This window comes from Taurulus bubalis, assembly GCF_910589615.1.
Source record: "Taurulus bubalis genome assembly, chromosome: 2".
NCBI classification, from domain to species: domain Eukaryota; kingdom Metazoa; phylum Chordata; class Actinopteri; order Perciformes; family Cottidae; genus Taurulus; species Taurulus bubalis.
Genome location: NC_136590.1, coordinates 8,793,563 through 8,937,741, shown reverse-complemented (window position 1 = coordinate 8,937,741; position 144,179 = coordinate 8,793,563). Strand labels below are relative to the sequence as shown.

The following is a 144,179-nucleotide window of genomic DNA, read 5'->3' as shown; positions in this document are numbered from 1 at the left end:
CAAACAGACACTAACAACATCAACATTAAATCAGTGTGCTGCATATTGCAATGGCATTTCATCTCAATTGCTCAATTAAATGTATGGTAGTTTAGATTGCAGGAGAGAGATGCACACTGCCTTCATTATATTCTCTCTCACGCACATATACCAAATAAACACACACTCATATAAGCAAATGCCTTTCTCAAATCCATTCTCATCTTTCTTCCAACGCTATCTCTTTTGGAGAGCTGTCCACATTTTATAGTGTGCTGAATATGAGACTCGGGGTTGTTTCTAAAAGTTTCCTGAAGTAAAACGAAGCCGCCGCGCTCTCCTCAGCAGTTGTCCTGCCATTGTTCAATACGAAATACTCTCTCCACGATAATGGCTGCCATCTTCCACAGATGGCTGCATCTACATTTATGGGAAGAATTTTATGTTTCCTTTTTTCATTAGCACATCAAGTGCATCTGAGAGCACAAGCGCCTCTTTCTGGTTTAATACACTGAACATGTTATTTCAGTTTCCTCTTGAGTAGAGATGTGTTGCTGTGTGAAATAAATAAATCCACGGGCCGACTATACCATCAACATGCACGCATTACATGTTCAAGTCATTTGAGTCAAGTCTTGAGACGGAGCCATGCCAGAGCTCAGTCTCAATATTTAGACAAGTGTTAAGTAATTTAAGAAAAGTCAGGTCTCAGGTCATTGCAGAGGTCCAAGGTCGGATGTCAAGTAATTTAAAAAAAGTCATTTTAAGTCATTGTTACAGGTACCAGGACTATGTATATGGTCTTCTCCCAGTAGGATCTTAGCTTCCCGGGCCCTCCTCGCTCATTGAGGTTCCGTACCAGCACTCTGTCTCCGGGCTGCAGGATTGCGCGCTTGACTTCTTGCTGTTCTCATTTGCAATTTGATAAGCATCAGACATTCTCTTTGCCCACTTTTGTGCATATCCCTTGGGTGTGACTACATCCGCATCTCCCACCCGGCCAAATAAAAGATCGATTGGCAGGCGTGGATGATGTCCATACAGCAAATAGTAGGGCGAGTAGCCAGTGGACTCATGTCGGGTACAATTATACGCATGTATAATTTGTGGGAGATGGTCCTTCCAACGCTCTTTCTCCTTGTCGGCTAGTGTTCGCAACATCTGCAGCAGGGTTCGATTGAACCTCTCGGCTGGGTTGAGTGAGAAAACTACAATTGTAGAAGTAAGCGCCGAGAAGTCTACAACTCAAGGTTATTTACCCAAATCATTAGACCTAGAAATGAGGGAATGCCAGGTGCAGAGGCTTCGCTCGACAGTTTTAGATAAGATACAGTTTTGCTAGAATTAATAATTCCACTTCGCTTGACAGTTTAGATGAGCTACAGTTTGGTAGAATAATACTTCGACCTCGCTTGACGGTTTTATTGAAATACAGTTTGCTAGATTAGGAACTTGGCCTCCCTAGGCAGTTCAGACAAGATACAGTTAGCGCGCACACACTAATGCTTCGCTGAATGCTTCGCTGACAAGATAGTCAGCGCACACACAATAATGCTTCACCGCCATCATTACATTTTACGCACACACATTCACGCTTGGCTGACAACATGCACACACACTGATATTTGTGGCCTTGGAGGATTCGTGAGCCAAGAGGGGCAAATCCAACCCTGTGCTCCACCAAGGAGATCTCAAAGTCTAAACCAGGAGACTCTCCCATCTTAGTCCTGTCCAATCACAAATGCTCTTAAAGACTATATAGCGCTTTGAACTCTCCTAAAGAGTCAGTCTGTCAAGGAATAGAGCGAGCTGCCCTTCCTACAGACCCGTGATCACGTATTATCTGCTTGTGTGATACTCTGTTGAATAAACCTGATTGAAGTTCAACTTTAACCTCCTGAGGTCCAGTGGTCTTTTCCTGCACGTTTGGTCGTTGGACAACGACACATTGGTGACCCCGACGTGATTGGGAAGAGAGACAAAATCGAGGACAAGGAGGACCGGGTCCACGGGGACGGTGCGGTTGCACGCTGGACCGGCGTCTTTAAGCATTCATTCCATTGGTCAAACAGCGCTGTACAACTGAAAAGGTAAGCAGAAACCTATTTAACTGAATTCTGCATATTCTAGTCAAATACTAAAATAAAGACCAAAGTGAATGTGTGGATAAAGGTGTTCATAAATTTTAAGAAAAGCATAAAAGTAAAATTAGGCTTAATTCTAACAGAGTATTACAGAAACTGTTGTTAAGTTGATCTTATTCAAAAGAGTGAGCGTTGCTGTACGCTGCGTCGCTGTACGCTGTAAAAAGCCTCTGAATGCTGCTGAAGGTTGACGGGTCAGGACGTAGTAAAAGTGCCTCTGTTTAAATTTGTAAACTGGAGGTTACGTAGCTGAGCGTTGTAAAAAAGAGCCTTTGCAGGTAATCGGGAGGTTGGCGGGACAGGACAGGTCACGTCGCTGTACACCGTAAAAAGCCTCTGGTTATTGTGGAAGGTTGACTAGTGGGACACAGTAAAAGTGCCTATGTTTAGAATCAGTAAACTGGGGGTTACGTCGCTTAACGTTGTAAAAAGCCTTTACAAGGAATCGGGAGGTTGGTGGTACAGGGCAGGTTTGACATGGTAGGTTACGCAGCACGTTGTAAATAGCCTCTGGGTGTACTGGCGGGAAGTTGACGTGGTGGTACGTGTAAATTGCCTTTGTTGTGATTAACTGAAGGTTGCGTAGTCGCACGTTGTAAAAAGCTTTTGCTGACAGCTCGGGAGGTTTTCGTGACGGGTCGTTTTAAATTGTAGTTTACATTTTCCATCATTATGGGAAATGGAAAATAGTAGGCATGTGAAGACAGAAAGAGAGTGTATGCTGGAATTTGAGACTTTAGTAGATTGGCACAGATTTCTCTGGACAGACAGATTTCACATCACAGAACGCCGGGATACCGATTCGGAGGCTGAAATAACAGAAGCCGAAGCGAGTGATTCTGGGACTGAGGTTGAAACAACAGCCGATTCAAGTGACTCTGACACTGAGGTTGACACAACGGAAACTGACCACCCGACTTTAGAGCACACATCACGTAACCTAAGACTAACACTGAAGCCTGATCCATCTCCAGCAGAGAACGCAAACGATATCAGTGAAATTAAAGCAGCTCTCTATACCATTTTCTTTTTGCTTGGGTTCCTCACAGCCGTAATAACCTACTTGCTTGCAATATACTAGAAACTGCAGATAAAGTTGTTGTAAAAAAAAAAAAAAAGAGAAAGCGTGCGCCGCCGAGCGCTGCGTCGCCGTACGCTTTTAAAAAAAATATATATAAAAAAATAATAATAACTATGGATAGTTATCATGGCTAATAGAAGTATAATGCCTAAAAATTTAACGGAAGCAGAAAAACATTTGTCAGAGAGGGCTTTCAAGCACATTCAGAGATACAGCAATATTCTATTTCTCCTCCTTTCGAGTACGAGTCAGACGAGGAAAGCAAACCAGAAAGCAGAAAGCTTGCCTGGTACGCTTGGTTGGAGTCAGAAGAACCAGACAAAGTTATAAATTATAGGTTTAACAGCTTAGTACCCATTAGACTCAAAGTCTAAACCAGGAGACTCTCCCATCTTAGTCCTGTCCAATCACAAATGCTCTTAAAGACTATATAGCGCTTTGAACTCTCCTAAAGAGTCAGTCTGTCGAGGAATAGAGCGAGCTGCCCTTCCTACAGACCCGTGATCACGTATTATCTGCTTGTGTGATACTCTGTTGAATAAACCTGATTGAAGTTCAACTTTAACCTCCTCAGGTCCAGTGGTCTTTTCCTGCACGTTTGGTCGTTGGACAACGACACATTGGTGACCCCGACGTGATTGGGAAGAGAGACAAAATCGAGGACAAGGAGGACCGGGTCCACGGGGACGGTGCGGTTGCACAACAGCGTTATAAAATAACAATATCACAGGAAACATTCATTGAGCCAAACAACATACAATCTTGATGGACGTGACGATGTGGCGCCATTTTTGCGGGCGCCGCACACCGGACAATTAAACGGAGCACCCACTCACACACTCATATATTCATCAAAACAGTATTTTCATTCAAACAACCTCATACAATTCTCATTATCCTCACCCACCTGCAAACAGGACACAGAGATTACACAACGACTTTTTCACGTCTGTTCACTGCTTCGGTGCTTTGCAGAATGAGGGAATTCGCGCCGTTGTGGTCGTAAACCAGCTGATTGCCGTAAAGCGTCTGACTGACGTAAAACGTCATAAACCACCACCCTGCCCCCTGCTGGCAACGTGGTGGACTGCACTTCAGTACAGAATTCAGCATTTCAGTTCCTCTTTTAAACAGTATAATTTTGAATACACAAAGCTTACTTTAAACCACATATGTATGCACATTGGTGGGCGTCACATCAACGTCAAGTTTTACCATCGTACACAAGGCCAAAAGCATTACATTCCAGATCTAGTCTCATTGCATTCAAAATAAGACCACGTCAAATCTCAAGTCATATCAGTCCAAGTCCTAGTCAAACCCGAAAGTCATTACATACTTTTTAAGTCTCAGGTCATTCAAAGGTCCAAGCCAAGTCCCGAGACATGCCATTGAGAGTCATGTAAACTCTCGTGTCATTCAAGATGAGTCCAAGTCAAGTCTTAAGACACCAGAGGCAACGCAGAGTCAAGTCTTTGATTTTTCAATACGAATCTCAATTCTAAACTCGTCCTTTGAATCAACTCCAGATAAATTCACAATTATCTTCACAAGTAAATTGCAAGTCAAGATCTCCATGTTTTAGTGAATCTGTGTCCCAGGCTGCCCCTTCTTAGTATATTACTCAACTACTCGAACATTTTGGTCTTAGTTGACTGAGACTTCTATAGTCAATTAGTTTTTTTTCATGCTGAATTACTTATTTCCAAGAAACTTATGAGCACACACTATTTAAAGTGGTGCTTTTGTGTGATTCTATGCGGAGAAAATAATTTTTTCAGATCGAAAGATTAAATCAACTAATTGATTTGCTGACAAAATCCCATGCGCGTTAGTCGACTAAGAACTTATTTGGTCTCGTTCCAAATTTTCATATTTTGTGAAGCCTGGCTTTAAATCCAAGTCGCAGATCTGGAGCTGTGCTGATGTAAAACACATTAGCAGAGAAATTACTTTGCTGGTTTTACATTAACAATCACGCCACCAACTCCTAAAGCTCACCCCTCCACGTAAAAAAACAAACAATATTGGCAATTAGTGTGAAATGATTGGATGTTTGCAGATGTCACCAGTGGATTACTGCAGTACGTCAGGTTGGAGCGGTCCGTGATATGGAGGAGAAATCTTCATTGAGATGTAAAAAGGGCAAAGAGACTGAAGGGGTAGAGGAAGAGGAAGAAAGGGAAAGATTACAGAAAGCCTAGAACAAAAGAAAGGCATACTTGTGACAAGCTTTGGCAGTCTTATGGAACCAGCAGTGGCATGGGTCCTGCTCTCTGCACAGTAGTGGCATTGTCCATCTTTCACATCCTAACAAAGAGCCGGGGTCCTCCACGGTCCATTCCCCTCACCGGGGATGGATGTTGCACTAATGCTGCACACACAAGCTCCGCAGCTTTCTTTTCTCTCTCTCCCTCCGAGGACTTTGACAAGTTCTTTGAACTCGTGGAAATTGTATTTCCTCTATTCCCTGTGTTCTTTTGGATAAGAAAGAAAAGAAAGAGAAAAAGATACGCATCAGTCCAACAGGACTTCTTCACAATGTGCAAAAGCGATAAACATTGACCGATACAACTTTTAATATTGATGTATTTTATAGAGCAGGTGTGAAGGATGTTTTTCCTTGTGGTGGTTTTCATAAAAAAAAGGGTGAATTATTGTCATTGTTCGTTAATTTCTACAGTTCATCACGGCAAACAATGATGTACACTCATCCACCTACTCCGTCCTTCATCTACCCCTCAGCCTCTCACTCACTAACACAGCAACACCAGAACAATATGGTGTAGAGACATGGTGAAAAGCCACTGTAAATGCAGTCTATTTTCGCTCATACGCGGTGAAAGCATGTTTCAGAAAGCCATGCTTCTACGATGTGTGTGTGTGTGTGTGTGTCTCCTCTATCCCTGCCTCCACCACTCTTGTGTCTGTATAAAATAGATACAAAGCAGGAGAAAAACAGGACTGGTTGAAAGGCTGCGTGTTTGGAGAAAGCCTAAATCCCAGAGATTAAATGTTATTGGGGAAATGTCAAGGTGTGTAAAATTACCTGTTATCTATCTGGGGTTCAAGGCCAGACTTGGCAACCAATGAATTCAATTCACTAGTAATGGATGACCAAGAAGAGAGGTGGAAAAAAAGGTTTTCCACTGGAGGGCCATTCTGGCCAGCTCTTGGAACGAGTTCAGATTCATTGTACCTTCTTGAAAGTGAGCTCCGTGAGACACAATAGCAGGTTTGTTCTGAACTCCAGGCTTATGGGTTCTCCTTTACTTTTAAAGAAATATTCACAGCAATAAAGTGCAACATCATCGTGACATCATGTTGTGAAATGGGCTGTGTAAGTTCTGGTCAATGTGTTTTGGGTTTATTTTGTAAAACTGCAGTAGACTTCGAAATATAGTAATTATCCTTTTTTTGAATCTGCGAGTTTATGAGGACAGGTGCTCACAGCTGTAAAGAGAAAAATAAGGATTTACAAAACAGATTTTGTGGGAATTCGTCCCCAAATCCTACTCAGCGTGGCGGTGGAAAAGATTGGAAAATTATAATTCATTGAAATGTTGTAATGTGTAACATCTGTCCACCGTGATAGACGTTGCATTTCAGCTCTTAATCTAATCAAATTTGATATGCAAATTTAATGAAATTTGCCTGAGATAACTTTAAAAAGGCAAGCCCTAAAATGAATATTTCTTTGCAGCAGATTTATACGCAAATTCAGTCGCATTCCGTTTGGACGACAAGATTTTTGTAAAAAGGTGTTTTGATCATTGTTGTTGATTTGGTTTTGTCATCAGAACTCCTTCAAATAAAAACCATTTAAGTAAAAGTTGTGGTCTGTAATATAACATTCACAGAATGACATTTAAAAACCCAACACCTGAAAACAAAGATTATTATCTTGCCTCCTTTTTACCACTTTGAGTTTATTACGAGCTACAATTGACTCCTTAAAAAACAAAGCATTAGAGGACAGATAACGTCGAGACTATTTTATATAGTGGATGTGTTTCATGACAAGAGGAGGCAAATAACTCCACACAGGGAGTCTGTCTTTTTCTGTATCAGGTCATCTCGGACCTCACAGGTCAGGTTAATATTTTGGGTCTATTTCACCAGTGAGAGCAGACTTGTAGTAGCATAACTCAGAAGCTGTCACCAACTGCACTTTAATACAACTTGCAAATTGACTTAGAATGGCGCTTTAACTGTGGCCTTGATCTTTGTTTGAGGAGTGCTGTTATACAGTTTTAATGGCCACCTGCCAGCCAATGCGAAACACGTATTTCCCATGGCTGTGGTAAAGTGGGCAGTTAGAAGAAGATTACTAGCTTTGGGGAAAAGAGTCTCGTTCTAAAATATCGACCAGTGTCGAGCCGTTACCCACTGGGTGAGGAAGCCTGTCTGAGTCCGAGCTGCCTCTGTGAATGGCCGTTCCCTGTTGGAAAAGCTGGTACCGAGATAAGCTAATGATTCGGCTGCAAACGGAGTGTAGATGGCTCGGCGGTATATAAAGCCGTGTCAGCAGTTGGCAGTCGCCACGGCCACTAATTGCAGCATCTGTCATGGCAGGAGAGGAGAGAAAGCTGTTCCAGGTACAGCGATCCAAATGCCAAACCTGATTCTATCACGGTCTGTCAGATTACAGGAAGGCTCCACAGCAGCCAACCACCAGCAGCCCACCTGCCTTTCCATTACTCGTTGTCGGAGACAAGATTAAAAAATCCGAACACACATTTCTTTCTTTTTAGATATCTGTCCATCTTGCACTGTCAACCTGTGGTCCAGTTGTGTGTTCGGCTCCCCACAAATCAGATCCCATCTGCATCGGCAAACAAGCTGTCTGAGCGAGTATTCCCCGGCCTAGACGGATGCGCTCTGACCATCAGTTATCTCCAAACAGCAAAAGCTACAAAGCCACTCCAAGTTTGCTGGAGAGCGCCAGCACATTTCATTCCCCCCTCTGTCACATAACATTCTCCATCTGACACCATGCAATGAGAGAGAGAGAGGGGGAAGGTCCAGCTTCTGTCATCAAGCCACACCAGGGGCATACTAATATCAGCTCAGTCCAGCTGCCCTCCACACTTGGATGGATCGGCTTGATCATGAAACATTACAGAGCCCTCCCTGCCTGCCGGGACAAACCACTGAGCTGTGTGTCAGAAAGGTGACCGGCCACAATGCGTGGAGGTGACTGACCAATATGCAACCATGTAGGATTCCATCTCTTTCGGTGTCTGATTGCTTATCGCTCTGCCGAGGTCTGAAAGTTGGCTTGAGGTGTCCTTTCGGGTGACATTTGGCCTCGGTTTATTTGGGGGCGAATTTGACCGCCGGACTGCCAAATTGATCATCACAAACAGCGAACGGACTGACAGTGCAGACATTAGCTCGGGCCAGTGTGTGTAGAGTGAGTGTATATATGTGCTGGTTTGAATTTCTTATTTCCCTCCAGGCCCCTCTCCCTTTACTGCTTGTCTCGCGTCGAACAGCCTCAGGAAAACCTTTTTTTTCCTCACCAGAATTGCATTTTCAACCTTGTCAAGTCGTGCCGCCTACAGTGTCTGTTTGCATCCGCTTGCATCTCTCTATTGACTTTGCAAGCAGTCGAGACGCCTCTCACATCCATTTCGTGTTCATTCTGAACCAACAAAGTCCTCATACTGTAACCAAAACAGGTAAATAAGATGTAGACATTCAATCAATTGTTAATATAGAAACTATTGATTTGAGGAGCTTTATCTATTTGACCAAACACACAATGTTGTCCTTCTTCTGGAGACGACATCACTGCTGGCTGCCTCATGAATACTACTAAAACAAACACAGATGTATCCTTGTACTGTCAACGTTTTATGTTTTTGGAGTGTTATTTTCATTGAGACTTGCATCAGTCCAACGCACATGGAAAGAACCAATCCGAACGAAGTTCCCGGCATGACATCATCGCTTGAATAACTAGGACCTATACTGTATGTTTTCCTTTCGTCAGCAGGTCATGGTGTTGTCACGCAAACCTTTCACGACTCTCATAATGAGCGCTGTATCATAAATACACAAAATGTATGGTTTCACGAGGTGGTGCGTGAAAATGTCAAAGGTGTGCTTGTTTGGTGTTTCACCGGTAAGCAAGCACGCATTGTGAGGAGCCTGCTGAAAGCCGGGGTTATTGCAATGTCAACACTTTTAGGAAGATGGATGTATACTTTCAAAACAGAGCAAAATAGACCTGATCACCCCACTAAATTGCAGTTAACAAAAAGGTCAGTGATTTCCTGCTAGACATGTTCCAACCAGTGCAACGGGAGAAGCAGTCCGAGAGAGAAAACCTGGTGGTGGTGAGCAGGTTAAAAAAAAACGACGAGACTGCAGTAAACATTGATTAATTTGGGTTGAAAACTTTCAATAAACAGGTTCCATATAACATTTATTTTTCACAATACGATAGTGATCCGCACAATGTTTAAATATACTCTTTTACAGGCTTTTAAAATAAAAAAATGTATGCGACCGAGACGTCTAAAAGCATTTTTCAGTCACATTTAGTCCAGCTGTCTCTTGACCAAATACATGCTTATACTGGGACACTGCAAAGTCCACCTTGGATGGTAATGTCTAATGAAAACGGGAGGATTTTTATGAGCCCAGAAGATTTAACATACTTTATAGTGGGTAATCCATCCCCAGGCTTGTGCAAAGACAGGCGGATATTGTGTTGTCGTCCTGGAGCTTCACCAGGTGTAGTGCCGGTCTGTCAGAGCCGGTGTGCTGATGGCCCCCGGGCATGTAGCTGTGGCACAGACAAGTACAAGGCGGAGGGGCTGCTTCAAATTGTCCCAGTGGAAAGCTAGCGTGCCGCTAACATGCCACAAGGTGAATCTGCCGCATCAGCAGGATTGTGGAGGACACTTGAGGCTCAAAGCTCAGCAGAACGTCTTTCAATTCTGGCTCGTGCACATCCAGAATTTAAAGTTAAAAGTCGCAGTGTGTCGGACTGTGTGATTGAATTCTCCCTGTGAGGGAACTGATTTAAATGCAGGAACAAGAGAATAAAAGGGTAATGTGAATGTGCTCCAGTCGAACAATTAATGGCAACTTCCTCTGTGGCAACAGCCTTCAAATGGAGCGCCACACATTCACTCACGTGTAAAAGGAATGTCACATACTTTGTCATGGTCTGACAAACTGAGGCGGAGACCCAGTTGTCATCCGCATGTCAAACCACTCTTGTAAATCACTTTTCAGCGCGGGTGTTCCTTCCAACCTACCATGTGTCGAGAGGGGATTGCTTTTGAGAAAACTGCACATAGCTTTTAATTAAAGCTTCACTCTCTGGTTGTGCTTCTGTCTGCTGCAGGGTGCCACTGCTCATTGTACATCCTACACAGATAGAAAACTAGAGGCAAATATATTCTACTGGTGCCAACATCACAACAGTGTTGCGCCTTCATTTGATGGATGAATAGTACAATCATCGATACCGTATTTAACTGGTGCGGGAATACATGGAGAAAATAGTCCAGGCCAAGTGACTCTATTATGAATCAACAGACTGAAGGAGAAAAACAGCTTTACACTCAGTTGCCAGTTTATTAGGACAACAATAACAGGACACAAACAACATGATGCAACAAAAACTCAATTCAAGTGAAGCATTGTTTGTTGCAGGGTTATATAATTACATTGTACAAGAGTTTTTTTTTCTTCTGGTCTCTCAGTCTAAACCCCACGTGGCTGAAACTGGTTGCAAGGCCTCTGGTTGTGGAAATGATTGAGCAACCAGCCTCAGTTAACTCACCAAGATACCAGAGGGCCCACGGTCAATGTTTCCACTGCACTTACAGCAGGCGACTAGCTTTGGAAAATGACATTTGACATCCCTCATTAGTAATGAATTAGCTGCGACAACGAACAGTACCGACATTGCTGATTCATTTCATCTCCTCGTGATGAGAGGAGAGCCGCTTCACCCTTGGGCCGAGGGCGGCCTTTTTTTTTTAAGGTGTTGCGCCATGCTAGCATTAACACATTAAGCACACTGGCACCGTGCATTGCAGCGCCGCTGTAATCGACCTTTTGGCGGAATCCATCGGGAGAGACGTTGACAGAAAAGTTAGAAAGTGATATTTCGTGTAACTTGCCGAGCTCCGCCGTTCACAGAAGTAGTGCCGCATCAGTCGGAGAGTGCTACAGGGATGCTTAGTGTCATGATTTATCCTTTATGACACTGAGAGCTTCTGTGGCAGCTTGCCCAACCCCAACTTGTAGTCTCCTTGTCCCTGCAAGTCGCTGTGTGATACTTTAGGTTGCCAGTCTTCCTGCGAAGAGTGCCTTTGCCTCTGCACATTTTTCTTTTGATTTACCACCTTGGATCTGAGCTGAGCACGGCCCAGTACATCCCATCCCATTGTCCCATCATGTACAGGAGCAATTTATCCTTCACATCTACCCACTTGCCTTTTCTTCCTCCCCTCCCAGGTGTCATACAGTTTCTCCTTTGTTATGTAAACTGTGTCTGAATCCTCTCCGAGGATGTGCAAACAAAGTGGCTGCTCCGTGTTTTTTTTTTCGGAATGAGACTTGAATTCCTGTGGGCACCATTATGGTCCCATTTCCCCTGGTCATTTTTTTTCCTCCGGCAGTGGAAGCTGAGACCCACGTCCCCCCCCTCCCCCCCCTTTCCTCCTCCTCCTTCCTGCTGCCTCCTCCTCTTCCCTAGCCTCAGACATGAACTCTGTAAACACTGAGGCTTTGTCTGCAGCTGTTGTGGTCAGCCTGTAGCGTAAAGTCGAGTCCTAACGGAGCATCAGTTTGTGTCCGGCCTTGACCGAGTTAGTGAGCTGCCATTTGGTTGACCAGAAGAGACAAGGGGGCGGCGAAAAGGCAAAGCCACTGTGACTGGTGTTGTCTGCGGCTAACGGATCCCTCCAAATACCTTTAGGCGTATCCTACGACCACAAGGGGTGGCATGTCCTCATATTACTGCGGCCTCAGTGGCACGGTTGCCACATGTGAGCCGCGTTCATCCCACGGGAATAGTAGCTGCACTTGTAACAGGCTGAGATCAATGGGAATTTAATTCCCAGTCACATTATTATTGATGGGTTGCACCAACAGGGACTGATACAAAGATAAGGATGAAACATGGATTACCTAAACTACATTACAAATAATTACAACACATTTAAAGGTGCTGACTGAGAAAAGCAAACACACACTGTTGGGAAGAAAGAAGACACAAAGCTCTTGTGTTTCTATTTACTAACTCACATTTTATTCCAGAGTTCATGACAGACTCTTTGCATAATATGCAGCACCCTAAATATTTTGAATCATCATCAAATCCAAATGAGTTGAGACTTTTATCTAGTTTTAGTAGGAGACTCTTTTGCTCAACCATCACAACAACAACAAAAACATACATAATTAAAACTACTATTTTATAGGTATTATCTTTACCATGTCCACATGTCTGTTTAGCACATTAGTATGCTATAATTTGCGTTAGCATGATATTATTTGCTAAACCAATACCAACGTACTAAGTCATGGTGCCAATCCGTTCAATGGCTGCTGAGATACATGAAGACTTTTGCTGGTGGAGATGTAAAGTCAGTGGGCTTCATCCTCTAGAGAATGACTGTAAAAAGTGTCATGAAGATTCATCCAATAGTGATATATTTAAGTTGAAATATTTCAGTCTGGACCAAAGGAATGTGTCGACCAACCATACCTACTAGCTAAAATCCTGGTTTAGTCCATGTATACCGTTAGCGCTGCAACCCTCCCTGATGATGAACACAATCACAGTACCACTGATGGCTTTGGGCACTGACATTCACTCACTACAAGTATCTCTCTTGGCATCTGTACTATCTTTCATTTTCTCCGGGCCTTGTGCAAATGGTGATAGAGCAGGCTCACATGAATTTCAAAATCAGCCGAATGAATCACACTCTGGCAACAGTGTGATTCTCCCAGGGTCTTCCTTGTAGTCGTCTGTTACCTCTGCAGTGAATTTTTCCTCCTTCATTACGGTGAAGAGAAGCTCAACCAGTGGTCGTCCTTTCACTTTAATTATGTCTTTCCAATCAAAAAAACCCCAGACAGAAATGTTCCCAGCTGTGGATAATGAAATGAAATGAATTTGTAATCGAGTTTATTTTCTATTGAAAAGTGAGCAGACTGCCCAGAAACGTGAACAACAGGTAGATGAGTCATTCTCCTCTTGCATATAGTAGAGATACTGCCAGGTATCAGCATTCAGCACCACAGCAGCCGGAGATGTGCACAGACATATAATTCATCAAATGCTCTTCACTGCGATTAATGCGATTTCCTGCATGATCACTGCATTGTGATGACACTCAGTTTCCTATTTATCTATGTGTAAAGGAAATCAATTGCTTCAGAATCTGAATGTGCACAAATTACCTAAAAACATTACTTTATTATAAAGGAGCCGTGTTTAACATTCTGAACGTTATATAGCGACAAACAACTATTATCTATTTAATGTCTACCTGAGCAGAGAATGAAGTCGCTCTCCCTGTGTGTGTGTGTGTGTGTGTGTGTGTGTGTGTGTGTGTGTGTGTTTGTGTGTGTGTGTGTGTGTGTGTGTGTGTGTGTGTGTGTGTGTGTGTGTGTGTTGTTCTCCCAGCTTATCCTCGCTGTGTTGACATAGCCAGGCCATGCTTTCGGTGCCTCATTGGTGAAGCTCACGGTCGCCGCTCCGCACTGGCGGTTTCAGCTGATAACAGCATCTCGGCCTACTGCAGCACCCACCCTTGGTTCCCCCCCTCAGATAAACTCTGTCAGCTCTTTCAGAACTTCGGCGTTGTTTGACCATTAGCTGTGAGCTGCCGGCTCGCCGGGGCCATGTCGAGAGCCGGCGAAAGGCAATCGAAATGCTCCCAATCTTGTATCTGGCACCTTTAAAGTTTGGTGAGATTATTTTACTTGTTTTCAAAGTAGCTTCACTTGTTGCCGTCGCGTTTTTAAGCAAGAGCACAGACATTTGGTGTGTCACTTGGTTCAAAGAAAGCTGTTGTGCCTCACCTGTATGGTGTATTTTTGCGCCAAAAGGACTCAAAACAAACTGATGGAATTCTGATTCATATATTCTTGGACTGTGATTCTTTTTTTTCTTTTGTAGAAAATAAATGATGGACTTCCTCTAGTATGTGGTTTGTCTCAACGTTATTATTTGCCCATATCAATGCTGCTGATTGATTGCAGTGTTTCGTTGTACTAGGGAGAGGATTCTTGTAAATTTGCTGGATTTATTAGGCATAATTTTGGGCCCATTTTATTTTCTGTATGTGGCCACTGTGATATGTCGTTTGCACGAGAAAAATACCTTAAAGCTCAGTTAGGCAATTTATTTAAATACTTCAATTTAATTCTCTTCACATCCCTGCAGCAATAAATAAATAAAATGATCTGACAAAAAAAAAAGATAAAAGATCTTGTCAATAGCAGTGCGGGAATTTATCTTTTTAATTTAACAGCCGAATGAATGCTTCTGTAATATAATATGAATACAGGGCAGCTTCGTCTTTATACCATGGCAGTGTTCCAAATAAAAGATTTAAAAAATTGCAATCTATTGCTGTGCTGACAGTATCGAAATATATCCCCATATATTGAATTGTAACCTTTGTATTATGCCACGTATCATATCTTCATCACGATAGAATACAGTTAGCGATGACAACGATGTTCTGCGCTCCTCTTCTCTCCCCAACCCTCTCGTGGACTCGAGACAGGCGGTGTGTGTGTTCACATGTTTTTGGGTCAGTGTCTTTGGAGGAAGACCTGAAGGGAGGGGCTGAGATTGTGTTAATTTGATGCTCTCAAAATCTGGAATCTTTTTTATAAAAGATGTGGCGCGGGCTGAGTCTCTGGAACTGTGACAATGTCGTATTCGCCTTTTTAAAGATTCATGAGGACCGCAGACGTGTCTACAACCGCGACATAAATCAGTTGAGGGTGTGACAACTGAAACGATTAGTTTGAGAGTCACAGTACACCTCAGATCTGCAGGGAGGACCACGTCCTTCTGAGGACCTTGCTGCACCTAATCAATATATCTATATCCATCCCCTCTGGTGTGAACTGAAAGGGGCACGTGGAGGAAGAGAAAAATGGTCAGTGCACATTACTCTTTAAAGATTATGTGTCATTTGCCCTTTAAGATGCACATGTATTTTATCAGTGCACTCAGATGTCGTATACCTAATGCAAAAGGCCCATTAATATGAGCAGTGGCAGGCGAGCCAAACGTTTTTCTCTGATTTATCTGTCATGGTAAAGGAAAAAACGAATAGCTTATCCTATTCCAGCACAATTCTCAAGCTGACACCTTCTTCTCCACACACCTAATGGATACAGAGCTTAATAATTAATCCTCTTCTTAACTTCAACTTTACCTGAATTAAATTTCCGGCACAATACTTTGATTACGTTCTTGCTAAGTACCACAATCTGATTCCTCCATTATGTAAGGAAAGAATACAAATGGGCTGGCTGAGAGAGACACAAAGCTGCAGGACGAGGGATGGATAGGGAATCAAAGGAAAGACAGTCGGAGAGACGGACAAAATAGAGGAAAGACGAAGAGGAGGCGATGAACAAAGAGCGAAGGAGAAAAGCGAGTCTGGATGAGCCCCTCTTGACCTTCTTGGTCAGTGGAATTGTGTTGGAACACACGCGCGTCTTTCAAAGCCAGCTTTGCGCCCCACGCTTCCATTGGACCAGGCGGACTGTTGGCACAGAGTGTGTGTGGTGGTGAAAAAAATCAAGTAGCTTTAAAAAAAAAAGGAGCATCTCCAGGTTTGGCTGAGGCTGTCAAAGCCCTGCCGGAGTCTGGCCCTCCATGTTCCCAGATCCTCACAGAGCCTGTGGCCTGTCACTGCCCTGCCAAAACTGGAGCTCATTTGTGGAATATGGTATGCCTTGAATCGTGGATGAGTCGGATGCAGGTCTCCGGAGTGTAAGGATCAAAGCATGCACAGGACACAAGCGCATTGCTCGGTGTCACCCGGCGATAACCCTCATTTCTCCTGCCAGGCTGGATTCCACTCATTTTTCACAAGCAAGCTCTGGGCCTTGCTCATCTCTCCACTCCGCTTCATATGAAATAATAACCTGTCCTAGATTGTAGGCTGTGTGTGCACTTTCGCTCTAAACTACAAGAACTGTTTTGACAGCGCAACTGATGAAACTGAAATCTGATCATTAGGCGGTGGCCTGAAGGTTAGAGAAGGTTAGAGCTTGGAGCCAGTGGTGGAAAGTTTATCCATGTATCCACATGTTACGCCACTTTATACTTCCACTTCAGGAATGTTCAGAAGGGGGCGGGGAAATAAACTTGTGTAGTTGAATTTTGCTTTTTCAGGAGTTTTCCAATGCATCTCACAAGGGTTTGCTTTTGGAGAGGTGGCCATTGAAATACGAATTTGTTTCCAAAGGACTTGCCTAGTTGAATACAAATTTAAAAAAAAAAAAAATCACACGTGAAAGGAAATTCAGTCACATGATAATAGATGAACTCCATCCACTGAGAAAGACTATGAGATGTGGTTGAAAGCTCTATAAATAGAAATGCAATAAAGAAAAGAAAATACACTCAATAGAAAGCCTTGAAAGAGGAATTGGCCTGGAGTAATGCCATGCAAGTGCAAAGCATTTTCCTAATTAGAGGATTTTATTGATCCTCAACAGCATGTAATATGTTTTCTTGTACGTCTGTTTGAAAGTGAAATATCGGCCATCTGTTGCATGACTTATTCCAAACAACTCTCCTGGTTTAAAAACACAAAACAGCAATTGCAAAGCAGCAAATACAGTTCAACCAACATAAAAGCTCAAAATTCCTTTGTACCAATGATATAAAAGATGAAATCTTTATCTGATACAATCCGTCAGATCTGTATTCTACCACTGCTGCCGTTTATATTATTGTTGTGTATAGCAAAATTCTAAGTGGATGCAGCCTGTGCAGCAGGATTTATGCTGCCTGAAGGTCAGCACTCGGGGGGCAGAAAGCCTTGGACTGTCTTGTTCAGCCGGCTGGAAGTTGTTGCCACAACATCCAGTTCAGGACAGCTCGTCTTCTGGGAATGGCAAGTGTCAAATATGTCAACTCTCTGTCAGTGAAGGTCGCTGTGTGCTGCTGGTCCAGAGGACAGTGTGACAGCATGATAGATGGATAATCCAGGTTCAGGCTTGTAGGTTTAACACTGCTATGCTTGGACTAGACGCCTAGATGTGTCAGTAAGTCTTGAAGTGTATCTGCAGTGAGGCTCTCATCCCCGGATTTCTTCCTGTTATTGTAAGCTTTGTATTTAACACCAGTCCACACTACTTGGTTTAAGTACCCACCAATCTTTAGTTTCATTTCAGTAAAGGCACAGCACCATCTAGTGTCACAAATAGGATCATGGCAAACTAATAGGTTCAAACTTCAGGATAAAAAGGCCCAACCAACCCCAATCTCCACACTCACCGTCCGTGACTCCAAATCATGTTTTGACGTTGTGATGTTGCAGCAAAGTGCTGTCCCATTTAAACATTACAAGCCCTTACGGTCTCTCGCACTCAACCTTTCAGCAGGTGACGTCAACAAGCCCCAGAGGGTTAAGGGTTTAAGGCTTTGGATTTGAACATTTAAGATCGTCTTTGTCAAACACTACGCCCAATTATCTGTGTACTTTGCTCTGATTAGTAATTAATGGCATTAACTCAAACTGCAGGTATGGTTGTGCATCTGGTTTTGCAACTTGTGAAGCAAGTGCATGGTGTGTCATGGAAGCTAAAAAGAAAGACCAGTTTTGGGATTGTATCTGGATACCTGGGTCTTCTTACACTGGTCAATGTTCTGGATTTTAGGAGTTTCCATGTTTTAAATCAGCAAAGCTAACGGATGACTCAGTGAACCTGCATCCTGAAACAGGCCAATCAAATTAATTTGTTCCACAAAAACCGCAACACAGAAAATAAGACTGCAATAATTTATTTGAAGATCAATGGATAATGCAAATACTTGCCTTTAAAAGCAAAATATTAACTTTTTTTGTAACAGAAAACATTCATCGAAGTTCAATGACAACAACGTACTACAGATACAGGACATATGTGTATTGGTAAATATAAGTACTTTTTTGGAGGGTAACTAATTGTCATCGCAATCAGAAGATTTTATATACATTTCGGCTTTTTCAAAATGTGTAGAATCCCTGCCCCTGAGCTCTTAATACCCAGACGAGCTGGCCCTGTATAACAACACTTGTCTCACAAGTTGCATGCCAGACAGCAGTAGCTTAGTAGAGTTTTTCAGTGTACATTCAACTTTCAAAGTCCTGCACATCTGTTGGTCAGACTTAATTATATGCTTTGAGAACATGTTTGTAACTTTAGACTACATACGTCCTTTTAATAAAAAAAAAAGCTTTATTGAAGACAAGCACACTGACTATTTAAATCAATTAACACCAGCGAAAATTATATCTAGGGCTGTCCCGAATACCATTTTTGTGACTTGGAAGCTTCAGTAACAACAACACAAGCTTTCCTTCGTTATTTATTTTCCTGTTATTCTCTAATGAGGGACGAGGATACAGATTTATTTAAACTAACTAGATTATACGAACTAGATGATAATAGTCACATTAAGGAAATTACAGCAGTAGTCCATAAAAATGAACTTAATAATGAAAATGAAATACGCAAAAAAAAAAAGGCTCGATGCAGGATAATAAATGTTGGAAATGTAACGTAAAAATGGGCACTTTTCTACACTATGTGGGAATGCTCCAATGCGTTGCCTTTTTGGAAGGTAGTACTGAAGAACCTAGAAGGATGGCTCAAACGGCCTTTACCAGAATCTCCACAATTCTGTTTATTAGGGCACACATCGTTAGCGCCACCAGGCCTGACCAAAGCAGAGATTAGACTGTCATTAACAGGTTTCATGGTGGCAGCAAGGCTCATCCTGCGAAACTGGAAGAGCCCACATACGCCCACACTCACAGACTGGCTCAAACTCATGACAGAGACGGCTGCCTTTGAAAATATGATTGCCAGAGTAAAGAACAGTTCAAGCCAAACTGACCAAGCATGGAAAAATCTAATGGCTTTTTTAACAAATTAGAGTGGTCAAGTACTCGGATGTATGTGCTCAGGAAAGATAATAAAGGGGTGTCGGGGTGATTGTATTTTTATTATATTTTTGTTATGTTTGTCTGTCTGCTGTATTGTCGCTTTCTTTTTTTCTGTACTTTATTATTGTCTGACAAACATAATTTTTGTATTTATGTTTAATGTTAATATATTGAATGTATTGAAGTGACAAAACAAAAAAGAAATGCGCTTCAAAAGAACTTTTTAATTTTAAAAAAATGTAAAAAGATACTAAATGTGTCGCGCAACCTGTTGATTATGATTATCAGGAGGAAGGTCGTCTGTGTATTGTTGAATAGTTTTTTGATGTTTAGAAGGACAAGATGGTTCTCTGGATGATATCGATACAGTCGTGCAGCTCATGCTCTTTGATGATGAGGGGAGGGGCCAGGCGGATGATGTCACCGTGGGTGGGCTTGGCCAGCAGTCCGCTGTCACGAAGGCGCAAGCACACCGCCCAGGCGTTATAGTCTGTGAGGAGTGTTGTAATAAAAAGGTCAGGTTAAGTGACTGCAAGGTGCCAAGAGTGTGCTACTCTACGAAAATAATTAAGCAATACTGCCTCCAAACGTGATATCATACAGTCAAGTCTTGATGCCGATTTTCAGTATGAGACTACATTTAATACTAATGGAACTGTCTGAGGTCATTCAAAGACTACACATTTAAATTGTTTTTTAAGGGTTATCTATTGGCCGAGATGGAATACAATATTCATAACTATGTCTTCATAGGGTATTCAGTTGGTTGCAATATGCAATCTCACTTCTAGATTCCACTAAAAATCCTACACACTGGTTCTCCAAGGGTGAATTTGCTTTTTTAGTAAAAGTTTGAATTTATTTTGTACTCTGAGGAATGCACACTACAAAATACCAGATAATGCGCCATTTACAAAACTAAAGCCTATTAGCTGTGATTTTTTTAAAACTTTTGTTAGAAAATGGTGGTCTCCAATAGGGCTGCGGTTTTAGAATAGTTAAGTACCTTTAGTCTCTTTAATGACGATGGCATTGAGGAGGCCTTTCCCTCGGACTGCAGTCACAATGTCTTTGGGCAGTTTTCTCAGCTCGCTCCGCAGCAGCGCTCCCATCCTTTCAGAGTTCTCTGCCAGCTTCTCCTCCTCAAGCACCTGCAAACAAGAACAGTAAGACAAAGAGTTGTTTTAGAATTATGACATTAATGTGCCATACATACTTTTCTTCCGATTTTAAATTGCCTTTGAAGCCAACTGTGGTAACTTTGTGGTATGTTGCATATCACAGTGAGAGTTCTCTCCATTTAATCAATTAAAACAAAAAGGCAAAAACAAGCAGGACGGAGTCGTTAAAGGGTGGATGGACCAAGAAACTATAAATGAAGTGCATTTTAAACACTGACCTGAAGTGCAGCGATTGCAACCTTACAGGCGATGGGGTTACCGCCATACGTGGACCCGTGTTCTCCAGGCTTGATGGTCATCATTATCTCATCGTCACATAGCACAGCAGATACCTGAGGCACACAAACACAGATTAGTAAAGGTAACTTTACTACTATGATCAAACTTTATGGGCTTTTGGAGTCTACTACTTGCAAACCAAATCCATAATATGCCATGACGTGTGACTGAACAACAAAAATGCTTACAGGGTAAACACCTCCAGAAAGAGCTTTGCCCAGAATCACGATATCTGGACGGACTTCCTCGTGGTCCACAGCCAGGCGCCGGCCGGTCCTTGCCAAGCCGGTCTGCACCTCGTCAGCAATGAACAACACCTGGACAAAGCACAGAGGTCTTGAGTCGTTATCTCAAAGCCTCACTGCAGTCGTCACCACAGCCCGAAGTTTCCTTTTGGCATGTAAATCCATAAACTTAAAAAAAAAAAAAGGATCAGTGTGTAGGATATATTTACAGAAATGTAATCTAATATTTATATACTTTGTCATTAATGTACAATCACATGAAGCCGAGAATTATTTTGGTTTTGTTAGTTTAGAATGAGCCATTTATATCTACACAGGGAGTGGGTCCTCTGCACGGAGACGGTCGTGTTTCCACAGTAGCCCAGAACGGACAAACCAAACACCGGCTCTAGCGAGAGACTTCTGCGCTATTTTGTTACAGCTTGTACAGTATTGCACAATCCCTGAATGTGTAATGCTGTACAAAGTTACAGTACGTTTAGGCAATTCTCACAAACAAGGGAGTGTAAAAATAAACAAAAACTATAATTTAATATTATATTTGAAAATTCATACAGAAGTCCTTCTCTAAACATACATGTTGTATCTTCTACTCCTTGCCCGATGGAAAGTGACTTCCAGTTCACATAATTGACTTAAACCCCGTCTCTCCCTGAAGAATGCTTACTACCCGATAAGAAAGCGCGCATACATATATACACACACACATACATATATATTCAAAACTGAAGCCCAGACTGCAGTTTGCCCTCAATTAATTTGGCGGTCAGGTGGAGCAGATCACACTTTTGTTCTGCCTTCAGTACCACATCAAGGGTAGGACAAATGTCCTACTCTTAGCAAACAGCATGGAACAAGCATATACTTGTGTTTTTATTTCTAACAGATGTTTGAATATGGCTTATGCAAAACCCTCAAGTAAAGCTAATGAATCACATAACATGTCATTCCACCTCGTCTGTGCTTTTGTCCAGACTCACGTTGTATTTGGTGCAAAGTTCTCTGACTTTGGTGAGGTAGCCCTTGTCTGGCACCACCACGCCAGCCTCCCCCTGGATGGGCTCCACCATGAAAGCAGCAACATTGGGGTCTTGAAGAGCTTTCTGTAGAGGAGAAAAAAAAAAACCACACATTTCTATCTTTGTCCAATATAACCCTATCAACTAACGCTTGCTACTTTAGTCAATCATTACGTTCTTATATTTACATAGAACAGCAGAAGTTGCCAAACTCAGCAGACACACCGAACTGTGTTCAGCAAGTCGGTCCTGTTTACAAACCTTTACAGAGACAATGAGGACGTCAACTCAGCTAGTTTGGAGAATCTTGTGAAAGAAACAGTTTTGTTGTCGTCTTTTTTACAAAAAAAAAAAAAAAAAAAAAAAAAAAAAAGGGAACATTACTTTTCACATCCATGTTTGTTTCTGGATCTTGGAGAGTTCTACTGAAAAAATATTTATAAAAAAATAAAAAGGTCGAGTTAGAAAGAGGTGAGACCTCTGCAACCCACTCCTCATCTCTGCTTGAGGCTCAAGGCATGACACATTCAAATCCCCAACCAAAGGGTTAGGGTTTTAAATTGTCTTTGAAGCCAACTGTGGTAACTTTGTGGTAACTCAGTGAGAGTTCTCTCCATTTAATCAATTAAAACAAAGGCAAAAACAAGCAGGACGGAGTCGTTAAAGGGTGGATGGACCAAGAAACTATGAATGAAGTGCATTTTAAACACTGACCTGAAGTGCAGCGATTGCAACCTTACAAGCGATGGGGTTACCGCCATACGTGGACCCGTGAAGGTCGAGTTAGAAAGAGGTGAGACCTCTGCAACCCACTCCTCATCTCTGCTTGAGGCTCAAGGCATGACACATTCAAATCCCCAACCAAACTGTTGCAAGCTAAGTTGCATTGTGGGTAATGTAGGTACCAGGTGAGGAGGAAAATTAATGCATTAGAGAAGGGAAATGTTAAAAGTTAGTAATGAAAACCATAAACTCTGAAACAAACTATATTGGCCAAACTACATTTAATAGGCTTTTTTTTTTTTTTTTTTAACAGCCGTGTTGGACCAAAGGTGAAGGTACTTTCTCACACATTAGCTGCTTGTGACAGCTTGAAGCTCACATGCCATTCCATTGTACTGCCTCCACAACTGAAACAAAATGAAAACAAACATGATAGCTGCTGCATGTCTGAAAGATAAAATCAAAACCTGTACCTCCAATGAAGGGATGTCGTTATATGGGACAACCTCAAAGCCTGGCATGTAGGGGCCAAAACCTTCGTAACTACTGGGGTCAGTTGAGCTGGAGATGGCTGCCATGGTACGGCCCCAGAAGTTTCCATCTAAATCAAGAGTGAATGAGAAATATTTATCATGGTTCAGTTTACATCTTTACATGATGTAGGACAGTTGAAACATGTGGTCACCTTATCCTTTATCATCGAGAGGATTGGACTAACGCCAAGTTTGGTCATTTTAGACTATGCAGCATTTTAGACTATGCAACTTCCCCACTGCGGGACTAATAAAGGATTATCTTATCTTTTCTGATTGTAGTATTAGCCAAAGTGTAAATAATCACTGTAGTAATCAAATGTTGAAGTTGTCTGACATCTAAATAAGCGTTTTGCAACATAAGATTACGACTTACCTGCAAAGATTATTTTGGCCTGATTTTTGGGAACCCCCTTCACATTGTAAGCCCACTTGCGGGCGAGTTTACAGGCCGTCTCACCACCCTCAACACCTAATATGTAACGAAAGACAGACATGTCAACAAATGCACAATTTAGGATGATGTTTTGAACAGTAAGTGCATGATGCTTCCTTCCAGTACCTGTGTTCATGGGTAAGACTTTGTCATAGCCAAACAAGCCAGTGATGTACTCCTCATAGGCTCCCAGAACATCGTTGTAGAACGCTCTGGAAGTGAGGGCGAGTTTGGAGGCTTGGGCGCCGAGCGCGGCTACGATCTTTGGGTGGCAATGGCCCTGGTTTACTGCACTGTAAGCACTCAGGAAGTCGTAATACCGGCTGCCTTCCACGTCCCACAAATAGATGCCTGGAGTACAGGAGAAAACAGAGTTGTTAAGAAGTGTGATGATTCATAAGGGATTTGGAGCAGGTTGATACACCAGAGATTACAGGAACCATACATTAACAAACTTTTAGTAATAATTTGATGCTCTGCACTCACCCTCTCCCCTCTCTAAGGCCACGGGCAGCGGGTGGTAGTTGTGCGCTCCAAACTTGTCCTCACGGGCGTAGATTTCGTCCGAGGTGAGTGGGCGGTCAGACTTTAGTTTGGTTGCGGCGGTGGAGGCGGGACGTGTGCCAGAGTGGAGGCCACGACTAAGAAGAGGGGCGGTGCGGCTCAGGTTGCGGCTGAGCTGGAGAATCATTCCCTTCATGGTGGTAAGCTGCTACGTCTATTTCATAAGAGCACACACAATTAGTTTTTTTACGAGTTCCAAGTTGTAAGGAATATTTCACAAGTGGTTTATGACAACGTCTAAAAATACAGAGAACCTCACAAGAACCATAATGTAACTGAGCTTTTATAGTGGAGGTAATTTTACTTTTCATCTATTTACCTTGTTTTAGTGTTTCTGTTTTTCATCATGTAAAGTGTATTTTAAAGCACGATACAAATACAATGCATTATTATCATAATTATAAATGCATTTATCAATTAGTTGATTAATTGCCAGCTATTTTGTTTATGGCTTGGTTATATAATTTTTGAAGCAAAAAGTGCCAAACATTTGCTGGTTTCAGATTCTCAAATATGAGAATGTAATGCTTTTGTTAGCCATACATTATCGTAAACCGAGTTTTGGGCCGTTGGTCGAATAAAAACAAACAATTTGATTAAACCCCCTTGGGCTGTGGGAAATTATAAACTTGCAGATTTCACTATTTTTCAACAACAAAATATGAATCCAACAAATCCAAAACGTAACCTGTATATTAATCAATAAAGAAAATCATGAATAAAAGCAGCCCCAGGTAAACAGCTACGCAGCAAGCAAAGCAGACGTCCAATACAAGGTTGAAAAAGAAGTCGGCCTTTGTAGGCTTTACTGGAAGCAGCTGTGAAACAGTAAAAACTGTATCGGATAAATACAATAATTGTATGTCATTGACAGTGGTGCTCTTGCCCCAACACACAACAGCATAAAACAAAGAAATACCCCTAAAAAACACACAATGTAGCTACAAGAGTCGAGCTTAATAAACGAATGCACTGCTATGTGACAGTCCACCGAGCAGGTCTGCTTAACAATGCACTTCTCTTTCACAGGCAACACAATAGAGGAACATAGTTCCTATTCAACAAGCTAATCCCACAGCAGCAGGGCAACTCAACTGTGATGTTCCACATAAGAACAATTCTTGTTTTTCTTAGTAGAAAATGCAGAGGATTCCCAGTAGTCTATCTGGAGAATCAATACCTTTGAACAGTGAATAAACACATTTACAGCACCTGGTCTGGGCCACATCAAGAACACGGTGCTGGTGACCATTACAGCTGCTCGAGAGATGATAGGTTCCCCTAGGGTGCTGCCTCTCCGACACACCCCCAACAGTAACTTCATGACGACTACATTCAATAAGGACCAAGAGAGGTGCTGGAGCTCATAGGTGACTGACAGTTGGCTTTAAGCAGCTCTCCCGGAACCATGATGCGTTACATAACACGGCATCATGGAGCAGAACGTGTCGTTCTTTATAAACCCTCGAGCTAAATGACGATATAAAGCGTTTACACTCGCCGGAAGAGTGTTTAAAACGCTTTAAACAGTGCTGCGCGCGCACACAAACACAAACACACAGCTAGCTAACATTAGCACCTGCCTGACTTCAGTTACTTTAAAGTTTAAACCATCCCTACATTATCAGTCACGCGCAGGAGAAAGGAGACTTGAAGGGAAGTGGAAACAGTACCAGGAAGAAGTAAAGCGAAGATTTGTTTTTCTTGAATCGCGGGTGAGGTCCGTCCGATGGATGAAGCTGAAGGCTACTGTGCGGCTTGTTAAATATCTGTTGGCCGATATGGGGGCGGGGCAGCGCGAGAGCGTGCCGTTGGTGCTCGGCTGCGTCAGAGGACACGCCTCCATGCAGCAACTTTTCCCGACGATTGCAAGATTTGACCAGTCACCTGAAAAAAAGAAGAAGAAGAAAAAACATGTCAGCTTCAGTCGACACAATCATCACTAATTAAAAAAAAGCGACCATGTTTTTCAGGCAAAGTGTTGTTGAAATCACAGCTCGAGTGGTATTCGTAAAACGCATTTCAGTGACTCACTCCGACTGCAGGTATTTCCCATGAATTACATAGGCTGTATGGTAAATTAATATGAACCCGTTACCTACGACTTTAATTCGCGAGAGCATTATAGGCCGACTGCCTTACTTTACGCGCATGCGCCCTGGGGCTGACATTTCGTCATGGCTGACATGGGCTGGCCAGGCTGTGCGACGAGTTTGAAAGGTGTCATTCTGGACATGTGTGGCGTTTTATATGACAGCGGGGACGGCGACGGGGTCGCCATTCCCGGTTCAATTGAAGCCGTGAAAAAGTGAGTGAATAAGTAGCGAGTCGTTTTAGTCGTTGTTGGAGATTTTAGCTGCGTGCACCTTCACTATATGGACCCAAAGTGCACGCGAAGTCGGTTATCCATTGTGTTGCTAACTTCTGGACTCTTGCAGTTCCCTTGCTAGACTCCCAAAGGGCGTAGTTAAACCAGTGCTGCATGTTTGAGCTGTCTTCTGTCTCAGCGTCACTGTGTGCTCCTGTCCCCCGTTTCAAAGGCTCAAGGCTTCTGACCTGCAGCTGCGCTTCTGCACCAATGAGACCCAGGCCGCCAGAGACACGTTTGTGGCCAAGCTTCAAAGACTGGGCTTTGACATCCTCGTGTCAGAGGTCTTCTCTCCTGCTCCTGCAGCTGTAGCTGTCCTTAAGGAGAGGTGTTTACGACCTCACCTGCTCGTGTATGATGGTAAAGACGTATGCACTTTGATTGTCTGTCTGACCTTCTACTTAGTGCTTTACAAATATATTAAATTGCCATGATATTGTTGTCCACTCAAAATAGAGTTTTCAGGGCACTTGTTAGTAGTTGAGCGGGTTCCAGGAATGCACTTACAGTAAGTTAGTGTTTAACTGAATTGTTATGATTTAGAATTAATTATTTAGAAACCCTTTGATCAGATATAATATTAGGAATAGCTTTGCAATATAAGATGCAGCAAAACACAATTTTTTACCAACAACATGAATGCCTCAGGCTGGGAAACAATACAACACCACAACTGGCTGTGGCTCTCAGCCTCAAGCCTACTGGCTCCTACAAAACATGTAAATCATGAAAAACGTCTTGCATTTGTAGTTTAATTTTCATTTATTCCCATACTAGCTGCCACACGTGTATTGTGTTCACCTGGTGGGATCCCATCGCAAGAGGGTTACACGTTTTATTTATTTTTTCCATTCAAAATAACTGCTTAGAACAACATTGTTGTTTCGAGTAATACCAGAGTATTTGAAGCAGCAGGACGGTGTATGTTGGATAGACATCACAAACTACTGCTGAATCTGTAATAAAGCAACATGTCACCCAGTGCATCATTTAGGCCCAGTGATGCATTATTCATAATTTTTGAGGAATAAACTCTGATTTTGGCTATACAGACAATTGTTTGTTTTGGTCTTCTCGTGGGATTCGTTGATGCCTATGAAAAAAATATAATATCATCAGACCCAATCCTGAAAAGTGTTCATGTTTACTCTCATGCAGGACTTCTCCCCGAGTTTGACAGTGTTGACAAGACCAACCCAAACTGTGTGGTGATTGGAGACGCAGCTGAAAAATTTACCTACCAGAACCTGAACGATGCATTCAGGGTCCTTACAGGGCTGGAGAAGCCAGTGCTGTTCTCTCTGGGCCAAGGGTAAGAGGGTATTTTACAAGTCAGTAGGCATTACTATATTGCTTTTTGTGAGTGATAATCACAATATGAAATGATCAACAAATATATGTGTGGCCTCTTCATAGGAAGTACTACAAAGAGACGGATGGTTTGAAACTAGATGTTGGGGTTTACATGAAGGCTCTGGAGGTACAGTAGGTGCTTTGTTTGCATTGATATATTTATTATGAAAAGCACTTTTGTACATGTGATGACTCATTTTTGTTAACTTTTTCTTCCCCTCCAGTATGCCTGTGATTTAAAGGCTGAAGTAGTTGGAAAGCCATCCCCAACTTTCTTCCAGAGTGTTCTCAATGACATGGGGCTTCAACCGCATGAGGTACGTAGCAACAGAAGGTATTATTATAATGCACATTTGAACGTCCACAGACTGAACGTTGAGTATGTTGCGCAGATTATTTTCAATATTAACCGTCTTTACTTTTACAAAATGTTTATTTGTCTTTCCCCCATTCACAGCATTTATTTTTCTCAGTGGGTGTCTGAACATGTGTTTAATGTCTGTCCCTGGTATCTACCCATCTTAGTGTATCCCAAGTGTAAATAATGCGCTACAGTCTCTCTAAGCTTATCTTTTTTTGTACTTGGCACTCTAAGAAAGCTGGGTTCATCTCAGCCAAAGCCTCACTCTGAGACAGATATAGCCACAGCTACATCTGTTGCTTCCAAAGCCTTCTGTTACTCCCCCATGCTTTAATGTAGAGTTGGTGATATTGACCAGTATCATTCCTCTCAGAAGGAATTACCAAACTCTTGAGATCACCATCTCTGATCAGAAGTTGTTTTCTTGTGGCAGAATAAGCGCCTAGAGCTCTCAACAGTGGAGAGGATAGCTGAGATGTTTATCAAAGAAACACGAGGAGAAGGGAGGGCAGGCTGAAATGTATCCGTCACTGTTGAAGGTTCAGTAGTAAGCAGGAACAATAGGAGAAATACGTGTGTGTGTGTGTGTGTGTGTGTATATGTATATATGTATATATGTGTGTATATGTATATATATATATATATATATATATATATATATATATATATATATATATATATATATATATATATATATATACGCACACACACACACACAGGTGCACTGGAGGCCATTGCCTGTGAGGGCCCTAACCCCCTAACCCTAACCCTGTGTGTGTATATAATCTATCTATATCACAATTTAAAAACCTCAACCCCTTTAGCAAACACAGGTTTATGCATGTATGGTTTTGTACAGTATGTGTTTTTATGGATGATTTTCTTTTTTGTTTATAAAATATATAATAAATATCATCTTCTTTTACATTTTTGTAACACCATTAGCATAAGAGCAGCTAAAAATATCTTCAACTAAATTATAATGTTTTACTTCAACGATGTTCTCCGGCAGGCACTGATGATTGGGGACGATCTGGTGAATGACGTGGGTGGGGCCCAACACTGCGGAATGAAAGGCGTACAAGTCAGGACTGGCAAATACAGGTCAGTGATGTCTTTTTCAATCTACTGAACATGACTTCTTATTGCATACCGCTGGCCAATAGGTGTCCCTTTGGTTGGTAAAACATCCATGTCAGAGTGTGCCCGGCTGAAGTATCCTTGAGTAAGAAACCAGCTCGATACATCTTGTTCTCTGGCTAAATCCGTGCTTTTATGCCTGGAGATGAAAATGAAAAGATTGCTTCATTACTAGGTGACATAAAGCCTCTCATAAATCATACTGCATAGCCATATCTTCAACCTCTATGTTCTTATCAAAGGTTTAGCTCTTTTGAAGAAAGAAATAAGTCTTCCTTTTCTACAGATCTTGAAGCTAGTCTGACCATACAGTAAATCAGAATACAAATCTATTCTGCTATTTGCCAGGAGAGGGTACCCTCACACCAGGATTGTGAATCAGCTTCCTCCATAACACACAGACTTCCAGTGAGCCAACCACCTCATTCTTGGCCATTCCAGATTTGTTTATTTGATTGAGAAGCCGCTGAAAATAGCTTTATTATCTCCACATGTTGGATGCTACTCGCCCACAGGGTTATAGGCACCCAAGGATTTATGATCCCAAATCCGAAGATTACTGGGGCGTCTTTCTCATGGTGTAATTACAGAAACATATGGTTGATTATTTTAGAAGATATATGTGGTAGTTATGGCTTGACAAAAAAAGAAAATTGACTGGGCGTAGGAGGTATGGAACTATGCATTATATTCAATTTATTTGATATTGCCCAAATCACAAATTTGCCTCAGAGGGCTTTTACAATCTGAAGTGGAGTAAAAGTGTAAAGTTGCTTTAAGTGTAAGTACTCACAGAACAGTAAAATAACATTTCCAATGTGGTTATGTTTTGGGTTTGGTTTGTTTGTGTGTTTGTCAGCAAGATTACGGTAAAAAATACACACATTATATTTCCCTTTGGTTCACATTGCCAGATGGGGCACGGCCTTGGCGCAGGTCTCCGCTCTCAGAGTGCCTCTCAAGTCACCATTTTGTTTGGCCATAAACCACCGATTAGTCTGAAGAGCACCATGCTTGATGACCTGCTCCACTGCTGCGTACTTGCATGCCGGTCTGGGGTCATGTGACCACAGAACGCTGAGTAATCTTGTTGAGCATCAGTTGGCTCTAATCCTGTACTAAGTGCACAGTCACTCGCTGTAAAACCTGTCTCCTCTGTGCAGTTATGGCTGAATGGCATATGTGGGTTTGTGTGTTTTTACTTTGATATGCTTGTGTGTATGTAGCTGACATGTACATGCAGGTCTGGGTCACCTACATATCTGTGTGGGTATGCAAGTCCAGAAGCGAACAGTAGGCCGTGTTTCTGTCTGCACAACCGTCGGAGACTGAACTCTTTCAAACACAGATTCTCTCTTTCTGCAGCTTGGGCAGAATGCATGTGGTTTATTACTTTGCAATCTTCTCCGAGCAGCTCAGTTCAGCTCCAGTGTGCTGACACACTCGACACTGTCTGATATAGTCAACTAAATGCAGGATTATATCACTGCTCATCCTTTTTCTTTTTTTTGAGAGCAGAGAGCAACTGGTTGAAATAAATGGTCTGTTTCTCCACTGAGGAACACATGTGGAATCTGTATTGTGTTCCCCGTTGTGTTTCAGCTGTGGCGGTTCAGATTTATGGACTGATTGGTGAATGGAGTTTATGTGTTGAAACACATGCGTACAGAAAGTTATTAGTTAAGTAGTTGAATAATGTGCACTGCACAGAAAAATGACACTATAGTGTTTATCAAGGCCAATGTTTCATTTCCAGGACTGGATTCAAGGTGTTAAAGTTGTGTGTGTGTGTGTGTGTGTGTGTGTGTGTGTGTGTGTGTGTGTGTGTGTGTGTGTGTGTGAGTGTGAGCAGATGACACTTTTTGTTGTGGATATTTGCTTCCGAAACACAGTTGCAGGAACTAAACTGTGTGCATCAAATTAGAATTTACGACTCCAGAGTGAGCTATAATTTACTAATTTAAAATAAACACCTCATGATTGGACCGTACGACATGCGTTCCCTGAGAACAAGAAGAGAAACAGTGACGGAGAGGGTGTTTCCGTGGGGCTGTGAGAGAGCAGCAGACGTGAGATTTAGCATTATTTAGCCAAACAGGCCCAATGAACCCAGGCTTTCTGGGAGCAGCTATAAACCCTCAGTCAGATCTGTGAAAACACAGCTGTTTCCAAGTCAACCAGATGCTGCGCAGGCCTCCAGTTCCCATCAGACTTGAAAAAAGACTGCTTCAAATACCCTCGGCCCCGTGACAAGGCAGGAAGGGAAAAAAAGATACAAATCACAGACAATCTAATCATATCAGTTTATTCTGAAAAGGTTTTGATTTGACTGTTATTCAGCCAGGACTGCATGTTGACCTCTTTATATTTATATATATATATATATATATATATATATATATATATATATATATATATATATATATATACACATACAGTACAAGTATGTTCTTGTGATGGTGAGTGGTGACGTGATATTACAGTACGCACCAGTAATGACTGTAGACTATAGACGTGTAAATAGGGGTAATTATAATCGAGGAGTGTTCTTCTAGCTGTCAACCTTCCCTTATTCTTAAATAATGAGCAAAGGTTAGCGCACTTCCCTCAGGGGAGCCAGAGAACCCTTTGCTCTTTAATGTAGAACAGGTTTGCAAAGAGGGGCCTGCACCAAAAAGTGGTTTGAAATTGGGGTTATGACGATCTGAGTGCTGATGTAATTTAGTTAGTCTAGTTTTGTCCATACCACAGAGTATCTCAAATCACAACTGTTAATTGCCAAGTACGTTACACATACAAGGAATTTGGTGAGGTGAATGGTCCAGAACTATACACAGTGCAATAGTACGAGACATTACTTAAAATATTAAAATGTACAATACATTTTTGGTAAACAAATACAGTCTGTTAAGACAAGTTTATTCTTAAAGTGTTATGTGTATATTGATAGAGAAAAGATGTGCATGGGTGTGTAACTGAAATAAATGGTCCTGGGGATGTAAAGTGTCAGTGGGGGTCCTGGGCTTTATTGATGAACCCAACTGCAGACGTCCAGGGTGAGAGGTGTCGGCTCCAATTTTTCTTGCCCGTCTCAGCGTCCTGGAGGCGAACAAGTCTTGGCAGGTTGCAGCCCATCACCCTCTCAGGGTAAAATCATTGCGATCTGTACCAAATGCTTCGATGGGTTCTCTGTCTTGTGGGGGGCTTAATCTTCACACCAATATTTCCTGATTTATATTGTTTGATAACTTTGATAAACCTCTACCTTGCAAGAAAAGGTTTTGGACTGCTGTTGGTTATAACCATAGACTTTATCAAATTTGGACGCAGTCGTTGTGAAATCCCCCATATATTTCTGAAGAGCCGGTGTGAAGCTCAAAGTGGGTGGCTCCCGCCATCGCCATCTTGGCAGCGACGTCACACATCAAGGATGTTGAAGAGAACTAAATATAGCATTGGAGGCGAGGCCCCGTCCATACCTGTGAAAGTAGCGCATGAAACAAAACAAGTACCTTTTTTAAAATACCCAGATCTTCTGACTCTCTTCCATATCCATCGGGGCCTTGGAGCAAACACACTAGCGTTTCCATTAACCCCGCCTCCCAGCCGTTGGCCAGCCTCATGCTCCAGGGTCATCACATGAGCGGAAGAAAGCAAATAACTCTGGATTCGGCTGTAGTGCATTTTACAACTTTTACGACCTCAAGATTTAAATAACGTCTCTTTTCCAGTGACTTTCTTTTTCTGTGGTCCCTTAGGGGCATTAGAACAAGCTGTTGCACAATAGGGACCTATCACCTCATAGAGATGATATGTCAAATAGCTGTTAAGTACCTGTTTGCCACAGCTACTTAACAAAGCTAACAACAGCTCTACTTATGTTGTATTACTATGTCATGATAGCTTTGAAGCTTAATAAAAGCGGGTTCACGTCATACTGTTTCTTCATGCACTATTTATGAATCGCTTTAATTCCTATAGGTAGTTGACACAATTATTTTCTGAACCTTTTGGTCTCCCTGTGATAATTAAAGAAGTTGGATTTAAAGCATTTTCTTGAAACATGCACCCTCAGTATTGGCATTTGTAATTCTGACGGGGAAAACACTGTCGTGATGTGTCACACACAGTATTGATGGGTATTTTGAACGAGGGCCAGAGAGTTAGAGGAAGCCCTCACTCGGATTCCCGTTGGAATCTGGCAGAGTGCACGAAAACATTTTCACACAGCAGCAACATCTTCTAAACGGTTTACATTGTAAACCTCTCTCCCTGTGGCCAACGCTTGACTGCTAATGCGAGTGTTGGGGAAACTGTTTTCCTAGCAGGCCGAGCCAGACCAAACGTCTCCAGAGGGAACTAGTCCCTGATGGTGCACACTAAGAACCAGTTTACCAGAACCGCACCCTGGTTCGTGCCCTTTCTGTCTGCGGCCGTCCCTAAAGGACGCAACACAGGAAGCCAGATTATTTTTTCCTTTTAGCGTTTCTTCTGTGCTGTGAGAGTTGCACTCACACCTGCCAACGTCGGCATGTTTGTTCGAGAACATGCCAAGATTAGTTTAATGCGGCATGCATGCCACATTGTTTCCATCATTGCAAAATCCCTCCGTTTCTATTCTTGTAGTCGCACCGAATAAATGTAGACTGATCTTAAATGAGCCATTTCATATAGTGTTCGTTAACAAGTGCAATCAAAGACAAACAAACAGTAGCTCTCTTTTAATTAGACTGAATTGATTGCACTTGTGTTAATATTTGTTCTCCTTCAGCTGTAACTGGCAGCAGTGGTGCATTTGTGGCTGTTTTGCTACTGGTTTGTTGACACTTAATTTCCCTTGCTGGGAGATATTGTAGTATCATTCCTGATATAAATTACAACTAGGAGGTAATGTAATCATGGTCTGAGCAATACAATTGGAATGTGGCCTACAAATGTATGCATGATTTGTGTTGGCATTCAACTCAAAAGTGTGACAATAAAAAGATTAGACTGATGAAAGGTGTGTTGTGTCGATGTGTGTTATGACTGCTGTTAACTGCGTAACATGCAGTTTTACCTACAGCGATTAGCACACACCTTATCACTGCAGCTGTTGTACTTGGTGCACAATACTTCACGTGTGGGTTTTTTGCCCGAGTAACAAGAGTTAGAACACACAGTTCTCACCAGATGGTCGGTATGCAAATATTCATAGCTATCACTGTAACTGCTACTCCTGTAATCATAGTTATCAGAACCAGCAGGCCTGAGGCGGATGTGGAACGATGTAAAAAAAAAGGATGTTCTGTGACCTGTTAAGTCTTCTTTATAGACATCAGGCAGTGGTGTTGGATCCGTTTCATGCGAGAGTGTGTGAGAGGAGGCACTGAACTCCTAACATCTTCATCATCATCATCTCAGACTTCCTGGCACCACTGACCTGTAAAATTGTCTCCCATCAATCCATTTCAGGAATAAGTCTCCATCCGCTTGGGCCGAGTCCCTCATAGCAGCACAGACTGGGCAGACTGTTTGAGTGGCACATAACCTGTGATTAGTGGGGAGAGCCAGAGCAGATTTCCACTGGTTCCTGTAATGAAGTCATGCAAATTAAGCCATTATCAGTGCAGCGACTAGACGAAAGCCCTGCTCATTAGGAAAGCAAATGGCTCATCAGCCTGAGCTAACAGATTAAGAGTGAGTTACAGCTTCACAGTCGAAAGATCTTTGTTATTATTAATAACATATAGCGGTCAGGATGTTTGTAATAAATCTTTAATTATTAGCACTATTGTTTCAAAATAGGTTGTAATCTCACTTCTGAAGTGGCCACAAACTCAAAATGTGCTGGATTCATTCTAGCAAGATGTACAGTTATGCCTTAACATAAATTAAACGGTGCAGAAAAACACATGATCTGGAGGTTTTGGTTTTAAAACTGAGCCAAAAACCCTTTTTAAATGTGTTGTACCACAATGGTAATATATCTGGAATACAGTGCAGATATGCCACATTTAAATTTTGTAGTGCATGCTCTTGAAATTGATTATTTATTGCAGGTACAACGTCTGTCTTTATCTTCTATTCCAGTGTCTATGTGTTCGTGCTGGCCTTCTTATCTTGTTTGCACACTATTTGTAACATGTAATACGTGTTTGTGTGTGTGTGGGGGTGGGATTGGTTCCGTGTGCACAGGGCGCTTATGCAAAAGAGAGTTAACAACTCTCCAATCTAAATACATCTACGGTTGAATGACTGGCGAGTGAAGGGGTTCATGAAAAAGTGTGAACATTTCACCGCGCTGTGTGTCAACAGAAAGGTGAAGCTCTCCCCCTCTGACATCAGCGGCCTATCGTATCGCCGCTCTCGTGAATCAAACAGACATTAGACTGAACGCAGCACAGCAGTGTTGGGTTTATGGACCGGCTTTGTCCTTTGCAGATCTGTGACACTGAACCTTGGCAGGGGTGACCGTGCATGGCTGTGGTTGCAGCCTAATCCCCTTTTATAAACTGAGTGCTGTCCCTGGGATGGCTCTCAGGTACAGACTGTATTTCAGCCTAGTTTATCTTTCAGTCATCTACTGGTGTCCTATAGCCTCAATGGCTATGATAATGTACATGGTTTCAAGTGTGTGCCCGTCAGACAGGGAGTGTTTCTCTTTAACGTATGTGACTTATATATGTCAAGGCCTTGTTGGTATGTGTTAACCATTATAACATCCTTTTTTTTGTAGAGCTAGATGTAATGTGTGGTTGTCTGAACAGGTTTTGCTTGATTTGTACTTTCGTTGTACTTTTTCCTCCGTCTTGACCTTTTGTGAACTGTTCTCTGTAAACGAGCGTGCAGGCATTTTATAGCATCTAGTACGACAGCACAGTCCCACACCCTGTCCTGTTAACCGCTGTTAGCACATTAGTTTTGTCTGTGTGGGAAGGAAGTGAAGTTATCTCATTTCACTCCTCTCCGCTGAGGGTGTGAGCTGTGAGCGTAAAAGCTTGTCAACTTGACAGCGACAGCATTTCTGAACGTGTCATCGAGGTCGGTTTGCCTCTGCGCCAACTCCGAGACCCTTTAACTCTAATCCAGTGAATCGTACTATGTGCAGAATTATGGCCTTTCGAACTGAAGCAGAATATGCAGGGGCCGTTCTTTTGTGTCCAGGTCCCTCCAGATCATCCAAGGATCTGAAATCAAGAGCACTGGGGACCAGTTGGGTTTTGTTTGTTCTGTGGCAAACCGGCAGATTTGCTTTTGGAACAGTGTTTGTTTTGCTGCTGTTTCCAAGGTAAAACACTGATGGCCCAGAGCAACAGAGACTATTCATACAGTATACATGATCATCCCAACCTCCTTTTGTCAGTCAGCAGCAGCGCCTGTCAGGATATTTGCATGGCAGAATAGGAAAATGCATGTCGCATATGGTTTCTATTTCCACTGCTGGGCTTCCCTCCTTTTTAACCGATAACACATGAAAGCTGGGTTCTGGTTTCGTTCCTGGCTACATGCTTCCCACATTTTCCTTTTCTTGTCCACGAGTGGTGGGTGGGTTGTTCTTTTCAACACCTTTTGCAGTGCTCCAGGGTTGCAGAAATGATCATTTTCACAATGAATAAACTTAAGTTCATATTCAAATAAAGAAAATATTTGTTCTTACATTTTCTCGACCATAAAGTTATAGGCTAGATTATATCCATTTTGTCTTTAAAGCCAGCATTTACCACTCGTCTAGGCTATGTTTTCATCCCATTCCATTGGATCAGAATCTGTAGCTTTTGTAAGGAATGTAAACACAATCAATTCTGGGAATGATTTCCTCATTTAGACAACACTCTGGCTTGAGATCCAACACTGCTTTGTCTTTTTGGGCCCTTTGTCTCTCTGTTTGTTCCCTACGGTTTGCGTTTGTATTTCTATGCTTTTAATAGAACATTTCAGTGAAAACACGAGTGACACTGTGTTCACTGCCTGTAGGCTTGCTTGCTATTGTTCACAGAGGGTGGCATGTGTAATCAACCTGCATCTGCAGCAGTTGCAATGGATTCAAATGGTCAATGACCAAGACTTGTGGCAAAAGAGTCCAAAATGTCCATAGTTTCCACCACTGCAGCACAATCTAGTTCTCACTGTGTTTAGCCAAATATAAAAGCCGACACATCTAACCAAATATGGCAAAGCACAGCTATATTTAGGTTTGTCGCTAGCATGGTTATTCCTTTCATCCCATATAATAAATGTTAAACATAATTGCGTGCCAAGATAAACAGCTAGTATATGAGTATTTGGAATGAACCTAGCATCTCATTACTGGGTCACTGTTGACATCCATTGTAACTCCTGTGAACCCAGGTTGATAAAGGTTGCTTCCTTTTGCAATGTTGCAAGTTACAAGACCTGTTAAGCCCACAGGAAGGTAGTATTTGCTACACAGAACATAGGTTTTTCAGTGGAGTACTTTTGTCTTGTTCATTATAACAGATAAGAGGTCATCTGAGGTCAGCAGATCACACGTTACCGAGAGACCACTCTGAGCAAAGTACAACAACGCTACAATGAGGGAGGAAAGTGAGACTCGTCCCCAGCAAACGCTACTGTTTCGTTCAGGCTGTGTTTTGAACCTTCTGTTTGGATCAGCTGGAAGCGAGGTAAGAGTTTAACAGGGCACCACAGATTCAGTACAGATTCGAGATGGATGTGGCAGAGGCATGACAAAGCGGTTAAAGAGCTTGATGAGACTCCAGTGGGTGCCCGAGCCTGGCCTATCATCTCTCACCACCCCGGGGTGACAGCTTCCCCTGCCTGCAGGCTCCGCTAAAGCCTGCCGTGCGTTATAAGTCAATGAGATATTAATAATTAACCAGAGCTTTTTTCACAGTTAGACTAGACTCCCACGCCGAGACAAAGGAGCCGGCCAGGCCTCGGCCACTGAGCCCCTCGACGGTACTTTTCCACCCTTGAGAGGGAGAGAGAAAGAGAGAAAGACAGAAGAGTGGGAGAGAATCGGAGAGCTAAAGCTCACAGATGGCAGACTGAAACATAGCACTGCCTTTTAAATACATGAACACAGGGCCCTTAGTTGTTTCAATGGGGATCCAATCCCTCTTGCAATTACCAATAGACAGGCTGCTTGGCTGGGGGGACTTGGGTACTTGCCCACTTTCTGCTGGAGCCCTTTTTTCCCGTAATGGGTGTGTGTGCGTGTGCGCGTGTGCGTGTTTGTGGTTGCACATGTGTGTCTGCATTTGTTGTAGCAGAAGCAGGTGACTCAGCAGCCTCTTGCTGCGTTCAAAACACTCATACACAGTGAGATATAGACATACAGACACACACAAACGAAGGTTTAGCAAGTCATCAGCCGCACCGCTAATAATAACAAGCTGTTGAAAAGAGTGCGGTTAGATCTGGGTCACATAAAACTCTGCATATTGAGCACAATGCTGACAGGACAGCTGTGAAACAATGGAGGGAGTTTACTCTTGTAAGAATTTGGTCCAATAAACAAGAACTATTCTCGTCAGGAGAAACTGTTTATAGCTTTTTGATGACTTTATTAATGGTAAAATACTAACTTTTATTTGTTTTTGTTTTTTTGCATTGATTTACTCTACTCTCAAAGGATGTTGCAACAAAAGACCCTTTCCAAGAGAAGTCCATGAATTTAGCATTGCACTTCTATAATATTGTTAAAAAATTATTAAATTCGATTCAGCAGAACCAGAGTGTCTTTTTCTGTTCCATGTGTTATCTTTGTCAAAATACGGGGTCTGTTTTACCTCCCAATTTTACTTTATCCCCAACAATTTGGTCCAATATTCAGGTGTGTTATGCTAGTAGCGGCTAATGTTGCCTCTGGCAAAGATGAGGATCAGGCGATGGGGGCCTTTCATTAACCGTTCAGAAAACCAAGTTTAATGCATTTCCTTTCCAGCCACTGGTTTCCATTCATTTCTTTACAATGGGAAATCAGTCGGCAAACTTTTTTAATTTAGTCATTTAGCTGCAGGCTCTTTCCTCACTTTTTCATATGCATCACAGTTGGGTGTAGTCACAATAACCACAAACCAGACCACACCTTACAGAAATCAGCGCAGAATGACCCTCCATACAGGATTCAGTGTTACTCTTCAAAGGACCACACCGGTGGTAATTTATTTGTATTATTAAATAAATTGTGCAGCCCTAGTAAAATACCCATCAACTAGAGTCAGTTGTAACACATTAACATGTTGCACTTGAGATTGTGTGAACATTAGTTAGCAATTGAACAGAGAAGAATAAAGGGTTTGCTAAAGGCAATAGATGAAATAGATAGCTAAGAATATGGATTAACAATTAACAACAATTTAAGTTAAATCAATGGCTGAGCAAATGCTTAAGAAATTCTATCACTGCAACAGCCATTTGGCATTTTGATAATGTAGACAAGATTTGTAGTTAAGGAGATGCAACCTGAAAAGCATTATGCTTTTTTTGTGTCTCCAAGAGGCAGAAAGCAAAGGTTTACGGATTACGTCCTGTTCGTTTAGCCCCAGATGTTTTTGTGGTTGGGAAGAATGGAAGCTTTCCAGTGGGTGGTTTTGACAGTTCAGGATACTCTCTCTGTGTGTTGTAAACCCTTAAAGTCTGAAGCCACAAACGGGCCTTTGAAGAAGTGATTTTCGGCAAAATGTCCTCACCTTGAAGGTGTCAAAGTCAAATTGGTCCTCACAAAGATAGATTGACAAGCGCACAAACACACACTCACAAGTGTCACTGGTTTTCACAAGAGCTTTTTAGAGAGCGTTTTCTTCACGCTGCAAGCGGGGAATCCCCTTTGTGTCCTGCTCGATTGGAAAGAACCGTTAATCTGTGTAAAGTATGAAAAGCGTACTGCAGCTGTTTGCTGATCATGACTGAACATTATACAGCCTTTGGTACAGTGAAGCGATAACGATTGCTGCAAGGCTACAAATTCAGCAGAGAATGTAGAGGCTCCAGCTTTGCATCTGTCATGTCTGTTGCCATAACATGCACGTAAAATGGTGGTTTCCCCCCAGTTCAGTTGGGCGCTTGCAGCTGTGTTACCTCAAGGGAGTTATCTTGTGTCTTGTTGCACTTCTGTAAATATCAGGTAATGGAGAAAGCGAGACCAAAAGCAGGAGTGACGAAAAACCCGGATGGAACATCTCAACTGACTGGCGTTGTCTTATTTTTCTCTTCCACTCTTTCTGATAGGCCTCGTTTCAAGAGGTGCAGGGGTGCTGATTTCCTGTCAAGGTTTGTTAGTGGGGTTTTAATTTTAGTTTAATTTATCTCCTGTGACCTTTTTTTATTTAAGTCGATCTCTGAGTACATTCTCACCAAAGCAGCAGAAAATACATGCAGTTACACATTCACACATTCTCTTCCCCTCAGGGTCGGGAGAGGAAGCTTTGTCTTGTGTTGGTATCTTATGTCGCCCACAAGGCTTGGCTGAACATAAAGGCTATAGTAATGGTGAGGTTGTGTACTCCCTCGGGTTATGGTTATATAGTCTGCTTTAGTGTGAGAACAGGCAGTGTTGTGGCTGAAGGTACTTTTCCTCGTGGGGTATGAAAAAACGCACACCAGCACAAAGAACTGGCTTGAGTGTTTTTTTTTTTCTTCTTTTTTTCGTCTCTCGCTGCCAGGCGGACTCTTCCCTCAGCGTTGTCGTAGCTCTCATGAATGTGATTCCTCGCTTCAAAGCCAGGTGACGGCACACATTACAAAATGTGTTGCAGTTAGTTTGCATATGGGGCTATGAGGATTATACACAGGAAATAACATCATGAAAAACTCACATCGTAGGTCTTAATCAGGTCTGTTAGGAAGCTGAACTCTCTGCCTCACCACACCCACATCTAGACTCATGTCCACTGCTATAACGCACACTTATATAGTTTGCTAATTTATGTTGTTTATATGATGTTCTATTTTTAACTGTTTTTGCACTATCCACTTTGTCAGACAGAAGAGAAACACAATTTCAGATCTTCTGTATGTTTGCACAAATAGAAGAAGTGACGAATAAAACTGACTCGACTGAAACTTTGACTTTGAATAATTGCGTTAATAAGTTGCGAGTTGTCAGTGTCCTCTCCCTGTCGTATCTTCCACTTGTTATCACTGTTCCATTTCTTTTAAGCAGTTTGACAGAGCTTTGCATGTTCTGTGGTAACTTTTAACGGTTTCCTTTTACACATTAAAGACTTACTTTCATTTTAACCAACGCACCTGCAATTGGGGAGGTGGGGGGGATTTGGCCTTCTTTGAGCTCTGCTGCTCCGATTGTTGCTTTCAGACTTGGCGGTACTCATTTTGACCTTTTCTACTAACAAATACTAACCTCAGTCTAATAAGAACCATCTTTGTAGCAGTGTTTCTAATTTAATGTTACCTTTTGAGTTTAATCAATTTTCCATAGTTTTTTTTTTTCCAGTGTTGTCTACCTGACCTACAATGCCGAAAACAGGCATTCAAAGTTTGATTTCAAAGCTTTAGCATTTCTTAAAAACAAGATATTTCTGTGTGTTTAAAATCCAGCTAGCTGCTGGGAATCTGACTGTTTCCAGCCAAGTGTTCCCAACGTTTGCAGTATTTGTCACGGTCTTCAGCGTTGTGTACTCTTGGCTGAGGTTGAACTTTTCATCTCTACCCTCATGTAGGCCTTATCTGATTTATCTGCACTGTGTCAGGCGAAAGGCATACTCTGCAAAGGTGAGGAGGTTAAGAGAGAAGTGTAAATCGACATCTGGTCTATGCGACAGTTTTGCTTCCCCGTGTGTGCCCGCCTGCATCTCTGTGTGTGCTGGTGTGTTAAGCATTAACTGATGAGCAGGTTGTCGTGCCTTTCACCTCACGGTCAGCTACCCTGACAATGTAATGAAGAGGAAGCTGCCCTCTATCCCAATGTTAGACAACCCCCATCTCCGTCATTTCTGTATCCCAACTATCGTACCCAGACTCTATCGGCCTTTGACACACAGCTGACTTCACATACACTCGCTGTATGAGTCATTCATTCATATCCACTTTCATTTCATGGAGGCACGGCCTGTCCTTATAAAAATGGATCTCCATGTTTTATAGAGCCATGTATCAAGTTATATTTCTACCCTTATGACACTCTAAGCTTCTATAAACTTATATTGCCTGAAGTACACGATGCCCATTTCTCAAACTGTTTAATCCACTGTCATGTCATCGCTGATGTTGGGGATCAGGGTTGTACAGTATGTAGATGTTTTTAAAGCACATGGAATAATTATTCCGATTTACTTGTTGACTGATGTGACAGAGTTAGAGATCAAGTTTAAGGCTTTACCCAATGTTCATTTTCAAGGTTCAAGGTTTTTATTTGGCCCTTTGTGCCTAGAGTAGACCAACAGTCCAGACTCATTGGAATTTTTTGCGCAGGGCTTTATCAGTCTTTCATTCTTTTTTTCCGACTGATCGACTCGTTTAACTTATAAGATGTGAAGAAATAGTGAAATATGGCCGTTTGTTCCAGTTCCAAGATCCCAACTAATGTCTTGGAATTGTTTTTGTCAGCCCACTAGTCGAAAACCCAAACCGTGGGCTCAATTACCAACATTCTGGTGGAGCACTTCTGTCTTGCAGCATAGTGGCAGCTGTGTTGAACTAAACTCTTGGCTGCTTCCCACCTCATTCCTCGTAGAGGACATCACCCATAGGTGAAGGCAAGCCCATCTCTTCTCGTGTATCGATATGGCATTGGCCTGAAGTACGCACAGCGAGTCGCACATTACCTCATCTGTAACACTAGCTGCATTGTGCTGAATTTTGCATGGTCACATTGCCCTGGTTACTCCTTCATTATTCATGGCAACGCAAAATGAATACACGCATGCATATCCAAAGGGAGATTTAAAGGGGCATCGGGTTGGAGAGGCGGTGTGGTCGACGCCGTGTGCTTCGCTGCTTGAAACGTAAGAGCCATGGGACTAACTTGCTCGCGTGTTCATGCCTATACGTGCGTGTGTGTGAACGCCATCAGTCCCAGGGCAAAAAAGGGTGTGGTAGTAATCCAGCACAGGAGACATAACACCCGAACCATTAGCGGACCAGCTCACATAACCCCAGCGCTGGTGGCTGACAGACGTGTGTAAACACATGGCACCGCTTCCCAGTGTTCACCGTGGCTTCAGCATTCATGCCCTCTCCTCACACCCCCCGCCAGACACTTCTTTCTGACGCCACACTTGGGCGGCTCACAAATGTTTGCCACGGTCCTCTGCAAGCCCTGAGAGGGCAGGATTAATGGTGGTGTGTGTGTGTGTGTGTGTGCCGCACACCCAGGGCCAGACAAAGCCTCCCCATCTGGAGCTCCAACCCGTGACTGGGGAACAGAGGCAGCACACAGAGCCTGGTCGAGGCCGCCCGGGGAGGAGGGGGAATCTATAGGCACCACTTAATAAATGAGCAGGAGTCCTGGGCAGTCCTGTAGATGAATGAAGGGGGCGTCGCCGTCTTTTGATGTGATGGGGAGAAAAAAGGTTCCTGCATGCCGGCCTGGGCCTGGTGCAGCGCCGAATGGATCGCATTTCCTCTACCAGCTGATTAAACAGCCATATCTACATCCATCACTGGGCCCTGATCCAAACAATGGCAGCGGCCGGGGGGGGGGGTTGGGGGGGGAGAGATAGGCAAGGCGACATCGTGCCTCCTACAGATTTTTCTCTTTAAGAAACCAGATGGAGACAAAATTGTGATGACCGCGTTGGCCAATTGTTGCTGATGTTTTTGGCCTGTGACCTTTTTATGTTTTTTTTTTTTTTGTTTTTTTATGGCAATCAATCCAATAGTTGTTGAGGTTTTTCCAGATATGACCAAAGTGGTGGACAGACAGACGGACATGCCTTTTATCATGGCAAAAAAGAAATACAAGTTTGGAGAAACCGTTTTTTTTTTTTTTTTCTTTCTTACTGTCAACAGTATCTTGCAACTGCATCCTTTCTGGGTCCCGCCCCCAGGAGGGAAACTACCAGCCTATGTCTCCAAATTATTCTCTTGGTTTTATGTTGAGAAACTGGGTATTTTTGGAATTAGTAGTTCTCATTAAATTACCCAGTTGGTCTGTAGTTGCCTGTAGATATATTATTAAAGTCTGGAACATTGTGTGACAGCTGATGATAGAGACAAAAAACATGCTCTACCCTGCAGCGGCTTAAGCAGCTGCACAGACACTTTTCAGTGTGAAGATGTCAACGCAGCAAAAGAAAACGCACTTAATTTTTAGTACGTTGTTGTTGAATCATAAGTTAGCTCTTATGATCACTCTGATAGGACAAAGACATGATTTATTACCAAAACCTTCCCCTCAAGCGTAAACAAGACTGCCTAGAATAATTCAGCTTGGCTCTGTTCAAGCTTTGCCTTTCCCCGAGTCTTCTCAGACCCTCATGTCCTGCTCTGTTCCAGTTTGCACATTCGGTATTGTCAATGTGGCTGATAGCGTCAAACTGTTAGTCCTGTTTTGTTTACCAAGACTGTTTACCCATGCTGCATGTCCTCAAGCGTGTGTTTTTGCTTCTCCCCCCTCAGGCCCACCGACGAGAGGCACTCGACGGTGACGGCTGACGGCACTGTGGACAACCTGGCTCAGGCCGTGGAAACGATCCTCAATCAAAGGCTCTGAGTACAAGGAAGCAGAAACTGGAATCTCTCCACTTACCGTGACCCTGTGTGATATAGGCTAATGTCTGGTAGTATTTACGTATAACTCTTGAGTGATGTTATCAGAAGGAAGTGTGTACTGCGTTGAGGTATTTCAAGTAAGATGTCACAACAGTAAGAAACAAAATCCAAATGCTGTGTAACCTGTAACTGGGTGTTTCCCATATGTGAAGGTTTAATTAATGAGATGTGACAACCATCTGATGCTTCACACATGTGACACAAACTATAATTAAATATATGCAAAACTATTACCCAAGTCTATAAGAGATGAGCGTAACGCCGGAGGGACACACTCTGCGTTTGTCGGTACGTGATTGGCATTAGATGCCTCAAGACGCCGATGTGCCTGTAATCAGCTGCTGACTGAACACACAGCATTGCTTTACCCTCCTAAATGTCAGACTCCCCGCTAATGTGTCACACTGACACGCTATATGAAGACCGTTTGTAGTCTAACTGGAAAAGCACCCTTGGCATGCAGCCGTAGTGTATTTTAACGTTGATTAATTTAGTGTCTGGTTATATGAAGGTGATGTTGCTGTCGCTCACTCCCTTACAATAAACCAAGGTGTGCCAGTAATGCACGTTTTGTGTCAATAAAACTATTTTTATTTTATAGCTGTTAAACATTTGTCTCCCTAAATTTTTCAATTTGTCTGAGGAATTGTTTTATTTATAGCCGGGATCAAGGTCTCAAAGCACTGGGGAAAACGTTGCCTCGGCTCTGGTATGAACTGGAATCAGAGCGACGTTTGTTTTACAAGAACAGGTCGCTGGAAATGGGAAGTGCGCTGGTCTTGGAGATGATGAATGCAGAACCTGGCCGAGTGTGATGAATCACACTGATGCTTGAGCTCATGTCCCCCCCACCCCTCTGTAAACAAAAACGAAATGAGCGCTCCATCATCTGAGTGAAGAATCGCAAATCTGCAACTGCTTATCATCATTTACTTGACTGTAAGCCGCCTCTGCCGGGGGATCGCGCCGTCATCGTTGCATTGTTAATTGCCGCTCATTAGACGTAGTGCTTTTCACTCTCACAATATGCTTTCACAATATGACGAGGGGAAAAGAGTTGGTTATTGGGCTTTTGTGTGCCAGCTGGATCATAGAGGCCTCTGGAAGTGGGGCGTAAAACAAATGCTTCTCCATCGCTGCCCCTAAGGTTTCAGTGCACCAAATGGATTCAACAAGAACAAAAGCCCATTGCCAAGTAATTCATTGAGGTCTTTCTGGTTCACTTCACCATTCGCTGACACAAGCTTGAATGTTATTGGGCAATTAAAGGTAATGAAATGCTACAAAGTATTATGAAACTGTGCCCGAGCTGGGCGTACCAAATATTAATGTACATGGCAAAGTACTAGCATCTGGTACCCAGTTTCCTAACAACTTACACATGTTTGACTTAGTGTTTTGACCATTATGTTACCGCCCACTGGCCTTGTGCGCAACTATTAAACTAATATTTGACTACTTTCTAATGAATTCACTTGGCTTTAACCAAGTTCCAGTTCATGGAAGTGCTGTTTCAAAGAATTCTAAAGGATGTAGGCCACAACAACACCTCTTGGTTCGCGCGCCCCAAAGCTAGCTGGTTGATAACCAAACCAGTTCCATGCTGGCTTAAGGTCATCCACCCATTTCACACAAGTTACACATTGGCAGCAGTTTACCTCTGCAGGCTGGTTTGATAGGGAAACAGTCCTAAAGTCCTCCTAGAGTGCAGTGCATTGATTCCCTAGCTGTGACCGCAGACTGTGAAGCAAGATTACCTTTCAAATAATAGAGATGACCTCATTTCTGGAGGCATGTCTGGGCATGTTTGACCTCACTGCCACAGGACAGTATCGACAGACATAATAAGTTGAAGTTGTTTGTTGTGGTGTGTTTCCAGTTGGAAGCGATTGGCACATCGGTTTGTCGTCTTTGGACCTTTTTTTTTTTTTTTTTTTTACATCAGTATAGTGTTTCGTGGTGTTTTTTTTCGCACAGTATTGTACGTACTGCATTAAGTGTACATACTCGTGTAATTTGTAAACATGTTAGTCGTGAAATGAGTAGGCACTTACTGTATTTGCAGAAAAGTTACAGAAAATAAGTTGAATCACTGATTAATTGCTTTAGCTGCAAAACCAATGTCCCATGAGCCTCAGCTGTATTAACATTCACCCCTAGTTTTAAGGACTAAAACATTTATTCCAATAGAGTTGTGAACTTGCCATTTTTCAAACTCATTTTTCCTGCAAATGTTCTTGATCCGCAGCATACTTCAGCTTGATGTTTATCTCTAAATATCAGCTTCTGCAGTCCTACCAGAACAGGATTATTGACTGATTATGACTGATATGTCTGCGAGAGTGTCTCCACCCTTACCTCCCTCTTCTCCCTGTACAACCTCAGGCCATTAAGCTCATGATCTCATTGTATGTTACTGACTCATCAGGGATGCAAAGCCCCGTAGCATGTCTGTCAGGAGCAGACGGACACATGCTACAGGAGGGGGGGAGGGGGTAGAGGAGGTAGAGGGGGCAATCTCCAGCATCCAGTGCTAACTTTCTCCTGGGGGCCTCATTTGCACAAAGTCCGGTTTGTAACCAAATCCAGCAACGGTGTGATTTGTTTTTAAATGTGTCATTGACGGGATAAGTGACTTCCACTCACTCTGAAACTTTATATTTGGTTAGAATGATTTTGAAATCCAATCTCTAAAATGTGTGTGTGTGTGTGTGTGCCAACATCATATGCGTTTTTGTGTCATCGGTTTGGGTTAGGCTCCTCTTACACGGCACACACACTGCTGCTCTTGTAGCGCACCTGCATGTAACCCACCTAAACAACAGCCAGCTGTGTGTCACCTTGAACTTTCATCGCCTCTCATTTGGCACTTCCCGTTTGACAGGAAGCGGCGGGTCAGCTGACCAGACAACGCCGCGCACCTGCAGCCCCGAATGCACCGTTATCTGTGGAAAAATGCACTTGTTTTGACAGCAGACACTTATTTGTCCCCTCCCTTCTGTGGAGCACTGGTCCATGTGGAGGCCTGTTGCTCTTCCTCGCCAAGCCACATGGTTTCCCCACATTTCATCACCCCCTCCCTCGTGGGCAGACATGCCAACAGCACTGTGTGGCGTGGGAGGACTCTGAAAAAAAGGCCTGAATTTCCCCTCTCTGAGTGTTTACAGGCAATCTAAGAAGCGTCTCAGTTCATACACAAAGCAGTCTGTACTCCAACATGGCCGCAGCCGTCACAGGACACGACCCCTGCTCAGCTGCCCGCTAAAGCGTCAGAGGCCTGGCTCTCCTGACGCTAAGCATGACCCTGTGATGTCATGCCCGCGCCTGTGCGCGTGTATAATCCAGGAGAAAGCGTGGTCGTATGTCACCATGCAGCGTAAACGAACCGTCGTGCCCAACAAAAGGTCTGAAGGCTTCCAGCTGACCTCGGGTTTAAAGCTGTCTGACTCGGCAGGGGCTCTCTCTCCTGTGAACGTGTCCAGTTACCTTTTGTAAAAGCCCAAGCTTTCAACGCTCCATTTAGATCCTACAGTCATCTTGCTGGAGGGGCAACTATTTGACTTGAGAAGGCGTGTATGGCCTTGATGCATCTCTGCAGACTATTGCTGCTCAGACGTAACACTGACTGAACTTTTAAAAGATCATCTTGCGGTCTTGCATGAAAGTCTGTGGGTGAGATTCAACGCGATAACTCCCTCCACATACGGAAGTGTATTGATTCAGTGCATGCAGACAGAAAAAAAATGGACTTTTTGTTAATTTAGAGCTCAATTAAGGTTTGCACTTCCAGTATTCAGCTCCTGTTTTGTTAGAAACGCGTCAGACAACACTTGCACTGCAACTGAAAATGTTTTGTGGCCGGGTGCTAGCTAAATTGTTTTTCCCTCCCCAACCACATTTGAGCTGCCAAGCGGGGGAAGGCACCAAACCTGGAAACTAGCGCCAAGATTCAGTTTCATGTCACATACGGTTTCATTTTATTTTATTAGAAATGTTCAACTCCTGAAAAAGACTTGTTTTCCAAAATTCTATTTGCTGTTTGTGCATGATTTGATTAAATGTAGTGAAATAGAACATTTATCTTACTTTTTGCAGGAATTTGAAACTACTGGTAACTTAAATATTGAATATAGCTTTTTAATTGTTGACATATAGACGACGAACAAATTATGCACCTGAAACCTCTGACATAAAACTCCCTCGTGAGCACTGTGGGCCATCTGCTGCTTAAAAAACGTGTGATGTGACTCGTCATTAGAGCAGATAGGACCGTGCATAACCTCCAAGATTACCACCCTGTTGCGTCAGGGCTGGTGGGGGTTGTGTGGACGAGTGTAGTGCAGAACATCGGCCTGACATGCCCCTCTTGTTGCACTCCTATCTCCTCTCGGAACACAGCCTCCTTTCATTTCTGTCAATCCACTGATTAAAGGCCGGCGTCCCTTGTAGTCCCTCGGCGTCCCTCGGCATGTCAGTCTGCCCCACAGCACGTTTTACAAGGCTTCTGTTTACCCATTTCCTTCATTCCCCGAAAAAGGGCCTAACCAGTGAAAAGCAGCGGCTTGCATGTTCTCTGTGACAGTGTAAATATGACCTCACTATGCAAGCACACACATTCTCAGACAGCAGTAATAATCCAATCCATTACAACACTATGCATCCCACAGTTATGCTTTGTGTGGTATTTGCGCCTGAAGTACAGCATGTCAAGCAATCTTCAAATTACTCAGCCGTTTTTTTTAAGGATGTGACTTCTCCTCAGTTGCACCTTACGCTTCCAAAGACTTCCAAGTGGTACGCAGTCGTACTGGAGCAAACGAATCAAAAGGTTACGGGTAGTATCATTCTGGAGGTTTACACAGGCAGTTGGGGAGGGGACGCAGACAAACGGAGCAGCAGCAGCAGCAGCGGCAGCCCTGACACATGGCCCACATTCACAGCCGCCTCCCACGTCACTGTGCTCCTCAGAGGAAAAAGCCCCTTTTGTTTCCCAGTGCAGGGAGGGAGGGAGGGAGGGAGGGAGGGAGGTCTCTGGGGTGAACCGCCGCTCAGCTCCGCCACTCCACCCGCCATCGAAAAAAGAAAAAGAAACGGGGACCGGACTTCCCACCCCTGCCTGGCGTCCTCCTACTCACTCCCGCTTCAGCACACAAACACAGGCTCATCAGTGGTGCCACTACTACGACTGATTGTCTTTTCCTGCTACTTAATTGGGTCAGTCTGCATTGTTGCATTAAAGTCGTCTCCAACAATGACCTTGCTGTTAATGCACGGGTTCGGCTAATGGCTTTCTGATTATTTTCTTAAATATAAGTAGCAATACCACCCTGAGTGTAAACGCAGGTTTCATCAGCATGTACTCACTTTTATGTCAAGATGAAAAGTACTTGTACAGTGCTATTTTATCATGTTAATGTAGTAACAGGTGTTTGGTAGTTCATACCATTATAGTAAACCACACACCACATAGATTTGAGAGTGAAACGATAAAGTTCTCAAGTAAGGTAGAAATGTAAGTATCAAAAATGTAAGTATAGTACTCCATTAATTGCATTATATTCAAACAAGCTAATTATAATTAATGTCTCCTCAACAATTTGTATGTCTTACTTTTTCGTGTTCATTTTCCTCCAAAAGCCAGCAACACTTCTGCTCGTTACAATGCATAAGGCCTTTCCAAAACTTCCGTCTTCACAGGAAACTACTGCTGTTTAAAAAAAAACTTCTAGTACTATGTTGAGGAAAAGATCGTTGTTTGGGTTCAAATAACTACGGAAGTGCCGTTAGTTAGTTTTGTGACAAATAAATCAACGTTGACGTCTCGTTTCTTATGGGCAACGAACAGCGGCCTCCTGGCTGAAAGATCGCAGTTCAGACCCTTTTTGTTATACGGTCTATGGTACTTCCGAATTCTTCCAAGAATTTGGAATCTAGAGAGCAAATGTGTGTCTATTCTCGTCCTCTGACATGTGCAACTACACCACATCCAACCTTCACTTTGTCTGAACACACATTTAGTTGATATCTTGTGCATAAACACGCTGAAATAACGTGATTACAAATGACACATTTAAAACTGTGTTTTATTTGTATAGAAATATGCTCATGTTTTACATAACTTTGTAGTTACAAATCGTAAAAAGAATATTAACGCTATTAGAATCACAAAGGTTTTCTCACACAAACGGGAGATCTCGGAGAGAAGCCTGATGTTACTGTGTGAAATGCTAAGCTCTTTAATATACTTTACAGGTTGTGTGTGGGTGCAGCTGGTTGCTCAGTAAGAGTGAAGGGGCTTTACTAACAGTAGCTCCCCAAGTAGTCTGCATCTGTCCATCATGTGCTCATGTACTATTGAAGAGGAACGGACACTCCTTCTAGTGCAGAGAATTGATACAAACCTGCTGTGAATTCTCTCCGAACGCAGTACAATGAAGGTAATCAGGGTTACAGAGAAATGTGAAACCCCAGTCTCTGAGCCAACATTAATATATCATTTTTATATTCATCAGTTCTATCATCGCCACCTGAATCCGTCCTCCCCGACTTCCTCGTGCTCCTGAGACACAGTTGAGATAAGTAGCTTCTGACTACACAAAGCCTCCAAAAATGGCCCACAAAGCTCCTGCTCAAGCTCTCCTTTTAGAAAAAAAAAAAACACAAAAAAACCTAGTGCTGGAACGCTCACTGCATTAGCTTTCCACTTGCTTTGTCCTTAAGACTATCAGTACTGTTTATTGTACCACCTGGTGATAAACGTTCAGTCCCCTGAGAGGAAGACAGTCCAGCTCAGTTCCTCTCAATTTGCTCGATGTCGAGCTCGCCTCCAAGTTGATACACGTCCTTCCTCATGCTACACAGCCCCGCCCACAGAGGCTCGTTGTCCTTCCCATTGGTCGTCCCCGGCATCCAGTCCGCCTCCTCGATGGTGGGGTCTGACGGCACGTTCCTGGGGGTCTCGCCCTCTTTGGTCCAAGGCTGAACGTCCTCCAGGCCGCGTTCGCTTGCTGATGAGTCGTCAGCGTAACACTGAGCGGCGCTCCTGAGTGTGGGCGGGGCCTGGCTTGACTCACCGCTATCTTCGCCTGTGATTCCAGGGCAGCTGAGGCTGTGGAAATTACGCAGTTTCTGTGGAAGTACATGAAGGCTTAGAATTAATGTTCTCAATGAAACAATCATTAACTTAAACAAATATGTCAAACCTTTGGTCTGGCAGGAGTCTATAGTCTCCATTGTGATCAATCAAAACCATTTCCTTCCTCTTGGACTATGACCCACGTCTCAACTAGGGCACAAACAAAACTAAAAAAGGCATACAATCCCTCTACTGTACTCGTAGTATGTGGGTGAGTCAGTGAGCTCAGAGCTGGACACTGAGCAACAACCACTGTAATATTAAAAAGATTTGACTGGTATAAATTTAGCCTGCATTACATACTGGAGCAACTGGTGGTTGACTGGTGGATAAGTGAGGCTATGCGATCCGAGGTCCAGGCAGCAAGTGGCCAGATACCCAGAGGGCAGACATCGCTCATGTCGCCCTTTGGACTCTGTGTGCATTGTACAGATCTAGTGAAAGGCCGGCATACATCTGGGAAACCCAGGAACCTTTTTCGGCAAATCCACATGTGCCAACTCTGCTGCAGGCGAGCGCTGTGACAGCTGTGTGTGCTGGAGTGGAAGGCTTTGTGACAGAGGCTTATCCAATCTGTGCAGCTAATGTGGAGCGGGCAGGACAGCTGCCTCATGCCTGACCACGACGGTGTCGGGCCAGAAGGACGTGGGAGAGAATAGGGCCTCTGTGAAACCTCCTGTCACTTTTGCGTGCCCATGTAACAAGCGTCGGATTGTTGGGGCTTCAGGTCACAGCCAAGTGTCGAGAACCACAAGAGCACAAAGTGTCGTCTTCTACCTTCTTTTTTTTGGGATTTTGTCTAAAAAAAAAAAAATGAACTGCCCAAAGGGATTCGGTTTATAATGACCTTTAACCTAAAGAGAAACGATCCAGGTCTTCGGTCTCTGCACCAGATCAAACGCGGCGCTGCTGTTTTTCTTGGCTCCGTTCAAGCGGGTCCATTTGTCAGCACCAGGCCAGTGTCACATTGCTGCCTTCTGCATTAGCACCTCTGTCCCAACCGTCAGATTTCTGGCCCAGGCCATGGGACCGGACTGATAAGACTTTGAGTAGTCTGGACTATAGCAAAACACTGCCGACATGATGGACATGAACTACACCAAGTACATTACATTTCATTTAGCTGACGCTTTTATCCAAAGCGACTTACAATACGTGCATTCAACCATGCGTACAAACTCAGACCAAGTACAAGTATAGCTCTAACTTGGAGCAGAGGAGGCGGTCTGCAGAGGAAGAGCTTCAGGCAGAGTGTCCTCACACAACTTACTGCACCACATTACAATGCGGGTCATGAATAAGTGCTGCCAGTGTCCAGTTTGTCTGCTTCTCTCTCTGTGTGTGTGAATGAAATGGAGAAGGCCTTACTGACCTTGACTCTCCATCAATACAAGCTGATCAATAGCTCATGAGGCCCGGTTGTGGCAGCGATCCACCCACTGAGCTGAATTTACAGAAATCAATATCTCTTTACCCAACACGCATCTCCCCTGTGCAACGATCTATAACCTCTGCCACAGCTGCTCTACTTCCTGACATTCATAGAGCCGCAGTGAGCCACGCAGAGGGTAGCAGTTTCTCCCTGAGTAAACGACACCGCTGTGGCGAGTGGATGAGAGGCCACTTCAGAGACACACTCAGCACTGTGACCAACCTTTGAATAGTAAGGTGACTTTGAGTACTGATATGGTGACGTGTGTGTGTGTGTGTGCGTGTGTGAAGCGCCGTAAGAGGCGAGTGCCGAGCAAGTTTGGTCGTCGCAAGAGAACATCCTTTTCCATTGTGGTTTTCTGCAGTCTTTGCAGCTACAAACTTCTATCAATAATGAATCACGGAATTGTTAAGTCTATGAAATGGCAGAAAATAATGAAAAATGCCCGTCGCAAGTTCCCAGAGTTCGAGGTGACATCTTTGTCAGCAGCTTGTTTTGTCCCAACCCAAAGGTGGGGCATTATTGCTTGATAAAGGACTCAAAACAATTAGTAGATTGTAAAAAATTGTTGTCAGTTCATCAGCTCTACCGCTGGGTTCAGTTGCATAACTGGGCCAAAAATATCCAAAAGTCATTTTCTCCAAGGCTTTCCTCTAAACCAGAGTCGCTTGAGAAGGTTTGAAGACGTCAAAGGAAAATATACAATGCAATAAACCTCATCGGTCCCTCTAATGATGGAGGAACTGAGCACACAATGCACAAACTGCAGGGGAGACTCAATGCCAACAATCTCAGCACCCTGACGCTCCACTGTGAAAATATTGTTAGTAGCCTCGCCTGAGGCCGTCTTCTCCACGCTGACCTCGTCCCCGTTTGGAGCGTGTGTGGCGTCTGCTCGTCGTGTCACAGCGGCGCTGTTGTTGAGACTCGGCTGAACTCTGGGTGACTTTCTCAGAGGGGCCAAGTCCAGCTCTGTGTTTATGATCCAGTCGGTGTACGTGTGAAACTTAACTACGTGTGTCTGTGCGCTCGCGGGGCAAAGAGACAAAGCGCTTGTCAGGATGTGCGGATGTCTGTTGAAACGCTTCATGGTTTCGTAAGATCGTTTATTTTATGAGAACAAACTCGTCTGATCATTTGACTGTCATCTTAAATCCTGCTTTGGTCAAATCATCTTAATCCAGTCTTATAAAAAAAATTAAAAGGAAATGATGTGCTCTGTGCGCTCCATTTCTGCAAACGCACAACCACATAATGGAATGTGACCCAGAGCAGGCCTGGATGACTGAACGCTCGCCTTCATTTAACGACGATGCCTGCAGAAACACTTTGAGGTGTGCTGATGGAGAACAGACACAATGGCGTGACCTTAGTTGGAAGTGTTTGTTTATCCAACATGGCAGGAGAAAGTTGCCACAACAGTGTAGTATAACTAGCTAATGTTAGTGAGACTGATGGACCTTGCAGAGCTTCCAGCTGGCACGACTGTTTCTTGAGGGTCTTGTCTCACATGCTCTGGACTCTTTTGGAGCACATGAGAAGGCTGTGGCAAGTTCAACCAATAAATATATGGCACATAAAATGCTCCTTGAAATTACTTCTGAAAAGTTATAGGACTTGCTCAGGTGCAACATTAAATACAACGTTTAACAGTTTATATGAGGCATCAAGTGATGTAAAGCAGAATACATACTCCATAAATTGTAAACCAAACTGGCAGAGATTGCAGTATTTAAGTGTCTATTGTCCTGATTAAACCTGATATAAAGCAGTTTATTTATGTGTGATGTTTTCCAAAGTAAACCTTTTATAAAAACCAACCTGGGTCATCTTGGCCAGGTCCAAAGAAGGCCTCTGCTTCTGTGTGTCAGCTGGTCTTCTGCGCTTCACGCCGATCTTCTTGTCGTTGAGGACGCACGGCTGTGAGCGACTACGGGCGAGACCTCCCTGTCCGCCACGGCGCTCCAGCTCGGGCGTGGAGTCAGGGGAGCTGGCTGGCGAGGGTCCGCGAGGCTCGGGGAGGCAGATCTGTTCATGAGAGAGGTAGAGGGGCTGCGCGGAGGGCTCGGAGGACGGGATCATGGAGGAGGAAGGCGCCAGACCGGTGAAGGCAGAGGGGAGAGGCCGGGCGAAGCAGGGCAGCTCCAGGGTGTTGCAGCGGGCGGGAAGGCTGAAGCTGGAGCTGCGCTGCATGGCCGGGAAGCCGAGCTGCGCGTTTACCACGCCGCCGCCGCCGCGCTGGACGCTGCTGCCGCTGTGGCACCTCCTCTTCTCCACCGCCGTCCACACGCGAGAGCCCTGAGGGCGCCAGGTAGAGCGGCAGCCACCGAGCTCATCTGAGCAAGACAGGGACCGGCACTGCCGCTTGCTGGGGGGTGCGGTGGAGTGCGAGGCCGCAGCCTCAGTCAGGCTGAGGTCATGCAACAAGCTGCTGATTGTGGTCGAAGTGGAGCCGACGTCCCAATCCCAGTGGGCAGAACTCTTGTGCACCTCAGGCAGGACGTCCCACAGGCTCTCCAGGCTGGTCCCAACTGGCCTCTGCTGTACAGCACAGCTGTGGCCCAACTCACGCCACCGGCTCGCCTCTGCAACAAAAGGCCAGATTATTTTTTTAATTAAATAACCGTTGAAACAAGATCACAGACAAGATGGAGGAAATTATTTATGGGATTATTTGCACTAGTCACTGAATTTTTGCTGAAAAAGTAAAAAAACTAAATATTTACTATAATGTTTGCATTTTGACACTGAAATTGTTGTATGTCATAAATGGTTATGTAAAGAGCTTAATTTGTTGTGTGTGAATGGAACAGGTATAAAAAAGTCTATGTCTATGTATAAATGAACTTTAACAATATGGGAAACAAGTGACCCTTTTTATAAGATGTTTCCCTGAGGCAACGTGGGTTGTCATATGACTGCCAGCTTCTGTTCAGGATCAACATAATTCACACACACACACATAAATTATTAAATGTACATAAGTGTATCCAACTGCAAGACAGTGTCTGATATTGGCTTGTAAAATCTTCCCGCTCTTGACACTTCATTTTTCCATTATCACATTTTACTTTAAACAAATGTATCAGACTCAGTGTTCCAGGTTTTGCTGCATTTGTTTTTGGTGAACAAATAGCAAAAATATGCATAGAAAGTCAGGCTTGGTGTGCAACCTCATTTAGACAAACACAATATGAGAATCACTTTCGGAATGAGCCTCCCAGGAGAAACTGTCCTTAAAACTAGTTTCAGTGCCAAGGTTCCACAATCATTAGAGGTTATGTTTGACAACCTCATCCATGACAGTCTCCAGTCTGGGTCAGCGCGTTGGTCCCAGCATATGTACTTTGTACATATGCTGTACTCTACTCACTGCTTTGTGAAATATGCCACTAAAAATAACTTGTGTCCTCCAGGCACTGCTTTAGTGACACAGAGTTTAATCACAGCTAATTGGGAAGGGGAGCGAGCTCAATGTCTAACTGAATACCAAACCTTGTCTCTGCTGGAACAAGGTCTGATAAAATGCCAATAACCCATCATAAACATTTGGACTAAAGCTTATCATCTCATATTTTTTTTGTTGAGATTGACAAGCCAGCTCCCTATCAGCCATTACTGATCGGCTCTGCACTAGTACTGTGACTACTACTACCTGTTATTCCCACAACACAGACTCTGAATTTCTGAATGGGTCTGCCAACTGAAGTCAACTCTGAGTCAGACACTAAACGTCGAGGCCGCTGCCCACTCCTGGTATGCGAAAGGTCTATTCTTCTCCACTGGAACTACAAAAAAATCCCAAATACCATCTGGAGTACACGGGCAGGAGGAAGAACAAAGGCCAGTGTTAACAACACCTACTGGTGCTGCTGTGTACTCTGCCAGTATTACACACTCCATGCCAAGATACTGCAAGGACAGAATGCTATTTAATCTTACAATACAAAGACTGTAAAGGCTGTTAGTCATTAGGCAGGGAAGTCACAACCAAATTTTCAACTTGGGGACAACAGGTCCACAGCTTTAAAGCATGCAGGAGTGCCATAGGATTCCAGCTAATGATAAGCCGCGAACACTTAGTCACTAACACACATTTACCTTGGCTGAAACACCCGTCAGACATGTTCCACATTATACCGTGTGACCGTCAACCAGATGCAATAGAGACTGGTTTGCTGCCATTCTGCCAATAACTTCTCAGAAATATTACAATACGCCAAGCAGCTTCAAACCTCTGCTGTCACAATACACTTCCTGGGCTCCGCAAGCTGCTGAGGACAACTGTAAGTGCATATTTACTTGTCATGTACAGTTGACAAGTATGGTGCATTAGCTTACGATCGTGTTCCACTTGGTTAGCTCGCGGCCGCCGCTCTGCACTGCACTCATACCCTCAGATTCTCTCTCGTAAACTCTAGCACTGCTAGCAACGTTAGCTGTGAGCCGCTGTGAGCAGTCATGTGGAGGCAGTAGATATGCTCTGAATTCCATATTGATCACCTTTAATATGTCTGGTGCTATTCTCGTGTTAGGCTATTCTGGACAATATAGCAATATTTAATGTTGAAATACCTTGTTTTGTTTGACATCTAAAAACGGATACTTAGCTTATCTAGATTTACAGAATATGTTTTATTACTCAAATCACTCCTTTGGTTATCTACTGCTGACATTTTCCATATCACATAACACACTTACAGGTGTGAATGTGTATATTGAAGAAAAAGATGACTCTTACCCATGAGTCCACAAGAGAAAAGTGCAGTTCCCTGGGTCATGGTCTGTGCCTGGAACTACAGAAATGAAAGAGAAATTCACGGTCAGCTGTGCAGAAAGTCACCTGAATGGGTTTGCATGAAATGTACAGGAGGTTCTAGTATTACCAGGTCAATAATTCAACAAATGCAAATCAAAACCTACTGTAAAGTCAGAGTTGTGTATGTATAATTGTCATAACACTTTTGTTTCCTGCTGAGAGATGAAGTTTAAGTGCGGCCCATCAACCACTCTAAATGCCTCCGATTGACACACAAACAGCTCAGCGCATGATGACTTCATGTCACGTGGCTGAGAGGGCAAACTCAGTCCGCATTGGTGAGGGGATTTTCTCACTCTGCGCTGGCAGAAAGAAGGTTTCTACTTCATGGATGCTGATTGGAAAATGAGTCAGAGTTGGTCTGCCCAGTGAAACTAAAATACTCCATTGTCATTTTGAGTCCATTAAATGAAGCGCGGGGGATTCAAAACCAGATAACAAACGGCCTGGCAGCTAGTATGATACAACTATTAGAAATTGTAAGAAAAACATGCTTTATTCTCAACGTTCAACATCACTTCCTGACATTTAGTAAGGGAAAATATATAAATTTTCTGAAAGATTTGAATCAGAGGACGATAACAGTCATATTTAAGCTCTAATTAAAGTTGACAAAACAGGAAAATATTATGTAGAGCCATTAAACTGATTTGGAGCGATCAGTGGCCGGCAACAATTTCTTGATTTAGGCCCAATTCCAAACCACCACCCTGTCCCTGCACACTTTTACCCTGCGTTTACGTTGAGGGTCCATCACATCAATGCCAGCAACCAAACCAATGCGTACTGGGTTATAGTCCTCCAACAGCGAGTAAACGTTTTTTTTCTTGCTAATCTTAGCATTATTATTAGCACTATTGTTATATATTGTATCATACATCATTTGTGTTTCTCATTTCCATATTTCCATAATGTTTTCATGTTTTTTTTTATTAGCAGAACTCATTCTAGAATGAATATCAGAAATATCAGAATCAGCAGAACTTAGTTTTTATTTATTCATAGTTTTCTGGAGCAGCACCTTGTCATCTTCCCCTTAGGGAAGTGCCGTTGAGGCCTGTTGACAAGGCTCCTTACAAACATAAAATTACACGTTACACGTATAAAAAAGTAGAAAATAACCTCTCACCGGGCCCAAATCTGTACTTTTGGATGTTACATCATCGGCACCCTTTTTTTCCAGTGTTTTCTTGAAAATGATCACCATGGCAACACACATCTTTGTCCCAAGTTGTTCCAGTGAGGGCAAGAAAACCTGGCGTCCATCTTGACCGACATGGTGTGAGCGCGCTGGTTTCTCATACGCTTAAGACAGCAGCCCTCGACTCCTTCAGGAATGTGCCTTCACTCCTCGGCGCAATTCTGAGCGGACACACAGAGATGAGCACGGGATTAGAATTCTGTGCATTTCTGACATTCTGACAACCATATAAGCGGAGAACAATCCAGCTGGATTGAGGAGAGCAGATCCCCCCCGAGTGGAGGCTCTGAAACACGCAGTCAATGGAGGGCGAACCCAGTGCTCTCTTCGGGAGCAAACATGACTTCAGAGGCTGTCCTGTTAGGTGAGTAGCTTCATTCATCGAAGGGGACGCCGGCTGCATTCTCTGCACAATGGATTCCAATCCACAAAGAAAAGTGTCATTGAGTATTAAAACGTCCAAAAAAACTCTCTCTGCCTGATTGATCTGTATGCTTAGCATGAAGCAAACACTTGTTGCATTAGCAGTTCAAATAGCGGGTGCTAATTCTGGCAAGAGTCAACCTCTTTCTCTCTACTGACCATCAGGGTTGAAAAAGAGGTCAGCTTGTATGGAAGTCTATGACAAAATTAACCTACTTCTCTCTTGATGTATTACCTAAAACATTGTGAACATGAGTGTATTGTCTCAATCGCTAGTTTTAAGTCTTCTTCAATACATCATGATGTTCATATCGTAAACAATGGTCCCTTTAGAGTAAAAAAATCATAACGCAGGTTATGCTTTCGGGCGCTATGATTGACAGGGGACAGGTGATTGACAGTGATTGGTTGCAAAAAGTCAAGATGGCGACGGACAAATTGCCGAACACGAGGCTTCATGCTTTATGCTGCAGGAACGGTTGGAGAAATGTCTGGGCCATTTTAACTTCTGTGAATCCAAGCTGTCCCAGCTCCCGTCTTCCATTAGGAGTTTCAAACTTTTCAAGCAGGCATTGATAATTTGTTACAAATTGTTTGGAATCTGAAGTCACTGTAACTTCAACTTCTACAAAAGTCAAACTTGAAGAGTGGAAATTTAAGGAAGGTTAGTGGTTTTGACAAGCTCCTTCAATTCTCAAGTGAGCGAGTAAACATGACCAGGAAACTCTCGCTTTGATTCGCAAAGGGCGTTGCCTATTTCGCCATATGTGGTAGCGTGTGAATTGGAATTTTCACTTCCACGTGGTTTCTCCACTGTGTCACCAAAACAAGAACTTTATACCTTGTTTTGTTCTTGCCTGTCGATGTGGGGATTATCAGTCATCTGAGAGAGCAAGTTCCCTCGAAGTGTTCCACACTGGAGCGCACAAAGAGGAATAGAGCAAAGTCAAAGTTGTGTAATTGAATCCTCAGGGGCTGGCTGGGAATAGCTGACCTTGCGGTTATCAAAACAACCCTTTTCGCATTAGTGCTGCACCACGGTTACAGTACGCAGCTGATTAGCCACGGACGCAGATCTATACAACCATCGCAGAGTATTTTTCACGACCACTAGAAGTGACGTCAGCAAGGGGATTGAAACAAAGTGCACGCGGACACAAGATGGTCGTAGGTCAGAGGATGTTTTAAAGACAGAACGACCGCGAGCAGAAAGAGACGGCGTACGTGAAACAAACGCAGATGATGGGACACCGTGGGAAAGAAAAGTGGCGACATCAGAGGTTGCGGGTGGAGTGGTTGTGTGTGTGTGTGTGTGTGTGTGTGTGTGTGTGGAGGGGGAATCACAAGACCTTGCGGGAGCCGACATACTGGAGGTTATGTTTGCATTCAGCATATGATTTTCATTACCAGCACTCATCACGTCAGGAAAACAACTTAAACGCGAGGGTGTTTTTTGGCAGAGTTCTACAAGGAGATCAGCGCGGTTCAAGGACGGCTTTAAGTCGTGGGCTTGTGTGAACGGAACAGAACAGATCAAAGCTTGGAGCTGGAGTAGGTCAGGGCAGCTTATACTGTGCGTGACCATCAACCACGCAGATCTGTGTTCCACAGCAGAGATAACTAGGGACGTGCTGCGGTAGACGAGGACAATGTTTATATATTACCACTAATGGCTCGGTGAAGGATGCAGATGGCAATGACACAGAGAGCAAAAACCTCGCCCAAAAGAAGTGAAATTGGCAAAAAAAAACTAGAACACGCTTTGACATGATGTTTACCCAAACAAAAAGGTCACTAAATTATGTTTTCCTACACGAGAAAAATGGAAAAGGTCTTGGCTGTAGCCCGACACGCAGGACTCTAAACCGTAAACAACATTGTAAATAACTGTAAACAGCATTACGTCTCGTTACGGAGAATCGCAACAGTTCATCATCTTTCTCATGCTCAGGCATTATGTTTTTATCCCATAAATCTGAGCGAAGTGCTTTAGATGGGCGAGGTTTATAACATAATTATAAGCATTCCTCAGCTCCATGACATAAGCTGAACACACAGTTATAAAAGCCTAACCTAGCCCCACAGCCTTTGAAAAACATTCAAACTTGTGACAAGTTGTGAATAGAATATATTGGGCTTTTTTTTCATGTATGGACAAAGCTCACAAAAGGCATGGTTTCCAAAGCTTCATGGCTACACCCAAGTGCACTTCTGTGTTCTGTTCAATGACATTTCTACAACTTCGTCCCTTCGGGGTGCCGCTACCCTTCTGACGCCCAAACCTGCATCGCCCCAATAACGATGCCGCCATTATCTGGAATCAGTTGGAGTTTTTATACTTCTGCGGGCTGATAGCTCTTTATCTGTGCTGGGGCAGAGCAGCAGCCATGACAACTGAGAAGTCTAATCTCTGAGAAGGGGGAAGAACGTTGGCAGGACGCTCCCATCTGACGGGGCTTTCCATCACACGCAAAACAGGTCTGCAGTGACAGCTGCCTTCCTAAAAGACAGCAATGCTGCTGCCTCGGACGAGCTGATGGGACTCCACACTTCCTTTGTGGTCACCGCAAGCCTTTCAACCACCGCTGTCAGAAATAGCGAGCTATCGTGCGGCCTGAATGAGCGATAGATAGGACGGGAGAGGAAACCACAGAGCCTATTGGGCCGAGTATAAAACGGAGGTCTGCTTTAGAGGCAGCTCAACTATCAAGAGCCTGAACAGACCGCGCTTTGTTTTCGATAGAAAATAGGACACAAGACTACTATATTGTAGATGCCACTGTTCTAAGACTCACAAATCGAGGTCAAGTCCAGAAAGACTACAGACTGTCAAGCTTAGCCATTACAATAGGCATTGCAACTGTAGCCACCCATGAAAGCTCTGTTTCCCCAATTAGAGCAGCTTTTCCATACATTATTTAGACTGTAATCCCACAGGTTAGGCCAACATTACATAAGGATTTGGCAGCTTTGTGTCTGACTGACAATTAGAGCTAATACTAATCCATTTTATAGCACTTGGGCAGCTGGTGGAGAACAAGACTGTTTGAAATAATTGTTGCACCTTTTATAGGCTACTGACCAATGCTTGAGTAAACCACTTACAGAGCTATATTTAGACTATCACACATGCTTCAATTTCTTATTGTAGCTTTCGTCCCTGTTGAGTTGAGACACAACTTAAAAAACGTAAAAGCATAAATGTAACATTCAATTTTCCGACATCCTCCTTTGACATTCCTGCATGCAGGCAAGTCGGATCTGCGTCCTGCTCTCAACAATCCCAGGATTGTGGGCCGTCTCAGTAATCCGAGCATCTGCTGAGCACCTGAGACGTCCCACGACCTGAAACCTAGCTGGGGGATTTGTGCTGCTCTTCATCACCATGCCACTTGTGAGAGGAATGCTGGGTAATAGAGTGGCTTTCCCCTTCCACTGGGAGATATTTCTCAAAAGCTTGTAACCGTGAGCAATTGGCTCTGGTGGCCTACTTCTTTGAGTTGCATGGCTTGCACGGGATCCATATTTGGACTCCCGTTTCAGCGGTTCCTCATGTCATAATGGCGGGTGTGTTTACAGATCATGCAATAAGAAAAAGGCAAGACAGACATGTGGTGCTCATGAAGGACCGAATAATTGAATGACAAATTGCCAAACGAGTTCTGCTTTTTTTCCCCTGCAGCAGTGTGCATCGTGTTCACAGTGAAAATCCAAGGCTTTTGAAACCCAAAACTTTCTTTGTTGGCGTTTTCATTAATTAGGTGCCACAAAGGGCAGGTGCCACCAAGTTTTGCCACGGCTGACTGACTGAAAAGACATTTATGAAACTCATTGTAAGTTGGAGGCAAGCCCACAGCTGTCTGCATGTTCACAGACATTAGGCTATGTCAAACAGGAGGCACACTCTACATTTAAAGCAGCCAGCTTCAATAGTAGTTATCAGGCTCAGTTGAGGGCCTGGGGTACAGCCAAGGTCTCACAAGCATGCAGCTGCCCACTTACCATAAACACAAAAGCTCAGCATGGCTATGCATGGCAGCCAAGGAGGCCTACGTTTTAAAGCAAGCCTGCTGTTTAATCATCTCATACATAATCACTTGCACTGTATATATTTGTCCGGAACAAGAGCTTTGTTGAGCTCTGTAATCGAGGCTTTCAACAAACCTGTCCGAGTTGGAGAGAAATGTTGTCCAGTTGAATGCTAACTCTAGCAAAGTCTCTTAATTACAAAGAGTTGGAGACACAACACTCTCTTACTACTGCAGTAGAATAAAATTGCATGTTAATAGACCCACATAAGAGTAAGTCTTATCCAGTGGACACTGCTCTAATAACTTTCAATCAAAATTAAGAGTGGAGGGGAACGAGGACTCCTGAGTTTTACATGCAGGAATGCATCCATCCCCCACACTGAATTTCCACTGCAACAACACGAGAAAGCCAGGGAAATAACTTTTTCTCAGATAAGTGTTTGAACAACGTTATAACAGTGGCAATACAATTTACAGGACCCCGGAAGGCCTTCATTTTAAAGCTGTCTTCGTCTAAATGTCCTAATATTTCAAGTAATACGAACATGGAAAGCGGTGTCATCCACAAACTCTGATGGGCAGCCTCTTTTATACTTGAACTCAAACTGTTCAACGCTTTTTCAGATGAGTTTGCCAGCCCTCCAGGTGGATGCCTCTCAGTTTCAGAAGAAAAAGGCCCTGAAAACTGAGCTTGTCCAAGTAACCAGCACAAACAGTCCTTTAAACCCCTTTTCCAAAATCCCTCATGAAAGGGAAATGAGTTTGGCAAAGAAATTGGTGTGACGGGAGCTCACAGAATGTTACACGCAAGCTACAGAGCAAACAGGATTTTGAACTTGACAGAAGGGCCACAAGCAACTGATGATAAAATATGAAATGTACTGCATAAAAAAAGTAATATGACACATTTGTATTCTAGAAGTAAGTCTCTTATTTAATATTTTTTTAAATGGTAATGTGTGCATGTGCAAGCCACTAATGAACTCAACAGATATAATCATGACCATGGGACACTGAGAAATTCTGGTTTAACAAGCTCTGGTTTTTTATGATCCCACTGAGCAGAATCTGTTGGATTGTATGTCAGCCAGCTCTGTGTTCATACCTGAGGGGAGGGTTGGCTGCATAAAGATAAGACAACAACATTCCACTGTTACGGCACAAACTGTAACATAGATGAAAGAGTCCGAGAACTAAATGACATGGGCACCAAATGATGTGGCATCAGCTATAAAGGCATGCAGCGGCTTATTAATAATAAAAAAATATGAAAAAATGTCTTATACATTTGCAACCAGAACCCACTGACTTATCTTACCATTGCGTGTATGAGTGAAACCCCAGTTTTAGATCAGAATGTACGCGCTTCAAAGCCAATTCACAAACAAACAAAAAATGATCCAATGAATGTAGTGTCTCTTTGCAAACTTGGATCACTCGGTCAACGAATCACACTTATCGTCAGATGTAAAACAAGCCAAGTATTCTTGGGCTGACATTAAAAAGATGAGTGGATGATACAAAAATTGGTAGTTTACAGGCATCATTTTTAAGACTGATATGCATGAGCATGTCTGGGCTTCACATACACTTATTGGCACTTGTTTTAATAATCCCCACTATAACATTGCATTGCATTCTGTCTGCAACTATCTATTAAGTGGCAAGACAGACATAATAAACAGAAGAAAGAACTAGCAAAAAAAAAAAACTGAATTTATGTCAGTAATAGCCCAGACAAGACAAAAGAGGCATAGCTATGGTAGTACATGAGGAAAAGTTGCTTAGCTAACTAATTACAGCTGTGTAAAGTTCTCACAGTGAAGAATACTTACTTAATACTGGTCACTTTTTTGTAAATGTGTCATCATATATATTTAAAAAAAACACTTCATCACATACTTTCAAAGCACAAGGGAGCATCACACTTTATGAACTAGCTATAGATCCTCAGTTAGCTAGCGCAGAAACTTTATTATTTGACCAAGAAAAGTACCACTCACAAGCATCACGGAGAGCGCCTCGGATCTCCAACGACACCGGGCAGCTGGTTAGTTTCGCTGGACCATGTTGAGTTTTGTTTCAGCATAAAACCAGAACAAGGCGTCCAGGCAGGAAGCAAGGCGAGCAGCTCACTTCGCGTCCTGCTCCAGGCGGCTCCTGCAAACTACAACATTGCCCCAGTGCACTACTGTCCAAGATTGCACGCTAATGAGCCTGTGACAACATACACGGGCGATACTACTTTTGACAGGGGAGAGGGGTGTCTGAAAAGTTGTTTATGCCGCTAAATCTCTCAGTTTTACGTTAATTATTTACGTTATCTGGCTTGTTTACCTATTAGATACTTCAGCTGAAGCGTATGGTGGGCGAAAGTAAAACATTAATATATTTAAGACTTTATGGAAAAACTACCACCCCCCGCTGCTCTAACTATTGGTCTGATCCACCCTGCAGTAATGAAAAGTAATCACAGTTTTGAGCTGTGCATATAGACAGGGCACTTTCACAATATACAGTGGTGTAACACGATGACCTGCCAACTACGTGGGATTTAATGAGCAAGGTGGAGGGAGAAAGCGGAAGATGTGTGAAATATATACATTTCTAGTTCCCCCCTCACAAAATGAGTTCCAATATAATAAGTTAAGTTTAGTCCTAAATAAATGCATGTATTACAAACAGATGTTCTCCACTGGCTATTATTTAAACTATCCGTTTTTATGTGTTTTTTTATTGCATATGCCCAACCTGTTATTACTATTATTTGTGTGTGTTATGATACAAACTGGAAAAGAGAACAATATATCCTTTTTTTTATTTCAACACATATTGTGCATAAGTATACATATGTTAACCTGCACATACTATTGATATCACTTAGACCAGTGGTTCTATCAACCAAAGTCCTTATAATCTTTAGTTTGTCTCTTTCATTTGAAAACATTTAATAAGCCAGTAATAAACCATAAAAACAGTATTTCACTTTTTGAACCTGTTAATCCCATCTTGCAACCCATCCACCAGTGCGACTTCGCACCAGGGCACTGCCTAAATACCCCCAAATGTGGGACCTCCAAATGTGCTCCCCTACTGTATACTAACTCCTGCTCCTAATACTTGGATAGGTTAAATGCAGAGGTTACATTTCGCTGCCAGTGCTCGGACGTGTTATACGGACGAGGAATAAGAATTGATTCACATGTGTTTTTACAGCTTGTTCATATATATATATAGAGTGGTGTGTTTGCTTACCTTAATACATGTTTAGACACTGTGTGTGCACTGTGAGCAACTGACAGCGGTAGGCAAAAATGTGTTTACTTCAGAAACCGTTTATTTGCCAGGAATGTTTACACAAATGGGGAATTTTTACTTAATGAACCTCTGAAAATTGACATAAGCCAACTATACTCATGACACATACGACACAAAAGTAAGGCAACTGGATGTTATTGCAACAATAACATACCATGCAGTAAGTTAATTTATTTTGTGGGAGCTGAAGTCAACACAGTGGGCCTCAGAAGGGTGGGGCACCCCTGGCACACTCTATTCTTAATCAAGGAGTAACATCTGTTGTGTGCCACTAATCTCCCCCAGACTGTCCTCCTTGGTTTTAGACTGTCTGCCTTTTGTGTTAAAGGGCACGGAGGATTTGTCTCCTCCACTCTGTAAGCTACAGTGTGGGGGTCACCCTTTTTTTTTTTTTTTTTTACCAAAACTCCTTCGTCAGTCCAGCAAACAAATGCAGACATTGCAAGTTGTGTTTTGTTGTCCACAGATGACTCCTCAGCAAACAGATGATCCAAACAGCTCATTGTAAGAAGTAGGTGTCTTGCAACTCATCAAGTTGGGCAGTGTGTGTTGTGACAGTCAAAACCATAGGGGGCAGTATCCACCAATCACCAACGTGTAATAGCTTACAATAAAGGTTGATTTAGGTGGTTTAGTCCTTTCTCTTTGACTCTGTTAATGTAACTGTAGCTAGCATATGGTTGACAGTGAATAGGAAGTGAGCTTCCAACCCACTTCACCCCAGTACTGAGACCCCATGCAGAATGCTGTATGCCATCTGTGGTTCACACTGGCCTCAGACAGATGGCTGAATGACTCCTGTTACAGGAGCCATCCCTTCTCAACTTTAAGGAACACTTAGTCTTCTCCTTCTTTGACAAAAGTCCCCTTTTTATGATTTAATTTTTCATTAAAATTTTTAAACAAATGCGGTAAAAACATTTAACTGGTTCAGTTCATATAGTGTAGTTTTAAAGCTGAAGAAGTACTCCTGTTCGACATGCCGTTTTCGAGTTTGGTTGTGATTCCTAGAGCCCATAAGCTTTCTTTCAGTGAGAACAAATCCAAAATACATTGTCAGCTCTTAAAAAGTTTCGTTTTTGCCAAGAGGGTGACGCTTGAGTAAAAGAAAAACACTGACACCATTTGTCAAAATAGCGGAAGTGCATGCAATTACAAGTTTTTTTTGCAGCCTGTTGTTGAAACTATTCTCTGATGTTTCTCACTGGGGGAAACTGTAACTACAGTCAGACCACAAAGAGCGCATATGGCTTTCATGAAACTCCTTCAACATTTCACTGCTTCTCATCCATCCCGCTAATCGTCGCCTATAATGTTTATAGCCAAGTTAATTGAGCTGGCATCTCTGTGGGTTCAGACGTCCCCTCTGAGAGGCTCTGAAGCGGCGTTTGGGCCAACGCATGCACATTGCTAAAACCTCCACAGCATCTGAAAGAGATGCAGCTGTTCTTCCAGGAATGGTTCACGAGTGACTGTGTGAGTGACGTATTCAGAAAAAGGGCAGTGGAGCTCAGGGCCACTTTATTTTTTTCGTCATTTTGATGTTTATGATATAATCAAATAAAGTTACTCATAATTCTCTCAGCCTACCTTTTCCGAATGAACTACCATAGATGTAAAACTCTATATTTGGTGAGGTGAAGTGGCTTCAAGTATATGCCTGTGTTAATAAGGAAGTGGTCAGTATTTCTCATTTTGTATATGGACATTGAAAGTAGTGGAAGCGAGATATACATCTTTTAAGTGAAGTAAAAGCAACAATAACACAGTGAAAACACTATTATATAAAAGTCCTGTGTTCAAATTTGTACATAAGTAAAGTATTATCAGCTGAATGCACCTAAAGTAGAGGTACTAAATATATAAAATTGCCCCATTTGGGCTATTATATTATGGAAGTATTACCATCAAAGCATTAATCATCAATTAATCATCAAGTTTGTTTAATAGTTCTCTAATGAGTATTAAGCTATCTGATCTTGTACTTATACCTAAAACAAACTAGCAATACAACAATGCAATGTGTTATGACATATTGTATTCATCAATTATTTTTAGAGATGTTTTGATGTGTAAGTAGTGCCTCATTGTTGTAGTTTGTCAAATCTTCCCTGCTTATATTATTTACCGTTAGGTAGTTTTACATTTGTACTTTTTTTAATTGGCTACATACCACGCAATTAAAGCAGTCATATGTAGAATAAAAGCATAATACTATGGCAATATTGTGGAGTAGAAGTGTAAAGTAGAAACATAATTAAGTCCCAGTACAAACTTTCCTGTCTGACCACTGGTGATGTAACCAAAGAGATTTTAAGGGGAGACATCCCAAGTTAATAAGTCAACTATTTTAGTTAATAGATATCACAATGCCAATTCCCCAAAATGTTATTCTTAAATGTGTAAATTAAATCATTATCCTGCGATAATTGTTAGTGAGATTAGGATGAATCTTTACGCAAAGTGACAAAGTGTCGTGAAATCAACTTTTCCAGACGTCTGAAAGAAGATGACAATAGCCCAAAATGTTGTCGCCTGAGATGTCTCCCCCTGAGAGCTCTTATTCTGAAATGTAGCCCAACCACATTCTATGTAAACATAAACAGAGAGCAACTTATTATGAGGACAGTAATTGGTCTTCACGGTGTGGTTTGAGAAACAGATTTATTGAGCAACAGTTGCTGTGAAGTCCAGCAGTTGTTTTGCTTTGACACAATGAAAACATAGACTTTCTTTTACTGCGACAGAAAGTGTCGTTTTGGAGTAACTTTTCAAGTTTCAAGTAAAATATGTAGCAAGTACCTCTTTGTTTAAAGTGCAGTTTTACATCATTGATGTTAATGTCATGTTGATCGATGGATATTAATACAATTTATGAATGACTTGTTAGCAGTGCAACAGGCAACTTGAGATGTACCACTAAATAGAAAAACAAAATGGAGAGCACTTGTGAAAATCTGTAAATATATTATACATTCTACTTTTTTTTTAAATATATTTTAAAAGTAAGTACTCTCACATTTCTTTTAAAAGTAAGAAAGCAAATAAAATAGCCTCAGTTAGAAATATCTGGAGTGACTAATACTGGGAAGTTTGCGCCATCTTTGGGGATTCCTCTCCTTGAGAATCATCCATGTGCGCCTGCACGGACCTCCACAGCGCTCTGATGTTCCCCTCACCAAAACCTTTTGCCCCCCTTCTCTCTATCAGCTCGAGGAAGAAGGTGTCCTCAGCAAAGATGGGCTTGGTGAACACCTGGAGAAGGTATCTGGAAACAGACGATAACACGGTGAGGACGCTCCGTTGGTCTTACGTGACCCTGAGAAACACGTCGACTTGATATCGATAACTGAACGTGTGATGCAGAGACCTTTTTTTATTTTAAATAGTGGTTTAATTACAGCTCTTAAGTGCCTCTCACCCTCGGTTTTCAGTGGATGCGGCCTGTGATGACGGATCCCGGCTCAGGTCCGTGTCCAGGAGAATGCCATGCTTCGCCAGCATCTGGGGGTTATGTCCCGCCTCCTCTATCTCCTGCCGTTTTCCCACCTGTCACAGCACACAGGATAGTAGAAGATGACTCATTAGCAATGTGACCGGTATATGTTATGTTTAATTATCTAATGTAATAATCAGTCATAGAAACTACTTTGTTAAAAAGGTGAAGTGAAAAACAGAAATCAAAACCGAAAAATGGTATGCATTTACTATTACACCAAAAAGTCGTGTGCTTTAAAGATGTTTTTCCCAAACTTACTTTTCGGGGGACCCACCTTTTAAATATGACGAATTCTCACGACCCAATTCACAATAGGCCCTTCTTTTTTTTTATAAATCATGAGTTTAAATGAATGTTCCTGACCATTTTCTCTACTATTTCCACATCACATTATATTAGCTTAAATAGATGAACCAGACATTTTGAAGACATATATATTTGATGTATCAAAACTTTGTTTATGCATGTTATTGAAAATGTATACATATGTTATATTGATTGTTAATATTGATATTGATTGTTATATTGGGTGACAGGGCCTTCTCAGCTGCTGCACCTCCCCTCTGGAACACCCTCCCCATCCCCATCCGTCAGGCTCCCACCCTATCGTCATTTAAGCAAGCCCTCAAAACACATCTCTTCAAACTCGCCTTCACCCGCTAACCCCTGCTTCCTACCCTCCACCTGCTAACCCCTGCTTCCTACCCTTCACCCGCTAACCCCTGCTTCCTACCCTTCACCTGCTAACCCCTGCTCCCTACCCTTCACCTGCTAACCCCTGCTCCCTACCCTTCACCTGCTAACCCCTGCTTCCTACCCTTCACCCGCTAACCCCTGCTTCCTACCCTTCACCTGCTAACCCCTGCTCCCTACCCTTCACCTGCTAACCCCTGCTTCCTATCCTTCACCTGCTAACCCCTGCTTCCTACCCTTCACCTGCTAACCCCTGCTTCCTACCCTTCACCTGCTAACCCCTGCTCCCTACCCTTCACCTGCTAACCCCTGCTTCCTACCCTCCACCTGCTAACCCCTGCTTCCTACCCTCCACCTGCTAACCCCTGCTTCCTACCCTTCACCTGCTAACCCCTGCTTCCTACCTTCCACCTGCTAACCCCTGCTTCCTACCCTCCACCTGCTAACCCCTGCTTCCTACCCTTCACCTGCTAACCCCTGCTTCCTACTCTCCACTGCTGGACTAATTCCGTTGCAACTTTTTTTTTGGGGGGCGGGGGGATTGTTTGTTTTGTTTGCTTCATTGTCTTTCTATATTTTTGTTTAGTTTTTTGTTCTGTTTATCTCTGTCAAGCGTCTTTGAGCATTTGGAAAAGCGCTATATAAATTAAAAGTATTATTATTATTATAATCATTTAGGTTAACAGGCAATTTCTTTCTTTTCATTCCCTCAGGTTTTTTTTACATGGTGGAGCTGCAAATTCACAAGCAAGTGCATCTCTACAATTGCACTATTTAAAGACAACTCTGAACCGTCTTGTGTATCTTCAATTAGCATTTCATTACACATTTATTAACAACAATATATTTTCAAACCGGTTGAATACAACGTGGGCCACTTCTTGCATTCATCAAGGTAGTTTAACTAGTATTTGTTTGTGGGAGTCAGTCAAACCTGTGTGTAGTAGGCTTGAGGCGGGGAGAAAAACTGGACACCAGCGTCAGCCATCGCATGAGCGGTAGAAACAATGTTTTTGGTGTACAGTCCAAGGTGCTGGATCCCAGGGGCCCCATGCTGCTCCAAGAAGGTGTCAACCTGATTACTGCCTGAAACAAGTGCAAGCACACAGTGATTCAGGTGTTGCATGCCGTCAGACATGAAATATCTTGAACGTTGCGACAGCTACCTTGTCCAGAGAGGGATTCTGCAATTACAAACTTGCAGTCAGGCTCCTTTTTGTCCAGAGAGGGAAGAGAGATGCCGGCTTTGCTGCATTTCCAGTACTCCATGGCAGTCAGGCGCAGTCCAATGCCCTCCTGGTTTATGACAAAACCTTCGTCCACATTTTCATCACTACTCGGAAGAAAAAAGGAAGATTTATTACAGATATCAAGTTCAACTGAATGTAGAATAGTACGGAGCCAAATCAGGGTGAATAGTTTTGTTCATTTGAAAAAACGATTTGAACCCGAAAAAAAGTTAGTTAAAAATATAAAATATGTTACTGAAAACTGAGCAAATATATTTTATTCACCAAAAAAAAACAGAACTGAATCAAAATGATATTTAACCCCAAAAACTTTTCATACACTTATTTTTGTTGATTTTTCAAAAGCAAAACTTGAATTTTCAGGTTCAAATCTTTTTATCAAATGAGCAAAACTTGTCTCCATAGCTTAGGAGACAACCGTACACGTTTTGAATCCTCACCTATGAATGAAAAACCTTTGGAACCCAAAAAGCTTCTCGTACCACCTCATGACCTGGTGGGTTGATTTCTTGGGACAGACATAAGTTATGTGATCAAAATGTGTGATGGGACAAGACATGTCCGTCCCTGGGACGCTGAGGTCATTCCCAACGCCATCAAACCCGGGCAGGAAGCTGCCCTTGTATTGAGTCCTGTCAATTAATGTGTGGCACACATTTCCCACGATGGATTTCACCACCGAGTAGGTGACGTAACCACAGTCGTCGTGAACGGCCGTTGGCGGAACCATGACATCGCAGCCCAGGTGGCGCAGAGCCGCGGATGACCTTTCCACATCCTCCACCTCGAAGCACACGTTGTTCACGGTGTCCACCGGGTAATGCGAGCTGACGTCATAAAGACACTTATCCTGGATGGGTTTCCCCACGTTGACAGGTTGCGGGTCACGTGGATGCGAGTCTGTAATGTGGAGCGTCCCATTCATTCGGCTCGGTCTCTCGTTCACGATGAAAACAGCCGCTCCCTTCCTGAGAGCCAGCTGCCGGGCGCCGTCGGTCCGTCTGGTGGCGAACAAACTGAACTTGAATTTAGAGACAAGGTCACTGGAAACTTTCTCCGCGTTGGAAACGTTGAGCGCAATGTGGTGCAGCCTCTTCAACAGAGCTGCCATGGTGGTTCAATGTGACGTTTTGAATCCAGGAAGAGCGCCATGCTTTCAAGGGAATCTTGTGCAGCGGCCAAATGGGGGAATTACAATTTCCGGGGGGCGTCACGTGATGCCATGGGGCCAAAAATACTCTGGAACTCGGATAGCAGATAATGTATTTATAATTAGTATAATAATATACTAAATATATAATTTACTATATATATATAGTAGTATAACAGTATACTATATAAATAGCATATTATTATAGTATATTATACAATTATTTGTTAATGATTATTATTTTTTGTGTGATAAATGAACTTCCCAATATGAACACATGAATAGTCCTTCATTAAATTAGTAGGTATTTAAAGTTTTTAAATGCACTAATTGTTAAATGTGTATTGTTAAATGTTATGCCTCCCGCCAGGACAAATTCCTATATGTGAAAACATAGATGGCAATAAATGGTTCTGATTCTGATTGATAAATCCAAATTTTCTAACCCGAGAATGAGGCTAGACCGAGGGCTGGAGAGGTTAAGACTGGTCCTTTGTGAAACTCTTGTTAGTGTCTGGGTTCATGTGTTTACATTCGGCAGGCGGCCTTACAGTCTGAGTGATTTTATAAATATTCTTGTAGGTTGCAGTTCAGACTAGTTTATAAGCTTATTTAAATGTAATTTGTATGCAATTATGGTTCTACTTGTGTAATGAAGTCACAATTCAAGGTAAAGGGGAGAAAAGGGTCTGACAGTCTGCCATGTGCAGTCCTAGTTCTCCATTGCCTCCCTTCCCTCCAGCTGGCCAAGCATACTGGCCTGGGTCTACAGCAGTTTGGTGTTGGCTCCCACCGTGGGCAAAATATTTTGTGGCATCAGCATTGCATTGCAATTGGGTCATAACCAATTAAGATTAAGAAAAAAAAATCAACATACAACATCAATAAAACAGAACAATCTTCTCTTGCCCTTTAAAGGAATCCCGATCCTTTCCAAGTTTATTTGTCACTCCGACTTGAGGGAAAATGTGACGCTATATGTAAACAAGATGGATCCTTTCTTGCCATAACTGCTGGGAGGAAGGATTTACCGGAGTGCGCTTGGAGTGGAGCTTCCGCAGGGCATCCAGGCACACTCCACGAGAGCTTAGTCCTAATCCATCACCCTCCTCAGAGGGATGACAGTGGCTGACATCTGTGCAGCTGCATTCTGGGCTTCTCTGTGCCCTTTCTTCTGTTTCTATCTGTGAGTCTTCCCTGACTCATTCATTTTTAAATGTGCCAGACCAGTGGTTCTAAACCTTTTTTTCTAAGAACAGCTATTGGAAACGACACCATTGGATTCTAATTTTAGTGAAGTGTTATTATGAATACCACTGCTTTTCTAGACCTGAGACCTGCACTGCGTAAAGTATGTGTCATATTTTGTTTAACAGGAAGCAACAATAATTAGATTTTTTTTTCACTTAAAATTAATAGTGATGTAACCTCGGGGTCATTAAAAGGTGGATTCATAACAGACAAAACTATTTTCTGCATGCATTTGTGTTTTTCTAAACATGAAACCCTGTTTCTTTTTGTTCCTCACACAATGTTAAGTGTGTGCAAAATAAAGTCATAAGCTTTCAAATTGATGTAATCAATTCTGCGAATAAAATGGTGCATCTGCACTATGCAGAGATTGATTGCTGGACTAGATTAAGTTGCCTAATTTGTCAACAAGGAGCGAGGATTTTCGTGTTTATGATAAAGTCGGATATTTCTGAATTATTCGGACAAATGTCCCATATTCCAGATTTTTTTAAACACGAAACAATGAAAGAAATGGTGTGCTTCAGGATACAGACTAAACACAATAGGCTTAAACTTCAGCAAATAAAGAACGTTTGAGTTACGCAATATATACCTTTTCTGCCTTTTGTTATAAAACCCACCAGCTCTTTTGAACATCTCATAAATGGTCGTAATGGTCGCGCGTGAATAGGGGAAATACAAATATTTCCGATAGATCCTGAACGCAACACAGGTCTTTCTTTTCATCCAATAGCGTCGAGAGCTGAGCCAGATGATTCGTGACGAAGGCAAGCGAGCGTTTATTTTGGCTCTGCTACTCATTTGTCTCGCTGTCGCCGCCATTAAACAACACGGAGGAACGTAAACCATGGAGTGTCGCATATTTATACCATGATTCAAGGAGTACAGAGGCTTTGCCAAGGTGTGGTCTATCCCGCAAGAGCTTAATATGTCCTTGAAGGTAAACATGTGAGAGCCCAAAGAGGTCGAAATAACTCGGATTGGGAAAGGTTTGATCGAGGAGAGGGGGGGACTGTACAACAAGGGTTTGTTGTGGTTTTCAGCAGCACTTTGGAAACGGGCCCAGCCGCGAAACGGTAAGAGTTTAACCTAAAATATTCCGTAATATGACACGTTTCATGTTTTTACCGCCATATGAAATGAGTGTTAACGGTTACAATTGACGGTAACTGTGTATGCTCGGTGGTTAGCTTGGAAGCTAGCAAGGCTGAAACATTACCAACGTTAGCCGACATTACAGCACAATACAGCCAACCGTCATGTGAACCGAACCCTGTTGACAATATTGTCAAATGACAATGAGCAGCTGGCAGCACATTGATCTTTCAATGACTCCACAATCTGAGGCCAGTGACCTGACCAGATGTAACGTTGGTGTTGACAACTCCAGGAAACACCTGTATATAAAACACAATACCAATTGAATACATGCATTGACCTTCGAGATGATTTATGATTTATTTTTTTGTGCCTCGCCTCTAGCTAGATTCATCACCTCCGGTCCACCACCCAAAGTGATCCACAATGACGGAACAGAAGGTAAAGTGGGCTTGTGACTACTGCACATATGAAAACTGGCTGTCTGCAGTCAAGTGCACTATGTGCCGTGCACAGAGGTTGAGGGGTCCCATCATCACGGAGGAACCTTACAAGAACCGCCCCAATCTGGATAGCAGTCTGGAGTGGGACCCTCCCAGAACCGAGAGTGGCGGCAACCTCCTCATCTGCCCGGACTCCAGTGCTCGGCCGAGAGTCCGGTCAGCCGGCATGGCGGAGATCGCCAACAAGTGGTCCTGCCAGATGTGCACCTACCTGAACTGGCCCCGAGCGCTCCGCTGCACACAGTGCCTGTGTCAGCGCACGAGGACCAGCAGTCCCACAGAGTCCCCCCAGACTTCAGGCTCCAATGCCGGCTGTCGTCCCTCTCTCCACTCTCCGGTGGACACCTGTGAGGAGTACAATGACAGAAACAGACTCAACACCCATCCGCAGCACTGGGCATGCACAGTTTGCACCTACCAGAACTGGCCCACTACTGCAAAGTGCGTGGTTTGTGACCGCCCCAAGCCCAACAACCAGGAAGCCATAGTGCTGGGCGAGTCTTCAGAGCCGACACCCGTGATAAATGAACAGGACAGGGCCCGGTGGAGGGGCAGTTGCAGTGGAGGCCAGGGCCAAAGGAGGTCCCCTCCAATGCCTAAGAGGGGAGAGAATGTCCAAATGGACTTCCAGAGGATAGAGCTGGCAGCTGGAGCCATGAGCAGCAAGGAGGAGCAAGCGGTCGACTTCAAGAAGCTAAAGCAGATTAGAAATCGTATGAGGAAAACGGACTGGCTGTTCCTCAATGCATGTGCTGGTGAGTTTTTATACGTTACTACATGTCATTCCTGTGAGGCCTGAAGCGATTAGTCGATCCACAGAAAATGAATAACAGCAAAATTGATGATCAATTAAGCCATTTCTAAGAGTAATGCCAAACCCTAGTTTCTCTCTATGGCTCACCTGAATAACCCTACTGGGAAAAATAATCCATATTCTTGTCCCTATTTTCCTTGTAACAACACTTCTATTGTCACACCAGCTTTGTGTTTTCTTCCGTGATGTCATGCTCAGTGATGGCCGAGCGAGGTAATCCAGTTAAAGGCAACTGATTTTGTCCCAATGGCAAAACATTTAGTTTTTTCACTCCGTTCTATTTTATTACAGTGCCTCACCCTGCAAAATGCCATGGTTACATAGTAGTGTGATCCACATTTTCTTTTATCAATGAATGACTACATGTTATTGTTTAGACTCCAGATTTGATTGTACAACAGGCATTTTTGACAACATGGGCTTGGCGAGCTCTATTCAGAAGGATTTAATTTCACAAGGTAGTGCTTTCAAGTGGAAAATAATAACTGTAGTGAGAGGATACTGAAAGCCAACGAAGCATAAATTATGCTGAGTGGCGCTATTATAAAGATGTGTAACCAAGTGGCGAGTAGGAATTGGATCCATCGCATCCCTGAACCCCCAGATGCCCTTGCTCTGCCACTGAGTGTCTTTTGATACCCTGAGAGGGTGCGAGTGCTTCCCAGCCGGTGGGGATGAATGAGCCGTCTGGGCAGCGCAGTGAGCCGGTGGACCCGAGACTCTGCTGGCCCGCAGTCAACCGGCCCTGTAAACAGTGGTGCTTATGTGCCGAGTACGGGCTCTAGGAGGCAAAAATAGCCTTGACAAGACATGAACACCAGTCTCCAACAAAAAAAATAAAATGTATCACATAATCAGTGTCCTCACGACCTTTGTACCGATTGCCCTTTCCAAGTTTGTGTTGTAGAATTGAAAACATCACTCTTCGGTCACAGTGAGAATATTTCTCCCACCGCTTTCTTACATCTACCTCATACAGACATTTCCAGACATTTTTTTTAGACAAATGTTTTTATTGTCTTTTCCACAGTACACAAACACAATACAGAACAAGGCACAATCAAAAAGTACATATATAGGCACTTGGAGATATTTCAAATAGAGATATCAGTGACATGTTTGTTTGTTGGGCGGCAAAAATAAAAATAACAGTAGAGGGTGACAGATATGCACATGCACAGATATATAGTACATATTATACCCCACAAATAGAATGCTCCCACATTCCCTAATGTGACCAGTGAGAGAAGAAAAAAGGAGTAAACGGTAGACTACAGGGTTACAACAAAATCGTCCCTCTCCGTTTACAGCCATTTAGTTGTATTCTGAAAATACCGTTGTTCCTTCTTATTCATCGCATGTCAGCTGACTTTTATTTTTTTTATTACAGTTGTGCTTTTCAAAGCATTTGTCAATGGAGGAAGTCTCTGAGTGGAGTAGCACTTTATAGCCGAGCCAAACACTTCCTCAGGCCGCGCAACTTGATTTCCCTTTGCTCTACTGTTTGTGATCAGATTTTTTTTCAGAGCTCTGTATTTGGGCCAAAGTGGGATGATCCCATTGATTCTGCTTTCCACAAAAAGGAAGCAGACTGTTTGTGTAATATTGTTCTTTTGTGTTGAACCGGCGAGTCTTGCAATTGCAGATAATATTTGTCTGTATTTAAAAATACAATTGTTACAGTTTGATATGGCTCATGATATTGTGTACAGTTCATGTGAGGATAAAAACATATTGTAAAGGAGACGTGTGTTTGCTATCAAACAACCCAAAGTTCTTGTTGATCAGCAACCCATGAGTACAAAGTCCACCCAAAATGATATCAGTGTGTAGAAATTGTGGTCACAAATATCAATAACAATTTTGATTAGTTAAAATAACAACATCACATTATTGTCTGTCCAGATGGTGATGCCTGATGTTTAGGATGCTCCATTTCTAACCATTTTGAGACTGATATTGTAAAGACTAATCCTGTCATACTAGGTTGATGATAAGGTTTTTAGAATGTGTCCCAGTTCCACACTATGTATTAATCCTGTATAGTACACATTATGTACTAATCTTCATCATATACTAGTGTGGTGGTAAGTGAGAAATTGTAAAATGTAAAATAAGCCTCAGCAGAGTTGAGTGCTCAAACAGCTACACATGCTGGAAGTCCAGGGGACCTTAAGAATAAAAATTCTCGGCAAGAAATTAATTAGTTTTGTACGAACATGAAATGAGCACTAGAACTGTCACCCAAACGGATTTTCAGAATAATCAGTATTTTATTTTTGTTGTCATCCACTGCCATTTTCTTTAGTGTTTATTAGACAGGACAGTAAAGAGGTAGTCAGGAAACAAGGGAAGAGATGAATATGATGCATATGAAGAGTGGCATTGGGACACGTGTGTTTTAATCATGACATCTTTGACTTAAAACCAAGCACATGAAATGTGTATTTATTTTTATTACCTTTAGTCATACACCTGCAAAACGGGTCACCCCATTGTCTTACTTCCCCCCCCTCCAGCATGGCAGTAGCTATGTTTCAGCCCAAATCATTTGGGCGTCCATATATGGATCTATGTTTGCAAAGTATCACCCAGCCAGGGATGGGCCGTTCTTGGCACATTCCCGTGCTTGTTCGCTCAAGGTAGCCGGCCTCTCCCTCTGCCAGACAGGCAGGACGTCCTACCTCTTCTGTTAGAATGAACCAGCACGTCGGTGTTCGGCGTGCTCGACCCTAGCCGCCGCTCATTTCACTCATAACAGATGTTGAGACGACCGTTTTCAAAGGAGGGGGAGAACGCTAATCTGCACAGACTGTCCTCTGTCTGACACGGCTCTCTGGTATAAGCTACACTGCTCTGTCTGTTCTGCTGTGTAGTGGCCCGACAAGTGTGATAACCGCTCTCACACTGGGTTAGCTCGTTCGCTACATCTAGAGGTCATCGGAACTGTGGATCCACGTCAAGAGCTAGTGAGCTCCGTTCACTGTGGATTCTTTTCACATTTTGCTCTTTTCAAGTTGAATTTGTTATGCAAATTGTCCCCCAGATTTTAATATGATTGCTTGGGACTAAGAACAGTATGATGTGTGAGTTCCTTCTAGCTCTTTGATTGAAGAAGGCAAGCTGTCGGTTACATCTTCCTTCCATTACAAGCAAGGATATGGAGTTGTGCTCCAAAAGGCAGGCTAATCCATTTAAAAAGAATAGGCTCGTTTTAAAAGGATTCCCCTTGTCTTTCTACATTAATTTTCTTTGGAGACTAGAAGCACTAGTATTCGGTGCTAATACATTATTACTGGTACAACCCTGCAATAAATACAACCTGTATATACATACAAAGGTTATGATGTTCGGTTTTTGTTTGAACGTGTTTTACAAAGGTTTGATTCAACTTTATGGTCAATTTTCAGGCTGTATTTTGTAGTGCTGTTGAGTATAACACTTGGTCTTTCCTCAAAGATATAAAAGGTGTGCCTAATAAACTGGCATATGAGTGTATGCATTGTGATGACGGCAGGGCTTTGTGGACAGGCTTGCAGTTGAGTTGTGAATCGTTTTTCTGTTCCTCGGTCGTTGATTGTGACGCATCGTATGCGAGTCGCCTCCAACTAACTGCAAACCGTGCACATGAATTCCTGGAAAAGCCGCCGCATCTGATCCATTTTCACATGTCAATGTTTGTCTCTCATTTTCTGAACCTTCCTTCCTTCCTTCCTCCTCCGGCTGCAGGTGTGGTGGAGGGAGACCTGGCTGCAATAGAAGCCTACAAGTCGTCCGGTGGGGACATCGCCCGGCAGCTCACCGCCGACGAGGTGCAGCTCCTCAACCGGTCCTCTGCGTTCGATGAAGGCTTCACTCTGGTCCATCTGGCCATCCGCTTCCAGAGGCAGGACATGCTAGCCATCCTGCTCACAGAGGTAAGCATGCTATATATGTGCTTTGTCTTCACCACCCCACTGGAATTAAGGTTTACCATCTTTTTTGAGCAGGTTGTCCCTTGATTAAACCCTCTCTTTATACATAATTCTATATATACATAAATGCACTACGCAGCAGAATCTGTGGTGGTATCAGATTTTAGATTGTCCTCTTCCTATGTAGATTTTAGAGTCTTATAAAAGGAAATGGGTAAACTACTACTCTTGTGAATGTCTTTACACCAGTGCATTTTACAGAGTCTGACAATCTAATTATTATTATTTTAAAAAAAAGAAGTGTGCCTGCATTTTGACGCTATTCTGTTCTTCACCGCAACAACCACGTCGACTTATCGTAGAGGATATATAGCCGTTGCCTGTAATGCCTTTGATTACAGCAGAAGTGCACTTTAAGGATTAGGTGGAGGATTAGCCTGGCTGCAGGCCTGCCACTAGTTCCTAATGGACCTGATGCCACAGAGCTGATGTGGTTTGCAAGGAGGCCAAGCAATGATTAGGAGAGGCCCAGACGGCTGGAAGAAAATGGTTGGCCTCTTCACTGCAGAATTTGAGCCTCAAAATAGAAAATACATATGTAGAAAATATTACTTTTTAGTTGTCGTGTTTATTGTTTTTAAGAAAATCCTGTCAACATTTGTCCATATTGCCCATCCTTGGACAAATATATACATGCAAGGACATGGTCCTTTTTGTTTCACCAAGTGGTTCATGATTGATATGCATCACAATGATCTGATCATGCATATATCGATGTATTTGCCTTTTTAACTATCAATTCATCTGTGTGTTTGTCCTTTTTAGGTGAACCAGCAGGCAGCTAAGTGCATCCCTTCCATGGTGTGCCCCGAGCTGACAGAGCAGATCCGCAGGGAGATTGCAGCATCACTACATCAACGCAAAGGAGACTTCACCTGTTACTTCCTCACCGACCCGGTCACCTTCACTCTGCCTGCAGGTACCCACGATATCTGTACCTACGATATTTAGATGATCACAGCACTTGGCATGTTGGACTTCCTTGCATATGTGCTAACCTTGGACTTTTTGAGTTATTCTACAAGGATAGATAGAGTGGAAAAATAAGTAATTTGCCGATTGTGGGGATTGCATTACATTTCATGGACATCTGCAGAACCGTTCTCTAAACGGTGTGCTGCATTTCAGTTCTCGACTGTCCCGTCTCCGTCTCTGGAGAATTGGCCTTGTTGTGCAGCATTGCTCAGGGAAACGGCAGCTCGGTGTCCTGTCCCTGTGGCACAATGTCTTCACTGAAATGACATGCACTTTGCTTTCAGAGCGACCAGTTGTATTCTGGTTCTGAGCTGCAAGTGCCGCTGGGATGAAAGACTATGCAGGCCTGACGGATAGATTTTAATTTTTCTTTTTCTTTTTTATGTTAAGCCAAGTATTTCCTTGCAGACTGAATATGGCCAGAGGCCAGCTGCAGGGTGCTCTCCCTCTGTTTGGGTCTCTCTCTCTCTCTTTCAAACAAAGCCAGTGCCATTCACTATTGAGCCAGAGAATAGCCACCAGTGTTCTGGCTTTGTGTATGCACAGTTCGATACACAGAGGAACACAACATGCTGTACAGAGCTTGTGTTTACAGCGTGCTATTGACGAAATGTCAGCCAATGAATGGAATTGGAAAGAACCTCCCTGTGTGTCATTCCTGTGGCGATCCTGTTCCCCTCGGTGTACTGTACCATTAGAGTAATAGTGAGTAAAGACACAATATCTTTTCCACACTTCTTTGCAGATATAGAGGACTTGCCGCCTGCTGTCCAAGAGAAGCTGTTCGATGACGTATTGGATCGAGATGTGCAGAAAGGTACCAAAGATTCAATCTTTTTCATATCTGGTATCTGCATTTATTGAAGCAATTTAAGGTGTTAAGACATGGCTATTGGTTACTTGTGCTTCCTGATCGCTCTGTGCCCCGTACAGGACTTGTGTTTAAAAACCAACATCTGCTCTTCAGTCCCCAGCCAGCTCTCCACCTCCTGCTTCATTATATATACCCTTTCTAATTAGGTTAATTGAGCTCACTAGTTCCCCTCCCTTCGTGTGTGTGTGTGTGTGTGTGTGTGTGTGTGTGTGTGTGTGTGTGTGTGTGTGTGTGTGTGTGTGTGTGTGTGTGTGTGTGTTCTACTGAAGGTATCGGAGGAGTCTTGTGACCTACTTAAGCCGCCACAAACTGGGTTACTGATGGGAGTTGCTCTGGGTTTTTGGTTTTTGCACAGAACATAGAACAATGACACACTGGGAGTAGGTCAGTGGAGAGTCTATCTTTCTGAGCTGATGATCGCAGCCCTGAACATTCTGCCGTATATATTAAGATTCTGTATGTTGCCGTGTGCGATTATTAAGTTAATGTAAACATCGCTGAGGAATCAGTTAAGTTGTGTTAAAATGCTGAAAAGCAGAATGTGCGACGCAAAAAGACGAGCTGCAGCAGTTACATATCTAAAACACTCAAGGCTGCATCCATGGTCCCTTTATTACCGATTATACACCTTTCATCTTTTTTTTTCTGTTATTTCTTTTATGAAACTAGACTTATTTGTTCATTGGTCAGCTGAGGTAATACAAAAATTAATAAAAAAAACAGAAAAGGGGAGCATTATCCTCAGCGTGGTTCATGCTTTAGTTCTGAGATAATGACTCAGTTTTTCCATGGAGTATATTTCCTCTACAAGCTCCTTCCTCTCTCCTGGCCTTGGTGGGTTGAATTTAACCTTCTCCGTGCTCTTTTTACAAGAGATAAATGTCTTTATTTTGAGGGATCAATCCCAGGTAGGTCCACAATCCAGGGTCACTGGGAATCTCCACAAGACCCAACCCCGTCCCAGACCGTGTGTATATTTATACATGCCAATTTACCTCCATCTGTCAGAGCGTAGCTTCTGAACACGTCCTCCTCTTACTGCCCTCACCACACGCTCATGCGTTTTCTCCATATGTGTGTAGAGTTGGAAGAGGAATCTCCCGTCATCAACTGGTCTCTGGAGCTGGGCACGCGCTTGGACAGCCGTCTGTACGCCTTGTGGAACCGCACAGCCGGAGACTGTCTGTTGGACTCGGTTCTACAGGCCACATGGGGCATCTATGACAAGGACTCTGTTCTCCGCAAGACCCTCCATGACAGCCTGCACGACTGCTCACATTGGTAGGACACCCAGCCACACAGAGTCCCGGTCGTCACACAGGCCAAGAAACATGTCAGGACTAATACTGTAAAGTATTATACGAAATGTTTTTCTTTTCTTACAGCAATTTTATTAGTATTCTAAATGAATTGTCTTCCATCATTATGAAATTCAACTTCAACTATGCGTTTTGCTCATCGCCACAAAACGGACCAAATCATCAAAAAGAGCAGTGTGTCATCAGAATTAGAGCAGATCTAAAGCGCTAAATACTGAAGACAGAAAGTAGTAGCTCGCCCAGACAAGATTCAACAAAAAAAATTGTCTCACCCACAAATATGTTGCATTTAATCAAAGGACCTTTTTACCACCGAATAGTCATGAGTCTCAAACTTGAGCGTAGCGTTCATTGCTGCCTCTCTGGCCTTTCTATCTTTCAGTGTCGTAACTGCTGAAGTTGTATTTCATCTCGTGGATTTTCATGTAATAGTATAAACATGTTTCTGGTTGTCTGTAGCCGGTGGACTTCCAATGCAATCATGCCCTGCTTGCAATTTAGTGGTTTTGATAATTTGACTCAGAGGAGAAGCATTTCCTCAGGATATTTACATACTTCCCTCACACAGTCAAATACCGGAGGTTTGATTACTTAGTAATGGTAAGACACGAAGGAGGTGTTTTCCTTTTAATGTGTGTTGCAAGAGGCGTGTTTGATTTAGTTTATTATGTATAACTGGGTTTCTTTTGAAAAAAGTGTTTGCATAACCCGGGTGACATTAGGGAGAAATTGAGTCTGAAATTTGATTCAGATGACCTTCATATCTAACTTTCTTTTAGGTTTTACACGCGCTGGAAGGAGTGGGAGTCGTGGTACTCGCAGAGTTTCGGTTTGCATTTCTCCCTGAGAGAAGAGCAGTGGCAGGAGGACTGGGCGTTCATCCTGTCTCTGGCCAGCCAGGTAATTATCTGGATGACACGCTTCCTTCCTCAAGTTCATGATCAATCCAAAGGCAGAAAATGACCCAGTATGATGTGGTCGGTCTGAAAAGGGAGTGTGCAAGCGCCTGGTAAAGGGTCAAGGCGAGTAATACTTAATATGCATTGATGCATCGTCGCCGTCAGAATGGCAGGTTTATGAACAAAAAGATTATACTTTTTGGTTGTTGGAAATTCAAATGTCATCGTCACAGAAATGCCACTGAGTTAATCATTTAGTGAGTTATATTTGTTTTAGAGGATAATTAAACCACCTGGCACACATTAAGAAATGCAGGAGGTTCACCACCTCGTTTATTGCACAAAATGTGCTCGGGCTCCTTTTTAGGTTTTGGGGGATCAGACACACAATGTTTTGTTCTTCCTATTGCGTCTATTGAGGGGGAAACAATAACATCTTCCTTCTCCAAAGACTCTGTATTTTTACACAATAACTCATTGTGTGAACTATTTCATACTGTTTCATGTATTCCTCTCCTTAAAAGGATTAAAAAGCAGTTGTTTAATTTTGCCCCCTTTTTTAAACTTGCATTCTTTACATTGTTCAGTCAATCAGAGGATGAGCTTGGCCTGCATGCACTATGCTTTTGCATTATTGTCTTCTGCAGACGACAGGAATGCAAATCCCCCCACCTGTATTCTCATGTACTTGTGGACTAGTAGAGCAAGAAATACAAACAAAATAGGAACCCGCTCATCAAACAACGTTCCGTACGAGAGATCAAAAACCTCCACGGGGTCTCTTTCTACCTTGGTGTAAGTTTCCAGCAGCGGTGGCCATGTTTTAGATTTCAACGTGGATATGTATTTATACCCTGTCCTGTCACTCTACAGTTATTTAAGTGAGACGGTCTTAAGAGTGGCATTCTTTAATATGTGATGTAATGAGCGCGTAGGGTCCACACGGCAGTTCAGCTTTCTTTGAAACAACACCAAGTTTAGTCCGGACCATATTGTTCTGTATAATCAGCATAAACACTATGAATCCACATTGTGAGGTACAAGATCTAAATATGGATGGCACGCTTTAGCTGCACAGATTCTCCACTTTTTAACACTTTCAAACACACATGCACACACACTCGAATGAATGCACAACATTTAATTTGATACTCCTTGAATTGAACTGAACTACATGGGAGGCTTGGAAGGTGGATCTCGTGTGAATGACGGGGAGGACATAAGCGGTTATTATAGGTCCCCTAAGACGGAGTCGCAGATTGACAGACGGCTCATCTGCTTTGCTGAAGCGGCAGCACTTCCCAACACGTGACCTTGTGATTACGGACATTTAGCACAGAGAGCCACTCCACCGGCCGAATAAACGAACGCAGCAAAGAGCCGCCATGTGATGACCTCGTCTGAGGCTTTGACAGTGATGGAGAGATGATATACAAAGGATGAGATCATCCTTTGTATATCATCTCTCCTTGTATATCCCATCCTCTAAACGCAGGTCACTTTGAAGCCCCTTTTCAACACGAGTTGTATAGTAGCTGTTGTATGAAGCAGCCTGCTTTGTGTGTCTTCAGCACCACTGAGGGGTCAGTTGCAGGTTCAGTGTGCTGGACGCTCTGTTTTGTAATACGATCGCCGCACTTGGCAGTCTCGACACTTCTCGCTATTTTTGGTTGCCTTTAATATTGTTGATATGATTACAAGCGCTGCATGATGTCGTTTTCTTTCTTCTCCTCAGCCCGGGGCCAGCCTGGAGCAGACACACATTTTTGTTCTCGCACACATTCTTCGCAGACCGATCATCGTCTACGGAGTGAAATACTACAAAAGTTTCCGTGGGGAAACGTTAGGATACACTCGTTTTCAAGGTGAGGCAGCATTTGGATACGATAAAGGGATATTCAAAAAGAACTGTGCTACTATTTAATTTTTTTTGATGATTTTTTTTTTTTTTTTTTACTGTTTCGGAATAGAAATGTTCTGCTTTTGCCTCTTGTGACATCTAACCATGCAGATATTTTAGATTTTATTTGTTGTTTACGAACTAAATTAAGTGGAATTACATTTTGCCAAAGAAATAATGTTTTTTTTCTATTCTATATTCTGACTTTTTGACATTAATTTGACTTGTTTTTACATAAAGTTATGTGACTTTTTAGGTTTATCTTTTTTTTATGCTATTTTGTGAACATACTACACTGTGACTTTTTTTAATGACTACACTATTACTTTACTATGTCATATTTTAGATGATGGCGCACACACACACACACACACACACACACACACACACACACACACACACACACACACACACACACACACACACACACACACACACACACACAGATCTCACTTGCTCTCCGTGCCTCCAGGTGTGTACCTGCCTCTGTTATGGGAGCAGAGTTTCTGCTGGAAGAGCCCCATCGCCCTCGGCTACACGCGGGGCCACTTCTCGGCCCTGGTGGCCATGGAGAACGACGGCTTCGACAATCGCGGTGCGGGCGCCAACCTCAACACTGACGACGATGTCACGGTCACTTTCTTGCCTCTGGTGGACAGCGAGAGGAAGTTGCTGCACATTCACTTCCTGTCTGCGCAAGAGGTAGGGACTGATGCTGCAAGGTTTGAGCTCCAGCTGTGCGCTATTGTTTTGTGTCTGTTTGGAAGGTTTAATATTCAAATAATAAAGCTCAAATTGTCATAAAATAAGATTATTCTTTATTAGTCCCGCAGTGGGGGAATTGCAGGATTACAGCAGCAAGAGACATAAAATAAATAAAGAATATAAATAAAGAATCTACAATAGCAGTATTTTTTTTATATATATATACAGACAGAATACAAAATGTGTTTAAAAAATGTATTTATATTGCACCAGTTGAAGTAATTAAAGTGACCAACGTGATTGAAGTGTTTTGTGTTACTTTAACTTGTTGCTAAAAGGAACTCTCACCACTTGTATTTTACCTAATATTACATTTGTTATATGTGAGTCACATTGTTTACTATACAGTACAGTAATCTGTCTTCATGCAGGAGAAAAGAACATACTTGGGGACACAAATTCAAAGTAAAAACAATGAGCATTATGTCCAGTTCATGGTGCAAATTGCTTCCAGCATGCAGTTGTGAAGTGGGTGTTTCGGATTGTGACGCACTCGCAGTTTTGCATCTTAAATATGAAGTAACTGCATGTTTGTCTGCATCTCAGATGGGCAACGAGGAGCAGCAGGAGAAGCTGCTCAGGGAATGGCTGGACTGCTGCGTGACAGAAGGAGGCATGCTGGCCGCCATGCAGAAGAGCTCTCGCCGCCGCAACCACCCGCTTGTCACCCAGATGGTGGAGAAGTGGTTGGACAGATACCGCCAGATCCGCCCCTGTGCCTCTCTGTCTGACGGCGAGGAAGAGGAGGATGAAGACGAGTGACTGAGTGAGAAGAGGTGGAGAAAGAGCTCCTAAATCTGAGACTGGACACTGTCGGCTCCGGGAGAGAACCGTACTATCTATATTTCTTTTTTTTTTTTTTTTTTTCTCTTCTCCAAAATGTCAATCTTTAACTTGTAATAATGCATGTGTTGTGTGAGCGCCGTGATAGTAAAACAAAAAAGATACCAGCAACAACAAATAGAATCCTGATTACTGCTCCTATGAAAGCACATCAAGTCCACTTCCTGTACTCAGATTCCTCCTTTTTTTTTGTTATCAAAGTAATTATCTTGACCTAATGGAAATACTATGAACATATAGGAAAACATTCTGTATTTAAGGAAAATCCCGAAGCTGCACTAGATGAGAACTTTAATTTACAGAATTAAATGGAAGTGTTGCTTAAAATGGAGAGGATGCTGATCTGTGTGTGTGTGCGCGTGTTAAGGGTTAAAGAGCACCTGTTTTTCTGATCCCTCTGCAGACCCCTTCTGACGTTTGGATTTATTTATTTGTGTAGGAGATTTAGCGCGCAGAGGCAATTCCTTTGTTCGTCCCCCGTTTAATCTGTGTTCCGTTTGATCTGTTCAGTCTTGAAGTATTTTATTTTGCACAGATGATACCTACTTTCTGTGAGGGGGGGGGGGGAGGAAGGACGTTTACTGACATTTTTACGTGTGATTTAGTAGCTCAATGTCATTAGAGTGGGTGGTGGTAATGCTGGTGGAGAGACGAAACCAAACACTCTGCCTCTTTCTATAGAGTGCATTCATATTAAATTTGACTCACTTGTATCCCGTGTTGCCATTTGCATTTGTTTTCAGATTTCTCATGCTTGTATCTGTTTGGATTTGACTTGAGAATTAACTTGTTTTTTGTTCTTGCCATAGCTGAACTTACTATGTTTAAAAACACATTGGGTAGTTGTGAATGTTTTTTTAAATTTAGTCCATATCACTGTTGGATAAACTTCTCTGAAGTGCGAAATTGGAAGCCTGTTTTGAAAAGAGCGAGTGTTTCGCAAAGAAAATCCCATTTCTATTTCTGCCATCACCATCATGGGAACCTCCAGTGGTTCAAAACCTCAACACAGAATTGCTCTTTACATCGTTACTAAAAGGTGATATTCAATTTGCTGCATTTCACTTGACGTGATCAGGACTTGTTTATACTTTGGCGCCCCTTTGGGACAAAAGATGCAACTACACTGAAGACACAAATCATGTAAGATGACGTTGAAGGAATGTATCATCAGGAGCTGCTCTGCTAATAAAACATTCAAGACAGTGTGTGAAAAAGCATGCTGGTACAGACAGCTGGTTCTCAGAATCATATCTTTTATTTGAACTGCACTGAATGCTAAATGTTCACCTTGTACAAGAAACAAATACAAATACTCACACTAAAAACAAAAACATACTGCTGGCTGCCTCTTCTGCTATTGTTGGGACACTAAGGAGTTTCTGCTATTGCTCTTACAGAGTACAGGATGCCCCAAAGAACCTGGCCTTCAATAGAACAAATCAAATATAAGGAGAGAAGAAAAGGGTGGATCACATAGGACTATGGTTATAGGAACATTTAACTAGGCAATACAAATCTAACAGGACTCTTCAAAACTCTTTAACACCAAAAACGTGGGATGCGCCTTGTATATAAAAATACCACAATGGAGAGGATGAGGGAGGAGAGAAAATATCCAGACTAACCAGATGAGTCTTACCTTTTTTTTTTTTTTTCCTCAAAGACAGAATTCTGGGAATAAACAATATCTGCAAAAAAGTGATTTCCTGAGTCATTAATGAAAAGTAAGTTTGCTTTAACCCTTTCCTGTCTTCAGTGTGAAATGTGCTCAAAGAAGAGGGAGGGGGTCACAATCTGTGTGCCGCTGCCACTAAGTTGATATCCGGTTCCCATTAGCTGTCATCGGATATCAGATGCATCGCACCAAACCTTTTATGATTCTAAAAAAAAATGTTTCCTCCTTCGCAGCTCGCAGTCACACTGACACATGACCAACAAACTCTTAACCAAGGAGAAAAGTGAAATACTTAGCTGGCAACTCCCTCTAAATCCATTTAATTGAATTCAGCTACAATCAAATGTTTAAAGTGAATGTTTGTTTAGTGTTTTACAGCTTGGGGGAGAAAAAAAAGATAATCACACAACATATACTGGAGCAACTTATGGTCTCAACAGTCAGAAGAAATCCCCCACACTGTGTAGAAGTGCCCTCAAGTGGTGAAATCCTATAACTGCAACAGCTGTCGTATGTATTATTGCCAGGAAAGGGTTAAAACCCACACTAGATTACTAGAACTGATGAGTCTTTTTTTTGTTTTGACGAATGATAAATATATATAGTAATCCATTTTTAGTCATTCACACAGAAGATTGAAAGAAACAAAAATGATAATTCTCTTCTGAGGCATAATGAGGGGGCTAAACAACACACATTAGTTACATAAGGAAGGTTGGAGCTGGGTGGAGGAAAGGAGGGGCGAGTCAGGAGGAGGTTGGGGAGGCGGCGGGGAGGAGATAAGGTCCAGTAGCACATGATGCCAAAGTTTTTTTCTCTTGTTCGCCCATTGGTGTGTTGAGATGTGGGCCTACGTTTCCCATGAGCTCTGAGGTGTACGGGCCGGGACAGAGTCTCATCGGTTGATCCCGGAGCGCTAAAAACACTCGACTGTGTCCACAATCATAGGCATGTCCCGAAGAAAAACAAAAACCATCATCATCATCATCAAAGAGTAAAGTCGGTACTGAACCCAAAAGAGACAGAGAGTAGAAACTAAAACATTAAAAGTACAAATTCCCCGGAACACTTCCTTTGTTCCCAGTTGCTGGACTGGTTTCAGCCGCTTGTGTTGTTTCACTGTCTCTTGGTCCCAGTTGGTCGGTTGCTTTGCGATTGGTTGGTTCTGAGTGTCGACACGTCGGAGGAGATGTTGTCGGCCGTATCCCTTCTGCTGCTATTGCTCGGTGAGGTGCTCTCTGGTCTCGCCGTGTTTGGAGGGCTGGTTGGGCGACGGGGCCTGGGAGGGGTGTGTACCAGAGGGCAGGGTGTGGGCGATGGGCACCCCGCCTGGCACCATGCCCTCTAACGCCACAGGGATGCCGCCTGGAGCCACGCCAACTACGCCCGGTGGGTATCTGGGGAAAGGGAAGGTCAAAGGTTAGTGGGACTCCCAGAGGGCATGCAGTTTACTAAATATGTTGAATATTCTCAACATCCTGACAGACAGGATTATCTGAACAAACCTAAAATCTAGTGACACTCAAGGGCCTTTCCCAACACAGGAAAAAATAACTGTCAGAAGTTGAAAAGAAGTCATAAAGAAGTTATAGTACATTATGTCGATAAAAAGGTCATAGAAAGTCATATTATAGTACATCAAATAAGTCACGGTATAGTATGTTGAAAAAAAAGTAATAAGCAAGTCATGAAATATCACAAAAAAGTCATAATTTATGTCATAAAAGTAGTATGAATAGTATTTTAAAAGGTCATAGTATAGTATGTTGTAAAGTCATGGTATAGTATGTCATAAAAAAGTTATTCAAAATGTCAAAGACAAAAAGTCTATTACTGTGAAAGTAGTTCAGTAAAAAGATTCCCAGTGAACCCGAGGCGCTCCGTACAATAACCATTCAACCAAAGAGGAGGAGGAAAGGATAATGCAGTTCAGAGACGTTAAATCCAACAGAAGTTGAAACCCATAAGAAGGAAATCACAAAGCATGACTGCATCTGAATGGCTTTACGTCATGCTTATGCTTATTGAGATGCTCAAAGCCCACATTCTCTACGTCGTGTTCAGTCACACAGGTGAGCACTGGGGGGTTATAGAGGGGACACACATCACGTGAGCTCAGCTCAGAGGGTCTTATCCGGGACCTCCAGACAAGAGGCTGTTGTCCCGGATGGTCGTATTTACCTGCTCCTGATCTAGGCAATAATTTTGTCTTGGGGGACACCGGTTGTTATGCCAGGAAGGTTCACTTGGCTGCGTGGAAGAAACACATGGAGGCGGACATGCTGAGTTCAGGAAGAGCCCATTTGACCACTACAGAGAACAGTCAGAGGGTACAGGCTACTGGGATCTAGAGCAGACCAGGGACGTCATTGATTACTTGTTGATAACTTTCCTCAACCAGTTGAAGGAAATACATTTTAAAACAATGAAAAAAAAGGGGGTGGGGGGAATTGGGCAATCCTAGTATAATGCAGGGCAGCTTTTTAATTCATTTGTTTTTTTTTTATTAATAATTTCTTTTAAATGGGAAGGTTTTTGCTAGCCATCTGCATGTTCAGTCTCTACCTGTAGGCGGCGCCGTTGAGCTCAGGGTGGACGCCCGGTTGATCCATAACTGCCCAAGGTGCCGAGGTGACAAAGAACTCCTTGTTGACGCAGTTTCTTAGGCTGTCAGGGATACGGCCTGTCATATGAGAGAGAGACACACACACACACACACAGTTAAAAGCAGCGAAGCACACACTCCAGGTCGTAACGTCTTCCAGGTGATGAGTGACAAAGAGTTGGAGTCCAGACTGACAAACACATCAGGCTTAGAAACACAAAATGCAAATCAAGACCATTTAACAGTCTGGATGTGTTCTCGTCGGCAGCCTCTGCTCTGCGTCGGGGAGCTAATGATGACGTCTACTAAGAGGTCCAGATTTAATAACGGCTACCCAGGGCCTATTGAAGTGGAAATGTGACATCTGGGAAAGAGAGACGTGCGACAGGTCACACAGTGAAGATGAGGCTGCGCCTGCAGACCACGAAGCAGTGGAGAGTCGGGCGGAAAAATATTTCATATTGTGTTTGTCGGACGTGAGCGCTGTGACAAGTAACAGATACTAAATGTGTTTATGTGTCGGCGTACCGGTGATGGCTCTTCGGATCTCGGTGGCGGCGGCCTCCCTCATCTCCAGAGAGGCCTGCTCACTGTACCAGGCTGTGTGCGGTGTGCAGATCAGGTTTGGAGCGTCTTTCAGCGGGCCCTGAGCAAAACTACACACACACACAGACACACACACAGACACACACAGGGTAAGAAAAGAGTGTAGACAAGGACAAATGATAACAAAATACTGAATAAAAGACACAGGTGCAAGGCTAACCATAGCTGTGCTGTTCTTATCTTTGTGAATTATGATGAATAAAATATGAGATGATTTTTGACCATAGTCCCCCCCCTCTATTAAATGTGTTTTGCTTATTGTTACTTTATTTGACCTTCACTGTGCAGATTTTGACACTTGTTGTTTTGTTTTCATGTTCATCTGCTGAAGAGGGAAAGCGTAGACTTCTTGTGCCCTGGCAGTTAAATTAATCAAATTAACAATGTTTGCATGTTTATAGATTCTGGATTTTCTTTATAATGAGGCAGTTAATATAACTAATGTATTTGTAACTAATTGAAGTTTTTTGTGAAAAAACAAACACATCTGACACAAATTATTATTCAAGGCATTTGTATTTGAGGTCTAATGACATGTCTGGAGGGGATCGTTAAGTTTTTAATGCTCTCATGATGGTAAAATTGTCATAAAAAAAATCATGTGAGGAATTGCAAGTGGCAAAGAGAGTGCTTTTTATCAAATAAATGACAGCAGTTTAGCATAGTTGTTACATTTTAAAGCCGACAGCTGAACAGTGACGCTGGATATTCTGAGATGTAGATGTAGTATCTGTCCATTGAGCCATGAAAGCTGGTGCGTTAAAATATTGCATGGGGCATTTCATGGGTTTTTGCTTTGTGTGAAAGCATCAAATATGTTTTTTTTTTACTGTTTTAATTGGGGCAATCAGAAAGCCCATTCGTGTGCATAACTCATTTCATATTTTAATCAATTCTCATTCAGTTTATTTTTCCTCTTAAAAAAAACTTGAAAACTTTGTAGACAATTTGCATGACAATTATCTGGAAACAAGGCTAACGGGAGACAATGTCAGATCTGGTTATTCACACACGCCACAATCCTCTTCCTCCTTTTCCTAAACGTCCTCTCCTTCATCTCTGTCCTCTCATGTGGCACTGAAAGACAGATCAGCTCCAACTCCCCCTCCTCTTCCTCTATTCCTGTAACACCGAGCCTGGTTGTGTGTGTGTGTGTGTGTGTGTGTGTGTGTGTGTGTAACGCCTCAGTGGCGCCCTGAATCAGTTCAGTGTTGCGTGGGGTGGAGGGCCAAAGTTATGACACACTCCCCTGTTGACATATTGGGTCAGCGGAGCACGAGTTCCAGCTTCATCGGGCTGAGTTTCAGTCTTCACGAGCAGCCAGTCAGCCGAAGCAAGCAGCCTCCGAACTCCCTACCTGTCCCTGATGCGTGAACAACAATCAGCACCAGTCACCCGCTGAGACGGGGAACATGGTTCTTAGAAAAGGTGGAAAACCGGCAGGTGCATCAAGCGGTTTTGCCCTCTGGTGAGAGCAGGAGTGGAATTGGAGATTGGAGCTCAAAGCTGCAGAACAGTTCAAGTTTTGCCGATAAAAGTTGAACATGGCCTGTGGTGAATGCTTAAATGTTTACAGGATGATTTTCAGCACGACGTTTTAATTCGTTAGCGGCTCAAATTTGGATACATTTTAAAAGACAATACTTACTGATGATGATGATCTTCAGCAATCTTAGTTTAGTTTAAATTAGTTTAACGTTTGGTAAAATCAAATTTGACCGTTTCCTATTTTCTCATTTGTAAAACTGTCTTAATAAAAGGCGGGTCTTTAGGCTCGTACGTCTAAAACATTCGGAAATCAAACTGTTCTGCTTGTGTCACTGAGCAACTTTCATAAGTATGAACAGGGTGCTGCTTCCAACGCTGTGTCCAGTACTCTTTATACATCCATGGTCTAAAGAAGGAGGGGACACACACTTCATTGATCCTCTCCACACCCAACCAATGAAGCGAGCTCTCTCCATCTCCTGAGTTGCATTAACTTCAGAGCCCTGAAGGAGTGCATGAGGTGTCTTTAACTTGTCAAATGTCTGCCATTGTTTCTGTCCGTTTGTCTGACATTCTTTCACTTCGGCTGTTTAAGGTTCTTCGTCTCTTTGACTGCGTGCAATTTGTTTCTTTCCCTTCCTACACACCCATCCATTTCCTTGTCGGAATCTGTCTCTCTGAGTGAAGCATTCATCTGTCTGCCTTTGAGAGGGATGTGGATGTGTGTGTGTGTGTGTGTGTGTGTATGTGTGTGTGTGTGTGTGTACTTACGTAAAGGGCTCTGTCTCATGAACGTCCAGGGCGGCACCACGTATCCTGCCCTCCTTCAAGGCCTGGGCCAGGGCCTTCTCATCCACCAGGCCTCCCCGCGCGGTGTTGACCAGGAACGCGCCTTGACGCATCTGTAGTGCACAACACACACACACACACACACACACACACACACACACACACACACACACACACACACACACACACACACACACACACACACAGTCAGACAAACAAACTAGGCATTAGGATTACTTCCTCACGGTTGTATGCCTCCTCCAACCAGTCATGACGTTGTACATCTATGTCAGTCCAAAACCTAACTATTTTATTATATTTTTATCGATGGATTTTTGAGGTATGGTCACAGTGACCTTGACCTTTGACCACCAAACTCTAATCAGTTCATCCTCGAGCTCAAGTGGAGGTTTCTGCCAAAGGTAAAGAAATTCTTTCCATGCGCTCTTCAGATATTGCATTCAAGAGACTGGGACGGCTGGAAAGATGGACGTTCGTATGGGCAACCCAAAATTATAACAACCAGTTATTCACAAACAAACGCCCAGATGTGGGTGTTGAGGTGCGCCTGTCAGCCCGGCAGTGGAGTTAATCTGTTTGATCTAACGCGGCACATTAATCTGGATTGGATGACTGCATTTGAGGGCCTTGAAACATATTACACGGGACAGAAATTGAGAATTTAAAAAACCCATCTGTGACACCTTTGTTGTGCCTGACACCTGAGAGATCTAGGAGACAGACAGCAGCTGGGAAGAATGCTGTCAGATGTGGGATAAAGGACATCTTTATCCAAAACCAAGAGATGAAATGAAGGATGAGGGCTGAGCTGAAAGATGAGGCAGCGCCACCACCCCATGCTGCTTGTGAAAAAAAAAAAGCACAACAAAAAGTATAAGAGGGAGGAAGCGAAAAAAATAAATCAAATGAATATGCTTAGAAGAAAGTAATCCCTTAATCTTGACAAAAGCTGAAATCCAGGGGCATGAAAAGCCTTTACGCTGGCAGGCAGTCTTTTATTAGGGCTTGGTGGTTCTGACACACACACAAACATGCGCACACACACGTTTCCACTCGCTGAGAGCCGAGAGCGACTGCCAAGATTTCTGGGTGAGGAAAGAGAGGAAAGTGTTCTTTCATTGCAGCACTTAAGAGGCAGCTGAGAATATTAAGCTTTGAAAAAGACATAGAGTTAACTAGGTTAAGCTATTACCCTACACCCACTTATGTGTGTCTCCTCGCATTCTGCAACTCGCAAATCGCAGAAAGAAGGACACAAAGAGAGAAATCAGTGAGCGGCAACATGGGGAGAAATCGACCGAAGGGAGATGCTTCTTCAGCCCGTGTAGTACCGCTGCTTCTCCTGCAGGTGTCACCCCAGGCAGCGCCTCGCAGTGCAGTTATTGACTCAGAGAACAGCGCTTTCCCCTTGCAGTGCTCTCAGCCCCCTGCTGCGCAGCCTAGTCGATATATTTGCTGTAGCCGTGGGCTGGCGCTAATTGCATTTGACAGAGCAAAGGAATGAATTTGTGTCCAGCTTTGGTGGAGCTTAAGATAAAGAGCAGGGAATGTGCAGGCAGGAAGGCTGCTGCCGTTTCCCGTCGCCCCTCTCTTTCTACCTCACTATAATGCTCTTTAGGACAGCCTCCAGGCTGACAGAGTCATAATACACCAGCAGCTCTGCTTGTCTACCTGCTAGATAGCGTTGCGTTAAGCCCGGGTCACATCGCAGCTGTTCAATGTTGGGCTCCGTCTGGATGACACGTCTGCGTGTGTGTGGGTCTGTGTGTGTATGTGCGCGGTTCTGCTCATGCACCTGTTTGATGGTGAAGTCGTTGATGAGGTGGTGGTTGTGTTCGTTCAGGTTGCAGTGCAGGGAGACGCAGTCGCTCTGGTAGAGCAGGTCCTGCAGGGTGTAGACGCGCTGGACGCCCAGCGAGCGCTCCAGGCCGTCCTGCAAGTAAGGGTCGTAGAAGATGACGTTGAAGCCGAAAACCTTGGCCCGCACCGCCACCGCCTGGCCCGAACGACCTGAGGACACACAGGGAAGGGAATCGGGTTTATTCATGTACAGTCAACCACAGGAGCCGAGAGGCAATTATATGACATTGACAATTCAGGTGATGGTGTTATTATCTAGCTATTATCTAGGATTCTCAACCTTCATGGACCGGCAGCTAATGCTACGACCTGCATTTATTAGGACTATAACTATTAAGATAATTACTCTGGGACATTTACTTTATTATGGGCACTGTTCTTGGTACATCAATATTTTTGAGGCAACACATCCGCATACATGAATACATTAACATAAAAGATATTGTCTATTCTCGAAGTCCTGGACCATATATATGTTTTACTAGATAGGAAATAGAGGGCTGTTAATGCATCATAAGGATTAATACTAAATGCATTAAACATCATTCCTGCTAAATACACAATAAGCATTAAAGAGAGTTATTTTTTTAAGACACCATAAAATAGACATGAACATAAAATCCAACCAGTGAAGCTATCCATTTTTAAGCATTTTCATTCTCTTGGGACGTTAAAAGGTCTTTTCTGACGTCTACGAGAGATTCGCTGTTGTTAGAAAGAAAATGGTTAATGATTGATGCAGTCATGATGGAGAAATCATTTCTCAAAAAGAGGACAAAGTGAGGTAACTGGTTTCCAGTGGAGACTGAGACAGTGAATCAGAAGCATAGAAGGCGCTTCCTCCGTCTCTCGCAGCCATTTGTTGTGTCGGCTGTGAGCCTCTGCTCCTTTACTGGAGATGCCAGCTGCTGGTGAAGAGGATCGATAAGGTCCTTTCCACTCTCAAAGCCCTCTCTTTGTGATGGAGCATTGTGTTCTGCTCTTAGCTGTCTTTCCCCCCACACATTTTCAATCTCATCCAATAAGAGACAGCTGCATACAAACTCCTTAAAATACTGAAGCAATCACTCAGACCATTCTGTTCTATTATGGGGATGGGATTACAATTAACTTTTTGATAACTGTCGAAAGCTACTTTTCCCAAAGTGCTCGATCTTTTTTGGTGTATGCACTTTTCCTCAACTAGCCCTGTGTATTTCTGCTTCATTTACTGTATTCCTGATATTTCCCAGAATATCATTTGACAACACACAGAGGGCAAGAATGAACTTGTTGCATTCAGCGGCGGGTTTTAAGTGCAGACAGCAGCAGCAGCGCTAGAATGAGTTTTCCAGTTAGTTTGAAACAGACCAGGTCGTCTTGTGGCTGAAGTACAATCTGATTTGATGCGGCTGGTGGGGGAGAGGTGGGGAATTGGCATCTCTGCTTCTTCTACAACGATTTTTCTGCCTGTGTGGTCGATGGGCAATTGTTGTAAAGTGGTGGATTTAGAGGGAAACAGCATCCCTTTGATTTAGAGGGATTTACAATGAAGTCTAGTGTTTACAGTTGTTTTGTGTGTCTGCAAATATCTCTAATTCACAATTATGTCGTGTAGCACTAGAAACTATAACTAGTAAGTGTTTTTGTGTGGATTTTTCCTTTCAAGCGTCTCCTTTCTTTTCATTTCTAATCCTCCGTCTCCCTACCTTCCCACACCGATCAATGCCACTGAAAGATAGAGAATATTCTGCCACACAACTTTCAGTGGGAGACATTTGCTTTGTCCACAGTCAAAGGACGAGAACGACACTCTGCACTCAAATGTGAGGCAACAATACAAAGATTTGTCAAATCAACTCTTTCCCAGAGTAGGGCAGACAGGGCGGTGATTGGTCAAGGCCAAGTCGAAGGAAAGAATGCTGCTTTTGTAAAAACAGCCCATTCAAAAGGAAGTGTGTGTTGTAGTCAAACACATGGTTGGTCTTGTGCTGTCGAGGTGGATTTCTCCTGGACAGAATATGTCAGTGACGTTGTTAACTATGCACCTACTAGAGCTTGGCCACAGGGTTAATATCGGTAACAGGAAATTAATCTATACAATACGATATTTTCCAATATCAATATATAGATGTCATATGTCAGAAAAGGCCAGTATGTGGACTTCAGTGAAGATTCTTTATCTTTTACTATGTGACCCTATAAACCTATATTAATGCAATTATTTAGTAATTATTATTACAGAATCCTTCATTCCAACAATAGAAATGTGTAGAACGATAATATGATATGTCAGATCGACTAAACCCACCGACTCGTATTTAAGTGCCAGGCGGGACGAGAGTCATTTTCCCTGCTCATGGGACTTTTTTCAGGATGTTTAAGTTCCGGCTTTACTGCGTGCCATTGAGGCTGATGAGCAGGCCTTTCTTTCTATTCTTATGAATAAACTTTTTTTGTAAATGTTTGTATTAATAATGAGTAATATACGTTTTGCAGCATTGTATTCACCTGGTGTATACAACTTATAAGTAAAGGATCAAAGCTGAATTAGGCAAAAACTCCAATCTAATTGATTCCCCTAACTGGTTTTCCTCTTAATGTATACAATGAATACGCTTTCCAGCTCACACAAAAAGACAGAAAAGGTGGCTTTCACCTAATTCAAGTATTTAAAAGTTTAATGCGGTGATCATTTACGCAGAAATATGATGTAAAGGGGATTCCACATACTTATTTATGAGAGAACTAATCTAGGGAATGATAGTGAAATCAATATCATTACAAATGAATGAATTCTGCCGCAGCCCAACATTACTTTAAAAGTGTAAAAGCCTAAAACATTTGCGTGGCTGGTACTTGAAGTACTCTTGAGTCTTTTGTCGCCACAAGAGCCAGAGGTTTTTTTTCCGCCATTCTGTGTGTTTGCAGCCTGCAGAGTTGTGCAGCTGGCTGAATGTACAGACTCCTACAAATAAACACCAGGAGGCCTTCGCTCTCCCCAACCTCCCGCTGACAATGGACATTGTTTTGGAGAAGGCTTGAGCCAGAAAGACCGGGAGAGGAGGCTGGAGATGGGAGGATTCGGTGAGAATGAGATAGATGGGGGGGGGGGCATTCTTCCTGCCAGTGCCTGCTGTTTGGGCACAGTAAGTCTAGAAGGCTGTCTGGGACCTGTAGGGGGGAGGAGGTTGTGTTTGTGTGTGTTGGAGGGAGGGAGGGGGGGTGGGGGGAGGTGTATGTGGACACAGAGATAAGGTGGCACTCTGAAAAGGCTTGTGAGAAGACAAAGCATCTGTGAGCCCACTAATGTTGAGACAGGGTGGAAGGATGCACAAACACACACAATCAGCATTAAAAACAGGTGCAGAGAGGGAAAACACACTGTAACAAACACACACACGGGCAGAATCCGGTCTGCCATGAGGGGCCCGATTATGGCAGGGCAAGGTGTCGAGGGGCCGCAGCGACAGAGAGGAAGAGTGGAAAACAGAAGAAGAGAGAATAATGGAGATATAATGGTGAGCATTAGAGCGCTGGGATGAGAGAACAGTGCGGCAGAGAAAAGGAAGCCAACCCGGAGGGAGGGGAAACCGACAAGCTTGAGAAAATAATGGGACGGACAGAGGCAGAGAAATAACCTTATCAGGGCAGGGAAACAGAAGGCGCGCCGAGCGGTGAGAGGATATGAAAGCAGAGAACGGCGGAAAGGAAAGAGAGTGAAAAAACAGAAATAAGATGAAAGTAACTCCAGAATAAATGACACTAACCGAAGCCGATGAGGCCAAGGGTTTCTCCGCGGATGCGGGCGGCGCCGGACGCCACCTCGCGGATCTGTTCCACGCTCTGGACCCGCGTGCCCTCCCGGAGAGCCTGGTAGAGCCAGGTGTTTCGCCGGTAAAGGTTGAGGATGTGGCACAGGGTGGAGTCCGCCGTCTCCTCCACAGCTGCCGAGGGAATGTTACACACAGCAATGCCTAAAGAAAAGACACACACGCGCACACACACACACACACACACACACACACACACACACACACACACACACACACACACACACACACACACACACACACACACACACACACACACACACACAAGGCAGAACAAGGAAAATGAATCAAGCTCTGTTCAAAAAATGTAATAATCAATATCATGATTCTAATGACAGTATTATTCTAATAGATACGAGTAAATTCAGGCCAGTAAGAGATCTTAAAAAGACGGTATCTTTAATAACAGTTGGCCTAGAATGAGTAACTTGGGCAACATCATTTTGTATTATTATTATAAGATATGATCACACTAAAATAAGCCTTACTCTATCTGAAATGATGTGCACATGCATAATAAAGCAAGTTTGAGACACTTTCTGTCAAGATATCCTCCAGTGGAATGCTCATAATGTTGTTACCTTCAGAGTATTAAAACCCCTGACCTTCTGGTATTACCATGCCGATCCTCCAACAACACAAAGATTTCCATTATCGCCACTTAAGCACTACTGCCTGCCCTCGCTCTCCTCTAATGTCCTCATCCCACTCTGTATCTCAGAGTAGCAGCACAGCCGTCTCTGGACAGCGAAAAATAGCCAGAGCCCGCTCAATCAATGGCCCCTTTTCTTCTCCCCGAGAACAGCCACCATATCAGCACCGCCTTCTCCAGGCACGATAGCTTTTGACTCCTGCGTTGCGAGGCAGAGCGCCTTCGGTGAGTGGGTGGCAGTTAGACACAGTATCTCCTATTGGCAGGAAAATGGCAGCTTTGTCAACTGCAAGGGCTGTTTGAGCCACAAGCCTGCTGATATAAGCCCGGGTGGTGGTTCAGAGAGAAGACTGCACTCTCCTCTCTCTTCCCGTTCGGCCTCTTTGAACATTCTGGCTCACAGTGGGATGGCCACCATTCATCTGACTCTATAACATCTCTATAATTCAGCTTTTGATACTGTTCTGCAATGAAAAAATGTATAAAAAACAAAACAAGGAAACAGCAAACATGCTCTCCCTAAGCCGTCGCCTTTTGGGCAAACTCACTATCAACCGTGCCATCTTGTTTTGACCTCTGCTTGCCAATCACTGCAGTTTTCGACATACACATTGTAGCGGCGTGATGAAACATCCCCTCAAGATTCAGCTAAATCTGATTACTGGTGCCCGAGGTACCATATGTAATTACGGAACAAACAAACCATCAAACAAACCAATAAGCAGACACAAATCTACAAAACTCTCCATGAAGAAACCACAATAACATGGGACACAAACATGGAACAGGAAAATACACATAAAACACAAGACACAATACAAATAGTACCCTTAGGTATCTCACATAATATATCGACTCTATATTCTGGGATACATACAACAGCACTAAACACTACTGGACTTTATACTGGTTTTGTGAGTTCGTACCCAGCTCTCCAGCAGCCTTGATGTCGATGTTGTCGTATCCGCTGCCGATGCGTATAATGATGCGGAGGGCTTTGAACTTTTCCAGGTCCTCTCTGGTGAGGGTGATGGTGTGGTACATCATGGCTCCCACTGCTTCGTTGAGCACCTGTAGAAACACATTCACAGTTTTTTTGGGGTCTTTTTCCCCCACTACTGATAGTATCTTATTTATTAACACGCCTTCCTTTTTGTTGATTGTTTTGTGCATTCATGCATGTGGCCAATGCATACAACGTGGCCATTAGTTTATTTGACTTCACGAGAACTCGTGACAATCACAAGATCACATTCCTTGCAGAGGAGCCATGAAAATCGCGTCCGCCACGACTCCGGAAAACACTTAAGAAAACGTTTAACATTTCACAGCGAGGGGAACTACAGACATCACATGGTCCCCAGCAGCAGTGACACACTGTCCTTTAACAGACCTGCTCCGAAGTGGAACAAGTCATTATATTGTCTCCAAGGTGCTTCGGTTCCGCATGGTCATCACAATTACACACAGACCCTGAGGGTGTTTACGGACAAAGGATCTGGGCAATTGTCTGGAGAGAGAGGGAGGGAGGTCAAGGCAGCTGCTGATTGCGGGATAAACCTTAAGAGACGTTAGCATGCGATAGGTCAAAAGAAATGACTGCACTCAGTTGACCTTTTGATCCATTACATCTAGGGATATAATGTGTCACCCATCCACAAAGATATATATATATATATATATATATATATATATATATATATATATAAGATTTCATATCGCGCTGCTGCTTTGCAGGTTTTAATATTACACTGCATATCTGTGTTTCTACATTCTGTCCACGGAAAGTGCAGCAATTTGAAGAAGAAGGCTACCTTTTCTGTTGCACATTTCTTTCTCCCTTTATTCCTATACAAGTTTTCTGTGATATACAGTATTGTAGGCTACAGATCAGAAACCCCAACCTTTTCAACTTGACTCCAGTCAAAAATGACTTGACTTCACCAACTCTAAAAAGAAAAACTGCACATAATTCTCTTTTAAACTAAACTCGTATCCGTTTTGGCATAAATGTACCTAGACTACTTTATCTTAAATCATCAGGTTTTACATGTCATAGTTTAGGAATTACGTGTCACAATCTACAGTGAAATAACCACATGGAGGTGCTTGTTTGAGTCTGGAGATCAAATCATTTGTTCCTCACCACGTAACCTGACCAAATTTAATTCACATTAAGTTTTTTAAGTCTCTTGCTAAAAAACAACAACCGCCCTCTGTTCGCCTCAGGATAAAAAAAAGAAGTCTCAATCAGTCCCAATCATGAGAGTCAGGAGGGTGTCCCAGTGGAGCGCTGCTCCTCTGCTACTTGACATGGACAAGGTGACCTGACCTGTGATTCATTCTGATGTGGATTTAAAATATTCCTCTCAGGATCGGCCACAGCGCCAAAATAACCGCTCTGCATTCACCTCCAGCCAAACTGCATTAGCTTTCATGTGATTAGCAGATTAGCTCTGAATTTCCATACTGCTCTTATTAGAGCAGTGCCCCGGGCGCGCCTTCCAGATACTAGTTCAAGGTTGAAACACATGAGCATTAAAACATTCTTCTTCTCTCCCTTGTGTTGTTTTTGAGCTGGAGAGGGAGTCTTTTTTTTTTTTTAGGGGGAATCCACTCTGAATGTAGTTTCCTTTAATGGAGACTCTTACCCAATCCTCATCCCACTTCCTCACTGTAACCAAAGCCTTATTGCTTTTAACGGCTATCATTTCTGAGGATGCCTGCGCTTTTCTGACACTGAGTTTCGATTTGGTGAATCGTGTACTGTTCAGTAGTGTGTGTGTGTGTTTGACTCTCCGGCTTACTGGGGAGGCATTTTATGGCTTTGAAGTCATCCCACTGGTAAGTAGTGGGGATAAGAACTGATTGCAACTATGAGAAGAGACTTACTCCACCTGGCAGGTTCAAAATGTTGCTTTTTAGCTTTTGGCACTTCTTAAAAAGGGTGGCATGGCTATGATAACAGCGGTAAATACAAATAGATGAAAAACACTGCAGAAAAAACATCCCGTAATAATGTGGAGCATGTTATTAAGAGTAAGCTATGATCCTTTAATTATTGATTGCACCTTTTAAAACCACCTTCAGCAGTCAAGCAGAGATGATTTAAAAAAAAGAAAGATATTATTTGCGTGTATATACATATATATAGACAGGCAAGCTGTTTACCAGCAAGGAATACAAAGATCTTTTGACATTGTAACATCCAAGATGGCGCCGAAGATGGCTGCCTCGGTGGGTCGGTGCTCTCTGTTTTGTGTTGTTTTTGTGTTAAATTACAATTTTTCCGAAATTTTTTTCTTTCTTTTCTGTCTTCTTAACGGTCACCCCACTGCACACTTCATATTCAAACACTCATGCCACTTCATACACTTTTTAACTTACTTTAACATACACTTACATTAACGTTATCTGTTTGTCTGAGCACTTTATCTTATACTTGATTTTAATATCATTGCACTGTTGTTGTCATTGACTGTTGATTGTTGTTTGTCTCGTCTAACGTCTGCACCTTCCGCCTAGCAAAATTCCTCGTTTGTGTAAACATTCCTGGCAAATAAACGGTTTCTGATTCTGATTCAGATTCTAAGCAAAATGTCAATAGATTGCAAACCTACGTAACCAGTCATTAGTTGCAGCTATAATCTTAACACCACAATTGGATGAACAGTGTACAATGTGGCCAATGTTGACCTTGTGCCATACGGGCTTTCATCCAGCCTTTACAAGCCACATGTGACTGTGAGACACGACAACTGTGAGAACGTTGGCCGTTGGAGGGCAGGTGCATGCGTGCGGGATTTGGTCGCACTCAAGTGGTATTGTAACTCGATCTTAATCAGTATTCGGCTGTGTGTTTCATCATGCCCAAATCACCCGAGAAATAAGGGATTACTGACATAACCTCGAGCGCCTTTCTTATTTCACCCTTGACAAGTCTGTCCCATGAGTTTCTGTATTTTGTGGTGTGGATGGAGGAGAATGTGGCAGCTGGTGTCTGGCCTGAAAACATCATACTGAAACTCCCTGAATTATCAGCGCTGCATCTCCGCAGCCATGCCGCAGTAAGAAGAGATTGGACATTTTCAATCTACACCACCCCTCTGGGTATCTCGACTGCAAGTTATTACTGTGAACTGCTGAATATGCTGGCGAGGTGAACATTACAATCATGTTTTCCCTGATAAGGCAGTGTTAAAACAAACAAAAAGCCACCCGCTCCCCCCTTCTCCTCACTGCCCAAGGTCTTTGATTGAATTGATCTCTATGCAAATGCTTCGTTTTTAATATGCCCCATTTTCATAAAAACAGCGAGGGGAAAGATGTAGCGACTCTCCCTCTGTCTGCAGATGGAGAGATAGCGGTTGGGTGATACCCATCTCCACGGCCATATATTGTTTTGCAGCCCCTGCGCTGCATAAAAAGCAATAAAGAGCCTCTACAAGCCAATGTAATTACACCGCATTCCCGGCGTACAAGGCTCTCTATTAGAACAATGGCACTGATATAGGCATTGCGCTGTGGACCAAAAAGTGACATAAAATCATAATGAAGCCACTATATTCTAACTGGCAAGCGCGTATGGCGCCAACATAACGTGCTTCACATATCAGGGCTGGGACTGGAAAAGAAAGAGGCATCCATGAGAGAGGGACCGGCTCCATCTCTCCATCAACTTTCACAGACGGTAAAGAGCAGTGTGTGTGTGTGTTTTCTACCTTCTCATGTATCTCCTGCGTGGACTGAGCATCACAGAAGGCGACAGTCGCCAAGTCTTTCAGGATGGGCATCTCCACGGTGCAGTCGCGCCCGTCCAGCAGCGCCACCAAGGGGCGCGGGTGCATTGGCCCGTTCATGATTTGGGGCCGAATACCTGGAGACAGACGGAGAAGAGAAGGAAGATCATTTTAGGGACAAGAAAATAAAGAAATGGCCCCTACCAGATTAGCTGTTTGAGCAAAAAGACCCTGCTGCTGTTTGGCCACATAAATTGTTATTTATTTCTTTTCTATACATGTTGTAGTTAAGTTGTGATTGATAATCATTAAGGGTATTAAAAAAAAAAGATACAAATACATATTTTAAAAACGCAAAAGGACAAGCTCTACCGGAAGAAACGGCCACTGTGCAAAGTCAAATAATTAAACTAAATTCTGCAAGTGACACTCTCCTCTAGACTCCGAAGGTAATGACCTCCTGTTGATTAGGATACAGCAGGAAGAAGTGCTTCTCCAAACTACCAAGCGTTGCTCAATAGATCAATCTACTCAGGACTGGATTAGACCACAGCCTCATTTACAGGAATCCTCTCGGCCTCATGGCTCCAAACAGATCAGACACACAGAGACCTTTTTACATGTTCTCTCTGTCTCACACACACAACAGGAAGATAATCCCCCTAGAGTGTACGTATGACAACTTCACACTAACACACACACACACTTCTCATTTCTCAGTTCAAGGGAGAGGATCCTACATTTGCCTCGTTGTGAGTGGAAGCAGTAGCTGTGGAATAGAAGAAGAGAGAAGAAAAAAAGAGAAGAATTGCTTGCTGCACCTTTAGAAATGAGTTTCGCTGCTGCCCTGCCATCCATGCATCATTGAAATGGAGAGCGTCAGAGGAAAAACGCTGCGAGCCTGAAACAGACCCTCAAGCCAACTCGCATCTGCACTTCAGCGCACTTGACAAAGTGCGTGTCGCAATTCTTGTCTGCGCTCGACTCACTCTCCTTCCCACTCGCCACTTTTCTCACTCAAAAGTGAAGAGAGCCGAGAAGAGCCCAGCTCCCCAGCGGGCCGACCTTCCCACACGTCCCCACTGACGACGACGTGTCTCGCTGAGAAGACAGACAATTACGAGCCCTGCTTCAGCAATGTTAACACGAGAGGAGCATCAATATTCATGCCGCTTCTGAGCGCCGAGCGGCTCAGAAAGCGGCCCAACGGATGGATGGACGCGAGAAGGAAAACCGTTCCCCGCTGAGTACTAGCGCTCTAACACCGCACAGGTCATGACCTTCACTCTCAGTCGTTTATGTCCAAGCTGACACAACAGGTCACATGGGAAGAGACCTGAACCAGCAAGATCCCTTCTGAGTGATTTCATGACATCACTTTCTTATCTTGTGTTTTGCTGCTCTGTGTGTGACCTCACGCGAGTGTGAGCGCAGGTGTGTGTAACTGTGTGCTCTTTAAGTTATCCCGAAGATTACGATGACGTCGGACTCCGGGGAGTCGAGATTAGGCGAAGGGTGGAGTAAGAGAAAGGAGAGGAGAGGTGGAGGATGGCTCGTTAGGGACATGCTCTGGGGGATTACTGAAGCGGAGGAGGTTGATTAGAGCAGATAAAGGTGAGATTAGGAGATTTAAGATTGAGAAAGTTGTGTGGCCGTCAACAGGTGGGAGGGGGAGCGAAGGGAAGAAACACAGCAGACAGAGAAGAGTGAAATTAAAATGTAAAACAAGCGTGCACAAAAGTAGACTAAACACTGCCTGTTAGCCTGAAGAGCACCCAGCACCCAACCAATGGCACAAACACCCGTGCCCCCCCCCCCGAACCCTTTAAAACCCTTGGTGCAAAGGGCAGAGGAGATGTTTCATCTCCTGACAGACAGACAGACAGACGCCTCCCTCCTCTTCCTCCTCTTCCTCCTCTTCCTCCTCTTCCTCCTCTTCCTCCTCCTCACCCACAGCCCACCACCATCACCGCTTCCATGCCTACTTATCACACTCGCTGTTGAAGACGGGTGACACGACGGCGGGAAAGGTGAGGCGTGGCGACTCGGCTGTCTGTGCCACATCTGCAACTGACAGGCCGTTGAATATTAATGAAGGCAGCTGAGTCCATTACACCAAACTGAGGTGAGGGTGTGTGCGGGTGCACGTCGTGCCTGACCACATCTCATGAGTTGGTGCACAACTCAGCTGATAAATCGGTCGAAAGAAAAACTACAACTCTGATGAAATGGATTATTTCCCCAAAATGCATAACATCCACTCTAGCTTTTCAGATATGAGGAATCGCTTTTCCCGGTGTTACAATTGTAAATGAATGTTAAAAATAATCTAGCAGAATAGGACACTAGAGCTGACAGACGGTTATAAACGTTGTTCTGACTGACGCGTTAAAAAACAGTCCCACATCCAGCATACTCAGACCAACACGAGCATTCATGTGACTGAATGCTAAAAGCTCAAACTCTTCAGACCTCCTGACGAACATAAGTCCAATATTCACTTTCCTTTGACCTCTATTTTGGTCTCAACCAGTCTTTCACCAGCTAGTTGCTAACTACGACTACCATTTAATTCTGGGCAGGCGACCTATGGTTGGTTTAACAGAATGTGTTCATAAATGTGTAGTAGAGCCAAAGCAATAAGGTAGAAGAGGCTAAGCGCTAGGACTGGGGAGTTGACAGATTTCAGTGCTCCAAGCAACCTCTTTCACATCCCACAGTGGTATAAAAATATATTGATTAAGGCATTGCAGATTTGCGGCACTCAAGGCTGTCCTTGACGAACAGAAAAGACCAAGAGCACCAAGTGCAACCTTTCCCCGGCTTCATGCGAGTCAGTGCTGCTGGCTGGTTTACGTTACCGGTGCTGGTTTATATAGATTACAGACAGCCGTGGGTGTGCAGGTGAGAGGAGCAGTAGGGGAGAGGAGTAACTGGCAGGCTGCATCCAACCCTGAGGCAGAAGTTAGACAGGCCGAACTCCATGAATCATCCACTGGGTTTCTCTCTGCCTCTCTGACCTTTCAGTCTCTTACTCTCTCAATCTCCTTTTCTCGCCGACTCTTCCACCGCTACATTTCATCACGCCGTCTGCAGCGCTGTATTTTCCCAGATCTCTCCCTGTATGATAGCATCTTCTGACAGCTCTCCTCCTGTCTGCCGATGTCTCGCTCTGTATCTGTGTTCACGCATCATGTATCCGCTTCGCCGTGCTTTATCTCTCTCTTCACGTAAATGTCCACCCCCCCACCACCACCACCACCACCTCTGCCGATCATTCCTCAGCTGTAATCACTGCTCCTCCTTTCTCTGTCATCCTTTCACCTCAACTGTCATTCCGTCTCCTCCTTTTCTATCAGTTTCTTCCCTTCCCATCCCATCCCTCCCTCTCGCTCTGTCTTTCTATGAGCCGGAGTGTGTATTTGTGTGTGTGTGTGTGACAGATTGATTTTCACTCTGCTGATTTTGATGGAGAGGAGATGATGTATTCGGGCAAGGGAAGCAGGGAGGTGACAGGCGACACTCCCTCTGTGGTAAACTGACAGCATGCACATCGAACCGGTCTTAACCAGAACCGCTGCACAATACTTCCTTCTCAGAACCGTTTCTCCCGATGTTGATATGTCAATGTGATGCATACGGCGCATCAAATGTGGACCAACGTGCACATTGAGGGCAGGGAGCTGTGGAGTGCTGGGGGGGTCACGTGAGAACCGCAGGAGGCAGAGTGCTCTTAATTTCACTCCTCCATTAATTAATCCCCCTCATTTCCTTTCCTCTGTGTTTTCACTTCCTCTGCTTGTTGCTAAACTGTTGCCAGGCTGCGAATGTGAGAGTGTGTGTGAGTGTGTGTGTGTGTGAGAGAGAGATTTGGGACAAGTACATATTCACTGAGAAAGGCAGCTGTTGTCGCGGGTTTACCTGCCAAAGGAATAAATGCACGTAACACACACACACACACACACACACACACACACACACACACACACACGCAGACGCACACTCACGTTCTGCTAATATACTGTCAGATCTAGGGCTGCAACTAATTTTCATCATTAACGAATTATTTATAAAATAATTGCATGCCTTAAAAAAAAAATCCCAAATCAACAAATCCCTGTCACAAGTAAGCAAAAACTCAGAGTATTGTTTTCTTATTTAATCTGACAAATAATCCCAAATAGTTCAATTTAGACCCACATCTCACTTGCTCTACATTTTTATATTCTTATTATCTCCCAATGAGACGTTTAAACACTGCAGCCTCCTCAACTTCAATAGATTTACACTAGAAATATGTAATAAGCAAAACCCTGAATCATACTTTTGTGACAGCGGTGTAAAAGTACCACACAATGATTTCTAAAAGAATCCTCAGAAAGATGTATAATGTGGGTTTCAAGATGCTTTCCAATGCTTGATATTATATTCCTAAAATGCTCTCTCAAGTCCCAGTGCTAAAAGGTGGTGAGCTCAGTTCTCCGTGTAAAAGCAGTACATTGTTCACAAAACAGTCGTCAAAAATGAGAACTGGGTCGCGATGAAAAGTATTTTGGAAATCTAGGTCTCCAGTGAAAAATGCTTGATTGCTTACTAACATTAATAAAAATGAGGCCTTTCCTCCCATCGCTCTCAGTCATCAGCATTTTAATTCTAATCATTCCTGTAGAGAAATACTTGTGGAACCCGAACCGAGCTTGGAGGCTGCGGTTCCCGAGCCAGCAACACTTAGTCAGAGTCTGGCAGCGGGACGCAGCAGAGCGGCGCAACGGGAGATGAGGCCAGAGTTTCCATTATGTGGGGAAGGGAGCGAGGAGTTTCTTCCTACCGCTGGCCTCTGCTGCTGGTGTTGTATTGCCTCCGTGAGGGGAAGAGGGACCAGAAAGGAACGGGGACGGGCTGTGTTGCGGTCAGAAAGGGAGGAAAATAACAACGCAGTGAGCTGCTGTTTGCAGGTGGCTCCTTCTCGACAACAAAGCTGGGTGCTGCTGCCGAACGCCAACAGTTACGGCCATTTACTGAGCTGCACCGTGCTGACACATGAGCCACAAAGCCTTGTTAACACCGGCAGCCAGGCCAACAGGAGGATGCTGTGTGTGGGTGAGGAACATGCCCGGAGAGGTGCGGGGTTACAAATCCAATTGTTGTGTCTTTTTTTGTATAAGCAAAAAGGAATCTACAAAACATTCAAGTCGATGGCTTTTGATAATAAGTCGTCACTGATGATTTGTACCGTTTAAAATGGCAAATGTCACTGCCAGTTGATTGTATCGGCCGTAGCGAATTAACGCTAATTCTCTGAGTAACTTGCCCGAAGGCCAAACAGAATTCGGCTGTTGTCTGGCTAATGTGCTCGCTGCAATTTGGTATTTTTTCCTCGGGCCAAAGACAGTTTATTAAAGAAAGAAGAAAAGAAAGAAAAGACGTTGGCATCACGCTACATTTTTGAGTAAATGCTGTGGTGTTGCAGTTCAGCATGACCAAAGAGAGTAGTGAGTAGCATTCCATCAGTTTCAGTAGTTTCTTCCATTTTCCGGTTAAACTTTCATGAATAATTTAAGTGTATCTACTTAATCGCTATGAATTGGGACTTTCAATAGCTCTAGAAAAAGAAAGGTGCGCAAAAAAAAGTAAATACACCAACATTAGCTCCTTACAAATTGATTTTATGAGAAGATTCTAAACTATATTCACATTCAACAAAAAGCTTTCAACCTCAACCCTCATCACGCACAATGTGTGCAATAACGTGCGCCGTACTTGTTCGAGTTGCAACGGCAAAGTGAGATTTCCGCTTGAAAACGAGGACACAACAGGAATGCACTTGCATGGCTGTGGCAACAAATGAATAGGAACCCACACACACAACCTTGGCGGGCTGCCAGGAAGCTGCCAAGGACTGGAGTAACGGAGAAGTTTGGCACAACGCACAGATGTGCCGTTGGGTCTAACAACACTTTGTTTTCCTTACTGGAGTTTCCTCCCTTTTTCATATGGCACTCTGCCAGAGCCTGTACTCCTGGTTTACTGAGGCTCAATTACTCATTTACTACTTTCCTCCCTCTTACACACATACACACACAAAACCTGCCATAAACACACACAAACCGATCTGCCTGTGACAGCACGAGGTCACTGCATGAGTTGTAGTGGGTAAAGAGAGGGGGTAAAGAGGGTGAGGGTGGGTGGGGGTATAAGCACCCTTTGTTGGCAGCCTCCTCCCTGCCCTTCCCTCCCTTCACTTCCCCAAAAGTAGCACACAAAGGCTACTTGTCCTGCACTGCCAGTGCCCCACCCCTGTCACCACCCGGCTGCCCGCCACGCCAATCCATCCCCTGCCAAGAAAATGAGCGCACGCCTGTTTTAAATGGTACCCTCTGTGTGCATGGGCGGCCGGGGGCCCACACTCGGGACAAAAGCGGGTGTCAACAGCATCCATGGCACAACCAAGCCGGACCTCCCCCCCCCCAACCCCACTCCCCTCCCTCTCCTTTTCCCGCTCTTTTATTCTTTGCTGTTGCCCCGAGCTACGGAGAGCGCTCCGAGCCCAAGACTGCAGAGGAAGCAAAAAAACACGGCGCCAAGTGCAGCAGCACAGACCTCAAAACGACTACATTTTGGACTACTTGCCTACCTTACCTTACCGACCACACCACACAACACACACACACACACACCCCCAGTCCCCTCCCCACACCTACACTCTCACTCCCCCCTCCTCTATTCCACACTCCCCCACCTCTCCCCATCCACCTACCTCCCTCCCACATGCCAGACTTTATTAGACATCCAGAAAAGAAAACAGGAAACATGCGGCTTGCCTGGAAAATGTTGTCTCCACATTCTTCGTCTTAACTACGCATCGCAGCGAAAACAGAAGATGATTGAGGCGAGTCGGGAGGGTAAAAAATTAAAATAAAATATACAAAAAAGGGAATTGGAAGACCCTCCGCAATAATCCAAGGAGGGCGACCCCCCTCCCCCTTCTCTCTCTCCTCTTCTCCCTTCTTCTCCACCTCCTCTTCCTCCTCCACTCCTTCAACCCCCCCCTTCCCTCCTCCCCCCGAGTTGCTCCTCTTGGTCTGGCCCTGTTGGTGAGGGGAAGGGGTTTTTGCGGAGCGATGTCTCACTAAGCCCCCGGCTGCATCATCTTCAGTCCATGCCTTTGAGGGCTGAGAGAAAAGCACCATACACCAGCGGCGTGCAGGCTGGTGATCGGATGGTAGCGGGTTGGAGAAGGTGGGGAGGAGATGCTTTTGTCCTTCTTTTTTTTTTAATCTCCCAGGAAGAAAAGGCTGCGGTCGGGGAGCGTGATGGCTGGAAACTCTCTCTGCCGCTTCCTCTGCTGTCAGCTGCGCAACATCTATTCACTGTGGGTCTCTCCCTCTCTCTCTTTAGCTCTTTTCTCCTGCCTTTGTCTTAGCAGATAATACACCAGGAGAGGTAGAAGAAAAAGAAAAAAGATCTTGCGACAGAAGAAAAAAAAAATCTGTCTAAATCAAAAGTGCCAGCTTGAACATGCAGAGCTGAGCTCTCTGGGCTCGCACAATTTACTCCCCGGCTGCGTTCACTTCATAGAATCTGCACACATAACACACTCACGGCACAATCCCTCCTCCCTTTTCCCCTCCTCCTCCTCCTTCTTCTTCTTCTCCCCTTTTTTATGTTTTATTTCTGATCTGGACTCCATAGTGTTTTAAAAATGCCTGCCCCCTTTCTCCCCCCTCTCTCTCTCTCGCGCTCTCTCTCCCTCACACACACACGCTTTCGTTTGCTCCCAACATCACCTCCCTCAGCCTCTCGATTATTTGGTTTCCTCCCCTGCTTTTCCACTTTCATCTGGACCTCAACAACTCACCTCAATACACACATACATACACACAAAAAACACAACCTCACCCCGGCATTTTGCCGGTTACCGGGAAGAGATTGAAATGGTGACATATACACATACTCTCCCCTCCATCGCACACACACACACACACACACACACACACACACACACACACACACACACACACACACACACACACACACACACACACACACACAGAGGAACAATGCAACATTCAAGCCACTCCAGCAATAACATTACAGTGGGCTGTTTTTTGCACCATCAGGGAAGTCATCAGAGCCGAGTGTGCTAAGTTCACAGTTTGGTCCCGGGAGGGACGAGGAGGAAGAGGAGGAAGAGGAGGGAGGGGAGCGGACTGACAGATCGCTCTGCTGAATGACTGCGAGGACGAACGGCTGAAAACACCCTGTTTAGAATAACAATGTAACCGGAGCCTCCCTGCAATTCTGCAGCACGGCCAGAGCACGGCGACGCACACACACACACACACACACACACACACACACACACACACACCTCACCGGCAGCATGACTGGCGCGACCAATAGACAAAGAGCCCGGCGTGGTCACACGCCAGAACCGATTATCACTGACAGTAAAGTGGAAAGGTGGAACGGCCCGAGCAGTTTTGGCTCAGGGGGTGGGCATCCTGGTGTGAAGCCACTTTTCCCTGCTTTTCTTCTTCTTCCGCAGAATAATTGTGTGCATCCACTCTAAGTGTGTTTTTATGTGTGTGTTTAGGCGACTATCAGGGCTGTTGCTTCTCAGCGGGGGAAAGCCCGACGAGCAGAGACGGGGCACGTCAGCCGAGACGCCGTCTGTAGCAATGACACATCTGAGGGAGTGTGACCATCAAAGGCAGCAGCCCCCACTTCCTGCCAGTCGGCCAGACACACACACACACACACACACACACACACACAAATACACACTCTTGATGGAGTGTGGGGATACGGCTGCCCCTCTGATCTTTCTCTCTTCAATAACATTAGAGGATGTGTAAGTGAAGGGGGGGGCGCCGACTGACAGCAATATGTTAATATGGAACGTGGCAGATCACAGCTTCTCAAAAGACAGAGCCACTCTGCGAGTTTGGGGATATTTTAATAAGAAGAAGAAGAAGAAGAAGGAAAGAAAGGAGGGCGTATCAAAGAACACCAGAGTTTGCCACCAATTACTGCAAACTCCATAGGTCAAATAGTGTCGGTTAAAGATGATATCTGACCGCTGCTGCTTCACAGGTATTGTTGAGGGTTCAGTCCCTCGAGGAGTTTCTTGTGACTACTTGACCCAGATTGATTGCATTTTAAACAGCGTTTTAAATCTATTGAGTCCATTCAGTAACCTCAGTGCACCATTAAAACAATAATCGTGGGTATCTGAAGACAAAATCTTTCTATCGTCGCAATGGACTGTTTGAATTTGTGTTAATCCTTTTTCTGATCAAAAGTCTGCAAATTCCTAGAGGGCCCTGCTTCCCTGAAGATATTCTTGTGATCTCTCCAGCAGGTGCCCTGGCTGACAATCAGAGGCTGATGAGCCCAGAAAGATCCAGTCCTCAGTGGGAAAGATATAGCTGGACATTGGGGGTGGGTTGCGTGCAGCCAGAGGCCTGTAGCAAACAAACAGCTATATGCTCCATACTCCAGCAGTTGACGTGCATGTTGTTACATGTTTGGAGGGGGCGAGTAAACACTAATGAGAACAGATTTGCGCAGCAGGCCCCCCACACTTCCTCTTTAAGATGTAGAGCCGCCAGACTTGGGTCTAAACCAGTACTGAAGGCTACATCTGTTCACCCCACATACTCTGTTGTCATAAAGCAAAGCCACAACCACACCTGTGAGCACAATCAATTGTGCCTGCACACGCCCAGTTACTTATACACAACCTGATCGATGACCTGAAGTCAAACTGATCAATACTTAAAGCTCATTATTTATTTTTTATAGAGTTCTTATTTTTCTCTCCAAATATCTGTGAATTTATCCGTTAATAAAAATCTGATTTTTAAAGTAGCATTTGCAATTCAAGCATTCTATATTTGATTCTTTCTTGTTTTGTGCATCACTTGTTAGTTTTGGGGATTAAAGTCTTTTCTCCTCGCTTCTTGAGTTTCCTTTTTCTGAGCGGTCATCAACCCTTTCTTGGATGTTTTAGTGTGAACAAGGGCGTACAATCTGGGTAAACATCTGTTTACCGGTAATCCAATCTGTTCTTATTGTATAGTAATAGGTCATTTTATTCATAAAAGAGTACAAATCTGTAAAAAAAAATGTAAAGGATGAGATCCAGGTTTGTCAGCAAAGAAACCGCTGAGCTATCTTTCTTTAGAAGCATTTTTCTTTTAGAGGCATAATAATACAGTTTTTTAAATTCAGAGTCAGAGTCTACACTCCCATCTGCTGCATGACTTCTTAAAGCCCTTCCCTTTTTCACAGTGAGACATCAAGAGCGCTCTGGAAGACCCAACAAATGGCCTGAACCTCCCTACAGTCCGTGTGAGAGGGAGCCCTCTTCTTTGACCGGCCTAATTATACTGGAAGCGCCCTTTTCCTGGAAGCGCTGGAAGTTGGCTGCTGAGAAGACGCTGGATGTAGAGGCCTGTTAAAGCCCCCCCGGAAGCACTTAAAGGTATCGTAAGAAAGCCGATGGTAGAAGGAGCTTGGAGATGAGACTTCAGCTGACCACATTACGACCAGAAGCTCAGGGGTCCGTTTCAGATGCTGGACTCTGATCAGTAAGGGGGGCTCTGCTGAGAGGCAGTGGAACGATGGAGAATACCCACACCAGCTCTTTGAGTTTGCATTATTTAAATGATTTTTTTTTGCCGTTCTTAACTCTTGTGGTGTATTACAACGGTTGTGACCTTTTGTAGTTTTAACTCGAGTATGTGCTGCTTCGATGCTACTGTTCAATAAATTACACTTGTTCACCCAAATTCCAGTGCTGTTTTTATGCCTTGTGTGGACGGTGCGCGCGCACACACACACACACACACACACACCTCGCTCAGCATCTTCTCTCTTCATCCCTCTGCTTGGAAGTGTAGAAGTACCTCAAAGTCCTGTGTGCGGGCTAAACGGCGGCTTTTTGAGGCCGATGCCGCCGTGCCTTTCCAGGCAGTGCCGGGTAATGCAGCCTCTAGAGGCTTCCGCTCAGCCCTATCGGATCCACCGAGGGAAGGCTCTGGCTGGGTTAATCTCCATTATACGGTTTGCGAAGGACTCAGCCAGATATTTCTCCGATCTCGGCTGAGATGGACAGCATAGAGATGACACTGACCCTGACCCAACTACGAGGAACACTCTGCAATACTCCGCAAGTTAAACAACTCATCCACTGATTCTGAAAAAAGCAATCGAACAATCTCTTTGCCCACTCCACACCTCATGCACAGTGGATGAATAATACATTATCATCTCAGCCATCAGGTGTATTTGTTCGCTCAACAACTTAGTTTAAGAACTTTAAACCCGAAACAAGCTGCGAGTGACGCAGTCGTTGTACAACTTGCTGATAACTGATAACAAGTTTACCCGTTTCCTGCATTAAAAACATCCAACAGTGGGAGCAAGATGAACTGGACATTCTTGGTCCAGAGATGGAGAGAGTGAGCAATAAGCAGAAGTAGTGTAGTTTTTGGTGACGCAAGTCTAATTTCCCCAAGGTGAATATTTATTTAGGAGGCCCAGGTTTATCCACTGAGAGGCACCTGTCGTGGCAGCGGCAGCCAGGGTAAATAACGCCCCCAGGCATGTTTGCAAACACACACCCTCACACACACACACACTCTCTCTCTCACACACACACACATACACATACACAAGAGCCCCCACCCCCTTAGCAGCGGTCCAGATAACAACCCTGAGTCAACACTGCCACTCTGCTTTTGTTTTCTCTGCCTCCCCTCCTCTCTTCCCCTCCCACGTTCCAATCCCTGTGGAACCGTGAGGACCAGGGCTGAAAAGATGCCGAGATGAGGGACAGGGAGATAGTGTAAGAGAAACGAGACAGAGGCTAAATCACAGCACGGGAATGCAAATGAGTGCATTTTATTGGAGGACCGGGGGGGGGGGAGCAGGTTTTATTTTACAGGTAGGAACAGCCCCCATGTGGCCTCTGGATCAGTTGCAGCAACAGCGAAGGAAGAAAAACGGACATTTTCACTCTGCCTTTTTACTCGGGGAGGAATAAAAAAAAAGAAATATCATAAATACAAAACCCACAACTCTCAGAGGCTGGTGTAGTCATAAAATACATTTTGCTTTGCTTTCATGCCTCCGCCGCCACAACCTCCTCCTCTTCTTATCCCTCCTTCATTCATTCCCTCTTGCCCCTCCCCCCTGCAGAGACACACTAAAGTTGCTGAAATATGGGCACAAACCGACACTACCCACCCCCCTCCTCCTCCTTCTCCTCCTCCTCCTCCTTCCCCCCATCTGGAAAAACACAGTGAGAAAGTGAACTCGCGCCAAGTGGGAAAGGGACGAGGACGGAGGAAATGGGGTGAGCCAGCTGCAGGCTGTCTCCAGATGTGGTGGCTCTGGGGACGGGCCACTCTGGCGCTGTTAAGGGCGACTCAGGGCTCCCTCCTTCCCCCTTTTCCTTCCATCGCTCCTCCTCCTCTCTCAGTGACAGGAGCCATCTGGCCTGGCAGAGAGAGTGGAGACGCAGCAGCGAGTCCCGCCCTCCCAAGTGTGGCCCCTGCGTGCCATTCAGTAGAGTGCACGAGTAAATAAAATGCATGCGCACACACACACACACACACACAATAACTCCCACTCTGCTCCGTTCCCCCCTCCCCACCCCGCCAAAAGCTGTCACATGGCCATTAACCCATCGAAGCTACGGCCCAGCTGTACTCCATTACGATAAATACACCAGGGTCGCGGGGTCTTGTCAGCCAGGAGTCAGCCATCACACACTATGAGGTGTTCACTTACAGCCTTTTAAAGCTCACTTTGCTAAAGAGTTACAGCCATTTTCATGCTCATAACCTCCCGCCGGCTTCATCTCCTACACCCTCTGGAAAGAAACTCCCGCCCACCTCCTCATCTACCTCGCTCCAACCAAGACAGATGATATTCCACACTCTCTGGCAGAGCAGACCCCTTCCCCGCCACCCACCATATCCCCAAACCCCCTGTAACTGGAGTTTGCGTTCCGTTCACACGATACGAACGCCCGAAACACCCGACACCTCCGAGCTACGCCGAGGCTGCCCCGCTTCCTGTGTGCATTTCGCTTGAGCTAAAGCGCAATTACCTGCAAGTGACAGGATTCTCGCAAACAAGCACGAAACGAATGCAGAGCCTCAAAAACATTTACTGGAGCACAAATCATTCGACTCGTTTTAGTCCTCGGAAAAATGTAATAGCTGAACCCTCCATCTGCATCTCTCCATTGTCAGTCATTACAACTCTGTTAAGAATACTTTTGGAAAAGGTTAGCCAGTTAAAGCTTTGGCTGCTTGGTCTTTGTACGGCTTGGGAATACTCTTAAAAGGATTCCTGAGTAATTGTCTTTGCTGCAGTACAAATTGGGACGGGAGGAAAATGGACTGTAATGACTGAAAGGGTACAGGGTAGTTGCAACCTAATGGCCAACGGGAGCGACGCGGGGTTAATGCTGCACTGTTCTCTCGGATATTATTGAACGAATAAAACACTCCATGTCCTATTAGCATGTACAACATACCGAACAGCGGAGATGGGGCTTGCCCCTTGAGTAGTTTTTATTTATTTAATGTATTCATTATCTTAGCATCTGCTCTCTGGCATAAAAGAAAGCTCTTTTAAGTTTCTGCAATTCGGGGAAACAGCATTCAGCGTGCTTGCTAGACAATTGTCAGGGAAAATGTGTACACACAAATATTCTAATGTGACCAAAATGTCCTAAAGCTGTGAAAAACAACTAAAAACAACTAAAGCTTGATGGATTTCCCCCCACTTATCCTTGCTGCCTATTTCATGTGCTCTCACATGGGAGATGTTCTGAGGGTCCCTGCTGTGTTTGTTGGCTGCGGAGCTGAATGAATGGCAACTAGTAGCATTGATTTGCAGCGTGGGCCGCAGATCAAACCACAGGACAAAAGACCAGGCAGGCGGACAATGGAGGAACACAGTGGGCCGCATGGGAAACTAATGACAACCGGTCGATCAGGACGACCGCAACCGACCACAGGCGCGGTCGTTCCAGGAAGGAACGGGCCTCACAACACGCGACTAGAGGTCAGCGCCACAATGAGGTAGCCCATGGGGTGGTCAAGTTCTTCCAATAGGAACACAGCTTACTGTTCAAACTCTTTATTCTATTCTTTCATCTCCTCTTTATCTCACTCTTTATGTTCTTCATCCTCTGCGTTTCCCCATCTCTCTCCAACCCCTCATCACCGGCCATGGGCCGTGAAGAAAGTGAATGTGCGCGAGAGGTAAAGCAATCGGTTAACCTTTGAAATACCCTGGCAATGAGATCCAGGCCGCTCTTTACTCCTTTCAGCTGCAAAAAAAAAAAGGAAGAGAAGAAGAAAAAAAAAAACACACACACAAGGTTGGCCACCACTTCAGAGGGGATATTCAATATCCATGAGCTTTTTCATTTCACACTGATGAATAATTCAGGGTGACCTGCCCACCACTGAGTGAGAGAGGAAGAGGGGGAGGGAGACAAAAAAAAAGAAAGAAGGAGAAATGGGGAGGTGTGCAGAGGTAGTTGTCTGTTTTAGTGGATGCAGCTGTTGTCGTTGGACATGCACAAAACCAATCTCCTCCCCAGCTGCCGCGGGAGAGAGGAATAATATGCGGCAGAATTGACGACAGATAATTGGGGAGATTATATCAAAGTGCTGCCATTCTTACAGCGCGAGCAGCGAGCCCACATCGTCGCCATCCTGTAAACAAAACGGGATGGAGGAGGCCGGTAGTAGAATAAACATTACTGTGCGCTCTCCCGAAATAGTGGAAAGATTTTACTCACCAATCATAACATGTCATGATAAGCACGCACAGACACAGACACACACATGCACGCACACACTCTCGCCATTAGCGCTTAGCAGTGACCTTTAGGCCTGTTAAGGAGCATGTTAAGCCAGTTAATTCATTACTTTTTCAGTATGGTTATTACTTTCGGTCATGTCAATTCAAATGTCGGACCCTTTTCATCTTCAAATAAACACGTGCAGAACAAGATGCTCTGTTGAAAAGTGCACTCTACGTATTTTTTTCAGGGAATTCAGAAAAACTTCAAACGTCACAAACCGATGGAACTTTGTCTCTCACATGGATCACGAATACCTGCAAAAGAAAACTCCCTCTCTCAAGTTGCAAACTCATCACACTTTTAAAGACCCATTATTCATTAACAGCAGTCCAGTAGATGGGAGAACACCTACGACTCAAGGCCCACTTTCAGACCAGGGACGGCACTTCTGACCCTGTGGCAGAGGTCAGCTGCTCCTATCGCACACACGCACACACACACACACACAAACACACACTCTCAAGCTGTCATAAGCAGAGGGAGACCAGCTGTTCCTCATTCGCTCGAAGGCTCCGTTCCCTCCACGGGTTGGCTGGCTTCACAGAAACCATTAATCCCTCTGTGAACGCAACCGATGGTTTGGAAAGATCAACCATGAGAAGGCGCCGAGGGAGGGGTGAGGGGGTGGCGCGGGAGAGATGGGGAAGAGGCTCGACAACACTTTTTTTTTTGTTGAGGAAAAAAAAAAAAACTACTGCAGTGGAAAAATAGATTTTCCTGGCCATATTTCCCTGGGGACACAAACAATACAGAGGCCGAGTGGAGATGGAGCGGCGGATAGTTCATGTAACATTTACCAGGTTCTCGGGAAACTGGAGACACATGACAGAAGGACTGCGCGCAGATAAGCATTTAAGAAAGAGGTGAGCAGCGGCCTTTAACAGCATCAGAGCAGCAAACGTAGCAGTGTAAACATTTTCCCCATTTGCACTTCAGCAAATTACATTTGAAATCAAGCCCCGACTTTGAGGTTAAAGTCCTGTCTTTCAACTTCCACAGGTGTTCACAGTGCACACCTCATAGACATTATTCTTCATAGGTCCCAAATTTGAGGACAATTAATCCGACCTGCTACATGCAGACATGTCAGAGGATTTTTTTTGTGGGGAAACTAAATAAATATATTAAATAATAATAATACAATTATAATGGGATGAGTTCATTCATTTTCTTGATAACTTGTCTGCACCCTAAAATAAGGAATCAATGAACACGAAGGGGCTACACTTTCTACACCGGTTCCTCTGGCGTGTGGAGACACTCAAATTAACGCTGGAAGTCAGCCCTTTAACATCACGGTCACCGTTTCATTTGAAATTCAAATTGCTGGAAACAACTCCAATAATGACGCTGTGTTCACAGGACGAGCGTCTCAGCAACAGGCTACAAGTCAGTGACATGCCGGTACACACGGCACTCGCCGCTGCGTGCCGCGTTACTGCCGTGAGCTGGTCTCAATGCTGTTCAGCGTTCCAATGACGCGGTAAGCCGTCAACCTATTGTATACGTTTTGGTTTCACCCTGAATAGGCATAGTTTGCATAGATAGAGCGCATCCATGCATACACGTGCTGTTGTGCGGTATTAATGCTAGAGCCCGGTGAGACTGATTAGTATACAGCTACATTCCTTCTAATAACCCCTGACCGATGCATGCGAGCTGAAACCTCTTGTCTGTCTCCACTCATTCATATCAGAGGGATTAGTGAGGATGACAGACTCACACTGACATGTGATGCCTGTATAGTAGCATCCCCACAGAAACATATATATATAGCACTCTTTACGCACACACACACACACACACAGTAGGATTTCCTCACTCTAATTCTCAGCCTATTCCTAGACAGGTAGCGTAAAATTAGACCATAATCAATTACAGCAAAAAATAAAAGAATCAACTCAATCGTCAGGCACATGAGCAGTGGAGTGGAGAAAGACACTTCTGGGATTCTTTTGAAATGCTTGGTGGAATCACAAGCATTATCCGCAGTGGCCATAATCAACTTTTACACTGTTGAATGGCGTGCTGGGATACTCTAGTGTTGCTCAGGGATTCAGCTAGGTCGTGGCAGGTGTTATCAATCAGGAACCAAGAAAGTGCACAGTGGAGGATTCACGTTGTTTCACCTGGCTGTTCGAGAAAGCTGCAAGCACCAATACCGTATGCCAGGCAGTCAACCGTTCCAAACAGGCACGTTTTAACCGGGCACTGCTCCAGTGGATGTAAAATTGGGGTAACGCGTACGAAAAGGATTACGAGTCTTACGCTGTTCACCAAGTACAAACATCAACACGCAGCCTTACAGCTTAAGACTTTAATTTGAAACGCTGAAACAATGATCACAGTATCGCTGCCCTGACTTTCTCATTGCATTTGCTCAGTAAATGGTGCAAGTCAAAAGGAAGAAAGAGACAGGAAACTTAAGGTCTTGTCCCGATGTCCTGCTGTCACATCCAGCCGGCCTCCAATGGAGACAAACACTTCCTGCTGCTGAGAGAGGGACATCTGTGGTCTGTGTATATGTGTGATAGGAAAGCGGGGGGGCTGCGGCATTGTGTGTCATCCACATGTCCATATATCACAAGACACACTTTGGAGTGATGCATTTGAGGCAGCATAGGCACTAAATCAAAGCGGCCTCACACAGTCAAAGAGACAGACACTACCCTGTGTCTGAAACACGCACATAACACAGGCGTGTCCAGAAACTAAGTCGACGCACATGTCTCTTTCTGACAAGGCAGTGGAAAATCGCCAAGGAGCGCACACTGAAATCAATGTCACACATCTGAACGAAGAAGTTTTGCCAAGGTCAGATGAGCAAATTAGGCATGCATCCTCGTGGATGTCCTTCCAAATAAAAAAAGGCAGGGAAATTAAAATCCCATTCAAGCTCCCAGGGGAGTAATGTACTGGAAGGTTACATAACTGTCAGCAGCACCTGATGGCTTCCTATAAAAAAAAAGGGGGGGGAGGGATCTGTCATGTTTTGACTAACCTCCCAGGAAAAGACCGGATACAACCTGGGTACAGTGGCAGCAAGAGAGCAGACTTATACAGGTGAACACGTCAACTTGACACATCCCATATGGCTACAACAGGCTGTTGCCAAGTCTTGGTGTCTCTCCTTCCTGTTAACTACAAGCCTGCCCCGCCCCCTGCCAAACACATCACCGCCTCCTAATTCTCCAGCCCAGAAAAGTACAGCTGAAGAGCTTCTGTGGATTATCTCCACAAGCAATCCACGTGCTGGCATTTGTGGACAACACGCAGGCGTCCACCTTAGTTAATCTACAGAGTACGCACACGATGCAGGCTGCTAGCCAGTCACGTCTCTAACTAGCGGGTTGGCTATTCTGCTTCACGTGACATCAAAGTTAGGTTTACCCACCTGTGCTGCTCTGTGGGATGCTACTGACAGACAACTCCATAGCCAATGCCAGTGCTGCAAGGCGCTCTCCGTACTTTGGGTGGAAGGGAACTGTTGCAACTAAGCTCGACTCAACCGTTTAATGCCATTATTAACACTACTTATGGCTTTAGCCAACCAAGACAGCGCCCAGCAGAGAGGAGTACACAGGCAGGGCCCTCCCACCTGCACCTTTTACATACATATTTTAAGGAGCCACCGACTTCACTGCAGCTCACATCTTTGCTTTGAGAATAACAAAAATAAAATAATTTGACAGTATGGAAATGTGGATGCCTGAGCAGCTATGTGTAAATGTACACTTTGATGCAAGATGATAAAGAGAAGACTGGTTTGTATTTGAAGAACTAATTTATTCAGTCGGTGCAAAAAAGAATAATGTGTCAACTTTTCATCAATATGCATGTTTGAACATAAAACACCATGCATGTAATAAGAGGGGCTCTTCACTGGTGTGCTAAAGCCGTTGCACAAAAATGAGAAGCAATCTCTTGAGATGTGCACTGTTGAGAGAGAGAGAGAGAGAGAGAGAGAGAGAGAGAGAGAGAGAGAGAGAGAGAGAGAGAGAGAGAGAGAGTAGAAAGCAATGTTTTCATTAAGTGCCCTGCAATATCTTATTATTTTCACTCAATTTTCACCTTCTCCAAACTGCCCATGGCATAAAAAAAGAAAAGAAAAAAGAACAACAACAAGTGAAGAGAAAAATGCACAACACTGCATGCAGCCTTTTCTCCTTTCCTTAAATGTGAAAATTAGCTTCCTCTGATTACCACTGAAACCTAGGTTGCCTAGCAACAGACAATTAAGAAGTATGCGTTCCAATCGGCGGCAAGGGCTGTCCATTATCAGATGAAGTTACTGAAGCAACAAATGTCAGCTACATGCAAATTAGTTTGTTGTGCGTGTGCGTGCATGTGTGTGTGTGGGAGGGAGTGGGGGCACTGTGACTTTGGAAAGCCGTGTGTATTTGCATAAAGCTCAAAAAGGGACTTCCCACTCCCACCTCTCCTCTCCCCTCCGCTGAATCTTGCATCTCGCTTCTTATTTCCTTGACAACACGAGAAGGGAAGCCACTTCATAAAAGTCATTACTCTATAACAAGTGTAGCAACCCACAGACCCATTAGAGAGGCACGCAAGACACAGGGTTACATGGTGTTAAAGCAAGGTTAAAAAATGTAATTATTTCTTCAGCTCATCGGCTGTCATCAGCAGGGAAATATATCAGTTTGTTAAAAGGGAGAAATTAAGGCCTTTATGTATAAACATAAACTCAGATGATATCTTGCTGGAGAATTTACCCTTGCACTAAACTGAGCATAAAAAGCTGCCACACCACTTGTATTAACCTCGTATGAGACAAACAATTTCTACGCCTCAATCTCCATAATTATGTATTCAGGGAGACCACGAAGGATGAACAATTAACATATTCCCAGGAATATGTGATTAACAAGAATACACCACTGTAGATAACAAAGAAAAATATACATTTTGTACGCAGCAGCATTGATACGAGACCATCAAAAGAAAAACATTTCTTTCATCGTTACCGTCACTCTCTAAAAATGTAAAGAGGAGAAGAAATGTACTTTCAAATAACTTCAGTTTGCAAATGGAAGCACATTTTTACCTTCTAAGGCGAGAAAGATTCAGTTTGTTTCTAAAAGTATAGCAAACTAATAAATGAAAGAACTTTTTGCGGCACTACAATGCAATCAGAATTTTAAAACAGACAGAGTGTCTTTAAAAAACAGCTACCTATTATAGTCTATACAACTATACATCCAATTAGTGTAATTGGATTCAAAGCAGCTAAGCCCACGATTAGGTGAGAGTACAGTGTAAAATAGAATAGACAGCAACTAGTCTGCTTCAAAGAAATACACTTTTAAAAAGACATTTACTAACTCTGTCTTGTACAAAAGCGTTTGAGGAGTTTATTAAAAAGACAGCTAGTAAACAACATCCTGTATTAAAGTATCTAAATTGGACAAGAAACTTTGAACAAGCAATGTGGAGCGACAAAACAACTCCAAAGCACGCTGTTGCTTCAAAAATGAGTCTGACCAGTGAACTAAGTGAAAGAAAATACCAGAAAAAACATTGACCTTAATAACTGGAGCGCTGCTCAAAAGAAATGTTTCAACTTGGTGATGAGACAGGATCCCCTCCGGCAAATGACACAACCTTGTTGCAATACGTGTATAAATAGTTGCGTAATTTATAAAAAGACCTCTCAGAGCAAAGCTGCTTAACTTGTCAGATACATCTTACATGCTACTCCTCCGTTCAAAAAGACTGTCACTCTCATTTTTTGGAGTATGCCAAAAATCTATCAATCATTTACAGAATTAAATCTAACTGTGCTATCTAATCCAAGACAAAACAATTTCAGAAAAATTCAAAGATTTCCAAAAACCTACAGAAAAAATAAATAAATCAACAAGGAATAAGGACAGGGGGAGAAAGGGTTTGAAGAAATTAGTGAGAAAGGGGAGGTTTGACATTACTTGTGTCAGGCGTGGTGGCCATGGTTGAGACTATGACAGGTGGACCAGTGCGACGTCCTACCATCTTGGAGTTGTTAAGGTTTTGCAAGTGGAGAGTTGAGCAAGAAGTTGCAGGAACAATGGAACTCTCAGGGGCAATATTGATCCCTTTCCGAAGAAGTTGGGGGCTGTGAAGTGGGCTTGGAGCCGCGACTGGCGATGGTAGGGGAAGGTTGGGTGCTCTCTTCATCAGCTCCATTGGAGAATAGGAGCCGGAGAAGGTTTTGGGCGCCGCTCCAGGAGTGCCCGGAGCTGGTGGAGGCTGCTGTCCGAGAGCAGACAGGGCAAGACCGGTGTGGGCATTGTACATGGAGAAGGGTCTTCCCTGAGTCACAGCACTGCTATATCCTCCAGAACTTATTGGGAAAGGTCCAGATGTCAGTGGCCGTGTTGCTGGGTAGGTGGTGGTCTCCAGGAGGTGTTGGGAGGGTGCACTGTTGGGTCTTCTCCCAAGAAACTCTCCCATCCTGGGGGACACTGTCTGCATGGTGGTGGGAGGTTGCTGCATCAGGCTGGAGTCCATGGTCAAACCCTGGGGCTGCATGTAGTAGTCGTTGCGATTGCCGAAGCTGTTGGATCGGGTGCGCGTAACCATACCGCTTGCCTTGCAACCGAGCGCCACACGGGACAGAACACGGGCCTGGGCCAAGTTAGGGGCCACAGAGCGAACATCATGGTCCTCCATCATTCCCAACATGGCAGTGGAATCAAAGCCATGTTGCAGCAGGAGAGTGATACTGCTCTCAGCCAAGCCTTCACTTCGCAGGAAAGCCAAGAAGGCAGGGTCCACCATCTTCTTGGGGTCTGCAGCACTGAGATGTTGATGAGGCATGCTGGATGACATTCCAGCTGTTGCAGCCACCATGCCTGAGCAAGGGTCATAATTTGGGTCATACGGCAGCCTCTGGGAGGCTATTGCTCCATAAACCCGAGGGTGAGCTCCGTCCATTCCCAGAGAAGCGGTGTCCACCACTGAGTTGGTGGCAGCTGGCTGGCGGGGATCCAGGGACAAGCTGTTGAAATTGTTATAAGCTTGGTGAGCAGAGAGAGACGATGACTCAGCAGCGTAAACAGGAAGAGGGGGATGAACCCCGTAGACTGCAGGAGCGGGAGAGCGTCCACCAATACGGTGGATGTCTGGGATCATCTTAGACCCAAGAGTTTCTCTGTACAAACGGCTCAGCTCATGAACGGGAGGGGGAGGAGGTGGCGGAGGAGGCAGAGGAGGCGGTGGAGGGGGAGGAGGCACGGGGTTAGGTGTTGAAGCGGAGGGCAGCATGGAGGGTGTGGCCCTCGTCTGTCCTTGATCCCAGGGAGGTCTCATCCCACCAGAGCTAGGCCCATAATGCAAGGCTGATCTGGTGAGCAGGTGCTGGTTATCCCTGTAAAACCCAGACTCTTCAGGGAGCTGACCAGGTAAGGTAGGGTCGGCCAGGTAGTAATCCTGAGGTGGTGCAGAGGCCCGGCCTGCCATCATTTGCCTGAGGTAGAGGCTGTTGCTTTGATCGGGCACAGAGCTCTTCCTCAGTGACTGCTCCCCATGCCGGTCCTGCAGGATCCGCCTGTAGAGGGAGGACTGGAGGTCTGAATCCGGTTTCTCCCCGAGGTGATGGTGAAACCACACTCCACGATCTCCCCCGCCCAATGGCAAAGAATTCCTTCGCCCCGCAATGGTGCCACAGTAGTGACAGCGACTTGCTGCCTTGTCGTTCTCGCCTTCAGACCATACAGGACCACTCTGGCCCAGAGAACCACCAAAATGCGACTGCTCACACGAGTTAGGCATCAGTGAAGGAAATAAAGCAGACGGGTATAAAAGCGGAAAATAGAGCCGTGTATTGCGTTTCAACTCTCCAGTTACACTGACATGTGACAGCGGAGAAAAGGTGAAGCATGATGTACCCTTTTACCTGATATGCAGCTGTAGGGCCCCACCTCCCCACCTCACTCTTAAGTCTGTGCTATCATGTAGCTCCCTACTGGCAGGCTCTCTAAATAATTCAGCCCTGGAAACATTAGAAATCCACGAAGAGAGAGGCACAACATGTCAAACACAGAGGGAGTACATACACACATGAAAATAGTAAAGTGTAAAAACACACCTTTAGGACGAGACTGTACTCCATTGGACAGCAGTGATCATGCTTGTGCTGGGTGTCACGCTTTCATACAATACTAAGACCAGGGGGTAAATAAATTGGGGTAAAAACACATGCTGGACAATGCTAACAGAATGGAGGAGGGGACGAGACACGCTAATCCAATGGGGTTGATGCACGCCATTGGCAGGACAGTCCTCTGGTCCACAGCGTTTGCTACAAGGGGATTAGCGTCAAACTAAAACCTGCTTAAATCCACTGCCCCCTCTGACATCACTTGAACCAGATAGTGTACACAGCCAGCACGCTCCTGCGGCCCCTGAATGTGTTCACGGAGTGTAAAGTTACAGCGTTTACGGTGCTTAGTGGTTATTGCTAACCCTGTCGTTGGCAGCCGGCATCCCCATGGGCGTGAATGGATCTTCCCCGAGGGACTGGGGAGGTTGGGGACTGACATGCTTGGTGTGTAGTGTGTCCCTGGAGAGAGGGGGAGGGGCCGGTTGCAAAGGCTGGACACACAAGTGCTACTGAGGGTCAGACTTAATCCTGTGGCTACTAGAAGGAGACCAGGAGATGCTCCACTCATAGCATAGAGAATGCACAGCCTCCTCTACCGGGCACCTAGAGGTTCACACATGAATACACGCATACAAATAACCATTCAGGCAAATGCAGGTAAAGAGGGAAAAGCTCCCCACCAAGTTTGTTTTACACTGAGGCTAAAAGGAAGTATTTCAGATTTAGTAGCAAAGAAAAAAGCCATCAAATTTCCATCTTCAAATTGCTTGTTTTGTTTGACAACAGTAAAAAATGTAATAAAATAAAAGCAGAGAAAAGCAACAAATCCTAACAGGAGTTACAAAAGAAAAATCTCTTTATATTCAAAATGTCGTATATATACAGTAAGGCCATGCTAATCTCGCTTCAAAAAATGTAGATTCACAAAATGAATCAGTATGGACTTCCCTTTCACCAGCCGGGTCTTATTTCCGCTCACAGAGCTCACACTTTGCTATTACAATACACCAGACGTACAACGGAGCAGATGTGTCTTATCTGAGATGTTGCCATCTGAGAGATAACTGCCGGTGTTTACTTGCCGTGACAAGAGCAATGTAAACAAAAAAACAGCGGCAGGAGGAGAAGAAAAGGGAGCTTTGATAAGTGTGTGATGGGAAAAAAGCTGATAAGACGGGAAGCTGCCAGCTTTGACTTCACATCTAAGGCAGACAGTGTGGGGTTGGACAAGGCAGGAGGGGAGGAGGGTGTGATTGGACTGCACTGGACTGTGACAACTAGACTGCTGTTTCTATTATGTGCTTTATTTTGGGTTGAAATGGGGAACCAGTGTCTAAAAAGGAAGAGTTTTTGCAGCAGGTCTCCGGGGACATCATCTGTATGGTGCTGAAGCTGAGACACAGAGACAGCGTGACTGAGACGGGCTAAATCTATTTCTGTTTGGGAGTGACAAGAGGCTGCGATAGTCTTGTGTCTGTTTATGTTGTCCCACTACCTGTCAAGTCACAGAGGGGACACGCCATAACAAGCGTGTTTTCGTTTTAAAGTGATGCAATCATGATATAATATTTGCAAAAAAATTGGCTCAAACTTAAAATCGGAATTAGAGAACATTAAGTAGGTCAAAACAAAAATAAATCAGAACAGTTTCATTCTCCCCATGGGGCTTAGCAGTCCAGTTTAATGCACATCTGAGGGATGGGTTATTTCATTAGAGGTAAAGCATACCTCGCAATTTCCTCGCAGTGATTTCTCAGTGCCGTCCTCTCAGGTCTGAGTCTCCCTGCGCCTTTTTATCAGCTTTAAAACACGCCATTAATCACTGTGTTGGATCTCTCCACTACGATCGCCGACATAACTTATTTTAATAAGCCCCTTCCAGGGCCTGCGTGTCACTCTCAGATCCCCGCTACTTGACAAAATATCAATAACAATAATAAACATCTCAACTACGGTCAGGCCAGTGTCGCTGAAACCGAAACGAGGATATGGCACACCATATCTCCAGCCATGCAAATTGCCGCATTTCTCACTATTCATAAGCAAGGGAAGCTGTGGTAACATATTCATATTGTCTGCATTCTCTGATAATGCCTCTCATGAGAGCTGCTCCATAATTGAGTGAGCATGCTATATTACACTCATCAAGCAACAGGGACCCTTGTGCTTGCTAGCATAGATAATACAACAGAAGAAAAGAAAGCCCAAAGTTACCACAGTGGATATTTGGTTAATTGATGCCTCTGCCCTGTTTGGTAGCTCACAGCCAATCGGACGACTCTGTGAAAAGACCTCTAGGTGTTCAATGTGTCGAACAGACGTCCAGCGACAGTCATGCCTTTGGAGCAATCTGGCCATCTTTCTAGGGCACAGGACGCTAACGGCGGGACTTGGCAGGCGGCACAGGCAGAGATAGCTGCGGAATGATTTAGATAGCTGCGACTCTACAACTGCTGATCCATTAAACTTTCATGGGGCCTTCATAAATTAAAGCCATGACTGGAAGAACTTGAAAATCCTACTCAATTACTGTGATTGTACAGTATATTAAAGTTTTAACGAGCCCCTGGGCCTTTTCCTCGCTCTAACACAAGTACGGGCAGGAAGGAGGGGGTGATGAGGAAAGAAAAACACATGGTACCAATTCTGGTCCGATGGCTTTTGGAGGGTTCACATCTGCTGCGTTAGCGAGACTCTATCCGCCGCCTCCTTACCACCTCGCATTTCTGCAGTCTATGACACAGCATGTCGCACATTTGCATGGGTGGGAGGAACGTTCGCTACTGCAAACCTTTTAATCAGAAGGCGAGACCTCTGGTAGACTTGGTGAGACAACTGATTAGAGTTTTGTCTTCCATTTTAGTCGGTTTTTTTTCCCCCGTCTTTGCCTCGTGCGGAGCCCGCCTATCATTATCAAGCCAGTGGCCCATACTGCATCACAGATGGGGCAGACAGAAGGGAGACACGACAGCCCGCTTGCTTTTTGGAGAGACGAGGAGAAGTGTGCAGCTGAGTGAGAGAAGAGGGAGGGAGAGTGAGAGAGAAAGAAAGAAAGAAGAAAGGATAGAAGAGAAAATGTAATTTGCCTCCACATCACTGATGAAAAAAAGATAAGTAGTCTATTTGAACAAAGGATCACTTTTCCAATATGTTCAACTAAGCTGTGGTTGTAAGCAGAGATGTAGTGAAGGGTACGGAAATACTGAATTCTAAAAATCGAATATGAATATTTTGTACATCTCCTGGTGGTAATGCATGGCTTACAGAAGGTAGGTAGGTAGGTAGGTATATATATATATATATATATATATATATATATATATATATATATATATATATATATATATATATACACCCTCCTACACTTTTAATTACTATAAAACCTGGAGAGCATTGTATTGTCTCTTTTAACTTTCTGATTTCCTAATTTATATCAGTAAATATTGTTGCGGGTGAAATAATAATAATATAAGTCTGAATTAAAGTGTGTTGTTAGCATTCCACACATGACCGATTTTAATCCTGGATGCCTAGCAGTCGACACTCAAAAATATATTTTCACATACGCAGCAGAGCAGTAACCCGCCATGCACTTGTGCTGGGTACAAAACAAACCAACAGATATAATCCTCGTTAGGAAGAACAATTGACTGCCGAGTTACTTTTGTGTTTTGTTCAGCAACTAATATGGATAAATGATATTCCTAATATTGACACCGTAAAGTGTCTCCGTGTAACACAACATGAATAAAATGCAGATGTTGATTAAAAACATTATCTCACTAGATAAGAGCGGCTCTAATCTAACCCAGAGGGGAACTAGTACTGCAGTCTACGAGCAAAACAACAATCTTAGCGAAGGAAAAAAAAATAAAAATTAGAAGAAGCAGATCAGGAGCAGAACTGTCCTTCCTCCCAGCCACTCGGCCCTGTTGCTGCAGAACAATAAACATTGGTTCAGCTCAAATTAAGCCGAGAACATGAAAGGACCTGAGGCTGGGAGGAACATGGGCCACGGCAGATCACTCCTCATCTCTTCAGATGACAGAAATGAATCTCTTCACCCCTGAGAGAGAGCAAGAGAGAGAGAGAGAGAGAGAGAGAGAGAGAGAGAGAGAGAGAGAGAGAGAGAGAGAGAGATTCCTCATAACGCTGATTTAAAGCGAATGCTTCCAAGCAGCTGCTTTGATTGAGCTAACTAGCAGCTTTTGATAAAAAACAGTCGCGACCAGCTCCCTGCCTCCTTATTTGCAGACAGAGCAGATTATGCTAAACACATATCAAGGACTTTAATGGCTTAATCAGCCTTGTCATCTCGCCACCGGGTTTCCTTAGATACGACATTTCTGATCCCACTGCCATACGTGCTGATGTAAAACAGCTAGAATGAACTGGTCCACTAAATATATATATATAAAAAAAAGTAAATTACACCTGGCATGTTGTTGGAAACGGTCTTGGCCGATAAGACTTGTTTTTTTTAGTGTCGGGGAAAACAATAGAAACAAAAAGGCGAAGTCTCTGTTGGACAGTGCAGAGAGAGTGTGGTCTCAGCAGACGTTTTTTGAAAGAGGACGCTCCAGATTTTCACTTGAAAGAGATTGAGGGGAGACGGCACGAATCACGGCTTCATCTGGTGTGTATCTGTTTGCCAACTGCGGGCCTGGTTGAAGTGTGAACCTGGATTAGGATGAGTTAGTACCGACCGTAGCCAAGAACGCTCTGTGAGGATTTTGCCTGCGTGTGAAACAAAAAGCAGAGAGCCTTGCTTCATGTGTGTTTTCTGCTTGCACGGTGACAATCGCCATGGCAGCCTTATCATGCCGCTACATGCAATCAGTGGGACAACTTTGCCTGGTCATTGGCTCATAAACAAATCGCAAATCACAAGCTGTTTTTTTCTTCTTCTTTACGCCCTCACAATGGCCGCCAGAGGACTGTTTCACTGATCCTGTATGATGGCCATCTGGAGAGTTAGAGAGGGAGAGATAGTATGTGTACGTCTGTGTGTGTGTGTGTGTGTGAGATGGAACGTCGGCAGGTACGCTCACCATGAAGTAGCTCTGCATGCATCACAGCAACACCTGTTACCGTCTCTCTGTGCGTCTCCTGTGGGCTTTGAGCTCGAGCCCAGCAGAGCAGACTAACTGTTGTCCCCCCAGGAATGATTAACTACCTCAGCTGTCTGATTCACACAAATGCAACAGCTGGATGTGGACTGCAACTCTAATCAGGAAGGATTTCCACCAATGAACGATCCACCTGTGATGTGAAATACGACCGCTTTTGTGATTCGGATCGTGAAGGGAGCGGTTATTCAAAAAGGATCCTCGGTGGACTTTCAGCGGACTCCTGCCGCCGTGATATCGTTTTGTTGCGTTACTGTTTTACAAGATTCTGCTGTATACTAAAGCTACTGCCATCAGCTTGCTAACTTAGCTTAGCATAAAAGACTGGGAACAGGGAATACAGCTAGCCTGGCTCTGTCCAAAGGTAACTAAACCAGCTCCTCTAAAGCTCACTAATTAACAATAAATAAATGTCTTGATTATTTAATCTGTACAAAAGGGTAAACAAATAAAACTAAAATCTGCATTTTATGGGGGGGTTATGCTATTAATTATGTTTGGGCCCAGGACCAGTAATGTCCTGATGGCAAAAAATAAAAAATGGCCATGAACTTTAAAGGTTCCAGGCTGGTTAGAGGCTTATCTTTGGGCAGAGCTAACCAGCTGCTGGTGGCTAGCTAGCTACACATTGTACCTACAGACATGGAGAGTATCATCTGACTCTCGGCAAGCAAGCCAACCAGTGCATTTCTCTCGATGTTTTAGGTTCAAGGCTACGCTACTTTAGATGAAAACTAAAAAATGAACAGTCCAAATTTTAATATAATGGATAAAGTCTATTTTAAGTTTGCAGACAAGATTTCAGAGAAAGATCTGAAATAGCATTTCTACGTCATCTCGGGAGATCTAAATGTATAGAAGACATAATTGAAAAGTTATCTGAATAATTAAAATGTGGGCAAAAGAAATTGCGGAAAGACTATTTCTAAAATCCTGGCTACAGCCTTGATCAACTTTGAGAATAATACAGTATTATGTTTTATTTCTCTCTTTTCTTCCTATTTGCATTTTATTGTAATGTATTCTTCTAATGCATTCTCAAATGCTACAAGCTACTACTTTGGATACAAAATTCACCATCACTTTTCTACTGCAGCGGCAGAGACCAAAAAACTCAAGATTGGATTTCTTGAGCTAAATTGGCTTTTACAGGATGCTCGGCATATGCCCTTCATTTCATGTGCACGACGCCAAGGTGCTTACATCATGCTGCAAAACAAATACGCTGGCACTGGGGGTAATGGTGCGTCTAGCTTCATTTTCCAGCACTGCAGTCATGCCTGCCTCTCCCTGCGCTGGCTCCTGGAGGGCCCAGCAGCTTAACAAGCCTCTCGGGGACCCAGACAGCAGAGAGATGATTTTACCTCAGGACACAGTCTGACAGACACACACAAAAAAAACATGCTGGGCAAAGTGGGTTTAAAAATGCACATCCACGAGGCTTCAGACACAGTTTATACACCCACGCAAAGACTCATCTTCTTTGTTGCTCGGGCGCAAGGCAGGGGGCTGCTCTTCTATGTTCGGGCCCTTCAATACAACGGCGCTCTGTAACCCACAACCTAAAGCCTAATAATCACTGCTGTTCATGGGGTAAAATTGGCTGCTTCCAAAACAGCCGTGACAGGAGAGAAACCATTCAATCCCCCGCGGTAATCTAACTCCAGTGCAGATGTTTAGAGATTCTCCATAACCATAAGTCCCATAGCAGACACTCCGACATAAACAAACAGCGGCTCACGCAGAGGCCAGAGTGAAGACATAAGCTTGTTCACATCCGCCAGATGACTGTTTGCTGCGGAGGTCAAAGTGTATACCACGAGAAAATGATAGCAATCAATGAGTATTGATCACCAATAGGTCTTAGGGTTGCGCTTACAATGAGGATGGTCGGATGGGGGATGTGTAGCTTGGAAACAGTGTCAGGAAGATACATTAAAAAAAATATGCTGTAAGTATAGAGAGGACTTCTTTTGCAAAATAACACAATATATGACTTATTAGTATCGTCACAGTAAGTGGTTTGCAGGTCAAAAGAAAGGTAGATTTCTAGGTAAAATGAAAACAGTTTTTAAAATGTATTTTTCAGCATTTAGGTTTTCAAAATGATAAATACATGTCACAAGTCAACCAGATGTAGCTCAGTTTATACCTTGATATTTGGGAAGAAAATAGATTTTAATGCATTTGGCCACTTAAACAGGGAAGACACTGTACAAACCTTAAATTATTTATTCACATCAACTATTACTGCTTCTTTTAATCATAATAATCCTTCACTTAATCAGATAATTTACTAGTGAAGAGAGCACTTGATTTGATGCACTGGGGCTCTAAACAATATCAAACACACCCAGATCAAGTTCAATTAGCCGTGAAGTCCAGAATCCTGACAAACTGACTCTGCAGTCCCACTTCTTTGTATCGAGAAAGGCACTTGGAACTAAAGTGTTTGTTGGCGAAAGTGCAGAAAACAGTGTGACTCTTAAAGCGGAATGAGTGATAGTAAGAAGGTAAGGACGGACACATACTCATAAGTTTACCTTCGCAGATCCGATCTAGTCTCTGCCTCTTCACTTTGTGTTTGTCAGTCAGGGACATGGCGTCAAACACAGCACGGGCACAGGACGGCACGATTCGACTCGGCACGGCACGGCACGGTTCGGCACCTCTCCTCCTCAGCCGCAAATTCTGGCAAGGTTCAGACTCCTAGTGCACTGTCAGCACTATTCCCCGGGGCATACCGCCTCGGCACATACACCTGCAGGAAAGGGACAAACGCACAAAAACCTGGTTAAACACAACACTGGCACGCACACACTTTATATATACACACACACACACACACACACACACACACACACACACACACACACACACACACACACACACACATACACATTATTGATGTAAAAGCACAACAAAATAAAAACTCTGGAAGGTATTAAAGGGTCCTTGACTACAAAGTCACTCAGCCTCTTGTTCACAAAGAGCCTGGGAAGCTGCAGGCGATAGATATACAGAAAATCAGGGAATCACACACACACACTCACTCACACACTCACTCACACACACACTTACTCGGATACTGTTGGTGACAAAGTGCCCCATTTGCTCTAAAAAAGTGGCAAAGCTTCCAGGCTCTAAAAGCTCCACTTTTCTCCCATTTGAAGTGTGTTTTCTTTCACTGACAAACACTCATCTGAAGCTTCATCTAACTTGTCACATATTCCTCATTGATCGCCGTGACATTTGAGGCGTCTCGACTCAGATGGCAAATAGCAATCTACTTTTCCCCCCCCTCTCTTTTTTTGCGTGCCCTCAAAGCCATTCTAAAAACAAAGCGAGCATAGGCATATGTATTCATCTGACAAATGTCGATGCAAATGAGAAAATGTGAAACAAGCAGATAGGACTTGTGACGAGAGATTCATCATCTGACAAAATGAAGCTCTCAAGTTGATGTGCTGCACCTGAAGGTTGACAGATTGTCATGTAATGACACATCCGGGCCAATAGAGGGTAGTTAAAATCTACTCAGAGAGGAGCACGCCAGCCCACTTACACCTCTATACCATGTTGTGTTGATTCATTACATCCATATTTCTCCTCTGGGCTCACAAAAATAAATTTTCTCATGCCGAGGCAAAACAATTCTATTTTTTTACGTGATTTACTTTGACCAGATTTGGGTTGACAACTATCGTACTTGATTTGTCAGATTACATCAGTTGTACAGACATGTGAGCAGGCTGGAAATGTTTCTCGACAAAGCCTTCAATTCTGTATCAGCTTGCAGACACGCAGGCAGATGTACGTACAAATACATATTTGTTAGAGAAAACAAAGGGCAATGCGTTTTCTTCTTCTGGCAGTGCATAAAGAGCACAGTGAGGATCAGCATTTAAGCGAATTAGAGTAAAACGATTGCAACAGAACAGGGATTAAATGTTGCACTGAAAAACTTAAAATTCCACATCTTTCTCATCCAGGAATGGAGCCAGAAGCGCCTCTCCACTCAGAAAGTTCTGACACCATGAAAACCTCTCTTTCTGCCAGAAAGCATCAGGGCAAAGACATTGCTTGACTCCTTCATCCGCCGGTTTGCAGTCAGGATTCAGGTAGGAAAAGACTCAAATCTTAGATAGCATCATTTTCACTCTCTTGTTGAACATCAGAACAAAAGGGTGCTGAGAAAAGTAGCCTTTGCTCCTAATGTGCCGCGTGTGCAATCCAAAACTAGCAACAGGCGAGGAAGTCAAGACGATTAATTAGTGTCAAGTCAAACTGCAAATGTATTTATTTAGATTTTAGCACTTTAAAGCACAATAAAGCGCAAAGTAACGCAACAATGTGGCTGCAAAGGCGGTGAAGGAGAGAAGCGAGCGTTGGATGTAAAGAATACATCATTTTAGAGCCGTAAGGGCTCGTTGATTAACCCGTTAGGTCATCGATGGCTAATCAATGAATCGTTAAGTTATTTTTGATGACATTACCATGGGCGTGTGATGCATTTATCACTATTTTCTGCAATAAATGAATCAAGATAACAATTGCCACATCAATTAATCATCAGAGTAATCGTGAGTTGCAGCCTCGCACAGTTTCAAATAATATAAATGAAAAACACCTTTGCAAAATGTTTTATGAGAAAGGAAAAGCATTAATCCCGTTTGTCAGACCTCAAGGATAAACACTCGACGCTGCAGAGTACCTCTAACTGCTTTTTCAAGTCTCTGGCTTTTTTTAAAGTCAGGAACGAGCAATTTTGACGTGAGGATGCTGCACATTACGAGTCAGAATGGTGTGGTGTCTTTCCACCGAGGCAGTACTCTGGCTTCAGTGTGTTAACGTGCTGCTGGAAGGCCTCACCCGGTTACTTCATTCATTTCAGTTCTTCTCTCTGTCCCTCCTCCTTCCTTTTCATGTGTCCATCTTTCTGCAGTGCTGCTGCTGCCTCCGAGGTCTCTCACACACAGACATCAATCACCGGGCCCTCTTCCAGGGCTGTCCACTTGTGAGTGTGTGTGTGCATGTGTCATGTGTGTGTGAGAGACATAAAGAGTGAGAGTGACAGAGAGGGAGGGGAGCGCTCACAGATTCTCTTCAATTCCTATCCCCTCTCCTCTAACCCTTCATTCTCTGCTGCACTCATTCCCTCAGTCAGCTCCAAGCAGGGAGCGGTCCCAAAACTAAATAAGAAAAAGAAAAAAACTCCCTCCATGACTTTATAAAACACAGCCAAGCATGACCCCCACCCCCGTGCTTTTATTAAAAACAAATATATTAATAAAAGAAACATGAAACTGAGCACCATTGCTCCATGATTCAAAAAAGAAAAGCTGAAACAAAGCCAGCAGTGCAGCCAGCAGGGCCTGAAAGGGTATTTAGGCGGGGATTTTGCACTCCCAATCCAAACACAAAAGGTCATATACATGAATCTTAATATTTAAGAGGCATTAAAAGTCAGATGATCGATAAAACTCCCTGCCTGCGGGGCCACAGCTCATTGAAAGAGAAACATTTGTGCGCGAGAGGCGGAGACATTAAATGCAGAAATCCATATCTGTGATGGCCGTCTCCGTCTCCCAAGGACGCTGTGAGCACAATCACGGTCCACAAACTCTGCTCAATGTCGGCAACACACAGAGATCACTGTCCGAGTACGGGCTGCGGGGGCAGGGGGAGGGGCGGGAGTTTAATAAAGCACAATACATCGAGACAAATACGCGCAACGCAATCCAGGGACGAGAAAATGAACCAACAAATGAGTTATCTATTCAAGGAAGAGCACGTGCCGCTGTAGAGGACAGCGTCTTCTGTTGATACAGACAGGACAAGACAATCTATTGGGAGCCTAGCTGTGGAGGTTATTTCTCAAAAGGTTCATTAAACATAAAAATAAAATGAGAATTTTCTGTTAATTGGCAATTTCCCCCCCAACTAACAACTTCGATGATAGATTAATCATGTGTCCTTTCTTTCTCTGCTTCGTATATCAAAAAAACCTTGAACATGGTTTGGAACTCGTGTTCGAACAAAAGAAGCTATTCGAAGGTGCCACTTTGGGCTCTACGGGAAAAATAATCACTATTTGTGAGTCCTAAATTCAGTCTCCACCCAACACTGTGACTTTAAACCACGAGAGAATGCGAAAGACAAATTGAATTAATTTGCGACAGCGTCGTCTTGTAATGCGATGAAATTTAACGATGACACCGCCGTTGTTGCGATCCGTCTTCCCATTGAGAGACGAACACTAACAGAATTTTCTCCGATGTGATTAATTGACTTTGCCGGAATACAAAAATAATTTGGTTTGGTAAACAGATACCGCCCCTGACAGACTCTCATTAGAAAGCGGTGATTACTTACTTTATTAGACACTGTGTGTGTGTGTATGTGTATGTGTGTGTATCTGAGGCAATCTCACACAGTCAAAAGAGTCCTTACAGTTATGGCGTCACTTCATGCGTTGACATAGATCAGCGTGAGTCCTAGAAGAACGGAGCAGAGAAGCAGTTTCCTTTTGTTTAAGACGGACGGAAATATGTGTGGACAGGAGGGGGACTGTTAAAGAGCCAAACTGGAGACAGACTGGGAGCATCAGTGGATGAGTTTGAGAGATTGAATAATTAAAAAGGTCAGGCTACCTGCCTGCTGTGTGTCGCTTCACACACACACACACACACAGTTGTGAGTGAGGCAGGAATGCACACTGGGGCAAAGACTGAAGAGACGAGTCATTTGGGGGAATGATCATTTTCCCTCGAACACAGTGTAGTTTGTGAACTAATTGGGTGAATCCATAATTAATTTGCTGACATTAAGCCTCTGGGTCTGCTCCACAAAGACGCTTACTTTCTAAGGATGTGATGAAGTGCCGGTGAAGCCTCGGGCTCACCGCTGACGGGGGGACTCTTGTTCTGATGCTGCCGGTTCTGACATTTAGGGGGAGATATCTAACCGCAATCCGTTTCCACACATGCCAGTTAACTCCCAATACCGTGGGGATTAGTTTAATGTGGGCCGACATTCTCTCGATGAAACATTTAAGTGACGGATAAATCCAGAAAATCCATACTCGACATGTTTTCAATTCACATCCAAATTATTTCACAACGGCTGTTCTGCTATCCTCCTCAGGGGAAGAAAAAAAACATCAATGCTGAGCGATATTAAGAGGTTTCACGGCCGTTTCTGGTGCCGACGAGACATTTAGGGCTTTTTGACTTAATAAAGCAGAGCGACAGCGTGTGCAGACATTTGCAGCTGAGGCGCACGGAAAACTGTTGGTTCAACCGTCACAAGGACAACAGACAAGTATGTTCAAGGGCAATTTCTTTTTTTTTATTATTTCAAATAGGAACTCACAAGTGTCTGCAGACAGGGTTAGCATGCAATTCAAACTAGCAATGTTTTAAATGCTGAATATGTTTCCTTTGATTCATAATGTGCACCTCAAACCAGGGAGGCTCCGTTTTTTATCCCATACGGTTCGTCTTTTAAAAAACAGCCAACCAGTTCTTTGTGAGTATCCATTGTGTGTGTTTCTTGTCTCATGAGCTACTGCACTTACTTGACTGAAATAATGAATGAATCTGTGTATCCCACAATTATTTATCACAATGTGTAATCTGTTGCAGATCCACATTCCCTTTCATAAAAAAACAAATGTGGAGGATTGTTGAGGCTTGGCGCTGCCTGCTATGCACTCCGAGCACTTTCTAGTGTCTGAGTCGATTTTCAACATTTGCCTACTAATTATGATTTAAAAAAAAAAAATTCTCAACAGCTGCTGCGCTTTTTTAACATCACACTTAAATAATACGACTAAAAGCTCCAAAAGATTATAATGAGGTAGGATTAGATGGAAATAGTCTTTTGATTTAGATCTGTTTGAATTGCATTATGTAACCATAAATCCTTATACTGTACAACAATCTTTTACAGCCAAGCCGACCACGTGTTCTGTGTGCGGTGAACACACTGACACTGGGGGGATTTTTATCAATCATCAGATGGAATGAACTCCAAAAATATTTGGACAGCGTTGCATCTTTCTGGGAAAAACAGTGTTTTGACTCATTGTGCCGAGTGACGAAATGTTTTTACTTCAAGTACAGACGGTCTGAGGAAGGATATTTGTATCTGTATTGGAAGGACAGTTAGAAAGATTACGATTATCCAACTGGTTATTTTTAGTAAGCTGACAAATTATATCTCATTCAGGGAAAGCTTTAGATGAAATCATTCAATGAGTTGAACGCACTGCAGCTCTGACGGCAGTATTTATCTTTCCCAGCTGAAGCTACAACCTCTTTGAATGTCGATGCAATGTCTCAATGTGAGTTCTG

At 43.7% G+C, this 144,179-nt stretch overlaps 6 protein-coding genes across 7 annotated transcripts; 2 read left to right on the top strand and 4 right to left on the bottom strand.

Annotated features, from left to right (window-relative positions):
* Positions 1-18,210: 18,210 nt before the first annotated feature.
* On the bottom strand, positions 18,211-26,125 carry oat (ornithine aminotransferase). The gene is made up of 10 exons (XM_079233535.1): positions 26,027-26,125; positions 24,276-24,507; positions 23,916-24,140; positions 23,730-23,825; positions 23,294-23,421; positions 22,059-22,181; positions 21,022-21,150; positions 20,773-20,886; positions 20,380-20,524; positions 18,211-19,863 (listed from the first exon to the last, which is right to left on the bottom strand). The coding sequence occupies exons 2-10, from the start codon at positions 24,487-24,489 to the stop codon at positions 19,703-19,705; spliced, it is 1,335 nt and encodes a 444-aa protein (XP_079089661.1). The 5' UTR covers positions 24,490-24,507; positions 26,027-26,125; the 3' UTR covers positions 18,211-19,702.
* A 402-nt stretch (positions 26,126-26,527) lies between these two features.
* lhpp (phospholysine phosphohistidine inorganic pyrophosphate phosphatase) lies at positions 26,528-45,877 on the top strand. Its single transcript, XM_079214064.1, has 7 exons — positions 26,528-26,661; positions 26,894-27,081; positions 27,880-28,033; positions 28,138-28,201; positions 28,299-28,391; positions 29,448-29,539; positions 45,122-45,877. Exons 1-7 carry the CDS (start codon positions 26,531-26,533, stop codon positions 45,213-45,215), a joined length of 816 nt encoding a protein of 271 aa, XP_079070190.1. The 5' UTR covers positions 26,528-26,530; the 3' UTR covers positions 45,216-45,877.
* Positions 45,878-51,339: 5,462 nt separating this feature from the next.
* Positions 51,340-66,429, bottom strand: fam53b (family with sequence similarity 53 member B). The gene is made up of 5 exons (XM_079237620.1): positions 66,319-66,429; positions 59,790-60,022; positions 58,583-58,637; positions 55,663-56,426; positions 51,340-52,402 (listed from the first exon to the last, which is right to left on the bottom strand). Exons 2-5 carry the CDS (start codon positions 59,877-59,879, stop codon positions 52,064-52,066), a joined length of 1,248 nt encoding a protein of 415 aa, XP_079093746.1. The 5' UTR covers positions 59,880-60,022; positions 66,319-66,429; the 3' UTR covers positions 51,340-52,063.
* Positions 66,430-70,688: 4,259 nt separating this feature from the next.
* hpdl (4-hydroxyphenylpyruvate dioxygenase-like) lies at positions 70,689-74,186 on the bottom strand (the record flags this gene model as incomplete). Its single annotated transcript, XM_079237311.1, is given in 6 exon segments — positions 70,689-70,717; positions 70,720-70,901; positions 71,055-71,182; positions 72,760-72,911; positions 72,992-73,158; positions 73,516-74,186. Coding segments are annotated over 6 exon segments (1,329 nt in total).
* A 2,817-nt stretch (positions 74,187-77,003) lies between these two features.
* zranb1a (zinc finger, RAN-binding domain containing 1a) lies at positions 77,004-89,362 on the top strand (the record flags this gene model as incomplete). The annotated part of the gene is made up of 9 exons (XM_079237442.1): positions 77,004-77,835; positions 81,624-81,811; positions 82,634-82,787; positions 83,589-83,660; positions 84,800-84,998; positions 85,816-85,936; positions 87,671-87,800; positions 88,308-88,537; positions 89,147-89,362. 9 exons carry the CDS (start codon positions 77,004-77,006, stop codon positions 89,360-89,362), a joined length of 2,142 nt encoding a protein of 713 aa, XP_079093568.1.
* Positions 89,363-92,321: 2,959 nt separating this feature from the next.
* On the bottom strand, positions 92,322-138,423 carry ctbp2l (C-terminal binding protein 2, like; the record flags this gene model as incomplete). 2 transcript variants are annotated; one of them, XM_079237443.1, is made up of 9 exons in its annotated part: positions 92,322-92,518; positions 93,687-93,804; positions 94,255-94,382; positions 96,592-96,722; positions 98,426-98,640; positions 102,240-102,446; positions 103,881-104,025; positions 107,676-107,830; positions 138,354-138,423. In XM_079237443.1, the coding sequence occupies 9 exons, from the start codon at positions 138,421-138,423 to the stop codon at positions 92,338-92,340; spliced, it is 1,350 nt and encodes a 449-aa protein (XP_079093569.1). In that variant the 3' UTR covers positions 92,322-92,337. The 2 variants fall into 2 exon arrangements, with proteins under 2 accessions (XP_079093569.1, XP_079093570.1); XM_079237444.1 differs by having other exon boundaries at positions 138,366-138,423.
* Positions 138,424-144,179: the final 5,756 nt, after the last annotated feature.

Coding starts and splice junctions, on each gene's coding strand:
- oat (XM_079233535.1), bottom strand. CDS start 24,489: ATGAAGGGAATGATTCTCCAGCTCAGCCGCAACCTGAGCCGCACCGCC. Junction 23,826..23,915: donor AGTCTTACCCATGAACACAG/GTACTGGAAGGA, acceptor GTTACATATTAG/GTGTTGAGGGTGGTGAGACG. Junction 22,182..23,293: donor ACGACATCCCTTCATTGGAG/GTACAGGTTTTG, acceptor TCTCCTCTACAG/AAAGCTCTTCAAGACCCCAA.
- lhpp (XM_079214064.1), top strand. CDS start 26,531: ATGGCTGACATGGGCTGGCCAGGCTGTGCGACGAGTTTGAAAGGTGTC. Junction 27,082..27,879: donor TCACCTGCTCGTGTATGATG/GTAAAGACGTAT, acceptor ACTCTCATGCAG/GACTTCTCCCCGAGTTTGAC. Junction 29,540..45,121: donor GTCAGGACTGGCAAATACAG/GTCAGTGATGTC, acceptor CTCCCCCCTCAG/GCCCACCGACGAGAGGCACT.
- fam53b (XM_079237620.1), bottom strand. CDS start 59,879: ATGTGTGTTGCCATGGTGATCATTTTCAAGAAAACACTGGAAAAAAAG. Junction 58,638..59,789: donor AAAGTACAGATTTGGGCCCG/GTGAGAGGTTAT, acceptor TCATTTCTGTAG/TTCCAGGCACAGACCATGAC. Junction 56,427..58,582: donor TTTCTCTTGTGGACTCATGG/GTAAGAGTCATC, acceptor CTTTTGTTGCAG/AGGCGAGCCGGTGGCGTGAG.